Below are 106,059 nucleotides of genomic sequence, written 5' to 3'. Positions count from 1 at the left end.
TACTCCCATGCACCCTCCGGTAACTTCGCCAGAGAGAAGAGCGGGTCTACTGTTCCATGGTCAAGATGGAATCCATGTTGTTCCTCCAGTATCTTTGGCTTTTAGTGGTCCGCTACCGCTAAGATTCACCCCTTTGAAGAGACGGTGATTTATTTATTTTTCTGGTGGAGATTCCAGAGGTGCACCCAGCCTTGGCCCGACCCACACACACTCACAAGCAGAGACAAAAAAACAACTGGTAATAAAACAATTAAAGAATGTATTCAACACTAATAAACGAAATATAACTACACGCTAAGTAATCCCACCTCAGTCCCCTTACGGCGATGTTCAATAAACACAAACAAACCACGACAATAAACACTCACGACAACGTCCTTATACAGTCCAATACAGCAAAAGAGGGTGAAATGATACGGTGTGAAGATGAGAATCCCGAGGACAACTTCCGTAGGAAATGAGTGAAAGAGTCCTGTCGGTAGTCTTGAACGGCGAGGGCTGAGATTTGCAGGAGCGCTCCTTTTGAAGACGCACGACGACCAATCCTCCGCTATAACACGACAGGCAGTGTGAACGCTGGCCCCGGCACAGACAGACGGACAACATATTTTCACCCAACACACCGTTTATTATACACTATATACAATATCAAGTCCAAATCACGTGCACTCACAACCCCAGCGCCCTTGGCACTGAATCCCCCAAAGTCCAGGGCCCACAGTCTCTGTGCCTTTGTCCTGGCCGCCTCCTGTCCTCTCTCCAGCTCTGTCCACTTCCACCCGACATCCACTGCTGACTGGAGGGAGGCGGCCCCTTTTATGGGGAGCCGGATGGGCTCCAGCTGCTCCCGGCACTTAACGGTGGCCACACCCTGTGTGGCGGAAGTGCCGCTGCGCACCCGGAAGCCGTCCGTGTCTCCCCGGTTGTCTTCCCCCCGGCACTTCCTGGTGTGGCGGAAGTGCCGGACTCCCGGAATAAACAGGCACTGGCCACGGGTCCCTACAGGGCTGGGCTTCCAAGCCCTGTACCCGAGGCCCCCTGTCTAACCAGGACGGACGCCCCCACTCGGTCTGGAGGAGGCACACGCCCTCCTCCGGTCCTCTAAGGCGTCCCGGCCGGGCTCCATCCCCGGCCGAGGGCCACACGGGATGAACCGGCACCGGGGCGCCGCCCAACAGAACCAGGACGGACGCCCCCTCGCGGTCTGGAGGAGGCACAAGCCCTCCTCACGTCCTCCTGGGCGTCCCGGCCGGGCTCCAGCCCCAGCCGGGAACCACAGCAGGCACGAGACGGTCCATTCATCTAACGTGAAACGATCATCCTGGGCACGATTGACTTTACCGACAACACATTGGACAGGATATACAAAACACCAATCTCCTTTTGCTCCATCAGGCCTACCTTTTAAACTTTCTCATTCGCCACTTTCGTCCCCAGCAGCCCCTACTTCCGTTCCCATCATCCTATGCATGGTAATCCCCCTTGGGCTGCTGGGATGTGAAGTTCTCCCCAAGCTAGCACTGTTACTGGCTCAACCATCAGATGGAGTCTTCCATTGAAAATGTCTTAACCTAGCGGGCCGAGGAGTGTGATACCTCTGTAGAGGGGCACCCCGTCACCTCTTATTCAATCATTCCAAGGGTGCTCCAGACAACACTGAATAGACGCGTTGACCCAACACTGCTTTCATCGCCTCCGTTGGGATTTCATCCAAACCACACGGGCACAAGCAACAGTGCTGAGATTGCCCACCACCAACATGTCCATTGCTACGTCCTCCTCCACCAGGTTATTATATTGGGAATTTTCTCGAATCTTGAACACGAGTAGCTTCACGTGCTGGCTCGTTAAATGTACACGGAATGAAGATTGGAGATTTCCGCCACAAATGTCAACGCGGATTGCCCTGCCAAGACTGTCTACTTCACACCTCCAGTGTGACGCCAACAAGGTCATGCGCGGCTGGAGATGCCACAAAGGGGTTTGCCACCAACTGAGCAATTTTTTTTGGGAGGGGGGGGACAACAACTTTCCTTATCATTCGGTACCACCCTGGGAATGCAGCGTTAGGAATTTTAATTTCAAACTTCCCCGCTGGCAGCAACTGACCCCCGTAACTATCTGCCAAAGTGGCGCACATCGGGGCATCACAGGCTTTGTGGCGCAGAGGTAATTGTTAACATGCGGTAAAAATGAGAGTGGAAGGAAGACTCCTGTAGTGAAAATGGAGCCGAACGCGAAGCCGAAACCACAGGACAGCACAGGGGGATACGAGGAGAGAGTGAAATGAGCTCACAGATTGCCGAAAAGCCAGCTGGCCCACGTCCGTCTCTCTTCCTTTCCTCTCTTTTGCATTCTAACTTAATTACACTTTATCATTTTATTTTTTGAAGTCATTTCTTTTTTTTTTTTTGGTGCAGATTAGCTGACTGGGTAACAGCTGGACTTAAACTTGTGTCGTGTTATGTTAATGGAAAGCCAAAATCAAGAGAAACTCTGCCGCGGTCAAAAGATCATTAAGTAATTCTTCTTCTTCTTCTTCTTCTTCTTCTTCTTCTTTCGGCTGCTCCTGTTAGGGGTTTCCATAGCGGATCATCTTCTTCCATATCGTCCTGTCTTTGGCATCTTGCTCTGTTATAACCCACCACCCTAATTAAGTAATTCGGTTATTGAATTTTAAAGAATAATTAATTTTAATACTGAGCCTCCAAGTACTAAGTGCACTAAGACAGTCCTGGCTTCAAAACATATATTTTGTTATTCAAGGAAATCCCCTTTAGAGGCTTCTTTCCAGTAAGCTCATCGAATTCTTGCTCCTTCCTCTCTGCACCTCTTCCATGTCTTTCTTAGGTAGAACAACTGCTTTTATGGAGGACCTGGGGAATACGTCCAGTGTCATAGGACTGCATGACAGAAGCATTTCTGGGTCAAGCAGAAGTCCCACTTAACTAAGGAGGTCTTTCCCCAGCCAGAGCCCTCTGGTGGCACTCAAAGACCCCGACTGGGCTGTCTTTCCGGACTACAGTTCCCAGCATGCTGTACTGGGACCACGCCAATGGAATACTTTATCGTATTGGGGAAGGAAGACAGTCTCCCCCAACCATCCATCATTCTGTCAACCCAACTGAGATAGTAACCGAGAAATACCCCAGGCCAGATTACTCCTCCATGTATAATGTCCATCCATTATGGCGTCCTGGCGAGGTCAGGATTCACAACTCAGGGAGGTCTTTTCCCCAGACAGAGCTGTCCTTCTGGACTACAGCTCCCAGCATGCTGTACTGGGACTGTGCCAATTATTTTTAAAGAACATTTCATTTTAATAAACAATAAATGTGCAACGATCTGAAAAGAGCAAACGAATGTCCAGAGGCAATGTGAATACAATGACCTGGTGAGGAGAGATGTCACGCGTACACTGGGTTAGTCCCCCCTGGATCTGCACTGGTCTTCACCAGCCCCTACCATCCTGTCCCATTGCAACTCTATATTGTGTAAGTGAACAGATGGACCACAACAAACCCTGGTGACCCCGTATAACTGAAGTGAAATAATCGAAGCCGAAACACACAATAATTGCGAAAAAAAAAAACATTTTTCCAGACTGTCTCAAGATGGCAGATCTTCCGGTCTTAACTTCTTCTGGAAGGAAGAGGAGGATGGACACCGGAAGTGACGTCAGAGGTGTTACCGCTCTCAGAGGGAAAGGAAGAGAAAAGCCATTAATTAGCACACAGCACCAACCCCTGGAGTGGCGGGGAATTACAATCTCCAGAGATATCGGCGTGACTGGCGTAACTCGGGAGTCCCAGTAGCACTTCAAAGGTTGCCCTCTAGGGGGAGAAATACCATCAAAAGAAATACAAAAAAAATCAGAAGTCGTCTCTCCTAGACTTTCTCGTATACTTAGATATGGGGACGGATATTTGTGGATTAAACTGCAAGACAATGATTCTGTTTTTTACATTATCTACATTCAAGAACCATCCACAACACATCAAATCAAATGAATAATAGAATAAGAACAAGATGAAGAGGACAGAAAGATATGGAAGAAGATGGTCCACTGTGGTGACCCCTAACGGGAGCAGCTGAAAGAAGAAGAGCCCTTAAACTGTCCCTTATGCGCACACATGGGAACTCGACACAGACAGACAAATTTTGAACCCATGTTTTTGGAGTGTCGTGTCACTATAAGGTGCTGCGATTGCTGCAAGATCAGACAAAAGAGCCAGCGGGGGGGTTTCTTTATTGTAAAACTTAGGATTTGAGCCTCGTTTTTTGTTTTTTTTTTCCTGAAGAGATCTGGATTAAATCAATTTGTGGAAAAAAAAATCCATTCCAAAGCTTTAAATATATGGGATCTTGACACGAGACAAACTGTCACACAGGACCACCCGAAAAAAATAAAATAATTTATAGGAATCCACCGAAATGCTGCAGGGAGGTTGCACCACCAGTCCTCTGGGATACTGTCACGGCTCTACAACATAAAGAAAGAGAGAGCTGATTGAAAGCAAATGGCACAATTGTTGATGCAAACAATAAAAATATTTGTAAAAGCCGAGCAGGAGGATCCCGGGTATTCTCTTACAATAACATCCTGATGTCATTTCTTCGGCAGAAATCTGAATATTTATAGCTTTTTCAGGGAAGCAGAATTAACAGACTAATGGCAGGTTTTCAGTTCTTCCGCCCCTTGGCTGAATATAAAACAGGACGGGATGTTGTTGATTTCGTACTTTAGTAGGTCGCCTGTGTGTTTCATGGCGGACCCACCATGCACGTGCCAGTCCCCTTCGCTTCAAAGCTTTAAAAGTTAGAAGGGCTTTATGGATGGACAGAACACTTCAGCACAACCAAGAAACTGCTCTGCGGCAACCGCCAGGGAAGGGTCACTCCTGACAATTGTCCTTCAAACCGGAGACCCCCAAGTTACAGACGTGCCAAGACCTTCTGATCATAACGAGTTTTTTTTTTTTCTTTTCTATTTTATTGAATTTATTTACTCCTCTTTGAGCTGCCACCTTATCATGGTGGAGGGGTTTGCGTGTCCCAATGATCCTAGGAGCTCTGTTGTCGGGTAGGGTCACCCAAGGCAAACTGGTCCTAGGTGAGGGACGAGATAAAGAGCAGTTCAGAAAACCCACTATGAAGAATAAAAACTTTGGACGGCGTTTTCCCTCGCCTGGACACGGGTCACCGGGGTGCCCCTCTGAAGCCAGGCCTGGAGGTGGGGCTCGATGGCGAGCGCCTGGTGACCGGGCCTACACCCATGGGGCTTGGTCGGGCACAGCCCGAAGAGGCAATGCGGGTCCCCCTTCCCATGGGCTCAGCACCTGTAGGAGGGGCCAAGGAGGTTGGGTGCAGTGTGAGTCGGGTGGTGGCCAAAGGTGGGGAACTTGGCGGTCTGATCCTCGGCTACAGATGAGGTGGCTCGGGCATATGATCAGGACGCCTCCCTGGTGAGGTGTTCCTGGCACGTCTAACCGGGAGGAGGCCCCGGGGAAGACCCAGGATACGCTGGAGGGACTATGTCTTTCGGCTGGCCTGGGAACGCCCCGGAAGAGCTGGTAGAAGTGGCAGGGGAGAGGGAAGTCTGGGCATCTCTGCTCAAGCTACTGCCCCAGGGAGCGGATCTCGGATAAGTGGAAGTGGATGGATGGATGAATTTATTTAAAGCTTGTAACATTGCATACAATCAAGTCAGACTTAACAAAACTAAATTCAATTCAACTCCCACCAATGAGGAAGAGAGGAAGGCCAACAGCCAGAGTCAAACTTTTGAGAGTAGTAAAGAGGGAAAGGAGTCTGTCCTCCCCCAGTATAAATACTTATTCTAAGATATTATTGATCAGAGCCTACCAGGTTTTAAAAAAGTTTTGAACAGACCCTCTAAGAGAGAATTAGATTTTTTCCAATTTCAAAGAGTATACAACATCAGTTACCCACTGACTTATGAGAGGTGGGCGAGGATTCTTCCAGTTGAGCAAGACAAGTCCCTCGGTGTGCACATAACTGAGGAACTTACATGGACGCATAACACCTCATCACTAGTCAAGAAAGCCCAGCAGAGACTGCACTTCCTGAGGCGGCTGCAGCGAGTACGTCTTCCCTCTCCCATCCTCACCATGTTCTACAGAGGCACCATTGAGAGTGTCCTGACCAGCTGCATCACGGTCTGGTATGGCAACTGCAACATATCTGACCGCAAGCGCCTGCGAAGGATAGTGAAGACAACAGAGAACATTATTGGGGTGCCTCTCCCTTCACTACAGGACATATTTTACAAACGCAGTGTCCGCAAGGCCTGCAGCATTGAGCAGGACCCCCTTACACCCCTCACATGGACTTTTCACACATCTGCCATCCAAGAGAAGATACCGCAGCATCACAGCCAGATCTGCCAGGCTGCAGGAGAGTTTTTACCCCCAAGCTGCCAGACTCCTTAACACCAGGCTGCCCCCCTGGGATCTTCCACACGGCCTCAACCACCTCGAAAAACAGAACTTTTATACATGCAGGCCGCTGTCCTGCAAAGACGGGTGTGCAGGTAGAGAAGAACCGAAGATCTCATGCTGACCTTTAAGAATTTTGCACACTGCACTTTGACATTCTTTAAACATTCTCACCTGTCATTATTTACACGTCTTAAACAACTATTATCATACACTGATCATTTCTATATTATATATATCTTCTTCTTTCGGCTGCTCCTGTTAGGGGTCGCCACAGCGGATCATCTTCTTCCATATCTTTCTGTCCTCTGCATCTTGTTCTGTTCTGTATTATCTATATCTATTATTTATTATATATTACATATTTATTGAAGGGCGGCACGGTGGCGCAGTGGTGGCGCTGCTGCCTTGCAGTTAGGAGACCCGGGTTTGCTTCCCGGGTCCTCCCTGCGTGGAGTTTGCATGTTCTCCCCGTGTCTGTGTAGGTTTTCTCCGGGCGCTCCGGTTTCCTCCCACAATCCAAAGACATGCAGGTTAGGTGAATTGGCCCTAGTGTGTGATTGGTGTGTTTGTGTGTGTCCTGCGGTAGGTTGGCACCCTGCCCAGGATTGGTTCCTGCCTTGTGCCCTGTGTTGGCTGGGATTGGCTCCGGCAGACCCCTGTGACCCTATTCGGATTCAGCGGGTTAGAAAATGGATGGATGGATGGATATTTATTGAATATATTTATGTATCTAGATTGCATAATAACATACATCACATTCATCTTGTCTTTGCACAATGTCTTGTCCTGTTTGTGTTTTCATTTTAATTTTAAATTTTTATTTTAATTCTATTTCTAATTTCATTTACATTTTTTATTTGCACTTCATGTTGTTACACTGTGGACCCTGAGATTACTGTACTGTATACTTGTATATGGTTGAGATGACGATAAAGTTGCATCTTCCTGCTGATAGTGAAGTAAAGGCCATTACAGTCTGTTTGCACATTAAGCCCCTCTGTGAGCCCACCAAACACACCTGTTCATAAATTAGGAGAGATTGTGACCCCATGGCCTCTGATAGGCATTTAAAGATTTTGGTCCCAAATGTTGTTATTCTGGGGCGGCACGGTGGCACAGTGGGTAGCACCGCTGCCTCGCAGTTTGGAGACTCGGGTTTGCTTCCCGTGTTCTCCCTGCGTGGAGTTTGCATGTTAGACGCCGGGTACTCCGGTTTCCTCCCACAGTCCAATGACATGCAGGTTAGGTGCATTGGCGATTCTAAATTGTCCCTAGTGTGTGGTGGGTGTGTGTGCCCTGTGGTGGGCTGGCATACTGTTCGGGGTTTGTTTCCTGCCCCTGTGTTGGCTGGGGTTGGCTCTGGCAGACCCCCATATCCCTGTAGTTAGGATTTAGCGGGTTGGATAGTAGATGGATGGATGGACATTGGTGATATGACAGAAGTGCGCAGATATTGTTTGGTTTTAAACTTTATGTCGGAGACGTTTAGATCGTCTAATTCGTGTTGCCATCAAGGAAATGTTGTGTTTCTTCCCAATGAATCCACGAGAATTCAAAGATTTATTGTTTGCGAGTGGCAGAGACACAAAGTTGCTGGTGTGTAGCACAGGCAGGGGGTTGGCGAGTTTTTATATTTTATAGAAATGCTGTCTGAGTCCTCAAGACTGATCAATATCTCTTCTGGAACAGAAGTAGGTGGGAGGTGAAGGGAAACTGGGCAGATTTTGTTTAGCAAAGTTTCTAATTTGGAGATGGTGGAAAAATTATGTTGATGGGAAGCTGAATTTGGAGGGTCATTGTTTGTAGGATGCAAAGACGTCATCAGTGTACAAATCTCAAAGTGATTTCATCCTCTATGTTTTCCAAAAATTAAAAACTGTTTAAGTCTGAGAGGGTGGAAAAGGGTGGTTATCATTTAGAGATAGATAGATAGACAGATAGATAGATATGAAAGGCACTATATGATAGATAGATAGATAGATAGATAGATAGATAGATAGATAGATAGATAGATAGATAGATAGATAGATAGGGCACTATACAATAGATAGATATATAGATAAAGGCACTATATAATAGATAGATAGAGAAAGGGACTATATGATAGATAGATAGATAGATAGATAGAGAAAGGCACTATATAATAGATAGATAATAGAGAAAGGCACTATATAATAGATAGATAGATAGATAAATAGATAGATAGATAGAGAAAGGCACTATATAATAGATATATAGAGAAAGGCACTATATAATAGATAGATAGATAGATAGAGAAAGGCACTATATAACAGATAGATAAATAGATAGATAGATAGAGAAAGGCACTATATAATAGATAGATAGATAGATAGATCGATCTCCTCAGTCTGTCGCTGAAGCTGCTCCTCTGTCTGGAGATGATCCTGTTCAGTGGATTCTCCATGATTGACAAGGTACCACAGATAAAAGCTTCTCTAACTTGAAGTGCATTGGTTCCATATTCTGAGTGAATGGAGCACATTTGGGTTGTCAGTTCATTGGCGATAACTCGTATTTATTGGGACACAAAGCAAGGAATATAAAGGAGTGTTGCAGGATTTCATTTCTATTGCAGACCAAGCCTGTGTGTGTTCATCTAATTGTGTCCATGTCCAGGTTTTTATCGCTTGTATATTTGAAAAACTGAAAGTGAGGTAATGCCGTGCCACCTTCTGATCTGAGTCGTTGTAGGGTCATCCTTTGGATGTGTGGATGTTTTGAATTCCAAATAACTGACGCTATGATTGAATCTAATTTCTTAAAAAATGATTTGTTAATGTATATGGGAATGTTTTGAAATAGAACCAGCAGCTTAAGGAGGATATTCATCTTGACTGTGTTAATTCTCCCTGCTAAAGTAAGATGGAGGGTAGGCCATCAATGCACGTCTTGTTTAATTTTGTCCAAGCAGTGCACCTCCATTCCTGCAAAATCATTTTTGTCCATGCCGTTTTCATTTGTGTTATCATTTGAAATATTCTGCTGAATCAAAACTCTAAAGCAAAGTCAGATTTTGATTAATTACCAATGAACAGCCACGGGTGCCAGTGACTTGTGTCAGTTTCAGGTTATTTCAGAGACAATTAGGGGTTTCTTCTTTTTTTCTTGGAGGGGTACCAACACATTTGTCCACATCCTCTGGGCAAGATTACTTGCGCAGATTTTTAAGAAAGCAGCCCACAGAGGACCACGTGCTCAGTGACTGCCGTTTCCGTGTCGCTCTTTGATGTGGCATTTCCATCCCCTTTACAAATAAAGGGAGCAGCACATCAAAAGGCAGCACACCCTGGACCTGCTGACCAGGAGCAGCCGTCTGATTGCTGCCATTGTGGCGCAGCACACAAACACCGCCGAGGACACGCAGCGACTTGCCAAAAAATAAAACAAACCCGCACTGAAAAGAACTTGAAAGGCCTTCTGAGGCTTTGCTGTTTACTCAGCGTGCGGAGGGCATCTTGACGAAGAAGGAAAGAATCCACCCATTCGAGCACCTGCACGTTAATGCCACACATGCATGTCAATGAATGCCTCGGCACTAAAATGAAGCAATTGCTAATAAAAGATTTAAGGAGAATCTTGTAAAAAAAAAATAGGACACAATACTTTGTGACGGTGGCACCGTGGGTAGCATAGCTTCTTCACATATCCACGTTCAAATGAGAGCCTGGCAACAGGGTACACCTGTAAATCTCCAGCGACAAACATGCTGGCACCACGGTAGGTCATACTAAAGAGCTCAGTGGCTACAAGCATGCCACTCTCATAGGATGCCACCCTTGCCATTGAAATGTCTGCTCTTTTTAGATCTGCCCCTGTCAACTGCAACTCCTGTTATTGTAAAGTGGTGGGGTCGAGGAGCAGCCATGAAGTGGTGGACCCCCTCAAAACTGAGAACCGCTGAGTGCTGAAGCATGTAAAAATGGGCCTCTCCTCTGGTGCATCACTCCCAGCAGAGTTACAAACCGCCTCTGGAAGCCACGTCGGCACAAGGACCAGGCGGCAGCAGCTTCACGAAATGGGTTTCCACCGTCGGGCCACTGTCCAGAAGCATTAAGATCTCAGTGCGCCATGCCAAAGGGTCTGCTGGAGTGGCGTAGAGCATGCCACCATTGGATTCTGGAGCGGTGGAGATGCGTTCCCAAGAGTCCCGCTTCACTTTCTGGAGTCTGACGGACAAATCTGCAGAGGGCCCACTGTACTGTAAAGTTTGGTGGTGGAGGGAGAATGATCTGGAGATGTTTTCCTTGGTTACAGTGATGGCTACAGTTAATGCTGCAACACATAAAGACAGCTGAGACTATTGTGGGCTTCCAACGTGGTGGCAACAGTTTGTTGGAGGCCCTTTTCTGTTCCAGCGGGGGGCCTGCACTGATACAGCGCGTCACTGCACCCACCACACGATGAATCGCTTCAGGATCTCAAATTAGGACCCCTGCGCAGCAGTACAATGGGGGGCACCTCAGCACCACACAAGTTTGAATGGAATGGAACAGTGTGAGGTTTTATTACAGTGGCTGGGGTGCCAATCCTTTTCCCTTTTTAAAAAAGGGACCAAACCAAGAAAAAAGGTTTGAGGAAGCCCCCCCTTATACTTGAATGATGAGGCCAGTAAATAAACAACACCAGGAGTGGTCTCCATAGACTGAGTCCACAACTGAACTGAATTGTATCTGCAGTATGTCGGTTTTATAGACGGATGACAGGAAGGGTAGGAAACGCAAGTGAGGTCATCTCCGGGGGGCCGGAAGTGAGGTCAGTACCGGAGGCAGGAGTGAGGGTATCAGGACGACTTCTGCTGAGGGTCTGGAGAGGAAGAAGAAGAAGAGGTGCCATTAGTGCTTATTGTTAACACCCATTCCGGTTTATCTTTCTCTTTAGTTAAGCCCATCGGTTGCCTCTCATGCGCACGTCGGTGGCGAGTTGGAGGACCTGCTGGTAGGCCTGGATGCAGGCTAACGTCATACCCTGGTCGGAGTGATTGAAAGGGCCCAACAGAGTGGAATCACTTCTGGCATTTTCGGGATTTTTAACCGGCAAACTTTTCCGATCTCAGAACCACCACTCCTTCTACATGAAGTGCAAAGTAAGGTCCATAAAGACGTGGAGGAACTCAAATAGCTTGCACTGAGCGCCATTCCCAGTGGCTTAGCCGCTTCAGACAAGCAGATCATACATCAGGGGCTGCAGCAACCCATGTCTAGTTAATTATGGGACAAGAGGGATGACGTAATTAGAGTCCGCTGGGGTGACTGCAATATAAAAGAGGCTGTACGACATGAGAAAGCAGGAGTGATGGCTCGTGAGAAGATCGGTTTGACTACGAGTTTTCGATGGCGAGCGGACATAAAGCATCGGCTCTCTTCATTTTCCTAAGGGAGCAGGACCAATGGCTGGGGACAGAAGTTCCAGGGCACAGCTATGTTCAGATCTGCTGATTTTATAAAAGAGTGCAGAGAAGAATGGAGAGCCGCCACCGAATAAAGCAGACAGGAGGATCCACAGTGTGACGGCATCCTCGCTGAGGACAAAACACCGCAGCGATCCACGATGGACCTGGCAGTTCAGGTCGGCAGGTTACTAGCTGAGGTGGCAGATCAGGACACGGAGGACTTCATAACAAGGGATCTGCTATGATGTTCTGAAGAAAGAAATGCAATGAAATTCTTCAAGAGGACTTTCTGACTTTTAAAAAGCATTGTGTTGCTTATGCGCTTTTCTAGGGTGCACCTAAATGCTCTGCTTTTTAAGGATTTGGTTTGTTTTAAGAAGACTTATTTATTGCCGCACTTCCAAGCAGATCGTTTTTTTTTTTTTTAGAGACAAATGCATCCTCGGAGAAACTCTAATTATCTCATAACTTACCCACAAAAAATAAATTGGAAACCGAGAAGGTATCAGAGCTAATCAGTGAAATTACCAGAATTGATCAAGAACATGCCAGGTGTCCAAGTGAGGCTCTTCATAGGAAAAGACAGGCTCTGAATTCAAAACTCAACCTCTTGACAACTAAAGAAGGAGAACAACTCATTTTTAAATCAAGACATCATTACTATGAACTCGAAGGGAAAGCTGATAAGATTTTAGCTCAACAAATCCACAAGCAGGAAGTTCGCAGTGCAATCCCAGCAGTTACCAACACAGACAGAGACAAAATCATTGACCATAAAAATATAATGCACACATTTAGAGACTACTATAAGTCCTTATATTCTACTGAGTTTAAAGAAGACAAGACACGACCTAATGCATTTCTGGATGCATTACAGATACCACAACTAGATACTCTCAGTGCAGAGGAATTGGATAAACCTCTGGCACTATCAGAATTATTATAAAGTCACTTCACAGTGGGAAAACAGCGGGCCCTGATGGCTACCCTGCCAAATTTTATAAAACAAATTGTCAATTAAGCTAGCTCCTCTTTTATTAGCTAGCTAATAAAAACTAGTAAAAAGTGCAATGGATGTTCTTGCAGCGCCTATTCTAAACATTATCAATAGTTCATTACTGCATGGCACCGTACCTGATGCACTAAAAGTGTCAGTCATTAAACCTTTACTTAAAAAGTCAGACCTAGACCCACACATACTAAATAATTATAGGCCTATTTCAAATTTACCATTTCTCTCTAAAATTCAGTCAGCTTCAGTCACACCTTACGCATTACAATTTATTTGAGAAATTCCAGTCTGGTTTACGCACTGGTCATAGTACAGAAACGGCACTAACACGGGTTGTAAAAGACATTCTGATATCCTCTGATGAAGGAAACTCCACTGTAATTATGTTGTTGGACTTAAGTGCAGCGTTTGACACCATTGACCATTCGATTTTACTGCACAGGCTAGAAAACGATGTTGGGCTTACAGGCCCGTGCTCGCTTGGTTCAGTTCTTATTTATCAAATCGATTCCAGTATGTACAGAAATGTGCTGACAGGACTCCATCATTATACACAGAAGTTCAATATGGTGTCCCGCAGGGCTCAGTACTGGGACCTTTACTGTTTTCACTTTATAGGCTTCCACTGGGATCTCTCATTAGGAAACATAATGTTAATTTTTACTCGTATGCAGATGACACCCAGTTATACCTTTCATTTAAATCAAATGAAGTTTCTCCGATGTTGTCTTTAATTAGTTGTGTTAGTGAATTAAAGGAATGGATGAATGAGAACTACTTGTCTTTAAATACAGATAAAACAGAGATGTTAATTGTTGGAGGGAATGACGCTGATCACAGCAATATTTTGTCATCATTTAACTCAGTTGGAATCCCAATTAATTTTACTGAATCAGCCCGCAATCTAGGAGTTATCTTTGACTCTAGCATGTCATTTAAAGCACATATTACAAAGTTTCCAAAACATGTTTCTTCCATCTTAAAAATGTTAGGAAATTAAAGCGCTTTCTAAATAAACAGGATTGTGAGAAATTAATTCATGCATTTATCTCTAGTAGGATTGACTACTGCAATGCGGTGTTCACTGGCTGTTCAAACTGTTCTTATACAGCCTCCAGTTAATCCAAAATGCGCTGCAAGAATTATTACAAGAACAAGAAAATATGAACACATAACTCCAGTTCTTAAATCTTTACACTGGCTCCCAGTTAAGTTTAGGGCAGATTTCAAAATCCTCCTTTTAACATATAAAGCATTAAATGGCCAAGGTCCGCTTACTTGTCTGAACTTATCATGACTTACAAACCTGAGCACATTAAGATCTCAAGATGCCGGTCTGCTTAGGATTCCAAGGATTAATAAAATAACAGTGGGAGGTCGAGCTTTTAGTTACAGGGCCCCTAAACTGTGGAATGGTCTTCCTGCTTCTATAAGAGATGCCCCTTCAGTCTCAGCCTTTAAATCCCGGCTGAAGACTCACTACTTCAGTTTAGCATATCCTGACTAGAGCTGCTGATTAACTGTACAGACTGCATCTCTGTTGTTAGTCATTAGCACTCAAACATAAGGAACATGATAGTTAGAATTTGAATACTAACCCTCACCTATTCTGTTTCTTTCTCGGTACTCAAATGTGGCAATTGGTGCCACGGCCCACCTGCCAAGTTGTTTGCCTGCCTATGGTAAAGTCATCCCTGATGGAGGATCACAGGAATCATGGGAAAGAGGGGTCCTTTCATCGGATTGGCTGGCCCAGCAACGTTTCAGCCGTGGCATGGCCAAATGGGGGAGGCAGCTTGATGGATGAGGTCTCCAGGACTCTAAAAATATCCAAATCTTATTATGTGATATCATCTATTGTTAAATTCTGCTCCATACTTCTAAAATTTTTATTTTTTTGCTGTATTAAGGATTTGTTCTGTTCTGTGTATTGTATTGTATTGACTCCCTTCTTTTGACACCCACTGCACGCACAACCTACCTGGAAAGGGGTCTCTCTTTGAACTGCCTTTCCGAGGTTTCTTCCATTTTCCCTACAAGGTTTTTTGGGAGTTTTTCCTTGTCTTCTCAGAGAGTCAAGGCTGGGGGGCTGTCAAGAGGCAGGGCCTGTTAAAGCCCATTGCGGCACTTCCTGTGTGATTTTGGGCTATACAAAAATAAACTGTATTGTATTGTATTGTATTAGCAACATTTACAGAAGCTAGAGACAAAAAAATTCTACCTCAAACTTTTCATTCAACCTTCATTACCGTATTTCCTAAGCAAAATAAGGACTTAGCATACAGGCCAATCTCACTTTTGAATAATGATGCTAAGATACCCCCCAAAGTCCTAGCTAGAAGGATTGAGACAGTGCTTCCTTCAGTAATTGGATTTAGTAAAGGCAGACACTTAGCTTACAATCTTCGACGCCTCTTTAATGTTATGTATTCACCCACAAAGTCAAACACCCTGGAGATGATATTATCGATGGATGCAGAAAAAGCATTTGATGTGGTCACCATATTGGAGAAATCTGGGTTTGGCCCGAACATTTGTGCACGGATCAAACTACTGTATACCAGTCCAGAAGCTTCAGTTTGTATTAACAACATTAATTCAGACTACTTCAAACTAGAACGAGGTACCAGACAAGGATGCCCCTTGTCACCACTGCTGTTTGCAATAGCCATTGAGCCACTGGCAGGTCACTGTCGAAATGCTTATGAGATAAAGGGGATTATCAGAGAAGGACTTGAACAGAAAGTTTCTCTATATGCAGATGATATGGTACTGTATATATCAGACCCACAAAATCACTGTGTCTGCAGTCCTATCAGCACTAACAGAATTTCAAAAGATTTCAGGTCTCAGAATTAATTTGACTAAAAGTGTGCTCTTTCCAGTGAAGTCTCAAGCGTGTAATAATAGATTGGACACCTTCCCTTTTATCATCACAGATCAGTTTAAATACCTGGGGCTAAATATCACAAGTAAAGCTCTTTATCGCTTTAAATCTTTGTTGCCAATAAACTTCTCTTACACTACTGAACTGAAAATCTTGCCTGTCTTCTCTCTCGCTCTACTCCATGACTACAAGGGGTGTCCCAAAAGAAGGTGGGCACTGGGGCATCACAGACTCCAATTGTGAGCCAGGTCTTCTCATCCTCACGTGAGCAGATGACCTCACAAATGGGCACAACAACCTCGTGGATAGGAGAGTGGAGGCTGTTATAGGTGGCACCTCCATGTTAATGCCTATGGTTTTAGAAAGGTATGCCCAATAAGCTCGCTAGGTGTGACGTGCAGGGTGTCCACAAACGCCATATAATGTAGCTTCAGTCACCACCACTAACCAGCTTTCTGTTCTTGTGAGTCCCTCTGGGCAACCAGGACAAAAACTTGGGTCCTGCCAATCATGCCATAAGAGACAGATCATCAGGCTTAGCCAGTCAAGCCAAACGAGAAGGCCCTCATCTCAAGTGACCGACTGCAGGTTTGACATGAGGAGTATCTTTGTCACAGCAGGCCCACTTTATTTGTTTATGGGCAGCATGCCAGTTTACAGATAACAATGATGCCAATACACACAATCATTGGAATGTCGAAGAAATCCCAGACGGTAAAGCCATAAGGGCACGGAAAACATGCAAACACCACATAGCGGGTGACTCGGATACAGGTGTCTGGAGCTGTGAGGCACCAGACAGCCATCGTGCCCAAGAACAGGAATGTGAAAGGGAAGTTCTTTTAACCTTAACCAGCGGCTGCCTGCCAAAACTCTCAGAACATCAGGGATTTATAAGAAGGCAGCCTGACAAGCTGAAGGAAAGTTAATTATTTTCTGGTGCAAGAAGCAAAATCTATTTTGGGCAATCCCCTTGAAAAGGCGACTCAAGGTGCTAAGTGGTTATCTTTCTGACCTCTCTATGTTGATCTTTAATGGACAACAAAACATTTGTCTTGTTAAGGGAAATACCAGAATGATCCCATTGGCCGATGGATATGAACAAGAGCTGATACTAATGCGAGGTAAGGCTGTGCGGCCCGGGACTTCCCCCAGCGTGAATGCTTGTTCTGTCCCTAAAAGTTCACTTAATTATTTCAAAGAGAAGCGAAAATCCACTTCTAGGAATTCACATCCCCTGGATGAAGCGGCCCTTCCGGTCACAACAAGTGTCTAGCTGTTGTAAATGAAATACCTGTAACTAATGTATGTATGTATTTATGGAAATGTTTCTCTATTTTTGAAAGCCCCCTTCAGCTTCAGAAGCTTCTTTCCATCCATTATTTTATCACTCTGTTCGTACAGTTCAAGGAGTGAGAAACCAACATAAGGAACAAGTTGGGCATCAACCCCAGATGGAAAGCCAGGCCATGACAGGCCTCTGATTTGTAACTTATTGTCACACACATGCACATGGGAGCCAGCTGAAGAGCTCATAAGAAGGTATTTCCATGCCAGGCCAGGGGGTGGCAGAGGGCATTACTCCTTTCTCTTTTATCCCTGCAGAGCAAACATGGGAAATTCTGCCCGGACCTGATGACACCACTTTGAGTTCCAGGTCTGATGACCACACTTCCATCTCCAATGATGTCACTTTCCGTTTTCCAGGTCTGATGATATCACTTCTGTTTTCCAGGTCTGATGACATCACTTTCTGGTCCCGCCATATTCCTTCTGTTTTGGACTCTGGTCTATAAAAACCCACTGCTGATATATTTGACCTTTTCAGTCGAAACTTCAAGTATATGAAGTGGCTGTCCCAAATCTTTTTGTGCTGTCCAGGTGTTTCTTTCACACCTAGCATTCTTAATCCCAGTTCGTCAAAGTATGAAAGTAAGAAATTTGATAAATGACAGGAAACTGTTGAGTCTGTCGAGTTTGTTTGTTTAGCTAAGCTGTTTGAAAATCTGATGTGGGTCCTTCTTAAATGTTCTCAAGGTTTCCATGTCTTGGTAGTTCTTCAAAGTAACAATGTAAGAAATTTGTTAAACGACAGGACACCGTTGAGTCCATCGAGTTTGTTTGTTTAACTAAGCTGTTCGAAAATCTCATGCAGGTTCTTCTTAAAGGTTCTCACGGTTTCCATGTGTTGGTAGTTTGTTCCTGATTCCCAGAACTCTTGGCCTAAATTAGATCTTCCTGTCTTCAGTCCTGAATGAACTCCCCCTTAATTTGCAATGGCGTCTTCGACAACACCATTCACCTTTAGGTCGAAAGAATTCTGTAGGATCTTCACTACTGTAGCCTTTGAGGATTTCGAAGACCTGGATTGGGCTGGAAACACATTTAATTCTCAGAGTCTTCTGTCACACACGGTAGGATGTGTCCTAAAGTCCTGGCTGGTTGCTCTCCTCTGCACGGCTTCATGTGCTGCTTTGTCTTTCGTTGTTCAGAACGGCACATGGGGTCCAGATGTGGTCTCACTAGTGCATCACGTCATCTGAGCATAATATCCCTCAATTTGTACTCAACGGTTTTTAAGATTTAACCTGACGTTTTATTTGCCTTTCTCATCATGGCTTAGATGATGAAAACGTGGTGTCAACATAAACCCCTTTCCAGAGGTTGCTTCCTGTAGCTCAGTGTTCTTGTATTTATGATGGATGTTCGTCTGGACTGCGTGTAACACTTGGCATGTTCAACTTCATTTTCCAAGTGTTCTAAAGATTGTCCATGTCTTTCTGAATTGTTTTTGCTGCCTCCATTCCTTCAATTTTAGCATCATTTGTAAATTTCAGAAGTTTACTAACGGCATTGGAGTCTATATCGTTACCCTCCTTAGCGTTAGACCCGAGCGTCACTCGTCCAATGGTACGGACACGTCTCACATAAGGCCCAAGGATTACTCAGGCTGTAGAAGTGCCAACAGCGTTAGTGTGTGCGTTACTTTGTCATCTGGCGTAAGCATCACGCCCAAGCGTTACCCGGGCAGAGGTATAGATGCCTCTTCTCCCAGCCTCACAACGGCCTCTCGTAAGAAACGCCTCTCATCAGCAGGGATGACAAAGTGAATCTGTCTTCAGGCAGAGAAACCAAAATGGTCAGTGACGCTGACAGTGACGCTCGTGTCACTCGCATATCTGCAGTGTGCTTTTAGTATTATTATTATTGTTATTATGATTCATTATTATTACTATTTGTAACATCATTATACTTTTTTCCGACTTTATACTTTTAGTGTTTTTCACGTTTTACAGTCGAAAGATGAGATCTAATGAAAACGTTATTTTTCAAGGCCAAAAATGCAACGCTTTTCACGTGTTTTTTGAGGAAAAAAGTGGAACGCTAAGGAGGTTAATATAAAATAGATAAAGGACAGACACCTGAGGACCTCACTCCACTGATGACAGCATCCTCCTCTTATCAACACTCTTTGTCTATCAGTTAGCCATCTTGAGATCCAGTTTTTATGGGTTACCTCTGACGCCAGTTCTAGTGATCCCTCCAATTATTTTCAGCGACAGTGGCTTCCAACCTGAGCCATTAGACTTCTCATCATTATATGAGGGACCCATCTTCAAAGCATGAGAACCAAGTTGTGAGCGGCTTCAGTCCTAAATGCACTTGCCCTTAATGTCCGATGGTGTTTTCGAGTGCGTGACTCTACTTTATTAATGCCTCGGCCTGAGTTAGGTCTTCATGACCGGAGAGTAGCTTCCTCCACGTGAGACTAAACAGATATAATTCTCCGAGCCTGCCAGTTCAGCTCTGTCTTTCTTGTAGCGATGGCACACAATCCCTGGTGTAGTGCATCATAAAGTCAGGGATACAGGGCGCCGGTGCACTCTAATACTGTTCATGATTTAGGCTGAAAACTGATGCTTTGTAGCCTTTTCCTTTAAGAGAAGCCATATTGTGTACTGTTGTCTGGGTCACGCCCCTCGTTTCTAGGGGTGGAGTCTCCGGGGTCATGACCGTGACTTAATCAACCCCCAGTATAAAAGGTCAGCCTTTAGCTATGAACCTTATCCACTCTGCGGGTAAAACCTTCAATTTCATGTTGATCTATTATGTGTTTTCTCTTCTTGTATTGCCTGGTTTTGACTTAGTGTCTGTTAATTGACCTTAATGCGGATTACGGCCGCTGCGGTTTATTTTTATTTTCTTTTGTTTTGCCCTATGGCCGTTTCTCCTGGTTACTCACAAAATCAGTTATCCTGCTGAGTCAGGACACCCACGCTCTGAATAGGACACCCGTCACAAACCTCAGATTTATGGTACAACATTCTTAATCCCAATTACTCAAAGTCAGAGGGGCTGGTAGCGATCCCAACATAAGGTGCCAGGTGGGACCCTCCCCAGATTGGATGCCAGTCTCATCACAGACCTTTCTGGTGAATTTCAGGAGGTTTCAGTCCCTCGGCCCAAAGAAATTTCATTACGGCGCATTGTTCAACAGTGGCACAATCCCACATCGGAGCGTCCATGTTCATTCAATTAGACTAACGGCAGAGTGCTGAGTTGCGCCTGATCAAAACACCCATAAGCCACTGTGAGTCCGCTTCTATCCATTGCAGTTAAAACCCAATAACTTGTTAAAATTATCCAAGTAACTAAGAACTTGGAAAGGACGTCATTTATCATATAGCAGGAAAACCAAAGGTGACACTTATCTCAAGTAAAAGTGTCTCAAGTCACGGAAAACCCGCAAGCTCAGCTCAGCCTTGGTCACACATTAGCAACTCTTTCAGCGGACTCTTAATGCACAGAGACCACCACTACAGACCTCAGGTTTGTAACATTTTCAATCCTGCTTGATCCAAGTCATGGGGGCAGGCAGGAGCCAGATCGATCCAGATTGGTCCATAGTGTGGACGTTATCAGATGTACAGATGAGGAGCCAGTCCATCACAGACCTCACTTTTTCTAGCGTAACCTTCTGGATTCCACTTACTCAAAGTTAAGTTTATGGGGAGCCTGTGCCGATCCTAACAACATAATGTACAAGGCAGCAGCGTTGCAGGTCTGCAGTTTTCTTGCCCAAATGGGGTATTTTTGATTGTCATCTGCGTGAAAAAAATGGGCTTTCACAGATCGCGGTTCTTTGGGCTACTTTTTTAAAAACAATGCGGTATTTTGGGCTATTTTTCAACTCCCCCACTTCAATGAATTTTTACCATGTTTTTCGTCCATCTGATACCCCTTTGTCCTGCTATTTGTAATTGCTGATTTTCCTTACTCCACCCCCTCCCCCCCGTTGTGTGATGGTATATACCTGAGATATATTTCAATATCTCTGCGGGGGCTTTCCCCCCCTACTGAGGCTTTAATGGTATGTGCCTAACCCTTTCCATTGTCATTCTGTCTTCATCAGGCATTGGGCTGTTCTCTTGGGCCAATTTGTCAATGTTAAGCTGTCCTTTGGCTCTTATTTTTGTAGGAACCTGTCAGCTCTGCAAGGGAAGACTCTGGACACCCCTCACAGACTTCAGATCATATAACATAACATTCTGCATTCCACTTACTGAAAGTTAAGTTTATGGGGAGCTGGTGCCCAACCTAACGGCATAAGGCACAAGGTATAAGTGTTGCAGGTCCACAGTTTTCCTAGCCTATTTTTGATTGTTGTCTGCAGGAAAAAATGGGCTGTTCTTTGGGCTACTTTTTTAAAAACAATGTGATATTTTGGGCTATTTGTCAAATCCACCCCTGCAATTAATTTTTACCATGTTTTCCATCGATCTAATACTCTTTCCCGTGTTATTAGCATTTCGTTACCCCTCCGTTGTGTGATGGTATATACCTGTTCTTTCACTCTCATATATCTCTCAGGGGGCTCCCTTCTACTGGGGCTGTAATGGTAGTGCCTAACCCTCTCACTTTCCAGTGTCATTCTGTCTTCATCAGCCACTGGGCTATTTTCTTGGGCCAATTTAAGCTGTCCTTGGGCTCAACATTTTTTAGGAACCTGGCATCTCTGCAAGGCTGGACCCTGGACACCTGTCACAGATGTCAGATCATATAACATAGCATTCTTTCATTTCACATAGTATTTCCCCTTGGGATTATTAAGGTATCTATCCATCTATCTTGATTCCACTTACTAAAAGTAGATAGATAGATAGATAGATAGATAGATAGATAGATAGATAGATAGATAGATAGATAGATAGATAGATACTTTATTAATCCCAAGGGGAAATTCACAAGACTAAGAGCAGTTTACTTCTCAAAACGGAGTAAAGCAGAATCGAACTCGCGACCTTTTGATTCCAAGGCGAGAACTGATTCTATTACACCACGGAGGAAGTTATAAAGGAATAGGTTGGCTGTTTATCACGGCTCAAGAGGACGGGACTCGAACCCTGCGCCTCTGCTCTTTACCGGGAGGACTCAATCGGCTCGTCTACCTCGGTGAGCTACTCCTCCGTTTTAAGTAATGGTTATGGGAAGCTGGTGCCTACCCTAACAGCATAAGGCACAAGACATGACTATACTGTGAACAGGACACCCATTACAAACTTCAGATTTCTAACATACCATAACGTTATTGATTCCAAATACTCAAAGTTGGTGTCATGGTGCCTATCCTGGCAGCGTAGGGTGCAAGACGGGACCCAACCCTGAACAGGGTGCCAGCCAATCACAGACCTCAAATGTATAGCATAATGTAACATTCTCAATCCCACAACTCGAGATTATGGAGAAACAGCAGGTACCATCACCTGTTAGAGCTGAGAGATGTCAATCTTGAAGGTAAACATCAACATGGTAGCTCTTTAGATCTGTTAGTCACTTCTTGTCATGTGGTTCAAACAAAGCTTTTGTTCAGGTCTTGTTACATGACAGCAAGTGGCCCCCATTTTGAAGCATCACCGGTGCTTTTTTAAGTCTTACTGCAGCCCACTGAAGCCTTTGTGCAGATCTTGTTAGACAGCAGTAACTGACGGCTAGATACTCCGAGGTAGTACCATGAACGTCTTATCTTTACATTTTGATAGTTAGTTAATCAACCAATCATCCCCTGTGATGGACTGGTGCCTTGTCCAGGGATTGTTCGTAGCTTACACCCAATGCTTGCTGGAACAGGTTCCATCCCACGGTGACTCTGCTCAGGATAAGCGGACTTAGAAAATTGCATGGTTTGCTATGGTATGGTAGCAACCGATAAAACCTGACTTTACCTTGCCCATTAGATACAATAACACATTGTTTATGCAGTTTTGTTACAAGCAATGCGTGGTATGTCCATACAAACAGAAAAAGAAAGTAACATCAGAAAAAGAACCGCCAAGGGCAGAACAGAACAAAGGCATTTGTGAAATGCAATATAGAAAACTGATTTCCAGTCATGGGAACGTTCTCATCTCAGTCCGGGGCTAAATTCAAGTCTTGTCCAATGGAAGTTGTTTTGGTTTTTTTTTTGTTTTTTTTTTTACTGGAGGTTTTTAGATTTTTTTTGTTCTCTGTGATTTGTATTCTTCTGACAGCTTTGCTTGGCATGCATGAGTATATATACTGTATATATATCCCAATACATACATATATTTTTATATATACAGTATATATATACATATATATATATATATACAGTGGAACCTCAGTTCACGAACATCTCAGTACACGTACAAATTGGTTTACGACCAAAAAGTTCACCAAACTTTTGCCTCGGTTCACGACCACACACTCGGTATATGAACAAGCCAGTTTCCCTTTCGGTTTGTACATGACACACACACACACACACACACACACACACACACACACACACACACACAGGCGCACGCGCGAGAGACACACACACACAGAGGCGCACGCGTGAGAGACACACACACACACACAGGTCTGTTTCCAGCGTCAGAGACACGCACACACACACACTTGGTGGTTTAGAAACACGGACACACACACACACACAGAGGCGCTGTGCTTAAGAGACATAAAAAAAACACACACACACACACATAGGCGACTATTGCAGTGTTAGACACACAACACAGGCGCACGCATGTTTTTAGATTTACACACACACACATATTTAATTATATTTGTGCTTAAAAACTAAAAAATATATATTTACATACAGTTTGTTCGGTCTGGAACGGATTAGACCAAATCAGTTTACGACCAGAGTTTTGGAACAAATTATGGTCGTGAACCGAGCTTCCACTGTATATATATATATATATTGTCACACATGTGTGTCTGGGAGATTTGTCAACTGTTATCCTCCAAGCCAGAAGGTGGCACTGTTGTTCTAATGGCTCTCTCTTCTCCCTCTACAGAAAGGATGATTGACAGTTCCTCCATTTCTGATGTCTCTTCTGGTTTTCAGCGCCCAGAGCTCGCCCTTCCGTGTGCAGATGTCATAACTGGCTCCAGCACCATCTTGGGAACTTTGAAGAAGGTTCACATCTGAGTAAGACAAACTGTTTATTTTCCTATCATTTTTTCTGCTCTTTTGGCAATATAATATATGGATATGACCATGGTGCCCCAACTCTCTCTCAGTCTTTTGTATCTATATCTATAGTCACCTACATGCACTTGGGGAACAGCTTTTAAAGGTTTAGGTGGTGGTAATTGTCCACTGAGATAGCAGATGGCGCTGTATGATAACAGTCTCTGTTCTCTTCCCTCTGTAGAAAGGAAGATTGACACCATTCCTCTCTCTGACATCACTTCCAGGTTCTGTCCACCTGGATCTGCTTCTTCCTCCCAGAATTCCTGAAGTTTGGAGGAACCACAATCTTGGACAATCTACCTAAGATGAACATCGTGGCAATTCACTTTTTACACCAGCACACAATTTTTTCATTTTCTTGTTAAAAATATACAGGGTTGACTGTAAGGTGTCCCAAATCTTTGATTTTGTTCTGCTTCTTTTTACTATATTATATACAGTGGTACCTTGAGATACGAAAGTGCTCCATCGCACGAAGTTTTTGAGATATGAGCCATCACTGGGTCAATTTTTTTGCCTTGAGTTACGAGCCAAAATTTGAAATGCGAGCCATCAATGAGCTTGTCACCGCACATTCTGAGGAACTGACGATGGAGGAGTTGACGGAACTACAGACGCTGCAACAACATATGGAGGTTCTGCAGAAGATCAGTATGGATGGAGGAGGTTATCTCTAAAGTGAGATAAGGAAGTGTTTGCAATGTGGGGAAAAGTTTTGAACTTTAAACAAAAGAACACCCTGAAAAAGTTACAACTGATCGTGCAGCGCTTATTTAATGACACTCGCCTAACTCATTTCAGAAACATTCTAAAGGGGAGGACTAAACAAAGCTCCTTGGACAGGTTTGTATTGAAACGCCCTGAATGAAAGTGACAAAGCGTGGCAAAAACAAGTGAAGAAGAAAATGAAGTTAAGCAAAAGTGAAAGAAAAAAACATTACAATACGCTAATCGGCTCCGCCAACATCTGTTTATTTCTTGAGATTCTCTTTTATGTATTAGGTTTTATTTACAATTCATTATAATTACATTTTTCTTATGTTGAAAATATTTAACAAAAACTTGGGGTGGTTTTTGGGGGCTGGCATGGATTAATCTCATTTCAATTAATTTCAAGGGGAAAATTGATTTGAGATACGAGCAGTTTGACTTACGACCTCGGTCACGGAACGAATGAAACTCATATCTCAAGGTACCACCATATATATTAGGCGCCGGGCTGGAGCCGCCGGGACGCCAGGAGGACGTGAGGAGGACTTGTGCCTCCTTCAGACCGCGAGGGGGCGTCCGTCCTGGTTCTATTGGGAGCCACGGGTCGAGGGCATGGAAGCCCTACCCTGTAGGGGCCCGTGGTTACCGCCAGGCGGCACCCCGATGCCGGTTCATCCCGTGTGGCCCTCGGCCGGGGGTGGAGCCCGGCCGGGACGCCTTAGAGGACCGGAGGAGGGCGTGCCTCCTCCAGACCGAGTGGGGCGTCCGTCCTGGTTAGGCAGGGGCCTGGGTACAGGGCTTTGAAGCCCAGCCCTGTAGGGACCGTGGCCACCGCCAGGCGGCGCCCGGTGCCTAATTATCCGGGAGCCCGCACTTCCGCCACACCAGGAAGTGCCGGGGAAGACTTATTGTGGCGACCGGAGAGCTGCCGGGAGGACAGCCGGCACTTCTGCCACGCTGGGCGTGGCCAAGAGTGGATGCCGGAAACACCTGGTGCTCATCCGGGAGCACTATATAAGGGCCGCCTCCCTTCAGTCTGGAGCGGAAGTCGGGTGGAAGAGGACGGAGCTAGCGGGAGGACTGGAGGCGGCCAGAGAAAAGAGAGAAAGAGGCATTGTAAGGCCTGGAAAGAGAGACAGAGGCGTTGTAAGGCCTAGAGCTATTGAATCGGTGCAAGAGGCACTGGGGAGTTGAGCGCGGGACAATCTGTAAATAGTATATAATAAACGAGTGTGTGGTGAGCATAACGATGTCTGTCTGCCTGTGTCCTGGGTCAAGTTCACAATATATATATATATATATATATTCATAGCATTCGTAGTCTGAATCACAATCTGATTGTATGGGTGGTTACCTACCAGGTAACGCTTGTGGTTGGTCAGCAAGTCGGCAAACATTCGCCACAGTGCCCTCTTTCAGTTGCAAGAAGCAGATCACAGAATGGTTGAAATGGTTTTACTGTCAAATAATGCAAAGAGTATGCAACACGTGTTTTGCCCTAATTCTGGGCTCATCAGGCGTACATACACACTGCACCCCCCTCTCGGGCAACCGAACCTCGGACGTCAGCACCAAAGGCGAAGCCTCTAACGTTGTGCCACGATGTGTGATTCATTCATGTGACAGCATGTAGATTGGGGTAATTACATTCATGCCATTCGTAGTCTGAATCACAATCTGATTGTATGGGTGCTTACCTACCAGGTAACGCTTGTATATATATATATATATATATATTTTATATATCCTAAGGGGCTTTGTCCCCTACTCTTTTCACTCGCCAACCCCAGTGCTTGCACTACACGCTAGCCTCTTTGCGATTAAGCCACTCACGGATGGAGATGCAGATGTCCAACTTACTAACTATTTTACATTACAGCGAGTAATTAACCATTGTCACGCATACGCGAGTAGGAGATCGCGGACGGATCTTAAAACAAATCGAAGGATGTTCGCCGGCGGGGAATGGCGGGGTACTAACCTTGTTTCTTTGTTTTCCAAACCAAAAGACGCTCCGCCATAAAGACCTTGCCCGCAGTACGACTACTTCCGCCCTCCCTCCGCCATCTTTGATGACGTCATTACTCCCATCATCCATCATTCTCCTTCCCAGCATTCCTGCACTTCCGGCTCCTCCCATATAAAATGGCCGCGACGCCTAGCATGGCGTCGCATGAATTGTATACTGTTTATGTCTGACCGTATGATTTATTTTTCTGAAGTCTGGAGTGTCGACAATATAAGGGGCCGGAAAACCCCAAACCTTTTTGTTGCCTCTTGCTTAGTCTTTTACACCATATTAAAAAACAGTAAAACGTAATAATTTGAATGTAAATTATGTTTCATGTTGCATTAGAGGTATTCATTGCGTAATACAATTTTGTTCTGTTTGACTTTGGAAATTAACACGCAGATACTTTTTAAACTTACACTTTTACTGTAAAACTTCAGTAAAAACAGTTTTTTGAATTCAATGCTCGTCGATATCGCATTGAATTGTGATTCTGTGTTTGGACTTTCGTTGTGACAACACAACGTATAACTGCCTGTGACTGAATTTCATTTCTTTCCCTATTAAATAAAATACTTGGCATGGAGATTTGTAAATTGTCTTTGCCAAAGCTATTCTAATGGGAAACTGTTAACGTTTTAATACGAATGGCGTATCAAGTTCTCCTTTGTTATCTAATGTTATCCCCTGAAGATGTCCTACATTACCTTTCTTGAATACATCCTTGTTTCTACAGTAATTTGTGAATTGTAAGACCAGACGGTGTTAACGGTTGTAGATATTCTTCGTGATATTGTAAGCTGATGTTTTCATCTTCTGCACCATCACCACCAACTGTTTCAGCAGAGTCTAGTGATACACATTTCACCAATTTGCCATGTAACCGATCGACAATTTTGCTGTTAATTCTTTTAACTTCATCGTTTCTCAGTGCTAGGATTGCCCGTATACTCAATTTTACTGTTGATAACCCTTCGTGGTGAAATGTCTCATCTTGTTGGAGCAAGAACTGTGTCTGTCAAAAGCATTCCCATGAGTGAGAGGTGAGAGGACTGTGTGCGGGGTTTTCTATGGTCGAGAGGAGGCTGTGACTTGAAAGCATCTCATGGCCAAAGTCTTGACTTGCACGACTTGAAAAAATCTTCCAAAAAGTCTTTTTTATTATAATAGAGAGAGATATTCACAGGTCTGAATAGTAGTCTGATTATTTGGCTGGTTACAATCCAGGTAATGTATCATATATACATATACAGTGCATCTGGAAAGTATTCACAGAGCATCATTTTTTCCACATTTTGTTATGTTACAGCCTTATTCCAAAATGGATTAAATTCATTTTTTTCCTCAGAATTCTACACACAACACCCCATAATGACAATGTGAAAAAACTTGAGATTTTTGCAAATTTATTAAAAATAAATAACCTGAGAAAGCACATGTACATAAGTATTCACAGCCCTTGCCATGAAGCTCCAAATTGAGCTCCGGTGCATCCTGTTTCCCCTGATCATCCTTGAGATGTTTCTGCAGCTTCATTGGAGTCCACCTGTGGTCAATTCAGTTGACTGGACATGATTTGGAAAGGCACACACCTGTCTATAGAAGGTCCCACAGTTGACAGTTCATGTCAGAGCACAAACCAAGCATGAAGTCAAAGGAATTGTCTGTAGACCTCCGAGACAGGATTGTCTCGAGGCACAAATCTGGGGAAGGTTACAGAAACATTTCTGCTGCTTTGAAGGTCCCAATGAGCACAGTGGCCTCCATCATCCGTAAGTGGAAGAAGTTTAAAACCACCAGGACTCTTCCTAGAGCTGGCCGGCCATCTAAACTGAGTGATCGGGGGACAAGGGCCTTAGTCAGGGAGGTGACCAAGAACCTGATGGTCACTTTGTCAGAGCTCCAGAGGTCCTCTGTGGAGAGAGTAGAACCTTCCAGAAGGACAACCATCTCTGCAGCAATCCACCAATCAGGCCTGTATGGTAGAGTGGCCAGACGGAAGCCACTCCTTAGTAAAAGGCACATGGCAGCCCGCCTGGAGTTTGCCAAAAGGCACCTGAAGGACTCTCAGACCATGAGAAACAAAATTCTCTGGTCTGATGAGACAAAGATTGAACTCTTTGGTGTGAATGCCAGGCGTCCTGTTTGGAGGAAACCAGGCACCGTTCATCACCAGGCCAATACCATCTCTACAGTGAAGCATGGTGGTGGCAGCATCATGCTGTGGGGATGGAACTGGGAGACTAGTCAGGATAAAGGGAAAGATGACTGCAGCAATGTACAGAGACATCCTGGATGAAAACCTGCTCCAGAGCGCTCTTGACCTCAGACTGGGGCGACGGTTCATCTTTCAGCAGGACAACGACCCTAAGCACACAGCCAAGATATCAAAGGAGTGGCTTCAGGACAACTCTGTGAATGTCCTTGAGTGGCCCAGCCAGAGCCCAGACTTGAAAACGATTGAACATCTCTGGAGAGATCTTAAAATGGCTGTGCACCGACGCTTCCCATCCAACCTGATGGAGCTTGAGAGGTGCTGCAAAGAGGAATGGGCGAAACTGGCCAAGGATAGGTGTGCCAAGCTTGTGGCATCATATTCAAAAAGACTTGAGGCTGGAATTGCTGCCAAAGGTGCATCGACAAAGTATTGAGCAAAGGCTGTGAATACTTATGTACATGGGATATTTCAGTTTTTTATTTTTAATAAATTTGCAAAAACCTCAAGTAAACTTTTTCACGTTGTCATTATGGGGTGTTGTGTGTAGAATTCTGAGGAAAAAAATGAATTTAATCCATTTTGGAATAAGGCTGTAACATAACAAAATGTGGAAAAAGTGATGCGCTGTGAATACTTTCCGGATGCACCGTATATACTAGCTGCTGTGTAAGCCTGTGCAGTAGAAAACCCAGGGTCCTACAAACTAGTGAAATCATCAGAAAAAAAACTGAAACAATGAGATGTCAGGTAATTGTAAGGAGCTACTCTGGGCGTCTCTCCCCTAGGAGGATTCGTTTTGCCGACGTGTTCACATCGTTGGTGTATTAGCGGCTAAGCGACTGCCTTTCTTTGGAGGTTTCATTTTGCAGACGTGCTCACCTCACTTGTGTATCCTCGGAGATGGAGTCCTTACCCCAACGTCACCTCTCACTTCCAAGCCGGATAGACAAACACACACACTTCCACACGTAGACATTTATATATAAGATATGAAAAAGAAAAAAAGAAATAAAAACGAAGAAGAAAAAATAGCTGGAAAGGAAAGAAGGTTTAAAGCATAGCAGAGTCAGGAAAAGAAGCAGGTCAAAATAAGGAGTCGGAAATCAAAGGAGAAGACATTGAATGGAAGTCAAGCTCCAAACAGGAGTCATCCATCCATCCATTATCCAACTCACTAAATCCTAACTACAGGGTCACGGGGGTCTGCTGGAGCCAATCCCAGCCAACACAGGGTGCAAGGCAGGAAACAAACCCCAGGCAGGGCGCCAGCTCATTGCAGGGCACGCACACACACCGAACAATTTAGGATCACCAGTGCACCTAACCTTCATGTCTTTGTACCCACGCAGACACGGTGAGAACATGCAAACTCCACACAGGGAAGTGAACCCGGGTCCCCTCGCTGCGAGGCAGCAGCGCTACCCATTGTGCCACTGTGCCACCCCAAACAGGAGTAACAGGAAATAAGCACTGATGCCATGGCCTGCTTGGAAAATAAGCTAACTACGCTACAGCAAATGAGACGTTACGTACTCACCGCGGGATGACGTATAATAAAGCTGCCGAAAATGTATAGGGTATGTAACATAAGAAGAGAGAGAGAGAGAATATTAAAGGGCAGGGGTCTAGGTAGGCACACCGTTTAATACAAACAGAAAGTAAAATAATGAACGTCAAGTCCAAAAACGTATTCTGACATCTGTTTTCCTTAAAATGATATTTATTTGCATAATAACCAAGAGTAGCAAATATAAGCAATACAAAGACTTATATAGCACGGGTGGGCTCGTGTCGTCTTCTTTCATTCCCTGATGACAGTTCTCAGATTAGTAGTTATTGATTAGAGTTAGTTAGTTAGTTAGTTAGTTAGTTAGTTAGTTAGTTAGTTAGTGATTGTGTATGTTTAATCAAAAATTGAAAAGTCAGATTTCTTCCCAGAGACAGAGCTCTTGGAAAGTGTCCATCAGCTAAGCAGATAGCGAGCTCCACTTAAATGTCTGCAGCTTCTCTTAAAGTCTCAGAAAGGCAACAAGACACCAAAACTAAACTGAAAATGCAACTCTATTTGGAAAAACATTCTAACAAAAGGCATAATCCCCCCTTCCCCTTCCCCATTTTTGCCCAAATTAAACCCACACTCACTCACACACACCTGGCTTACTGTCCGCTACCAAAGCAGCTAACACTTTTACAGTTTCTCAAAACACAGAAAACGTACGGCACAGCCTCAAACTCGACCCCCATGGGAAGCAAAGAGCTGCCCTCAGCTGCAGACAGACTGCGAGTGTGAAACATTCGAAGGTCCTGCTTTGCCGTTCATTTCTCCCAGAATTCATTTCACTCCTGTCCTGCTTGACAGCTCTTTCAGGCTGCGGCTGTTTACCAGGTTAAAGAGGTTACTGCGTCCCCCATACACCTTACAAGAGTTTGTTTTGGACGCCAGCTGATGTCTTACTTGCTGAAAGGCCAGAACGCTACGCTGTGAATTTTTGAAAATAAAATTTCCGGGTTATTCACCAGTGTAGGTAATACTCACACCATGTGATTTTATGACCTAGGGCCAGTATAGCAATTCCCAATACATCTGTAATCATTCAAAAAACACAAAAAGGCAGCTGAAGTACTAAATTATTGAATTTCTTTGACAAATATTTACAGTCTGGCGTCGTTACAGTGTTTAATTATTTTTGACATATTTACCTTCCGAGTATATTCCCCCATTTAATCATTTTCAAGACTCACTGAATCACACTTAGGGCTACGGGTCAGATCAGACAAAGAGGACCTTGTTAACCATTCACTACTCTTCATATCGAGCCTTTTGCTTCTTAAAAATGTCACCGCTGCCAAATCGTTACTCCCATGCAATGTTCAGATCTCAGGGGGGCTTCCAAGCCAGCAGGAAAGGACGTCTGTTGTTCTTTGGAGCTGCTAAGAGAAATATGGTGGGGTGTGTAAAACAGCTGCAATACAAATACATGGGAGCTTCTTTCCAGTAGTTTTCCTCCCGTGAGCCAAAAATGTCTGTGCCAAGTTATTCAGTGACTGTAAACTGTCACAAGAGTGTAAGTGTCGGTGCGTTGACTGTCACCCCAGGCATGGCTGGCTGGTCTTGGACTTGATGTTCTTGTTAATTAAGTAGGTGCCTTAACCAAGGATGGCTTCAGCCTTGAGCTTGGCACTGCCAGGATAGGCACTGGTATCCTCCACTGTAAAGTGGACCCCTTCACTTTTTACACATATTTAAGTTAAAACCCTGTGCTAAAATTGCTTACACTTTTCCCCTTATAAAGTAACTCTCAATACTCAGAATGACAAAGCAAAACCAGGATTTTGGATGTTTTTGTAAATTGATTAAAAGGTGCCAGGTTGAAATCAAAGTCATCAGTGCATTCTTCGGCATTACCTCTGGCCATCCATTACAATGTAATAATAAAATGCATTTGCATTTGTCATTCCAACAGATGGTGCAGACATCTTTAGTAATAAAATGCATGGCTAAAAGTGAAAGCCTTTTGGAGCCCATTTGGGTGGACAGACCCTTGTTGTCCATATTGGGTACACGGTATTATAAGACTTCAGTGACCTGTTGGTGAAGGGGGAGTATCCAGAGTGTGTGATTTTTGAATAGCACAAATGCCGCCCCTTTAAGGAGTGTGCCCGCTGGTGTACAGAGCATGTGCGCCTTTACTTTTTCATGCCTCTCACTCAGTATCATCAGAGTTTGACGACCCTCCCTTGATGTTTACTTTCATTAATGGTGCCAACTCCTTATCATCTTAACTTGATGACCAGGTAAGGAGTGGACAGGTTTCACTCAGTGTCTGGAGTGCATGCCCCTTAAATTTCATAAATGGCATCCCTCAGATAATGGCACCCTAGACGCCCACCTACTGCTACCTCCTCCCGATGCCATTGGCCATTTCTACTGATGGTTCATTTCAAATGTGCCTGGGAGTTTGGCAAAGTTCTGTGCTTTTTCTATGGTGGATTTTTGACCGTATTGCTCCCTTTTTGATGACTCTTTGAATATTTGTTTCGGGACTTGTTTGCTTTGAATTACATTTTGTGTTACAGGCAACTCCTTTTTTGCCTTTTGTGCTCCACTGTTGTGAAAGAGCATTTCTTGGTGAATAATAAATCATTGTATTTATAAAGACTCTACGTTTGCCCTTATTACAAGCCTGGGTTTGATGGTGATATCCCCCTCTAGTGGACAATTTTGGAAGTGTTTTTGGAACTACATGCTTTGGGACTCCCAGTTCATAACACACGTGTATAGCAGACGGTGAGCTTCTTACTTGCATGCTCAACCAACTCGTCGCCATAATTAACAAGAAGGTATTCAAGTACAAAAAGGTGAAGTGAGCTTAATTAACTACAGTGGAACCAATCAATGAATGAATATGGCAGTGGATAAGGAGCAGCCAGCCAGCCCAGATGGCACCCTCAGCACCCTGCACTGCACTGACAGGTCCACCTCAATGACAGGATGTGATTTAAATATCAATAAACTGTGTTTTTTTTTGTGTGGAAGCCGAACAGGTGGCATCATCTTTGCTAACATCCATTCACTTTCCAAAGCTTCAAATGAACGGCATTGTTCCCGATGAAAACGATAACATCAAACCGTTCACAGAAAAAGTCGCCACAGAAAGACAGAGAAAAGTCAAACAGAGCGCTTCACTTTCCCTTTATCTGGGTGCTACATCTTCCCTTCTGACAGGCGTTTCACATGCCTTCAGCTGACAGCTGGAGAACCTCGGCCTTTGAAGTTGTAAAGGAGATTTTTATCCCAGGTATTTCTCACCAATTCAGATAATATTGAGAAGAGCTCTCCCAATGCTTAAAAGAGTGAGAGGGGGCTTTGTGTTTAAGATCACAGCAATTTGCAAGGTTATTGAGGAACGTGGACTCATAAAAGGACCTTAGAGAGGGAATCCATCAGCACTACTAAGTCCTGGCGGAAGATTTTCTTTTATACTTCTTGAAAGTGCTCAGATGAGTAATTATGTCAGTTTGTGCCAAGTTGTCTGTTACATTTTTAAATGCCATGGGAAAATGAATCAGCAATACAAATGTATACTATCTATTGACGATGGCTGGGACTGGGATTGCCATGGGTGTAGAGTACCCTAATCGATGGTTCACTGGAATAACTTCTACGGTTCTGTCAGAGACGATGGGCTTCCACCCTGAGGGGCCACTCTAAGGAACCTGAAAACAGGAACCTGTGGGGTAATTGGAAATGGAAGGACAGTGCGGGAGATAGGCAAGTAGGGTCGCGGGATCTCCCAGTACAATAGTTGGAAGCTGTCATAATTCTATACCTGGGTTTTGCATCCTTATTAGCTTTTGGTCATGTGAAATCAATCTGTGGAGGTTTTTAACCATTAGCATTTGTTTTTACCAAATTCACTTTCGATTTCATATCATTACAACATAAATTTAACAAACGAGAGGAGACCATTCTGTCCATCAGGCTCCTTCATTTAGCTAATAGCTATTCTGTCCCAGTGTGTCATGCAGATACTTCTGCGGAAGGTAGGCAAGTAGTGCAGGAGGATCTCCCACTTTAATAGTTGGAAGCTGTCATAATTACACATTTCTATACCTGGGTTTTGCGTCCTTGTTAACTTTTTGTCTCGTGAAATCAATTTATGGAGGTTTCTAACCATTTCTATTTGTTTTCACGAAATATATTTTTGATTTCATATCCTTAGAACATTAGAAATTTGACAAGCAAGAGGGGACTGTTCTGTCTGTTATGCTCCTTCATTTAGCTAATAGCCAAGCTGTCCCAGTGTGTCATGCAGATACTTCTTCAGGAGGCAGGCAGGCAAAACAGGGGGATCTCCCAATAGAATGGTTACAAGCTGTCATAATTCTATACCTGGATTTTGCAACCTTCTTAGCTTTATATCATCTGAAACCAATTTGTGGCTGTTTTTAACCATTTTTATATCTTTTCACCAATTTTATTTTCAGTTTTATATCATTAGAACATAAATGTGACAAGTGAGAGGAGACCATTCTGTCTTTCAGGCTCCTTCATTTAGCTAATAGCCATGTTGTCCCAGCGTGTCATGTAGATACTTCTTCAGGAGGTAGGCTAGCAGAGCAGGAGGATCTCCCAGTACAATAGTTGGAAGCTGTCGTAATAACACATTTCAATACCTGGGTTTTGTGTCCTTGTTAACTTTTTATCCCACAAAACCAAATTATGGAGGTTTCTAACCATTTCTATTTGTTTTGACCAAATTTATTTTTGATTTCATATCATCAGAACATAACAAATTTGACAAAGTGGAGACCATTCTGTCCATCAAGCTCCTTCATTTAGCTAATAGCTAAGTTGTCCTAGTGTGTCATGCAGATACTTCTCCGGAAGGCAGGCAAGCAGAGCAGGAGGATCTCCCAGTACAGTAGTTGGAAGCTGTCATAATAACACATTTCTGTTCCTGGGTTTTGCGTCCTTCTTAGCTTTTTATCCCGCCAGACTAATTTATGGAGATTTCTAACCATTTCTGTTTGTTTTCACCAAATTTATTTTGATTTCATATCATTAGAACATAAATTTGACAAGTGAGAGGAGACCATTCTGTCTTTCAGGCTCCTTCATTTAGCTAATAGCTAAGCTGTCCCAGTGTGTCATGCAGATACTTCTTCAGGAGGTTGGCAGGTAGAGCAGGGGAACCTCCCAGTACAATAGTTGAAAGCTGTTATAATTCTATACCTGGGTTTTGCGTCCTTGTTAGTTTTTAAACGTGTGAAACCAATTTGTGGAGGTTTCTAACCATTTCTGTTTGTTTTCACCAAATTTAGTTTTTGATTTCATATTATTAGAACAACAATTTGACAAGCGAAAGGAGACCATTCTGTCCATCAGCTCCTTCATTTAGCTAATAGCTAAGCTGTCCCCATGTGTTATCCAGATACTTCTTAAAGGTCATCAAGGTTCTGGCATGTCTCAATCATGGTTGCTCCTCAGCCTGTGTTTAATTTCTCTTTTGTTCATTTTTGATCATGTGCATCATTCTTTGTTTTTAGTTTTGTCTCATGTATATCACAACTCTTTCACAAACTCAGCAAACAATGGAAAAGGGCTCTCGTTAAGAGACGTGACCAAGAACCTAATGATCACTAAATCCTGGAAAATCTGTGTGGTGATGGGAGAAACTTCCAGAAGGACAACCATCACCACAAAACTCTAGTCAATCTGGGTGTTATGGTAGAGTGTTCAGATGACACATAAAAACCCACTTGGTGTCTATAAAAAATTTCACCTAAAGAACTTGCAGACTGTAAGAAACAAGACTCTCTGGTCTGATGAATCCAAGACTGAACCGTTTGGCCTCATTTGTGAGTGTCACATCTGGAGGAAATGAGGCATCGCTAATCACTAGAATGGCTCCATTTAAAATACAACCTGGGAGTACTTCCTGTGCTAGGACATGGTCCATAGGAAGCACTTCTGGGTGAGGTGGAAGCCCCACAAAAGTATGGTTCACTACTCCCTGCACCCCCCTCTTTCTTCTCCCATGGAACCCAACAGGGCTGCCCTTTGGGACTACATTTCCCAGCATGCCTTGTGATTCTCCATATAGGTGCTGAGGCTGCCTTCTAGCAAGTCAGGTTGTCTCCCCCTGTCTCTCCCAGCCAAGTAAGGATCTTTGGTCCATCTCTGCTTAGGACACCTTGTGGACCCACTTCTGCATTGGCATCTCCTGGCAACCTGCCACCCTTCCTCAATACCTTGGCCTCCTAGGCAGGTGAAGAACTCTTGAAACATCCTGACAAGAGTGCCAGACCGTGCTTGTAGTCCATTGTAGTACATGAGTGTGCATTTGTGTGTGTGTGTGTGTGTATAGTACACTGATGCTCCGGCTCCTTCATTTTGATTTGTTCATCCTTTATCAGCATTTCTCACACTGATTGCCGCCACATAATATTTTTATATGAATATGGCTATTCGTTATAGACTGATTATTTTCAATCATAAGACATGCAGGCTTTTCCCAGCTCACGCACCAGCAGCATTGGTGACTCAACTCCACCATTTGTATCCCATATTGTCCTGAACTTCTCCATCTGTTCATTTTCTGATACTGTTTATTATGGGGTTATGGGGCAGCTGGAGCCTATGCCATCAAGCATCAGGGGGCAAGACAGGAAGACCACACTTCCTCTGCTTTTGGTTTGTCCCATGCCTCTCTTTCTGATCCCCCCACTTCTGCACTTCTACACTGGGCCACCTCTCCATCCCCAGTCCCTTACTGTAACAGTATAGTACCATCTGGTGGTGGGAGTGGTGGGGGTCTTTTTATTTAGGATGGCATGTTTTGCATCAAGCGAGAAGCTTCTTCATTCTCAAAGGGTCCTGAAAAGGTCCTTTGTTTGCTTGCTGAACACCTGGAGCAAATTGTTGCAGCAGGCTACAGCTGTGGAAAGGTCCGGCCGTGTCACTGGTTGTCTGCCTTTGGGAGGACTGGAAGACCAACCAGACTGGATTAGTGGAAAGAAAAAGCCTGTCATACTTTGTTGTCTTGTATTCGGCATAAAAACATCAGCTTTGAAAAATGTATAACAATTCAATGTATTGGGGGCTGTCGAGTTTACTAAAAAGAGACGAGAGCACTTTTCTTTCTTTCTTTCCTTCTTTCTTTCCTGTTTAAGACTTTTACTGCTCTAGAAGAATTCATGTACGACCCTATTGGAGGGGATAAGATGTCAAACAATTGCTTCTTTAATACCAATGTATGCATTTTAGAAATTAAAAAAAGAAAGAAAGAAAAATGCTGGCCCAGATCTGAGGCAAATTCTTAAACATGCTGGAACAAAACTGCCACTCGTTTCATGATATTCGGTGTTCTGTTTCACGGTCCACTTTTGTGTACAGTCCGCTGCAGTCTGGCAAGTTTAACGATGTAACGTGGCGGATTTTGTTTCAGGGATCAACGGAGGCTGCATAGACGGAGTCATTGTTAAAAACGTAGTAGCGCGTTTAAATGAAATGTTTGCATTACCAAGAGAAATCGGTAAGGTTAACAGGCTGATTTGACCAAAGTAGTTAAGCCCCTCGTGCTGCTATTCCAAATTATAAAGGTGAACGTTAAATTAAAAATATGCAGCCCGATTGTTCAATTTGCTGAGCCCGTGAGGTGCCGGTGTGTCAATCACTCGCCGTCCTGTCACGTTACTCGCGCCGGGACTTTGCCGTCTCGCTGCTCAGTCTGCACAAACGGCGTTTGGTTTTCTCCTCCTGGAAAACAGGAGTCGTGGTGTTCAGTTTACAGCATCTTCGGGAAAAAAAAAAATACAATAAAATGAAATGTGCGTTTAATTGCTGCATGGATGGAGTGCCATAGCCGTCCTGACAACGAACGGGTGTGTGCGGGACCGACAGGTGAAGGTGAACGAGCGACACGCAGGTGGAGTGCCGGCCGGCCGGCCATACAGGTGCAGAACACGACAATCATCCCCAGTCCTTTAGGGGGGAAGTGGCAGGTAAACGAGCGGACCGCTCTCTTCCTCTTGATAGAAGTTGATCTGAATCCTTGAATGTTTATTTTCATCCATAAACACCAACGGAATAATGATATTTTATACTGAAATGATAATCTCTACATCGGACGGGTAATTAGCGTTAATGAGTCAATCCCAGCCAGAACTGACCAGAAATTGGTGCAAACAGGGCAAAAACTGGTTAATATTGGAAGAGTTCTTGAGGTTTATTGTAACTACCTCATAAACTAAATATTAGTGAGAACTTGTTAGAACGATCTGCGTAGAATAAATAAAACGAGCGGCGTAAAAACAACCCACATCTCCGATGTAAAAACGTTTAGTTTGATTTTAGTTTTCAAATTGAAAATTTGAAGCTTTTTTATCATGCTTTATTTAGAAATGATCGGAAGTAGGAATGAATTTTATATCCGCAATATCGGGTTGGATAGACTGGATAACTGCACACTCCATGGGTGCCTGCTTGGTTTATAGATACATCCTATTTAAAATTGATATGAAAGACATTATATCATAAATAGAAAGTTGATGTTTAAAACTGATGTGAACGGCACTATATATAATAGATCTTATTTAAAATTGTTGTGAATGGCAGTATATTTATCGAAAAATACTATTTAAAATTGATATAAAGGCAGATCATAATAAATGGACAGAAACTATTTAAAATTGATATGAAAGACAGTACTGTATATAAGATAGATGGATCCTATTTAAAATTGATTTGCAAGGCACTATATAATTAATGGACAAAAAAATACTACTTGAAATGGTTATAAAAGGCATAATATAATAAATGAATAGACATTATTTAAAATTGATAAAGGCCCTATATAACAGACAAATTCAATTTAAAATTGATAAGAAAGGTGCTATATAATTGATATATTCTATTTAAAATTGATATGAAAGGCATTATAGACATTATTTACAATCAATAAGAAAGGCACTATATCATGGCAGATTGATCCATCTATTTGAAATTGATAAAGTCGCTATATAATAGACAGATTGACAGGGTCTATTTAAAATTGATAAGGCGCTATATAATGTATTTAAAATTTATATGAAAGGCATTATATAATATATCCTATTTGAAGTTAATGTGAAAAGCACTATATAATAAATAGAAAGATACTATTTAAAACTTATATAAAATGGGCTGTACAATTGATACTATATAAAATTGAAATAAAAGGCACAATACAGTAGATAGACCAATTAAATATAGGGTGGTCCAGATCTAATTATGCAATTTTCATTACGCTATAATTTTTCAAGTTTATTACATAGAAAATCACCCGAAAAATCCCGGACCATCGAGAAATGTGCGAACTGACGACATGAACTGGAATTGTCCCCGCATAAATCAAAGTCATCCAGACGATCTGGATCTGCATAATTAGATCTGGACCACCCTGTACTTTTTTTTTTTTAAATATATATAACTAAATAAAAATTCCCAAAATTAAATGGTTTTTCGTCAAGCAATGACTCAAGGAACCACACACCCCAGTAAAGTGCCATTTTGGAATTTGTATTTTTAAGAGTGTAGATCGGTAGGCTGACCGGAAAGGCACTCGACAATATATACAGGGTGGTCCAGATCTAATTATGCAGATCCCGATCGTCTGGATGACTTTGATTTATGCGGGGACGATTCTTCATGTTGTCAGTTCGCACACTTCTCGATGGTCCGGTATTTTTCGGGTGATTTTCTATGTAATAAACTTAAGTTATAGCGTAATGAAAATTGCATAATTAGACCTGGACCACCCTATAGATAGAACACTGTCTGTACTTTTTATACAGACTGTCATGTTCCTTTTTTAAAATAAACCATCCGTATCCGTTTCTTTTTTCTTTTTCTTTTTTTTTAATCGAGAGGTAATTCGCCAGGATTAACTAACTTTGATTATTTTTACATACTTGCTCGGTGTGTATGCTGCACCTCATTCTGATGGCGTGTATTTTCATACCGTTAAGCGAGACTCGACATTTCACATATTCCGGCTACTTTGTTCCATTCGCTCGGCTTTGCGCGTGGGTTGGTTTACTAACCGTGAAATCCCGTAATGGTTACTACAGAGAGTTACTAGCCGTATATCTGCATCTTAAACTCTGATTCTTAAAGTTCACTTTACTGCGCGGCTCGTGTGGCTCGTCGTCGAACCTTCGCTTGACAAGTAAGCTCTGCATTCCGCGATGGGCTCTTTACTTAAAGCTTTAAGAAGGTCCCATAACACAACTTAATGGACAAAACAGAAATCTGGAATGTCTAGCAGGCTATCTAGTAGGTAAGAGATGAAGAAAGCCTGAACTTAGTCCAAGTGAGTGTCCTTATCGTAAATCGGGAGCTCGATGGGGTGTCACAAATCTGTCCTCCTCGGCAGATGGCTGTTTGTGCAGCCTGCTCTTTTCGTTTGTGGTACATTCTGGTCACCGGTCACCCTGTGGCATCACTCTGAAGGGCTACTTTGGCATCTTTATGTTTGAGACGGGCACCTCTACCTGATTGCTGGGCCAGGAGTTTTCTTTATTTGTTCACGTTTACATTAACTATGGAGGCGCATCAGGTGACGATACGCCTTTCACTGCGGCAAAAAAACGGCTATTTTTCTCTTTTCTTTTCACAATACAGTTCACAATGCCCCAGGAGAAGTACGTGATGTTAAAAGACACCTTTACGATGTATTTGGTATTGTCTCCTCGATAATAACTGAAAGGTGCACCGAGCTGCTGCCAGACCCGCCATTTGTTCCACATTAGAGATCATCGGGGACCAACCGTGCGAGCAAAACTGTTTGTGTTTAGTTGCTAAGAGGCGATCTGCGACTTCTTAATGCAGCCCAGACAGACAAATAGATAGGAAAGGCGCTAAGCAATGGATCAGATATTCTAGATATGAAAGGCTCTGTATAAAATGTACAGGAATAGGGCTAGAGGCGATGGATTAGGAAAGGCACTATACAATAGACAAAACATTATAGACAGACAGAAATGAAACGGTGAGAGGCGCTATATAATAAATCGATAAGAAATGAACTACATAAAATAGTGAAAGGTGCTATGCAAGAGATAAACTATTATTGATAGAATTGAAATGTATTAGATATAAAAGACACTATACAAAATACATAGGAAAAAGTTTATATAAGAGATTAAGAAATGCACTATACAACAGATAAAATATAGGAATGAAATGCGTTATAGATATGAAAAGGTATAAAATGTATATGAAGGGGCTATATAACAGATCAAATATTATAGATGGAAATGAAGTGCATTACAGATATGAAAGGCGCTATATAATAATCGATAAGAAAAGAACTATATAAAATAGTGAAAGGCACTATACAATAAATAAAATATCATAGGAATGAAATGCATTATAGATGTGAAAAGCACTGTATAAAACAGGAAAAGGGCTATATAAGAGATTAGAAAAGGCACTATACAACAGATAAAACAGATGAAAATGAAATGCATTATAGATATTATATAGCATCTTTCATACGTCAAAAGGAAATGAACTATATAAAATAGTGAAAGGTACTATACAACAGATAAAATATCATAGATTGGAATGAAATACATTATAGATATGAAAGGCGCTGTATGAAATATATAGCCCTTTTCCTAAAAGATTACGAAAGGCAGTATATAACATTAAATATTATAAATGGAACCGAAATGCAAAATAGATATGAAAGGCACTAAATAAAATGTATAGGAAAGGCACTATACAACAGATAAAATATAGACGGAAATCAAATGCATTATAAGGCACAATATAATAAATCGATAAGAAATGAACTATGTAAAATAGTAAAGGGCGCTATACAGCAGATCAAATACTATATAACATGCACAGAAATGAGGTGCATTATAGATATAAAAGGCACTGTATTAATGGTCTGAATAAGATAGACAGGAAACGCACAATATAACATACAGATAGCGAAAAGGCCGCATACATTTATTATTGCCTGCCTACGAGTTATTAGGTCGTGTTTGTGCCACGTCGTTTATTTGTATGTAAAATGTCTGTGAATGACTGTTGACCAGTTACGAAACTGTACATTATTTGTGTAAATCATATTTGGGCTCGTAACTAGCGCGCGCATGTAAATGAAGGACGCTGAAAGTGCTTTTCTACAATCTCGCACTTTAAATGCTGATTCCGCGAAACACGCACACAGATACACACACACACTTGCACACACACACACACACACACACACACACACGCACACACACATAAACACAGAGTTGCTCTAAAAGTGTTTGGCGCGCACACCCACACTCGTAACGCTTTGGAAATGCGGTGTCGCAATAGCGCAATGAACAATTGACAGATTACAAGGAATATTTCAAAACGTTTACTCCAAAGCCCCCCGCCCTCACCGCGGCTCTCGGCCCCAGTCCCCGTCCCCGTCCCTTACTCGAGCTCAATCCCGATTTCGCCCCCGTCTCATTATGAAGTGTTACAAAGTTGCTGAAGTGAGAAATGAGCCTGCGAAAGCTCGTTGTCCTAATTAAACTTTGACAAGAAGAGTGACGAGAAGCAATGAAGAGGAAACAATGACAACAGTGTTTGAGAATGAGCCCGGAGCTGGGAAAGGCTTTGTCCCCCTGAACAAAAGCATTTGTTTGCATGTGTTAAACTCTATTAAACTTCATCAGACACAGGTGCAAACAGCAACTTCTGGGGACATCACATCTCATCACACCTTTGTGCGGCTGATGAACGGTCGGCGCTCACTGCTAATCAGTTCATATGGAGGACTAAACGGCAGATCAAAGGTGCTCTGTTACAATATAAAAAAAAAATTAATAATAATAATAGGGAGCGCTCCGGAACAGATGCACAATAATTACTTCTGTCGTGTGAAGGCACCGGGTTATCATCAGTTTAGGAGAAATATTTAAAGAAACGCAAACAATGAAGGTCTCTTCATTTGACTGCGTATTGTCCGTGTCATCATTTCTTCCGATCGTCCGACCATGCATATTAATAACACCCTAATTATTATATAGTGCCTTTTTTCTCTGTCTAACTGTTAAATAGTGACTTTGTCCGGCTGCTTGTGATATAGCACCTCTGTCTGTCTGTCTGGCTGTTATATACAGCAACTTTCCTGAACGTCTAAAACCTCTCGCTTTTAAAAACGAGTGTCTTCGAGGTTACAAAATGAATTATGTTTATCATGAATACGACCATAAAGGTAAAGCGCACCGAGAAAAGCAGAGTATCCCATCTATTATATAGCGCCTTTCATGTCTAGCTGTCTTTCACCATTTCACAGAGTGCCTTTCATTCTAATACGGTCTTAGACAGACAAACATCGGAAAGGCAATATCATATAGCGCCTTTTCACATTTACCTCTATACCTGTTTCTTTATTTCATATAGTGCCTTTCACTCTGTGATAAAATATCTGTTGTATAGTTCCTTTTCGATCTGTTTTTTTTCCATTTCATATAGTGCCTTTCATATTTATCTCTATATCTATTTCTTTATTTTATATAGTGCCTTTCACTCTATATCTAGTGCAGTATTTACCCATCTGTGGTTTATGAAGTGTCAGCCATCATATATAGTGATTTTGTCTGTACGTGACATATCACCCGTCTGTCTGTCCGCTATATAGCAACTTTTCCATCAAAGACAACGTTACAGAATGATTTTTGTTTATCACCGTAATGATCACCAATTTAAAATACGCAGAGAAAGACAGTGAGATGATAACGTAATAATAGAAAAGAAAAGAAAGCATATTTAGGGTTACATTATCACATTATTCACGTGTGCCCTGTAAGCTCGATGTTCAAATATTCTCAGTAACTCGCTCGTTTTTTTGTTGTTTTTTCCTCGTCGCACTTTATTGTACTTTACTTTTTGTTTTTATTTTTTTAATCTCAAGTTCGCGAGCAGTGATGGAGCCCACGTACAGTAAATGCCATTAGTTGTGTGGTTTTATCTGCTCAGGCGTGAGAACTGCAAAGTGCTGGGCATTCAGCCTACCAAACAGATGTTAATTCCGAGAAGCAAACGCAAGTGGGGGCTGCACGCTGATTACTCGGGGTGACCTTTTCCAACAGTTTTGCTGCTAATGGCACACCAAGTTGGGCTTTAGCGGATAATCGCAAATACTGGAAAGTCGAACTATTGATCTGTTTACAAGTTAACGGAGCGGTGCGGGGATCTTAAAGCAGCCATGAACGTTTTGGACACCACTTGGTTCAGCGCGCTTAGCGATCGATCAGTCAGCCCTGTGATCCGCTCGGGGTGTCGGCCCGTCCAAGCACAAACTGCACATTCCTACAATTCCCAGCAATAATTGATCAGGAAAAACGTTCGGTAAGTCATAAGATTTATAGACGTAAGTAACAGTTAAGAGTTCGCATTCAGAGGATCTTCATTAAGGGGTCGCGACTTTAGTAGCGGAGGCAATTATGCGCGATGTGGCCTTAATTTAAATATTTTGTAGTTAGTTTTAAAGTCCTTCACTACTGGTTTTCTATTGATGCCTACAGAAGCAATAAGAAACCACATTGTTCTTATACATAATAAGCTGATGACTTAAAAACGATTCAGATACAATGGGTTTCATTTCTTTCGTTTTTTTCCAGTAGGAGCGCAGACAGATGAAGTGACTTGCTCAGTGAAAGCCTTAACCAGTATCCGTCTATGGCTTTGCTCGTCTTTGTTCCTACTCACGAGTTCCAAGTTAGGGAAGTTCAGTTATTTTATATATTAGTGTCAAGTTGTTGGTGTTATTATTTATAGACATTGTGTATGTGTGTGTTTATTTCTATTATATTCTCCCCTCCTTCAGCCGGTGAAACACCTTGATTTGCGCATGCTGTTAATGGCGCTATATGAAACAGAATTTTCCGTATACTTGTGTTTATTCTGTTGAATAACGCAGTGTCTGTAACAAATATATAACCTTATAAAATTGTTTACCCTACAGAAATTACTAATTGCTACTTAATAGACGGTTTTATTCATTGTGATAAATAGATTGGATAGGCACTATATAACAGAAGAAAATAAATAAGAGAGGAAAGGGAGTATATAATCGATCGGTAATGAAAGGTACTGTATTATATAGACGGTGAAAGGCACTATATGATAGATTCACCATGTAATTATAAAGCCAGCATCTTGTGGTGGTCCCATAGTTTTGCTTTCCCACGTCCTCTGTGTTATCGGAAGTCTTCGTCCACTTTAAATATAAATGTGGACTGGCCGGTTGTGTTCTTCATCCTCCTTCCATTCGCACAAACCGCCGCACGCGTCACAAAGTCGTTCCAAGCGCAACCTTCGCTAACGATGCCCAATAGAAATGCTAACCCTAACGAACAGAAATAAAGGAGTGGAAAAAACGAACAACGGACAGATTAAAAGTAGAGGGCGGAGCGAAATTATCAGCCGCTATTTAATGGGATGGGAGGAACTCCAAATTGTTATAAAGGCTGCTGGAGGTGCACGACAGCACAAACAGCAGCGCCGGCTCGGAAACTTCTTTGGGTGTCCCATCTTCAGCAAGCAACATGACGGAGAATGGCGCGATAGAGAATGGGCAACCGGAGAAAAAAACGCCACTAATCCCGCATCCGATAAAGAATCTGGAAGTGAAGCACACCAAGGTAGGATCTGTATTATCATTATTGTTATTCCGATCAGGTGGAGCTTTGCCGCTAGTAAATGCGCCCTGTCAGAGGCGTCAATAGCCGTGAACGAGCCGCGTCTGAACCAAAGCAGGAGGAGGCGGCGACTGTCGCCGACGTCTCTGTGTAAACTCACGGGGACCGCGCCATGTGCGCTTCAGCCAACGAGCGACTTCAGAGGCGGTGATGAGCTGCACCTTCGGGGCTCGGGGGTTAATGCTGGCTTGCACTGCTCACTTTGAAATATTCCAGAACGTGTCATTCTATACTTAAGTCCACTATATGTAAACTGTCGGGACTTCTACCATACAGTACTGAATAGGAGACGTTCCCGGCGTTTGTTACTGAACGCCATTCTTAAAAATACTCGACTATACTACAATCAGTCCTATCCTATCCAATTTTATACAATGCTACATTTTTGACGTTTCTGTTTAAATACTTTTCTATATACTCAGTGCCATGTTCAATGCTCTTATTCCGATACACTATACTGTACTGTAGTATCATATAAAGGAGATTTTCCCAACTTTTACTTTTAAATGCCATACTCTACTATATATAGTTGACACTGCGTTCTTTCTTATATAATAAAATACTACACAGGTGACATTTCTGACTTATTTTTAAGATACTTTACTCTGTGCCAGATTCTTACTCTTATAAACTGTATTTATGCTACTGTATCTTGTAAAACATACTATATTTGAGATGTTCCTGAGTTTTGTTTATAAATCCTATTTTCCGCCATGCTCTGTTATACTTTATTGTACCGTAATCCATCCTATACTATCCTTTGTTCTATATAGGTAACACGTCTGAATTTTATGTTTAAAATATACTGTACTATACTGTACAATACCTTACCCTGTGCCATTTTCTGTTGTCTATTCTAGTATATGTGTACTATTGTATTTTATATTACTAAATGTTACTTTATGTATGAGACATTTCCGACTTTTATTTTAAAAAGCCCTACTCTACGATATTGTATTCTATACTTTATACCATACCGACTGTAATTTATTCTGTACTATCCTACCATTCTCAGTACTAGTATACTGCACCATATTCTGCTTTACTATAGTATGCTCTGCTCTATTCTACTATACTAGAGAGCAGGACACAAGTGCCATTTCCGACATTTCGGTGCCCTGGCCCTACTATGCCAGCCATACTCTGCTTTCCTCTCCTATACTGTATACTATACTCTCCGCTGGAATCCTCACGCGTTTTCTTTCACGTGGTATTTGGCTTGTGTCATCTTTGACGCCTACTCATGTCACGCCGGCACCTGTCCACGTCCTCGTGGGTGTGTTTACGGACTTCCCCAAGCGGGCTTGTCTGTCACAAGCAGAATGTGACGACGAGACTCACGCTAACGAAAAGAATCGCAGACGAGGACAACTAAAATGGTGTATTCAGGAGTCGGGGTCTTTTTAACAACCCCTCCGAGCGAATGTTTTGAATGCTCTAAGGTCGTTTTACCGCCGTAGTGAGTGGCTGTGATGTAAAAGAGCATTCGCGGGTTTGTTCTCGTCTGTCTGCTGAGTTTTAATAACCGGATTAGCGCATTATTGGGACTCGAAACGTGGCGCTAAGGGCCGCCCTGCTGCACGATGTCTGCCAATTTAATAATTACTCACGCATTCCTTCCTCATAGATTTTTATTAACAATGAATGGCACCCATCTGAGAGTGGACGGCTGTTCGCAACCCACAACCCAGCAACAGGTGCACAGATCTGTGAGATTGAAGAAGGCGACAAGGTAAGCGACACCTGAGTCCTCATGTTAGAGTCTTAGAGAGGTGGCCAGATTAGCAGAGGTACCCGTAATGAAAAGTCCAGCAAAATGACACCTTTTATTGGCTAACAGAAAGATTACGATATGCAAGCATTCAGGCCCCTTCCTCAGGCAAGAGGTACCCGTAGAAAGTTAAACGCTGCGGGGTCTTCGGAGGGACGAAGAAAGAGTTCGAGTCTGGGAAGACCCCGCAAACATCTCACAGGGACAACCCCATTTAGAACCAAACCGACAACCCCATGTAATGGGAGAGGACCACTCGAACATCAGGCTGACGGGGTCGGCATTCGGGGCTCCTTCCATTTTATAGCAGAGCGGCCTAAAGGTGGAGTGCCCGCTGCATTACACGCCATTAGTAGAAACGCAGGCATCGACACTTTGACGTGCTGCTTTTCTAGTCGTCAAGTTAATGAGAAAACAAGAATGATGGTCGTGCCTTGGGTAACAGCAGTTTTGCAACCATCCATTATCCAACCCGCTATAACCTAACTACAGGGTCACGGGGGTCTGCTGGAGCCAACACAGGGCACAAGGCAGGAAACAAACCCAGGGCAGGGCGCGCACGATCACCAGTGCACCTAACCTGCACATCTTTGGACTGTGGGAGGAAATCCACGTAGACACGAGGAGAACATGCAAACTGCACACAGGGAGGACATGGGAAGCGAACCCGGGTCTCCTAACTGCAAGGCAGCAGTGCTAACACTGCGCCACCGTGCCGCCCAGTTTTGCGACCAAGTTGACAACATTTTTGAACACAGTGTAGCCTTTATTTGTATTATTAATAGCAGTATAGTACTAGAATTTATGTCACTCAGAGTACAGTGAAACTGAACTGACCAACATGTCACACAATGCCACTCGAAATGATAAGCAAGAATTGATAAAAATTCAGAAGGGCAAGACAACCTGATGTGCGCCTCAGGCAAGACCCGTCTTAACGTATGGGCATTGGCCGCAGACCCCAGGAGCACTGGGGGCCCACAATGTTTCCAGTGTCTATCTGCTATGAAAAGGGGGGCCCCTGCACACTAGTTTGCCCCCCCGGGAGCCCATAATTGTAATAAGACGACCCGGCCTCAGACTTGTTCTGTCAAAGCCCCAGTTCACGACACCTTGTGTTTCCGGCGTCAGAGAAGGTCCGATTTGTAGGATTCCATTTTATGATACATTAGGATTATTATCATAATCATTGCTTGAAATGGGCCAGTACTGAATGCAACCCTGCACTGGATTAAGCAGATCTGAGAATGAAATAAAAACGTGTTAGTGGTGGAATTGGGCTGACGCTCATCCGTACACGGTACCAGCACTTCTTCCAATTTCAACCTAGAGTACCAGGCGCTGTTCTCCGCGTCCCAGTGAGTAACGGTCTGCTATAACTGTGGGGCTTGCAATACCATTGGGCAGGGCTGGATTAACCATTAAGCAAAATAAGCCCATGCTTAGGGCATCAAGAGAAGGAGGGCACCACTGACGTTTTCCATTGCCGGATTTACTGTGGACTATATGGTGCAAAACTACAAATGGTCCAGCTGAACCGGGCCCCACAAGAAGGGGGCTTCCAAATTAAAAGAAAAAATGACATACATACATATATAAAATAATAATAGAGGTTAATGATATATATATTCATTTTGGGAACAAAACAATTTAGAATCAAATAACTGCCACACAGACCACCGAGCCTCACGTGATCGTCCTTGTCTTGGTCACATCAGTCGTCCACTGAGCGCGAGTGCCGCTCACATTTACGGGGGCACCAAAATCTGTTTAGTGCTCAGGGCCTCTAAGGGTCTGAATCCGGCCCTGCCATTGGGGATCTCCCCCCAACCCCAAACACTACTCTTCAACCAACTGCAATTGTATTGTGGGGCGTAAAGTTTCACAGAGACGGGATCTCCCAACCTCCGTGCTCTTCAATCGAGTGCCAGTGCATCACCTTGAACAGAGTTCCGCTGGTAATTGGAGTCCACTGCAAGCTTTTATTATCCATCCATTTTCTAACCCGCTGAATCCGAATAGGGTCACGGGGGTCTGCTGGAGCCAATCCCAGCCAACACAGGGCACAAGGCAGGAACCAATCCTGGGCAGGGTGCCAACCCACCGCAGGACACACACAAACACACCCACACACCAAGCACACACTAGGGCCAATTTAGAATCGCCAATCCACCTAACCTGCATGTCTTTGGATTGTGGGAGGAAACCGGAGCGCCCGGAGGAAACCCACGCAGACACGGGGAGAACATGCAAACTCCACGCAGGGAGGACCCGGGAAGCGAACCCAGGTCTCCTAACTGCGAGGCAGCAGCGCTACCACTGCGCCACCGTGCCGCCCAGCTTTTATTATTATTATTATTAATACGACATTTGGATGAACTTCCAATTGCACGGTAAATTGTGTGAATATGAATGTGGTTATCCACATACCCCTCCAACAAAATGGCATCCTGTCCCGGACTGACCCTGGTCACTTCAGCCAGGGCAGTCTCTGGTACCCCCAACCCTGAATTGGACTAAACAGGTCTGAGGATCATATTTATAATTTATTATCATTATTATTGTTCAAAGTGTTTTCTAGGATTGCTACCTCCTATATCGGGCCTAGGCCATGACATAGAGCAGTTTAATGTGGTGTGTATTACTGTATTGTTATTATTATTATTATTATTCAGTTTGGGTTAACTGACAATTACAAACTGTGTGAGGATGAATGCTGTTGCGAGCAAATCCTCCTTCAGAATGGCGTCCTGTCCTCGCTTTGTTTAGGTCCTGTCGCTGTAAATCATGCGAGTATGAATGTGGTCGTCCGCAAATGCTTTGACAAAAATGGCATCTTGACCACTTGTGCCAGGGTAATCACCGGCCTCCACAACCATACATTTGATAATAAAGATTTGAGAATAATGCAGTAATAATGTATTATTAATATTATTGTTATTCAAATTGCAGTTCCTGGGGTTGTCCCAGCTGCTACCAGCCATATCGGGCCAAGACAGAGCTACGGACAAAACCAATGTCTGATAAATCCCATTTTCTAACTTTAGCTTGACATCCCCTTGTATAAGAGCCAAACACACCCATCCATCCATCCATTATCCAACCCGCTATATCCTAACTACTGGGGTCTGCTGGAGCCAATCCCAGCCAACACTGGGCGCAAGGCAGGAAACAAACCCTGGGCAGGGTGCCAGTCCACCCCAGCCAAACACACATGTGGCCTTCTTTCTATTTCTGTTGCAGAAGCTCCCACACATGTGTTGGTTGCACTTGTAGGCTGCTTTCCTTTCACCCTTCTGCCTGGTTCATCCCAAACTAACTCAGTGGAGGTTAAGTCTGGAGGCTGGGCTGCCCAGTCCACTTTTTGAGGTGGACCTTCTTGTTCTTTTATTTTTAACGTAGTTCTGACGTAGCCTGGACATTGACCCCCTGGTGGCAGCAGCAGTAGGCTCTGCTAGAAAAACTCTCCCAAGTTTCTCATGATGACGGCGTGGAAGCCACAGCTTCCATTATGGCGGACGAACAGTCTGTGATGGAGCAGTTTGTGGAGGACCTGCACCAGCATGTTCTGAAATGGATGGAGTCATTGAACCCGTCACTTCAGAGATCCTATCCAGACTCGCAAGTGGACTTGAATATACCAACGTAAAACTTTGAAGGAATACGAAAGTATCGTGTTAGGTGTGTTGTGAGTGTCTATGAAAGACATGATGTAAGCTTTTTGTCTAAAAGTGCATTCCATCTGTTTGTGTTTTATACGTTTGTCCCATCAGAACCCAAAGTATTTGTAAAGCTCAACATCTGCCCTGGCCTCGATTTGGTTGTCATTTTAGAGGGAATGGCCACCTGCTCTAAGGATTTCCTTCTGTATATGAACTGTTTTACATTTGTCCAGTCCAAGCTCAATGTGTATGCCTTATGGGTAAATTTAGATTATTTTTAATAAGTGTTTTAATGATTGATACATAGGTAAGACACTATATGATAGATACATATGAAAGGCACTATATCATTTTTTTTTTTTAATTTCGAAAAAATGGGAATCGGTAATACAGGTATGTGGAGTGTTGTTATATGCTATTTCGAGGTTGATGATCACAAATGTGATCTTATGTTTGATATTTCATTCTGTACTGGGGGTCCCAGCCCTCTAAGAGCCACTCGAAGGTTAGCAATAACAAGTTTTAGATCCCAGCATGTGGGGTATCGTTTCAGACTATTTCAAGGTCAGTGATTATGAATTGGACTCCTTTGGTACTGAGTCTCTCCGGAAAATCCTTGGGTACCGTTGGTATGACTTTGTGTTGCTCATGGGGTCCCGAATGAGGCACATGACCTGCATTGTGAGGGAGCGTCAGTTACGGCACTACGGCCATGTGGTGCGTTTCCCCCGAGGGTGATCCGGCTCACAGGACCCTCATTGTTGGGGACCCAAGTGGCTGGACCAGGCCAAGGGGTCGCCCACATAACACCTGGCTGTGACAGATGGAGTGTCATTTCCGGAGGGTGGGACTGGACCGCGTGTCTGCCTAGGGGGTTGCCAACCGGGATCCCAAGTTGTTTCATCGTGTGGTGGGTGCGGCAATGCATTGTACCAGTGCCTGCTCCCCAACTTGACTTGACTTGATTACAAATATGGGATTTTGTTTTTTTTTTGGACCCTTTACTAGGGGTCTAGCCCTGTATGGACCACCATCCGAGGGTGAAAAAAGACAAATTTTAAACCTTAGCATGTGGGGTATCATTTTAGACTATTTCAAGGTCAGTGATATGAATATGAGGTCATTTCTAACTTTTGACTCTTTACTAGGGGGTCTATCCCTGTACAGACCACCATCCAAGAGTGAAAAAAGACAAATTTTAAACCTTAGCATGTGGGGTATCATTTTAGACTATTTCAAGGTCGGTGATATGAATATGATGTTCTTTTTGATCCTTTACTAGGAGTCCATCCCTTCATGGACCCCCATCACAAGGTGAAAAGTAACACATCTCTACTACAATTGACAATATTTTGACTTGAATCATTTCAAGTCATTTTCACTGGGAGCACACATTTTAATATTTCAATTATCTGACACAGCTCTTTTTGTTTATTATGTACTTGTACCTCATCAAGTATATCATTACATTTCTTAGGAACACCCTGAATTAAGGGCAACTTACTCTAATTCAGACTTTTTTTTTTACTTTTTTATTTGCTCTCCAGTTTGAGTTTTTATAGCTCTAAGATGGCCCCCTGACAGCGTGGTAAATGATTTTTTTTTTTTTTTAACTCCACAAAACTGCACCAAGTCTGGCAACAATTAAAATGTCATTTATGTAAAGTGCTGGCGTGTTGGCGGCCTGTCCTTGTCTGTCAGTGGGCCGACCCGCACTGTAAATTTATTGGAGCAGGAACGCTGCCTTGAATTCTCTTGTGCCTCATTAAAGACGGGAACAGTTTTCTGTGCTGGATCTCCAAAATGCAATAAAATAAAATGAAATGAGTCCTCTGTCCATTTGCAGATCCACATTTCCGGGCATTCCAAGTCTCATCTTGTTAATGCTTTTTAAAAGCTAGAAGGATGCCAAAACCTAAATGACAAATTCATCTTTATACAACAACAACAATTTATTTCTTGTTTAGCCCAAAAATTGCACAAGGAATGCCCGGGGTGTTTTTTTGGTTTTTTTTTGACAGCACAGCTGCCGTTCCCCCAGCCTTGACTTTCTAAGAAAAAAACCCTTATAGAATGGAAGAAACCTCGAGGAAAGGCATTGTAGCCACAAATCCAGTTCAGGAGTCACCCCGGTGGCAATGGGCGCCAGGCAGGACCCAACCTTGGATAACCAGCTTAGAGATTCCTGTTATCTTGCCATGCATGTCTTTGGCAAATGGGAGTTTCTAACTAAAGGTGGGCAGGTTGGGTTGATTCTCCCTTAGTGGGTGTCAATGTGCCATCCTGTTTGTTCCTACCTTGTATCTGGTGCTCTCTTTCCAGACACAGGGTATGAACAAATAGGATGGCACATTGACAGCCACAATGGGCTGATCAACCCAACCTGCATCCTACAACTCTACAATTGAATACAGCAGGCCTAGAAATGCTGCTGATGGATTTACTGCCTCACAGCATCAGGGTCGAGGGTTCAAATCCAGGCACACTCGCTCTCCACATGGAGCCTAGTGGGTTCTACTTATGGGTCTGCAGGGTACTTTTTGTTTTTTTGACACACATTAGGTAATCTGGCAACTCCAAATCCAGCCTTGAGGTGGTCTGGCGCCCCATGCTGGTTTGTGTCTTGCGTTGCACCGACTGACGACCTGTAAATCTGTAAGCAAATTCGAAATTGGATGGGCGGTTTAGGAACTTGATGGAGGGGCAAAGTGAAAAAGGAGAGCAAGCCCCGGTGAAGACATTGATGCTGATCATACTGGAGGAACTGCATGGGTGCAAAATGTCTATAAAGAACAGAAATGCCCATAGTTACGTTTTTCTCTCTTTCTTGATGGATTCCAAGGAGGACATCGATAAAGCGGTGGAAGCAGCCAAAGCTGCCTTTCAGAGGGGCTCACCCTGGAGACAAATGGACGGCTCAAGCAGAGGGAGGCTGTTACACAAGCTGGCCGATCTCGTGGAGCGGGACCGGGTCACTCTTGCCGTAAGTGTCTGTTTGATTTATTTGTTTTTAGTTATTTCTTTAAAACTAAACTGATTTCCATCATTTATATATATATAATATACTCTGTGTATGTGTGTGTGTGTATATGTGTGTATATATATATAATATAATGTGTGTGTGTGTATGTATACAGTATATCTATATAAAAAAAAATTGGGGTTGAGACGTGATCATCACGGGGAGACACCTTGAAGTCCCGCGAGACTTCTTGCACGTCACGTCATATTTACAAACAATTTCTCGAAGACACTTTAACGTCCGTAACGTCCAAGGAAGTGAGACAAAAGGACAGCTGCTGTACAGGCTTTTAAATGATCGACGCGCACGCCATACCCCCCAAACAAAGGGAGCGGCAGAGGCAGAGACGCGAAAAACCTCACCCCCGAAGAGAGGGGTGGGCGAGCGAAGCGAGTAGGGGGCTTTATAATATGTGTGTGTGTGTGTTAGGTGAGACACAAAATTAGCCAGATTGGTAAAAAAAAATTATTGATGAATTACATCGTTATAAACATCCTCACCTTCTCTATACCCCCCTCCTGATCTCTACACCGCTCCATACGTATCTCTCATTGATTGAAACAGTGCTGGAAGTCTTCTTGCTTGAGGCTCTTCGACAGGCTTGCCGTTTCTGTCTTTACTTCATCCATTGAAGAAAAACGTGTTCCCTTCAGGTCACTTTTGATTTTCGGGAACAAGTAAAAATCACCGGGAGCTAAATCGGGCGAATAGGGGGGATGATCGAGGGATGACAGGAATGTTTATGTCAGTCAAAAACTGCTTTACGGGAAAAGAGAAAATTCGAGAGAAATTTGATGTTGATTCGCTGGTTTTATTTCACCCGCAACTCGTGTACCAATTGGTGTGCAAATACTGACTGATGCACCTAGCCGGTCGGCGCTTTGAGAGGGCGTGTAGCAGGGGATACAGTTCTATGAAGCCGACCTCCAGACAGTTTTCCAGGAAAGCCCCAAGCCCAGTCTGGTTATTCTGTGTGTCACCTCATACATATATATATATATATATATATATATATAGATAGATATAGATATCCGGCGCGGTAGCGCAGTTAGGGTTTGCTTCCTGGGTCCTCCCTCTCTGCGTGGAGTTTGCATGTTCTCCTCTGGCGCCCCGGTTTCTTCCCACAGTCCAAAGACATGCAGGTTACGTGCATTGGGCGATTCTAAATTGTCCCTAGTGTGTGCTTGGTGTGTCGGTGTGTGCCCTATGGTGGGCTGGCATCTTGCCTGGGGTTTGTTTCCTGCCTTGCGCCCTGTGTTGTCTGGGATTGGCTCCAGCAGACCCCCGTGACCCTGTGTTAGGATGTAGCGGGTAGGATAATGGATGGAGATATATATAACCTTCCACTGCATCTACTGAACAGGATCATCTCCAGACAGTGGAGCAGCCCCACTGACAGACTGAGGAGACCCCACACTGTGCGAGTCTTCAGTTCCACCTGGGGGGGTAAACGTTAACATTATACAAAGTTATTGTCAGTTTTACCTGCATTGTTATCACTCTTTTAATTTAATACTGTTCTTTATCAGTATGCTGCTGCTGGAGTATGGGAATTTCCCCTTGGGATTAATAAAGTATCTATCTATCTATCTATCTATCTATCTATCTATCTATCTATCTATCTATCTATCTATCTATCTATCTATCTATCTATCTATCTATCTATCTATCTATCTATCTATTTCAGTCCCACATCAGTAATATCCCCCCCACTGCAGCTCGCTCACCGTTATCCCAATAGCTCTTTTCTTCGAAAGGATACGAAAGCCGTTTTGACATTTCCCTTGTTTGTGTTTTTTTTCCAGATAAATGACAGTATCCACACTTATGTGCAGTAAGTTGATTTGCGTTAAGCTGCAAAGCCAGAACACAAATTGGCTAATTCAATTAGATCTTCTTAAACCCAGAGGTTTTAATTCACACCAGGGATGAGCCGAGCCTGTCTCTGCCAACCTTGTGTGTGTTTTTTAAACCGCAGCACATTCCGAATTTTTTTTTTTCCCCCAATTTATACTTTGCCAAAATCCAATGGAAAGCTGCCGGCATCACTTGTCATGTGATCTGTCGCTGGCCCCGTACTTTAGCAACAGCCATTTAAAGTCGTTAAACACAAGGAGATGGGAGCTGAATGAGCATTCTGAGGGCGGTGGGCCTGAGAAGAAGTGACTGTGTAGACGGCTGAAACGGGCATCTTCACCACCACCACCACGAAATACGCGTGACGTCTCCTCACTTTCCAGTGTCCTGAGGTGGCCAGCGCATTCCGTTCGAGGTTTTCAGGGCAGCCCAGTGGTTAATGCTGCCCCGCAGCTCAATGTCAATGCCAGTCAGTCATTTTTCCAACCCGCTGTATCCTAACTACAGGGTTATGCGGGGTGTGCTGGAGCCAATCCCAGTCAACACAGGGTGCGAGGCAGAATGTCATTAATATAAATCGGAGAAAGTAACGGACTAAGGGCAGACCACCGAGGACCTCCACTAATGGCCCTCATCCTCCTCTTATCTGTCCTCTTTGCCTCCTGATGGTTAACCTTCTCGAGATCCAGTTTTGCAGCGTCCAGTTTCATTTCTAGTTTTCACTCCGGGTTATTTGAACCCACCATAAAATCTCTCCCAGCCTGAGCCTTTAGGCTTCTGGTCATATTGGGGGTACAATCTTCAAAGCATGAGAAGCAAGCCGTAAACAGGTGGGAGAAGACCTTTTGAAATGTCCACCTCTAAAATCTACTTGAGCAGACGCGTTTCATTCTTGAGGGCCTGATGGTTTTATCACCCTAATAAAAAAACAAAGTTTTTAGTTAAGCATCTTGAGCATAGGAAAGGTGCTATATAATTAAAATGTATTATTAAGGAGTGCTCATCCAGGGTACTTAAATAGCAGACAGTGCAGAGTCTCTAAAGCTTGTCATTAAGGGGTTGATAAAGCGTATAATGTCTCAGTTTGTCTGAAGCTGTCCATATTGACTAGAAAACACGCAGACCTCTGGTCCTCCCGAGATCAAGGTTCCAGCCGCCAGAAGATCACGAATTCAAGCAGATCGTGTGCTGGAGCTGTCATTCCTCCTCTTCCTATCACTTAATTGGCTTCTACAATTTGGTTTACACTCAGCAGATGTTGCTGCTTTTCTTTTTCTCTCTGCAATGTCACCTTCCCGATCAGTTTGCCTCTGCAGTTTGTCGTGAGAGAGATGTGAACCCGATAACTTCTCGGAGGTTGTCGCAGGCCATGCTTTTTTAATTCACCAGCTTGCATCATGTCATAAGTTTTCAATTAAGACCACCATCAAGGCCGTAGCCCCAGTGCTTTGCAAGTAATCACACAACAGATGCTGGGACTGCCATTCTGCTTTTTCCTATCACGTAATTGGCTTCTGCAATTTACTTCACACTTAGCAGATGCCACCGCTTTCCTTTCGTTTTTTTTTTCCCCCAATGTCACCTTCTCGATCAGTTTACCTGTGCAGTTTATCATAAAGAAGATGTGAACCCCAATAACTTCACGGGGGATGCTGCTAGCTACATTTTTGATTCACCAGGATGTATCATGTCATAAGCTTTCGATTATGACTGACATCAAAGTCGTAGCCCCAGTGGTTCACAAGTAATCATGTGACAGATGTTCACATGTTCTTCCTATCACTTCTGCAATTTGCTTCATGCTCGGCAGATGTCGCTCTTTTTTTTTTCCCCCTTTCTGCCATGTTATCTTCTTCATCAGTTTGTCATAAGAAAGACATGAACCCTACTAATGTTGCAGAAGTTGCCACTAGCCTATGTTGTGCCTCACTAGTGTGCATCATGTTGTAAGCTTTTCATGAAGATGAACATTAAGGTTCCAGCCCCTGTGATTCACGAGTAATCATGTGACAGATGTTGGCACTGTCATTTTTCTTCTTTCATCATCATTGGCTTCTGCAGTTTGCTTCACGCTCAGCAGATGTGACTGCTCTTTTTTTTTCCTTTCTGCCATGTCACCTTCTCAATCAGTTTCTCGTAGGAAAGATGTGAACCCTGCTAACTTTCCAGAGATTGCTGCTATCCACGTGTTTTTCTTCGTCACCGTGCATTACATTGTAAGCTTTTGATTTTGACCAAGATTAAGGTTCCAGCCCCAGTGGTTCAAGAATAATCACATGACCGATGCTGGGTCTGCCTTTCTTCCTATTCCTATCATGTAATCAGGTTCTTCAGTTTGCTACATGCTCTGCAGATGTCACTGCCTTTTTTTATTTTTCTTTCTCTCTCTGTCTCTGTCATGTCACCTTCTTAATCATAAACTTTCGATTTTGACCAAGATCAATATTCTAGACCTAGTGGCTAATGAATAATGTTATATACTATTTGAAACCTGAAAAAAATCAAATTCTCACTTAGAATAATCACATGACCGATGCTGGGGCGGCCATTCTTCTTATTCCTATAATCTAATCAGCTTCTGCAGTTTGCTTCACCCTCAGCAGATGTTGCTGCTTTTTTTTTTCCTTTCTGCTATGTCACCTTCTCAGTCATAAGCTTTCAATTTTAACTAAGATCATGGGTCCGGCCCCAGTGATTCGCGAGTAATCATGTGACCCTTAGTGTGTTATATGTATAGATGGAGTATATTAACATTTGAAGACCAGTGAAGGTCGTGTGCAGTGGATTCAGAAAGCATGCAGACCCCTGATGGACAGGAGCCAGGGCAGTTATCTCTCTCTCTCTCTCTGTTTCTTCAGTTAAAAGAGTTCTAAACTAATTCTGTTCAGCTAATTTAGGTAAAATGCAGTTTCAGGCATATCAAGTAATAGAAGGAGACACTTGTCAGTCCAGTTTCAGCTTTTTGAGCGTTTTTAATGAAGTCTTCAGTAGAACATCATCTTACTTTTTTTTTTTTTTTCTTCTTGTTCTTTTATTTCAGACCCTGGAAACCATGGATACCGGCAAACCGTTTTTGCAAGCCTTCTTCATTGACCTGGAAGGATGTATCAAAACTCTGCGATACTACGCCGGTTGGGCCGACAAAATCCACGGCAAGGCCTTACCAGTGGGTGAGTCGCCTGGGTTACATTTTCCTCATTGACCATCCGGTTTGGTTTTAGTGTTCACGGACCCGCGGTCTGAATTCGGAAATGCGACGTCACTGATTAGTGATGAGTGAAACAGGCAGGCTTCGGTTCGCATACAGCTTTGTGATACTGACACTAAAATTTGTTTTACAGACTTCTTCTTTTTCTGGCTGCTCCCGTTAGGGGTCGCCACAGCGGATCATCTTCTTCCATATCTTCCTGTCCTCGTCATCTTGCTCGGTCACCCCCGTCACCTGCCTGTCCTCTCCCACCGCATCCATAAACCTTCTTCTTCTCCTCTTCCCTGGCAGGTCTATCCTTAGCATCCTTCTCCCAGTATACCCAGCAATCTCTCCTCTGCACCTGTCCAAACCAGTGCCATTTCGCCTCTCTGACTTTGTCTGACACACGTCCCACCTGAACTGACCCTCTAATGTCCTAATTCTGTCCATCCTGGTCACACCCAATGCACATCTTAGCACCTTTAACTCTGCCACCTCCGGCTTTGTCTCCTGACAATATTGTGAAACGTGAAGCTCTCTTAAAAAGAATTCTGGGGACTTTAAATGGGTTTTTTTTGGAAGGAAACGAGTATTCTTGCTCCTTAAAGACTTGATCGCTCCTCTGTTTCCCTTTGTGGTTTTATTTTTTTGGCAGAAGCCTTCTTCATATAATCCGTACCACGCCAGTAAAATCAATTTATTTCAAGGATTTGTTGCAAAGCAAAACACTTTCACGAGAGTCTTTTCTCACATCCGCCTTCTTATGAACGTGGAGATCGGATCACTATAAAGCTGTCAAACTCGGCTGCAGGTTTTCATTCCAACCCTTTTCCTAATCAGTGACCAGTTTTCACTGCTAATTAACTCCTTTTCCCTTCATTCTGATAGCCCTGTTTTCAAGGATTCAGTCCTCTGAATTGATTCATCTCTTCATTAAATGGCAGCCAAACAGAAATGAGACATGAAACGAGCCAACAGATGACCAGCTAAATTGGGGCTGCAAACTCCAACCAGTCTCTTAATGAGATGCCGAGTCGTGCTGTTAATTAAGCCTGCTGTTTAATTCCATGGCTTGTTGCTGCTCTCCTTCTGCCACAGCAGACGTTTCCAAAACTGCTGATTTTCTAAGAACACCGTCAAGGGAGAGATCAAACTTACTGAGACCTTCACCTTTCTTTAATTTTCAGATATTATGTGATGGGCACAGGTGAGCTGGTCAGGTGGCAGCTCGTTTTGTGTCTCATTATTGTTTGGCAGCTAATTTAGGAAAAAGAAACAACTAATGGGACAGAGACAAGTGAATTAAAACAAAAGACGTTAATTAGAAGCAAAAACTGGTCACCAATTAAGAAGATAGTTAGAATGAAAACCTGCAGCCACTGTGGCCCTACAGGACTGGAGTTCGGCACCCCTGCTATAAAGAGTTCCAAAAACGCTTCCAAAATTGCTCACTAGGGGGTGACATTTGCCATCCAACCACAGCAAGATGTAAAGGGCAAACGCAGGATCTTTATAAAATAAAAATTTATTTCACAAAAAGGCTGCACTACACTGTGAAGCTCCAAAGAGCACAGAAGGCATACAATGCTGGCAAAAAGGAAATCCCAAAAGCAACCAAGTGAAATTCAGGGAATGGTAAAAAAAAATCAATAAATAAATAAAGCAAAATGGTCTAAGATTCTGAAAATCACAATACGCACAAGGTAGAGCAAAATCTCAATAAACTCTCGCCTAGTGCCCTCGTGATGCCCCTTTCTTTCTAGGGCTAAAGGGCAGTGCCTAGTGCTGATGGGCAGCTGATCCTGCCTCTTAGGGAACCACCCACAAAACACGTGGAATGTAACACAAAGCAGATAATTAACAAAAGTAACACTAACATAAATAAAACACACCACAAAACAAGGGACAGAACCCCAGCCAGGGGAGGAAATGTAACACTCATTGGATATTTGGCTGCCAGCTTTATCCAAAAGTTCGAGTATCCCATGAGAGCTCTTCTGGTACGAGGAGAAGTTTAGGCTCACATATGTCTATGTTGTAGATAATTTGTTATAGAATTTGTAAAAAAAAATGTTTAAGTTTATGTGCCATCTGTTAGAATAACAAATGCAATGCAAATCTCTACGTTGTAGATCAAGTGTTACTGTTTGTGATGCACCACCTGTTGGAAAGTGCATTTTATTACTACAAAGGGTTGTGATGTGCCATTTATTAGAAGAACATGCAATGCATATGTCTCTGTTATAGATCATTTGGTAGGAGATTTGTAAAATCAGTGTTCAATGTTTGTGGTGCGCCATCTGTTGGAATAACAAATGCAATGCATAGCTCTAATTGGTAGATCAAATGTTTAGGATGTGCCATCTGTTGGAATGACAAATGAAATGCATTTTATTACTGTAAACGGATGTGATGTGCCATCTGTTTGAATAAAAAAATGCAATGCATATGTCTCTGTGTTAGATCATTTGGTTTCATAAAAGCAGTTTTAATGGTTGTGGGGCATCAACTGTTGGAATGACAAATGCAATGCATATGTTTATGTTGTAGATAATTTGTTATAGAGTTTGTAAAAAGTGTTAATGTTTATGTGCCATCTGTTCGAATAACAAATCCAATGCAAATCTCTATGTTGTAGATCAAGTGTTACTGCTTGTGATGCACCACCTGTTGGAACAACAATTGGTGTGCATTTTATTACTACAAAGGGTTGTGATGTGCCATCTGTTAGAATAACAAGTGCAGTGCATCTGTCTGTTTATGGATCATTTGGCATGGGATTTGTAAAAGGCGTGTTAATGTTTGTGATGCGCCATCTGTTGCTCCGTACAATGCTTGCTGGCTTGTGCTACTCAAAATGCAACCCGTTGCCTTCTCTGGTGCCACGCGATGAACTTCCTGACCTCGAAATGCCCGCCTTCCTTACCCATAATAAACACCTGACCTCCATAACAGAAATAATTGTATAGGGTCACGACTGCCACGTGTACAGAGCACAGGGACATTCTCGTGTCTGCTTGCGCTAATCAACATGTAACTGTGATTAGCAGGCAGATCTCCTCCTTTACCTGAAGTAGCTGCCTGACCTCCGTAATAAGAACAAAGCTACCAGATTAAGTTCTTCCAACATGCGACCCACCAGCTCCACGGAGTCCGTACGCCACACGACGCATACTTAATAAAGTTCCACAAAAGGCACTATATGAAGGAAAGGCTAACTGTCTTTTCTCCAATTCGTCCCCCCAGCAATCTGCCCAACCCACAAAAATCCCCCCACGTTACCTGAGAGCTGAAGTGACGTACGGCAAGAAATAAGACGCCTCTTTTTTTAAACGTTAGAGTTCGACATTTTCTTTCTTTCTTTCTTTCTTTCTTTCTTTCTTTCTTTCTTTAATTAATCTGTGTGCGATACCACAATGTGTCATTAGGACATAACTCGCTTTGTTTTTTTTTGTTTTGTTTTGTTTTGTATTGTTTTTGTCACATCGTTATCACTTTCATCATTTCACTCCCCGTGAGTAATGCCATTTGTCACCAAGCCAAGCTATCTGAATGGAATAACAGGCGTCATGAAAGAAGAAGTCTGAACCGAGCGGCGCCTGCGGGATGAGATTTCACTCGGCTCGCTGACAAAACTGCTCACTGAGCCCACTTCTCCTCCTTTCTTACTCGTTACAAAGGGCATCCCGGACTTTTTTTTTGTTTTTGCGGATCATCCCCTGATTATTTGTCTGGAAACGATCATCAAGTAGATGTCATCTTCGTTCGGCCTTTGTGTCTGTCGCTTTGAGTAGAGACGTTTGCCTGTGCATCTTAGGAACCCAAAAGCTGTCGATCCTAGCACCCTAGTGCATGGGGTAAATCTTGTGACCTGTAGGGGGGCGCCACTGAGCCACTACACTCTCCAACATGCCAACACCAACAAGTCCCAGTTCAAAAAATAATTTATTTTAACAAATGCCTTCACAGGTAATGCCCAAACGTTCTTGTTTCATTTCTTCTTTTGTTCGTTCTTCCTTTCCTCACCCACCACTCCTGTAAAAGCACACGAGACTCCTTTGTACACGACAGTAGATAGCAGCAGCACATGGAGTTGCCCGGCTAAGTCATATTAAGCTCCGGTCATTCAGTCAGCTTGCACGTTTCACTTGCTCTGAGCCAGTAGGTGGCACTGCTGTGCACAGTGTAGATACAGAAGAAAGCAAACAAAAAAACCTCTGGCCCCCCAAAGGGTCAAAATGTTGGTTTCCAAAGTAGTCCTTCTTGTCCATATGGTCCTAGGAGTGCAGGTCAGGTCATGTTGGGGAGCAGGCACTGGTACAGCATGTTGCTGCACCCACCACATGACAAAACAGCTAGGGATCCCAGTTGGCACCCCCTAGGCATACACGTGGTCCAATCCCACCTTCCGAAAAATGACCCTCTATCTGCTGCGGCCAGGTGTTACGTGGGCATTACCTCGGCCTGGTCCTCAACAATGAGGGTCCTGTGAGCCGGATCACCCAAGGGTAATCGTGCCACATGGCTGTAGTGCCATAACTGATGCTCCCTCACAATGCAGGTCATGTGCCTCATTCGGGACTCCATGAGCAACACAAAGTCAAACCAGTGGTACCCAAGGACCCCCAAAGAGACACAGCAATTAAGGAGTCTTGTCTTCGTCTCGGGTCACTGCATAGCATCCACATCAGCTGCTCCCTGAGTATGACCACCATCAGAGCGACCAGACCAATAAAAGGTGTACCCACCTAGAGAGATCTGGCCAGTCCCAGGTCTGTGCACCTCAGAGAGCGAGTTTACACAGCCCCCAACACAGCTTAGGAAGATCATCATCACGCCGGAGAGACAAGATATTCCACACCCTACCCGCCTCAGATTGGCACCTGAGTAATGTCAGGCAATGCCTCAGCACCACAGCAGTTCCGATCTCCAACAGGCCTGACTCCACTGGCTCTCCGATGGTTTCTGATTCTTCTCGGGTAAGAGGCTCCCATCCCCTTCAGAATGCGAGCGGAGTGCCACTATGCCAGCTTTGGTCCAGATTGGTCAAAGGATTGTATAATTGGCATACACAGAGAGACATTCTTTATGTATTTCTAGTGTGACCAGTAGGGGGCGTTGCAGCATCCCAAACACAAATACACTATTGAAATAAAACCAAAGTACCTTACAAGAAGGTACCCACCACATGTCACATGTTCTTAGGGCTGGGATATATAAAGTGCTGAGAATGCTTATGCCCGCACATCATGGCTTCCCCGCTCTTTTGACATGTCCGATGATCACGTGGTCAGAAAGTAACGTGGCACGTGTGCGAGTTTCAGTACCGTTAAAAATTTGGGTGCCGCATGTGTGTTCAAGTTGTTGGTACGTGACGTCGGCATCGTTGTTTTACTGTCAGCATCTCCATGGTAACAGACCTGCCTGTCAGAAGAGCTGGCATCAAATCACCAGCTCTTTGAAAGTGGATGTGGAAACGTGCGAGACGAAACGGAAGCAAAGTGGAAAAAAAAGTGGGGATTCAGCCGCCGCAAGAGAAACTCAGGGTGGCAGCAAAGCCAAATTGCGCCTCCAACAGAATCGAAACGCGTCCTTCGGTGTCTGACGAGTGGTGCGATGCGGTGGAGCAAATCCTCAAACTGAAATGCTGACGTACGTACGAAAGTCTTCATGGTTCTTCTCTTCATCCGTTTCTCGCAGATGCAATACAAGGCGTCACATATTTAAAGGTCTCGCATGCCATCTTCTGTGTCACTCTTACCATAAGAATGCAATCTGATCTTCAACGTCTTTCTTTAACTCGCACCACTGCGAAATTGGACGTTGTTTTCTCACCGTGACGATTTCTCACACTGCCACCTGGTGGAATCCTCCAGATTTACACAAAGTACACGCGCAAGTATAACGAGTACACCACTTGCGTAGTGTCTTAGTCGCGTACCATCAAGTGTATCCCGTCCCTCACACGTTGGATCTCCACAAATATTCTCCTCTTCCCGTTCTCTCCTCCAGGCACATGTTGTCCAGCTCCTCTCCCAACTCCGACTCCCCTGGGTGAGGTCGAGCAGCTTCCTTTATGCCAGACCCAGGATGTACTTCCAGTGTTCCCACACTATAGTTTGGAAGCACTTCCAGGTCAGGCAGAAGTGCAGCCCCATGCAACACTAGGACTACAGTTCCCAGCCTGCTCTGCGGGTATCCATGCAGGCACCGTAACCCAGAAAGACTGCCACCTATTGGTATCAGGGGGGGAGTAAATAGTCCATGCGACTGGTCTCCCCCGTCCTTCTGTTTAAACTGGCATCCCACCCGGAATGCCAGCCCATCCCTGTTGTCCATCACAATCTCCAGAATTCTTTCTTTTTTTGGTAGCCATTGATAGATAGATAGATAGATAGATAGATACTTTATGAATCCCAAGGGGAAATTCACATAATCCAGCAGCAGTATACTGATACAAAAAAACAATATTAAATTAAATAGTAATAAAAATGAAAAAAAATTAAAATAAAATTAATGTTAACATTTACTCCCCCGGGTGGAATTGAAGAGTCGCATGGAAGTTCCAGCCCTCCAGCCGCTCTCTTCTTCTGGAAGCATCAAGAGATGCTAGGTGCATCAACCAAGTCAGCACGGGCCACCGGTCCACTGACACATGTAACCAAAGACGCTCACGAAGGGTCCGTGTGGAGTCACCATGGAAACCGAGGCAGGGAACACATCAGGTTTTGGTTGAATAATTAAACTTCTGCATTTGAGGACATTCTTGGGTCCCAATCCAGGTGGCTCGTCCTGTTATTGGGTGCGTTGAACAATTGCCGCCTGCTGCCCACCTTGGTTATCGGTGTGCCCAGGGAGTGGAGTCAGGTTGTACGTTGGTGAGACCAGCAAGTAAGACGTTCACTGCAGTCTGACGTCACCAGTTTGAATACAACCAGCCATATGCGTGTGACTGTGTGAAGCAGTCGAACAAGGGGCAGACTACCAGGGGGGATTGTCGAGGACCCCCTAAAAAAATGAAAATTGTGGAGACTCCCTGACAAAAAAGAAAAGAATACTTGTTATAAGTTACTGTGCCCATTTGCAGGAAATCATTGGGTGTTTTTAATGTTAAATTTACTGAGCTAGCTGTACTACTTATTTTGCTCCATCCACGGCCCACCCGAATGCCACAGCTGCCAAGTCGCCACCTCCTGTCCAAACTCCCTCCATGGTGATCGTGTGTTTGAGTTTGTCCTGTGATATGTGGCACCGCCTGGGTAGGCTCCACTCCCACGAGGACCAGCAGTGAAGGGGGACGCCGACCACTAGTGTGGACCTGAAAGACCCCTGGCATCCCAGGTGCTCCTCACACCCGCAGATCCATTCGCCTTTAGTGCCACCCTTAGGCCAGATGAGTTTGAGTTGGTTTCAGAGGCCACCCTTCCTCTTGACGGCTCCGTCACCTAACAGAATGTCCATCATCCGAGTTTATTGTCTTGTTTCCATTGTTTTATTTTACTGTTTCAAATGCACGCCTTTGTGACTATTTTTTATATATATATATATATATATATATATATATATATATATAAATATTTTTTTTATTATTTTACAGATGATGAATTTGTCTGTTTCACTAAACATGAACCCATTGGCATCTGTGGCGCGATCATTCCTGTAAGTATACCTGGCGGCACCAAAATCAGATTTTTCATTTTACATGAAACACCTTTTCCAGTTTTACAGCGCATTGAAAAGAATGTGGAAGAGAATTTAATTCTAGTCTGTGAACTGCAGTGTGTGTTCAGTAATGGCTACATTCATACTTTTTGTGCATTTTGATGTAGGACTTCTTGATCAAAGAGCTCATTAGGAATTAGATTTATAGTGAGGGGCAAAGACCCCTTCCATATCCATATAAGCATCATATGCTATAAAATGAGCTGCAGGATCCCACGTGTGTTTTGGTTTTTCTCGTCAAGTCGTGACAACGGATGTCCCAAGGCATGCAAGTTCCAAAAAGTTGCAGAAGCACTTCCAGGAATGCCCCCTAGAGGGGGATATACTGCCAAACCCCTGCTAGATGAAGTCAATTAGATAAACTTTATTAATCCGATGTGGAAGTTCGGATGCATACAGAAACATAAATATACCGACTGACAGGGCAGCCAATCAATCAATCAAATCAATAAAATAAGATTAACGTGGAAGCATTGAACTGCCTGATTAGCAGTGGGCAGAAAAGACGCCCCTGGAAGTCCTTCTTAGCACACCGAGGCTGAAAGTACTCAGAGAGAGCGCACCCCAGAGGGGATTTTTCCCACCGGGTTGGCCCTGTGATGGTGCCGGCTCTTCTTCAATCAATCAATCAATCAATCAACATTTATTTATATAGCACATATTCATACAAAAAAAATGTAGCTCAAAGTGCTTTACAAAATGAATAGAAAAATAGAAGACACAATAAAAGATAAACATAAGTCAACATTAATTAACATAGAATAAGTAAGGTCCGATGGCCAGGGTGGACAGAAAAAACAAAAAAACTCCAAAGGCTGGAGAAAAAAATAAAATCTGCAGGGGTTCCAGACCAAGAGACCGCCCAGTCCCCTCTGGGCAATCTACCTAACATAAGTCAAACAGTCCTCTTTGTATTTAGGGTTTTCATGGAAGGACCTGATGATGATGGTCACGTAGACTTCTGGCTTTCAGTCCATCAATGTTGGTGCATCAGGATGCTTTGAGTAGGTGGTGGTGGCGCAGGCCGGAAAAAGAAACCGGCCTTACGCTTCTTCTGAGCTCCGGTTGCTTCCCACACTAAACTCCACCCTGGCGACTTCATGTCCAGCAGTTTCCTGCACACATTGAAAGACCCGAGAGTCTCCTTCGCAGGTCCAGAGCGGGCAAACACAGCAACATCATGAAAATGAAAACATCTTATCCTTCTCAAGAGACGCTCTGGGGATAAGTGTGGAGGTCCGTCGTGCACAACGGCAGAATGGAGCTGCTTTTAAAAAAAACACAAAGCAGTCCCAGTGCAGAAAATCCCCCAAAACAGTCGGAAAATGGAGCATGAAGGGCAAAGAGCCAGAGATGTCAGAAAAACACAGAGGAACTCGCCAGCTCCCAGAGCGCATTCAGTGAACCGTCAAGAACTGTAGGAGACCCTCCAGGGTTAAAGGAAGTTCCTGGCAGTGATTGGCGGGTAGAACCACCCACAAAACGCGTGGAGCATAAAGCAGGCTTCGTACACAATGCAGATAATAAAGCAGGGAGTGGGCAGTGTCAGTCCTGGGGGGGGCACAGTGGCTGCAGGTTTTTGTTCCCTTATTGCTTAAGTCACATTTGAATGCTTCATTTTAGTGGTCTCGCTTGTTAAGGTTCCCCACCCTTAATTGCTTATTTCAGTCTTAAACGGCCGCATTCACCTTCTAATCAAAATGATGGCAAATGACAAATCAGCCAGCAGTTCTCCATCTAACTTGTTTCCATTTACATCTCTGTGTGTTCATCGTGCACTGTTTTGATTCAATACAACACTTAATAGAAAAATGTGACAGACTGAAAATGATCTGTTTTAGGCTTCAAATCATTTAAGATGATATCCTTGGAAAGGTCTAAAATCTACAATCTAAGAACCTTACATTGCAGACTAACAAGCCATAAAATGAAATAAGGTCTCAGACTGGCAAGGATTGGTTTCTAATTAGGCAGCTGGGTTGGAATGAAAACCTGCAGCCCTCCAGGACCGACGTTGCCCACCCCTGTAATAAAAAAAAGACACAAAAAAAAATCCATGAAGTAAGACTGTAAACCCCAGGAACCCTGGCAGAAACATGACATGTCGTTAGGACAGTGTTCTGTTTCTATTTGTCCTCCGAGATTGTGCCACGATGGGTTAAAAAGTGTCCTATCAGTGCTTGACTGTGTATCTGTGCATGCAGAGCCGGCCCCAGCTAAACTGTTTTCTGATGCGCCAGTTTATTCTTTTTATTGTTCTTTTGTATCAAGTGGTCGCCTTTTATTCCAGCTTTTTTTTTTTTCGTTTTTTCCCAGTGGAATTTTCCATTGCTAATGCTCACCTGGAAAGTCGCGCCAGCCTTGTGCTGTGGGAACACCGTCGTCCTGAAACCTGCAGAGCAAACGCCTCTGACAGCACTCTACATGGGCGCCTTGGTGAAAGAGGTTGGTATCTGATTACGGACGAGACTTATAGCAGTCTGCTGGCGCTTTAGCTGCCCATCAGATATAAACATTTTGTTCAGTGAATGAAAAAGAGCCAAGCACTGCGTGCCAGTCATTATGGCATGCAGAATGGCACCAAAAGTGTAAATCGGGCGTCAGGTCTGTGTTGACACTCGCAGACTTAAAAAGTCACTTTTGCAGATGGCCCGTCTGAATAAATCTATTGAAAATGTCAACAGTTGCACATTAACGACCAAACTTAACCAAGCAAAGGGGAAAATAAAAAAATACTGGGAATTTATTAAGGAAACTAGCAGTGCTACCTGCCTAAGGCTGAACATTGTAGACCTACAAGTTAACGTTTGCAGGGCTCTATCAATTGGAATGTATTTTGTAATGCATGTAGTAAATAAAATGCATTTGTCATTCCAACAGGTGGCACATCCCAAACATTTGTAATAAAATGCATTATTACAAATGTGCTTGATGTGCCATCTGTTGAAATGGCAAATGCAATGCATATGTCTCCCTTTATATGCCATTTGGTATGGGATTCATAAAAGCAGTGGTGTTTGTGATGTGCCATTTGTTGGAATGACAAATATAATGCATTCTATTACTACAATTGTGTTTGAGGTGGCATCTGTTGAAATGACAAATGCAATGCATATGTCACTCTTATGCCATTTTGGTTTCAGGATTCATAACAGCAGTGTTTATGTTTGTGATGTGCAATCTGTTGGAATGAAAAATGCAATGCATATGACTCTGTTATACACTATTTGGTATGGGATTCATAAAAGCATCAGTCATGTTTGTGATGTGCCATCTGTTGGAAAGATGAAATTCAATGCATATGCCTCTAAAATATTCCATTTGGTATGGGATTCGTAAAAGCAGTGTTAATATTTGTGATGCGCCATCTGTTGGAATGACTAATGCAATGCATTCTATTACTACAAATGTGTTTAATGTGGCATCTGTTGAAATGACAAATTCAATGCATACATCACTCTTATGCCATTTGGTTTTAGGATTCATAACAGCAGTGTTTATGTTTGTGATGTACAATCTGTTGGAATGAAAAATGCAATATGTATATCTCTAAAATATGCCATTTGGTATGGGATTCATAAAAGTATTGTTCATGTTTATGATGCACCATCTGTTGGAATGACAAATGCAATGCATATGTCTCTGTTATTTGGTATTGGATTTATTAGAATGACCTAGACATAGCAACCAGATGGACACGCAGATACAGACACACATCCTTTTATCAATCGTATCAAAGGTGTGGTATGGAAATGAATGTGGGGGGGGGGTCACACTTAGCAGTTCAGATCTCCACATCAAAAATATATTTTAATATAGGATTGGGCACTGGAAGATACTGAAAAAAATTGGAAACTACAAATATTAAGTTAGATCAAATGGTAGATTTTTCAATATCTAAGAAGAGCTTCAGTAAACGTCATTATGATATTTCACTCATTTCACCATCGATCATAGGCAGAGTGACTGGATGGGACAGCCGGTTGTGTTGTGTCTCATAAAGTCTATTGGATTAAATAATCCAAAAATTGATGTTTTTTTTTCCCTTGGTCAGGCTGGTTTCCCCCCTGGAGTGGTGAATATAGTGCCAGGATTTGGACCAACAGCTGGTGCAGCCATTTCAAGCCATATGGACGTTGACAAAGTGGCATTCACAGGATCAACAGAGGTACGTCTACTATATTTATGGCAGTGGGTTTGTTGTGATTGTTTGGCCGATTTTGAGACAACAGATGTCCTGCCTCTTCCACTCTCCATATTGACACAGTATATACACTCGGCCCCAGCAGCAGACACAAAGTCTGTCTTGGAATTACAAGACCTAAGAGTGGAGCAGAAACAATACAATAGAGAAGATGGCCATTAAGCAGTCCTAACAATATTATGGTTTCAGGAGTTTTTATTCAGTCAATTTTAAAAGAGACTAATAATTGTATTGTAGAGTCTGTCTGAAATACAATACATCCATTTTACAACCCGAACACAGGGTCACGGGGGTCTGCTGGAGCCAATCCCAGCCAACACAGGGCACAAGGCAGGAACCAATCCCGGGCAGGTTGCCAACCCACCGCAGGACACACACAAACACACACCAGGGCCAATTTAGAATCGCCAATCCACCTAACCTGCATGTCTTTGGACTGTGGGAGGAAACCCACGCAGACACGGGGAGAACATGCAAACTCCACGCAGGGAGGACAATACAATACAATACAATACAATTTATTTTTGTACAGCCCAAAATCACACAAGAAGCGCCGCAATGGGCTTTAGCAGGCCCTGCCATTTGACAAACCCAGCCTTGACTCTCTAAGAAAACAATGTAAAAACGGAAGAAACCTTCGGAAAGGCGATTCAAAGAGAGACCCCCTTTCCAGGTAGGTTGGGCGTGCAGTGGATGTCAAAAAGAAGGGGGGATCAATACAATACAATAAAATACACAGAACAGAACAAATCCTCAATACAGTGTAAAAATAAAAAGTTTACAAGTATGAATTTAAGAGTAAATATCCTCACATAATCTCTGCTGAAGAGTCGGCCATGATAAAGGCTGCGCACTGGTGCCCTGTCCATTTCCGTCTGGCCAGTCTGATGCTAAAGATGCCAGCTGTGGTTAGGCTCCGCCCACCACGTATGACTGACAGGTGTTTTCTTTTGATTCTCGTGTGCTTCAGGTGAAATTCCCCTAAGAGTCTCCATCTGCTCGTTTACACTAATGATAGACAAAGCCTCAGGGGTTACTGATGAAAACAGGCACCTTTTTAAATGAAAAATACGCCTGAATGTAGAATAACCAGTAGCGCTTGATTTCTGAAGAGTTCTGGTGAACGATGCTCAAGGTAGAATTTTTGAAATCCAATCTTTAAAAGAAAAAAAAAAAAAAAAAAAGAGAAAATCACAAATATTATATCATAAAAGTTTAAGATCCACAAGGGATCGCTTTCTCGATTTGTTAATTAGAGTGTCCACACTCTGCTGGATGCCCAGGTACTAAATGTATTATAATCCATCCATCCATTTTCCAACCCGCTGAATCCGAACACAGGGACATTCTGCTGGAGCCAATCCCAGCCAACACAGGGCACAAGGCAGGAACCAATCCTGGGCAGGGTGCCAACCCACCGCAGGACACACACAAGCACACACACGGGCCAATTTAGAATCGCCAATCCACCTAACCTGCATGTCTTTGGACTGAGGGAGGAAACCCACGCAGACACGGGGAGAACATGCAAACTCCACGCAGGGAGGACCCGGGAAGCGAATCCGGGTGTCTTAACTGCGTGGCAGCAGGCTACCCACTGCGCCACCGTGCCGCCCTGTATTATAATCATTAAAAAAAATAAAGCAATAAGGCTTTTCCGAAATGAAGGATCTACTTCTATAATCTAATTGTAAGATGAAGTGGCGTCCAGTGAGTCCAGTGAGCAGATCAGATGTTTCTGCACACCTCCGAATTAATTTTGTCGCCAGCAGTTGCGTCATCAATGAAGAGAAGTGTGCCAGGACCTGTGGCAGCCATCCATGCCCAAGCCGTAACACCCCCAGCACCACGTTTGACAGAAGAAGTGGTCTGCTTTGGATCTTGGGCAGTTCCTTTTGGTCTCCACACTTTGCTCTTGCCGTCACCCTGATGAGGTTCATCTTTGTTTTGTTGGTGTCCATGACCCAATTATCATGATAATATCGTATAGTGGTGCAATATCAAGACCCACGTTCTCGCAGCAAATCTGACTAAATGTCAGTGTCGTAAATAACACCTACAGTAGTTAGGTGAAGATTCAGCCATAATGTTGTGGGTACATCAGAGTCTCAGCATGGGTGACCAAAGATTTTAACCCATCCAGGAGGTCAATATAAAAATCTGACAGGGGGAGATAACCCTTTTAAAACTGTTTACTCCCCCAACATGATACCCACAGAGCATGCTGGGAGCTGTAGTCCCATGGAGCGGCCCTGTTGGTTTCCATGGGTGCTGCAGGGATTAGTAGTCCCCTACTTTGTTGGGCTTCCTCTTGACCTGGAAGTGCTTCCCACGAGCGATGTCCTGGCACCAGAAGTACTCCTGGCTCTTAGATAAAAGTTGGGAGTTGGGTGGGAGAAGATGAAACTTTCCTGGGAAGAACAGAGGAAAAGGGAAGGAGAAAAGAAATGTGCTGGTGCTTATTACAAAGCAGCCTTTGTCAAAGGAATTAATTGTAATAAACCTTTCATTTGAACCTGAGATTTGTGTCTAGGCAGTTGGATCTGAGGTGCTGCGACGCCCCGTATGGGATACACAGACTATACTTTGGCATTTAAGGACCTCACTGAGCTGGTGGTAAAAATAAACAATGCACTGACCCCCCAGCTGTATGTGCTGCCTGTCACTCTCCGTTTCGGCGATACTGTCACCGTCATTGTGAGGTTAAGAGAAATGGCAGCTACGGCCGAGAAAAAAATCATTTGAACTAAACGGTGTAACGGGCGTTCTGTCCAGGTGTTGTTCCTGCCTTGTACCTAATGATTGCTGGGATAGGCTCCATCTGCCCTGGATAAGCAAGTTACAGAGCAAACCTCACATTTCAACTCCACTGAGCGATGTATCGCCAATAACCATGACAGTCAAGCAAAGTGACAATAATGTTAGTCCTCATCATGCGCCCCCCTTGGGAAAAAAATGATCACCTTCAAGAAGATTTCACTCATCCCATGGAAATGTTTGAAGAGAACAACATATTCTGCCTGACTCGGCTCAAGATGGCCCCGCTTGCTTACAAGACCGAATTGAGACATAAAGCCCCTCTAGTGCGGGACCACTTTGAACTAATTTGTTCCATGTATCAGTAGATCTTTGTATCGAAAGTCATTTCTAGCATCTGCATAACATCTGCTCTCATTCAACTTCCAGTTTTGCCTCCACTTTCTTTTTGTTCCTTGCTCAATTGTTCATTGAATATTTATTAAAACAAAGTGGGCCATGAATGAAAAAAATGAAGTAAAGACACTTTAGTCCTCTAACTTTGTGACATCTGCCTTTCCCCATTCTGTTTCAGGGTGTAGGTCATTAAGCGGCAATCAACTGATCTGGAGAAGGGGGATACATTACTATAAATGTGTGTGATGCTCCATCTGTTGGAAAGACAAATGCAATACATACTTCTGTCTTTATATATACAGTATGTACTGTGTGTGTGGACGTAATTCTTAACCTGGCTCCTTTATCCAAGGTAGCTTATGACCTTTGGGCATAGGCAGCTTAAGTGACTTGCACGTGGTCACAAAGTGTCAGTAATGGGATTTGAACCAATAACCTCGGGGTTTGAAGTCCAAAGCCTTAACCATTATGCCACACTGCCTGCCCTTATATGCCATTTGGTATGGGATTTGTAGAAGCCGTGTTCATGTGTGTCATGTACCATCTGTTGGAATGTCAAATGCAAAGTATTTTATTACTACAAATGTATGTGACGCGTCATCTGTTGGAATGACAAATACGCACACATGATGAACCACCTCAGGATCCCAAATTAGGACTAGAGTGCAGCCATGACACTTTGGCACCACACTAGCTGTGTGTGTCTGTTGTAAAGCTGTGAACACATTATTATTAGCCTGACAACATTTGAGGTACAATTGGTTACAATTGGAGCACAGGCAGTTGAAGTGACTTGCACGTAGTCACGCAGTGTCAGTAGCGGGATTTGAACCAATAACCTTAGGGTTTGAAGTCCAAAGCCTTAACCATTATGCCCTGCCCTTATATGCCATTTGGTATGGGATTTGTAGAAGCAGTGTTCATGTTTGTCTTGCACCATCTGTTGGAATGTCTAATGCAAAGTATTTAATTACAACAAATGTATGTGACGCGTCATCTGTTGGAATGACAGAGAGAGACAGAGCAACCGGACAGACACTCAGATATACAGACACACAGACACTTATCCCTTTCTGAAGGTGGATTATTGTCATTTGTGCAGAGTCCAATGAAAGTATGCGCTGATCAGCGTGCAACATGTCACCATCGTCCAGTGCCATGATTAGTGAGTGACAATTTCTTTATTCTGTGATAGCATTTGAGTCATCTCCTTCATGTCCAGATCTTTTGTTCTCACAATGGCACACAACTCCTTCTAAGCCTGACAGGTATAGTCATCCTTGCATCCTCCAGTGGCTTGTCTTCCTAGCCTGGAGTGCGGCACTAAGAAGGCGGCAGCATATGAAGACGGTGTGCGTGTGATGAAGCTTCATTATGACCCTCAATTCATTCATTCTCTTTTCTTCTGTTTGTTTTTTTAGGTTGGAAAGCTCGTCAAAGAAGCTGCTGCCAAAAGTAACCTTAAAAGAGTGACCTTGGAACTGGGAGGGAAGAACCCGTGCATCGTTTATGCTGACGCCGACTGTAAGAATATCACAATTCTGTTCATTGCTCGACTTACAGCAGAAATAGTGCAGGGGGTCTGTCCATGTAGCCGGTGATCCGTTTTCTGTCTATTCCAGTTTTGGGAAGTTTTCACACTCCTAGTCTGTTTTGTTTTGGAGATGATTAGTCACTTTGTCTCAGTCTCCAGTTAGTTAAACCTGCACGCAAACAAAAGTAACGAGAAACCCTCTTGCAGGCAGGTTGGGGGCTTCTTTCATTGGGTAGAAACCATTTTTTCCCTGCAAGAATCCTCATGGAGGGCTTACGTGTGTGATATATATGGGATTATAAGTGGTTTTAGAAAGCCTATTATTATCTGATGACTTGAAGAGTACATGAAAGTAATGTGCTGCTTGGCACTCTGAAGAAAGGGCGCGTATATTTAGGGCGACTCTACAGAAGGTGGCAAGTTCTGGTAAGGGAACGCCGTGATGTGCTTTAATGTCATTTAGACAGCAGACGTATCAGGGGAGTTTAATTTCATGTATGATGTTGCATATTTTACTCTCCATTTAACATGCTGTATGAACTTAACCCCCATTTTATCCATCCATCCATTATCCAACCCGCTATATCCTAACTACAGGGTCACAGGGGTCTGCTGGAGCCAATCCCAGCCAACACAGGGTGTAAGGCAGGAAGCAAACCCCGGGCAGGGCGCCAGCCCACCGCAGGGCGCACACACACCAAGCACATACTAGGGACAATTTAGAATCGCCTCTGCTGACCTGCATGTCTTTGGACTGTGGTAGGAAACCCACACAGACACGGGGAGAACATGCAAACTCCACGCAGGGAGGACCCGGGAAGCAAACCCGGGCCTCCTAACTGCGAGGCAGCAGCGCTACCCACTGTGCCACCGTGCCACCCACCCCCATGTTAGTTTATTTCAAATCCTATGTCCATTGCTTTTAGGCGTGTAATGATGTTCATTTTGGAAGTTTCCACTATCGTTTATTACATAGCATCAGTCAAAATGCCTCCTGTGTGATCGCATCAACGGGACGCCCCACCTGTAAATCTCACTTTTGCAAGGTGTGTGGTTTATCTGTTGAGATCGCCTACTTACACAGCATGCACAGATTGCATGTTATCGGCCCCATGTCAGAACACATTCATACCTCGTGGGAATCGCTTGTTTTATGACCACTGTTTTTTTTTTACTTTCTCATATATGAAGTATAGGGAAAGTATTGCAATTGTCCAAAAAAAAAATCCATTTCAAGATTTGGATGAATCTCGACGTTTTATACCTCCCCGAATCCGAAAATGAGATTTTCAGAATTACTAAGGGGCTCTGCTCTGCCCCCTGCTCACTTCTCTCGGCAACCCCCGTGCGGGCCCGACATGCTAGTCATTTCCCGGATTTGCCGCTTGTGACGAACCGTGCTGTGCTTTTGGCTAAACACGAATATCATCTCTGTCTTTGATATCTCCGTCTTTCGAAACTATGATTGCTGACAGTTCATCAAGTCAAGTTAGGGAGCATGCACTGGTACAGCGCGTTGCCACACCCACTACACGGCGAAACAACTCGGGATCCCAGTTGGCAACCCCCCCCCAGGCAGTCCAGTCTAGTCCCACCCTCCGGAAATGACCCTCTATCTGCCGCAGCCAGGTGTTACGTGAACGGCCCCTTGGCCTAGTCCAGCCATTCGAGTCCCCAACAATGAGGATCTTACAAGCTGGATCACCCTTGGGGAAACGTGCCACATGGCCGTAGTGCCATAACTGACACACCCTCACAATGCAGGTCATGTGCCTCATTCGACACAAAGTCAAACCAACGGTACCCAAGGATTCTCTGAAGAGACACAGCACTGAAGAAGTCCAGTCTTCGTCTCAGGTCACTGAGTAGCGTCCATGTCTCGCAACCATATAGCAAGACAGGAAGCACCAGGACTCTAAAGATTTGGACCTTTGCCCTTTTGCATAGATATCGGGAGATATTGGGGATCGGGACTGGTTGTGGTGTTGAGGCATCGCCTGCTGCACGGCAGCACTCGGGTCCCAATTTGAGGCAGACCATACGGGGGGCAATTCATCACATGTTGGTTTATAATACTGTGTATGAGAGTGTGATCTTTCAGATTCCTATTAAAATCCAAGAAAACTTCTTTGTTAAATTTCATATAAAGTGCGAAACTTTTGAATGTATGGATTTGTACCCATTATTGGCTGTAGAATTTCTAATACGTCGGATCATTTAACTCTTTCAATTCCATGTTGCATCGCTTCTCTGTGATCATAAATATAAATCTGACAGAATTTGGGGTTTCTGTGAAGTTAAACTTGTAGCTCTGTCATATCGCCTGCATCCATATATTCCATCTACTTTCACTGTTCCATTATTTCACCGAGTAATTTACGTTTGTTTGTGCTAATGTGATCAGTACTATCAGTTTGAGACTTTCAAATTTTAGTACTTTCATCATCTCTAACCTGCTCTGCATGTGTATCGCGCCAACGTTTTTGGACCTCTTTTAGATGTTCTACTTTGCATTCTACGCTTTTTTTTCCTCTTCTACTCTTTGTCTTTTATTTCCACCCCCGCTTGGACCTGTTAGATTTTCAATTCATCTCTTGGCACAAAGTCTCGTCTCGCGGGACGTGAAAGTATCTCTCTGAAAGTGCCTCGTCTCTCTGAAAAAGACTTGTCTCGTCCCAAGATTTATTTATATAATAATAGATGTGTGAAGAATTAATATATGAAAATGTTTCCAGATGGGCACCAAATACTTTCCTTCTTGGGTCAATCGTATGTTTTCCATGGAAGCGAAACAAAAAAAACAAAAATGAACCACCATGCCCCCACATGCTTTAATACATTTCATCATGAAAAGTATCAAGTATTTATTTTAGCATTCTAAATGTTCAGAGAGCAGGAATATCATGAAGTGAATTTATTCTGTGTGGCGATCGCTGCCTGTGCCTCCTCTTAATGCAAGAGGAAATTTAAGAAGTGCGTACCAATTAACATAGGTCGAGGAACACTTAACACAAATCATTTAATGTGCTACACAATTTATGACGGGGTTTGAGAAAATCTAGTAAATGAAACATTCATTTTAAGATGAAGTTTAGTTTGTGACATTCTACTGACAAAATAAACTACGAGAATAAAGTGGATCTGTCGACTTTAATCTGGACATTTAGTTGTTTTTTTTTCTTCACTGTGTCTATTTTTTTTTTCACCGTGGTCTTCCCTAAAACGGTGAGAATAAACTGGAAATGTCGACTTTAATCTCGATTAAAAACGGCAAGAATAAACTGGAAATGTCGACTTTAATCTCGATATGAACGGTGACAATAAACTGGAAATGTCGACTTTAATCTCTATACGAACGGAGACAATAAACTGGAAATGTCGACTTTAATCTCTATACGAACGGAGACAATAAACTGGAAATGTCGACTTTAATCTCGATACGAACGGAGACAATAAACTGGAAATGTCGACTTTAATCTCGATACGAACGGCGAGAATAAACTGGAAATGTCGACTTTAATCTCTATATGAACTGAGACAATAAACTGGAAATGTCAGCTCTCGATACGAACGGAGACAAACTGGAAATGTCGACTATAATCTTGTTATGAACTGCGAGGATAAACTGGAAATGTTGACTTTAATCTTGATATGAACAGCGAGAATAAACTGGAAATGTCGACTTTAATCTCGATACGAACGGCGACAATAATCTGGAAATGTCGACTTTATTCTCGTCATATACTCTTTTTTTTTTTTTTTCGCAGTGTCCATATTTTTTTTCTTCTCCGTGGCCCCAATACACTTCCATATAAATGACAGTCAGACGCATGCAGAATCAATCCATGCAAAGACTGGAATTAAATGCTTTTCTTGTATTAACGATATGAATTTTGTTGGAAGCGAAGTGCAATTTATTTCATTTATTATTTTTGTGAGGTGAAACACTGAGTTTTGCTGCAAGTGTAATTTTGTACAAATCATTTAGTTTGTCATTAGCGCTCACGATCTTATAAGGGCTGGTTTTGTTTTTTTTTTTTCCCACTATCTTTACACGCAGAATTTAATGCGTGAAAACCCTTCCAGACAGCCACTAAATGCCTTTCTATTTGCGTCAGTGGTGTGAATTTGGCTGGAAGTGAAACGCAATTTATTTCATGAATGGTTTTTGTAAAGTGAAACAGCGGAGTTTCATTGCAAATTCGATTTTACGCAAATCATTTCTCTCATCACTAGCGCAGCCCTGGAAACACCTGGCAGAGGTGATTTTCGTAATTTCAAATGGACGGTCAGACTTTTGAGCATCGCGCCAAGTTGTATTGGAAGGCCGTTCTCAGTTGCCACGGATAGGAACAGACCCAGTAAAGCTCCTGTATGTTAAATCCCCCAGTTGCAGTCTCAGTCCAGGGCAAACATCCAAGATGTTTTTGATGAAAACTCTGACTTTCAGCCAGCGGACAGAATGCAGTATGTTTTAATTATTTTCTGAACTGAAACATAAGCAGGAGATTACAAAATGTCATTGATATGCATTGAAATAAGACCCCCCTGCCCCCCCCCCACTCTCAGCCAGTATGCGTGTAACAATGGGGACCCTTCCATCTGATCTGCTAACAAAGCCCTGCCTCGTTTACCCAAAAGGCTTATAGAAAGGTGTAAAATGTGGGTTATATTAGGCAACGTTAATAAAATATGAAGAAATATCCAATGAGGCAACGATCCAAGAAAAATCAACTCACAGACTTTGAATGTAGACGTTTGATAAACGAGAGGAGCTCATTTGATTTGCTGTTAGTCGTCCCCAAATGTCATCCAGACACTTCTTCCACGTTCAGGGTGCAATGCCTTCTTTTTCATGCTTGTCACTTAAGCGTGTCATCTTCATAAAATAGCAGCTGTTGCTTATTTTTGATTATTCAAATTAATTGAGGTCATAGCAACTGTATTTTGTTTTTGGAATCGGTGGGCTGTAATCCAATAGCCATCTTTCTTGTATGTTGTTTCTTTTGTCTGTGTTTTTTCCAGTTTCACATTCGGTTCTTTTTGCCTTGTCAAATATTCTATTGCTGTCATTTGGTGCTGTAGGGGACCTCAGCCATGTAACAAAGGGTTTAGTAGCAGTGACACTACAAATGGGATCATTCCGTTGTGGGCCACACACACTTAGGATGAACAGAAAGGCAGGCAAGCAGAAAATGAAATATTCATTCATTCCAGGCTATCTCACAGCTCCAAAGCCTCCGGTATAATTCCCAGCCTGCTCACTATCTGCGTGGGGTTTGCATGTTCTCTCCTTGTCCATGATGGCTTTTCCCAGCTCAGTGTCAATGAGTGAGTTTGCTCAGTGGTGTGTTGCCACCCTCTTCATGGCTGCTGCTTGGCTTAAACCTAATGATGACAATGGAAGCTTCATCTCTCTTTGGTACCATAATGGAAAAAAAAAATCCAGTGTGTAAAAGAGATGGGTGGATTGATGCAGGGTGAACATCATTCTATTGGAATCTCCCCTTATTTAGGAACTCATTAATCTTTTTACATCTTTTGATTTACACCATTGTGTCTGCTTAATTAGCCTTATTAAGATCAGAGTGCCATGTATTTTGAGGGCAAAGCTGACCGATGAATAGATATTCTGCAGTATATCTCTAAAGCGGACTACAATGATGAGTTTAAAAGCCAGAAGGACACAAAAAACAAAATGAAATCTGCAGGGGTTTCCACGTGGCGCGATTCTTCCGAGGGTGATCTGTCTCTCAGGGACCTCATCATTGAGGACCCAAGTGGCTGGACCAGCCCAAGGGGATGCCCACGTAACACCTGCCTGCGGCAGATAGAGGGTCACTTCCAGCGGGTGAGACTGGACCATGAGTCTGCCTAGGGGGTTACCACCCAGGATCCGGAGCTGTTTCGTGGTGTGGTGGGTGCTGTTCCAAGGCCAAAAGACCACCCAGCACCCACTGGACATTCTACCTAATGTAAATTCTCTTAAATTGCTCCTAATGGTTTCCAGACTTGGTCGCAGAAGATTTGTCACAGGACTGCTGGGGCACCCGCCTTTATTCCAAGTATCATGGGTGGCTGCACTAGACTTTGATCAGGAGCTACTAGCCAGGGCCATCTTAATATATGGGGACAGTGGGCACCGACCCAGGGCCCCAGGAGCATAGGGGTCCACAAAGTTTGTGATGCCTATGCATATTTCTGTGTTGCTAAAAAAAACAAAGGCCCCAGCGCACTACTTTGCTCCGGGGGCTTATGATGCTGTTAAGGTGGCCCTGGCCACCACAGGAAAAACCCGAACTGGGCAACTTTAAATTACTTGGGATGGGCGTCAGCTACTTTGACCCTAAAATGTTAGAACCAGATTCATAAGATCAATTTGTGGGTTGTTGTATGGTGGCATCAAGGGGACACAGTAGTTGGCATTGCAGTTTGATCATTGAGTGTACAAAGTTTTTCTCGCGTCTTGGTAGATTTTGTCTGGGTATAATAATGCAATATGAAAACTACTTTATAGATAGATATTGAGAGGCACTATATTACATATATAAAATATATATTATAGAGAGAGACACTGTGAATACACGATTGCTGACCTCCATAAAACTGTGGTACACGTAAGTGTACTGACAAGTAACAAAGAGTGGGATAACCACATCATCATATCTGCCATTCACCAGCACGCATTTTCTTCCACTGACGTGTTGAATACTTTTGTTCCAACTAATCACGTGCCAATACGGTTTCATGCTTTTGTACAAAAATGTCCAAAATGCGTTGTGAATTCCAACTGTCACCGACGTTGTTATCCGCCTGAAGGATTTTCTTTCTCGTGCACATGAACTGAATCTGAGGAATGCCTAGAAGAAAAATGTGAAGCACATTTTTATGCCAACCACATGTCACAAAGCAAAAAAAAAAAAAATCACATAAATAAATAATAATTCTCAATACATTCCAATTCCGTGACATATGTTTAGTGTGCTGCCATCTGTTCCTGTAGTTTTTTTGTTTTGATCAGCAGAAATCCAAACTGACTGAAAGAATGCCCTTCATTAAATTTAATGTACTGTAGGAAAACATTCAGTTCTCGATCGAGCTTTCCGTATGTTTTGGGAGCTTACGTCAATTTTTTTAATTGTACATTTGGAAAATATACTTTTCAATCAGTTATTCTTGTCAGGTTTTGTATGGAGTGGTATGGTATGGTGCGTCACACGTTAGGTGATCCCAAAAGCACTTCCAAAAATGCCCACTAGTAGGCAGGGCCAGATTAAGACTTTTGCAGGCCCAAAGCATTTAAAAGATTTTGGTGCCCCCATACAGTAGGTGTAGGTATAAGGGGGGGGTCTCTGCGTGTAAAGTCAAAACACATGGCATTACAAATATTTATTTTGTTTCCATATAAAATTATTGTACAAAATTAAAATTCCTATGATAAAGGAATGCTATGTATTATCTATCGTACAAGTACAATAATTACTGTATGTCTGGCTATGGTGCCCTGCACTCGCTCGAACGGGGCAGCCGATGTGACCAAGGCGAGGACGGTCATGTGAGCCTCGGTGGACTGTGTGCCAGTTAACAGATTCTAATTTTGTTGTATTCCCAAGATTAATATACATATCATTAACCTCTATTATTACTGTTTTATTAATGTGTATGTAAGTTTTTCTTTTAATGTGGAAGCCCCTTTTTGTACAACTTGGTACAGCTGCATCATTTGCAGTTTTACACCATGTGGTCAATGCTCAATCTGGCAATGGAAAATTTGTGTCCACTAACTCCCCCAACCGCCATGATGACCTATTTATTGCTCATTTTGCTTAACGGTGGATGTGGACAACATGCAAAGTCAACTCCAGGACCACTGCCAGCTGCCATGACACATCCAGGGCATAGTCTATGATTAGATGTGTGCCCAAAAGCTATATAAAACTGAATGAATCATAATTCTGAATTATTAACCTAATTCATATGCTACTTGTGTGCCACATCCACAGCTGTCTCATTGTGCTTCTATCTGCAGTGGACTGGGCAGTGGATGCCACCCAGCAGGGAGCCTTCTTCAACCAGGGCCAATGCTGTACCGCAGCCTCCCGCATCTTCGTAGAGGAGTGCATATACGACGAGTTCATCAAACGCAGCGTGGAGCGGGCAAAACGGCAGGTCATCGGAGATCCCTTTGACATGAAGACAGCACAAGGACCGCAGGTACTTCCGAGTGCACCTCTGCTTTTAGCTCTTTGTTAAAGACAATAAAGTGCCACCTTTGGGTCTATCTTCTAGCATCTTTCAAGGTAATAAGGGTGGGAATGGGCAAAAATGAGTGAAGTGAGCTGCTCAGGTGGTGATCGAGGATGATGCCAGCAGAGTCGAGGAGCGAGCAGATGGTACTGTATTTATAGCCGGGACTGCCTTTCTAATTAAATGACACACAGTGTTATAAACCCCCGTGGGTTTCACAAAGAAATGTTTAATCCCAAATTAATAAAGTGGATGGCAGGTTTAATAACTGAAAGCACAGACCATCGAAAGCATCTACGGTAGTGGAACTCGGACACCTCACTGAAGATCTCCGTATTATTACAGGGGACAGCATTCGATAATGTTACGAAGGTGTTGAGTTAAAATTGCTACAAATTGTGGCACTCTAATGGCACCAAAGCCTAAAATGATCATAGTTGACTCTGCTAGGGTATAATACTTCCCTAAGCAACTGGATTCTGAAGCTCCTGACACAGATACCAAGACAGTCTGTGTCGGAAACACCATCTGAAATACAGTACTATCACTGGGAGCCCCCCAGGGCTGTGTACTCAGCCCACTTCACTTTCTGCACTCATTTTATTGTGTTGTAGATTTAATTTGACAGGGATAAATTGGCCATTTTTGCTTTGTGCCCTCCCCCACCATTAATTATTATCTATGGGGGAGGAGCAAAAGCTTTAGATTCGTCAAAAATTTCGATCTCCAGTTTTCGATGGATCTCGATGTTTTAGGGTTCCCTGATGACAAAACTATTGCTATCTTAATGATGTGTGTGTGTGTCTGTGTGTCACTGTTTCTTAAGAACGGTCCAGAGCTGAAACTGCTGGATGGGAAAATACCAAAATCGAAATGTTAGCCTGTTCTGAGATGACGATGTGCCGATTAGTTTGTGAGGCAAATCGTGCAAGAGAAAGAGGCGCTCTAGAGGAACCCTCAAATACCGGAATTCTGCATCTTGTGAATTGCTATCGTAATGGCCTATTTTATGATCAGAAAGATCAGCATCAGAGCGGTGAAGAATTACTGAAATGTTCTAGAATAGTTCGGGTAACATGGTTCCTAGGGCGCAAAGCCTACTGACACTCACAAATTTTTGCCCATCAATCTTCAGGCAATAACCTATAATGACAAAGCGAAAACATGTTCTCGGAAAGGTTTACAAATTTATTAAAAATCAAAAACTGAAATCTCTTCTCATAAAAGTATTCTGACCCATCTATCGCAAAATAAAATGTGCAGAAAGCGAAAGAGTCCGAAGACTTTCTGCATTTACTATAAATTCAAACTGATACGTAATAAGAACGCCAACCTCCCTTCAGCCCCAGTGCACACCTGCTGCCTGATGGGAATTGTAGTCCCTGTACTGACATTGGGTTTTTTTTTTGGGTTGTCCCCTTCTTCCCGTTACGCCATAGAAGCAAATTTTTAAAGAGACCAGCTGTAAAATTTTGTAAAATCGGTCCAGCCGTTTTTGCATGATTGGCGAATAAGCAAATCACTGTATGATTTTATTTCTGTCGATAAAACCAAACATCTGATCAAGTCCACCGCAAACAGATTCATAAAATGAAGGACGGCCAATGTGGCATTGCCTAAGGATTTGGACTCTGCTTCAAAAAGCTGCCAGCCGACTTACTATTTGACCTAAAAAATATATATTTGGTATGTTTGAAGTTGAACGTTTTATTTTCACACAGTCATGACTGCTCTCATAAAAACATAATTTATAAACTTAAACAAAAAAAAATCTACCCCAGCAGCTTACCATGAGAGTTGCTGAACAAACGTGAACTTCGCCTTTCACTTGCCTGGAAGAAATAAAAGGAAACAACCTCAACGTAGATGTGCATTTGTAAAGTAGCCTAGGATGTCTTTTTCTGTAGAAAGGCGCTATAAAAAATAACGTTAAATTGCATGACTTACTGACAGAATTTGAATAACAGATGTGGCTGCGTTTTTCAACCAGCTGAGTTCCTGTACAAACATTTCTTTCTTTTTTTTATTATTCCTACTGTTGTTCGCGGTTTAGTGTAGCGCGTCTACTTACAAATTCTTTACCAGGGCGTGCCTCTGAATGGTCCTTTTGGGCTTTACATTATACAAGTTAGTTCTTTTTATCGTCCGCTGGCCACTTGGCTTTGATCCTTTATGTCTTTTGTTCTGGATGAGGTGTAATGTTGCAATGCCATTTCTTTTTTTTTTGCTTTAAGTAAATGAACAGTTGCACAAAGCCCCCCATCCTCTGAAAATAGGAAAAGGGAAAATAAAGGTTAAGCCCTACATGTGTGCCAACAGTGGGGGCACGAGAAACAATGCATAGGTGATCTTTAAAGAAACTGAAAAGGGGTAATTATCAAAGAAAAAGCAGCATTTTAACAGTCGTGGCTGGTAATTAAAGAGACAATTGGCGATCTTCCCAACCCTCCACCCTTGTCGACCTTTGCTTCTCCATCTTTTGTGTCTTTAATCATGAGATTACTGTTTATTCTGCTCTTCACAGTAACCTTTCTGGTAATCCATCCATCCTTTTAATTTTCTAAACCTTCTCCGCCACAAAGCCTATCATACCAATAAAACTTTAGATAAAAATTACAAAGTCTGAATCCAGTATGTTTTAATCCCCAGCCACTCATCCATTTTTGGTACCAATCCATCCATCCCTCTGCCTGAATCTGCTCATTCCAAATAGTCCAGTTACAGAACTGACTGCCAGGAAGAAAGAAAGGCCTGCCAATCCATTGCATGTCATGTTCCCTAACAATGAAATAATAGCCCCTGATCCTCATGGGGAGAACATTCAAAACTCCAAACATGTTAAAGTGGAAGTCAAATCAGGGTCTGGGGAAGCTGTGTGCTCCATTGTCTCACTCGCTACAATTTCAACTTTAGTTTTTCACGTTCTTATTCACTTAAGGGACGTTAGAGTCTTGTTTAAGTCTCACCGGGAGGCCAAACTGCTAAATCTGTTGGGCGGCCAGTGAGAACGTGCTTCAGTGTTCCTTCCTTTGGGTAGAGTTGGGCAGTCTGTGAGTGAGTGAAGATTGGTTGAGCTTGGGAGAACATCATAAACTGCCTGGACCAGGAACTTCATGTGGTATGGCTCTGCTCTTCACAAGTCATTCCTTGTAATCATTGTCTCTTAATATGAGGAACTAAAATGTGTAGTGAGTATGTGTTTGTACAATACACATCACTGTACTGTAGCCTTCAGCATATTCAGCATTAACATTTGCAGTGCACCATCTACTGGAATGTATTTTTAATGCATGTAGTAAAAAATTGCATTGTATTGTTCCTCGTAACAGACAGGGCTATCACAAACATTAGCAGTAATAAAATGTATTTCACAGTTCTTTCCAACAGCTGGCACGTCACTAACATTTGTACTAATAAAATGCACTGTATTCATTTCAACAGATGGTGCATCAAAAATATTTGTAGTAATAAACTACATTAGTCTTCAGTCTAACAGATGACACAATGGCAAACATTTGTTGTGATAAAACACATTGCATTCCTTATTCAATCATATGGCGCATTACAAAAATTTGTAGTATTGTAATAGAATGGCACATCATACATATTTGCAATAAACAATAAAATGCATTACATTCTTCATTCCAACAGATATCTCACATCACAAACTTTTGTAGTAATAAAATATATTGCAATCTTCATTACAACAGATGGCACATCACAAACAGTACTGTTGCTTTTACAAATCCCATACTAAATGGCATATAACAGAGACATAGCAAACAGATGGACACACAGACACTTATCCTTTTATTAAGGTGGATATATATAGTACGTAAAGCACACATATAACTTGCACACATTGTATATCTATTTATTTTGCCTATATTTATGTAATTCTCCAGCTGTTTCCCTGTATTGACCCATGAATTATCTTGCCAATTCTCTCTGCATTTTTTCCAGATTAACCAGGACCAGTTTGACAAAATCATGGAGTTGATAGATAGTGGAAAACGGGAAGGAGCCATACTAGAATACGGAGGATCGGCCATACAAGACAGAGGACTTTTTATTCAGCCTACCATATTTTCTGGAGTGGGAGACCATATGAGAATTGCAAAGGAGGAGGTATGTTTAAAAACAAAATTGTGTCATGTATAACAATTCCAGTTGTAAGGAAAGGTGAACCTTCTCTGGGAGATGAGAAGGTGCCTGCTAAACAGCTGATTGCTCAGCTTAACTGGACTGCCATGTAAGTGTTTTAGCGCCATCTACTGTCACTATATTCAGAACACAGTGATTTTATTAAAGAGACAATGCTATAAAATTGAACATTCCCACGTGTTTCCTAGTCATCAGACATGCTGCATTTACTGTGTGTGTGTGTATATATGTATATGTATATATGTATATATATGTATATATGTATATATATGTATATTATTACTTATATATATATACACACTATATATATATATATATATATATATATATATATATATATAAGTAATCGAGAGAGAGAGTTCTAATGGATGATTATTTTCAAATAGACGTTTGTCTCTCCTAATAGACTGAAATATGAAGAAAATGATATTATACCAGACATCTTATATATAATGACAGTTACACAGTAAAGGAAGGTTACAGCATGTGCTGTACATGTGGCTAAAAAAAATCAGTAGGAAACATGTCAGCATGGAAGAAAATCAATAAGGAATGTTTCCAATACCCTGATGAAATTGTTGAAGTAGTACAATTTCTTTTGTTAAGGATGGCAAAATTGAGTGCCACCTGGTATTGGATGGGTAGGTCAGATCAGGTCAGGGAGTAGGCACTGGTACAGCGCATTGGCACACCCACAACATGACGAAACACCTCAGGATCCTGATTGGCAACCCCCCAGGCAGACACACATTTGAATCCCACCCTCCAGAAATTACCATCTATCTGCCACAGCTAGCTGTTATGTTGGGCGACCCTTTCGACACAAAGTCAAACCAATGGTACCCAAGGATTCTCCGGAGAGACTCCGTACCAAATGAGTCTAGTCTTCGTCTCAGGTCACTGCACAGCGTCCATGTCTCGCAGCCAGAAAGCAGCAGGACTCTAAAGACTTGGACCTTCATCCTTTTGCATAGATATCGGGAGCGCCACACACCCCTTTCTAGGGACCTCATGCCCCCCAAGCTCTCACAATATGTCTACTGACTTCATAGGAAGAGTCACCAGAGACATGAATGTCACTGCCGAGGTAAGTAAACCACTCGACGAGGTCGACACTCTCTCTCTGCAAACAGACACACTGCTGATGGCCATGTCATTAAAAGACTGGCTGTTGGTTTTTATCAGGCCACCCGCAAGCCCAGACCCTCAGACCCCTCACTCAGTCTCCCGAGAGCCCCCATGGACTCCGCGAAGATCACAGCATCGTTAGCAAAGTCAAGATCAGTGAATCTTTCTTCACCAACAGAAGAAACAAACCTCACGAAGTCCATGTGATCACTGAACAGAGTAGGAGCAGAACACGGACCCCGACGTACCCCAGAATCAACCGGGGAAAACCACAGAGGGTCTGCCTCCACTCTACACAGCACTCACAGTACCAGTGTACAGGCCGGCCATGACATCCAGCAACTTTGATGGGATCCTGCAAGTCTCAGGATGGCCCACAGGACAGTTTGATCAACTGAGTCAAACGCTTTACGAAAATCCACAAACGCTGCAAAGAAACTCGGCCGATATTTGCACTTGCGATCCATGAGAGCCCTCTGTGCCAAAATGCAGGCAATGGTAGACTTCTTAGGCATAAAACCAGACTGCTCAGGTCACTGGTATGTGAGCAAGTGATCACAGATACTAATTCTGCAGGATCTAATGCCTTTTGAAAATTTTGAAGACATCAATGGAAATTAAAGAGATGTACGGTATATTCAGGACTAAAGCCTGGAAGCTCTTCTTTATGTAAAGAGTTGTGGGAATCTGGAACAGACTACCAAGTCGTGGAGTTGAAGCAGGAACCTTGACAACTTATAATATAATAAAACTCTATGGTCTGTGTTTCCACTTCCTTTGGGCAATCTGATTGGTCAATTTGGCTTTGGTGATGCAACAGAAGAGGAAGCGCCAGTGTGAGAGGCAGGAGTGAAGGAGTAGGAGGCACACTGAGAGTCGTCTTCAAAGATGACAAATATAAAACCGGACAGGAGGTGAGAAAGGCATCTCAAAAATAATGACCGAGACTTTAGGCCTTACGGGAACATTCATGAGTGAGGGAGCTCCGGGGAACAGACGTTCACAAACATAAAATACAGAGATAAGATGCTGAAGGTGCACGTAGGACAAGAGAGATTTCCTATTTTTTAATCCTTGTCTCCTATCACTTGTTTGACTTTTGAAGTTCTCCTTTTGTTTTCGTCTTTGACGCACAATCATCGTGTCCTTCTGGTTGTGACCCCCATTTTATTTTTGACTTATGATTCATCTCCCGGACCACTCTGCTCACCTCTGCCTACCAGTTCCTCTGTGTGTCACTACGCTGATTAACCCCATACTGTTTTTTGGTTTTTTTTTATATAGATGTTGACTAGACTGAGATGTTTGTGCCCACTTATTCTGTTTACAGCTTATTAATGCTTTACATTTTCCATACTTTTCATGAACCTTTATGAGGACAGCAGGCCAAAACTGCCCAGTCATGTAGCACCTGCACAGTGTGTGATGTATCTGCAAGGCTAATGGCAGTTTCCAACAAAATTAATGAAGCACACACGCTGAAAAGCAAAATGTTCAGAACTTGATGATTGTATGGTTAGTTCTGGTCACTGAAAGCTTGCTTCCTCTTTGCAGATTTTTGGTCCTGTGCAGTGTATCCTGAAGTTTAAAACCCAAGAAGAAGTCATCAAAAGAGCCAACAACACTGAATATGGTTTAGTAGCGGCAGTGTTTACAAAAAGCATGGACAAAGCTCTGAGTACCGCCTCGGCCCTGCAGTCTGGAACTGTATGGTAAGATGTCTTACCTGCTGTCACTAAATTATATTGTACTAATGGGTATTTTTTTATGGAGTAAAGTCCATCACTCCATTGTTGGACCCTGGGTCACAATGTGCCACAGCCTATCCAGGCAGTAATCCAGTCCTTCACAGGGCCAACTAACACACTTTATATCTGTCCAATTTAGACACCGTTAGCTTAACATTCAAATCTTAGAGAGTGGCAGTAGAAAGCACACTCAAAAATTAGGAGAAGTTACAAACTCTACGCAAGAAGTATTCAGCCCAGGATATAAATTCAAGCTCATGACTCTGGAACTTCAAGACAACAGTGCTGACATTGACCACTGCACCATCCCAGAGTAACACAACAAAAGGCATTCACATACTAAAGAGATCTGTTGGCTAGCTGGGCATCTTGAAAACCTTTGAAATAGAAGAGTCAGTCAGTTGGGAGGAAGTACTATACTATCTACCTAAAAATTTAAATCTTGCCTATTATACCATCTATTTATCTATTATATAGTGCCTTTCAAATCCATCTTTCTAAATTTTTAATCTTGCCTACTATACCATCTACTTATCTATTATATAGTGCCTTTCAAATTCATCTACCTACATTTTTAATCTTGCCTACTATACCATCTACCTAACATTTTAATCTTGCTTACTATACTATCTATTATATAGTGTCTTTCAAATCCATCTTTCTAAATTTTTAATCTTGCCTACTATACCATCTACTTATCTATTCTATAGTGCCTTTCAAATTCATCTTTCTAAATTTTTAATCTTGCCCACTATACCATCTATTTATCTATTCTATAGTGCCTTTCAAATTCATCTTTCTAAATTTTTAATCTTGCCTACTATACCATCTACCTATTATATAGTGCCTTTCAAATCCATCTTTCTAAATTTTTAATCTTGCCTACTATACCATCTACCTAACATTTTAATCTTGCCTACTATACCATCTATCTGTTCAACTGGACTAACACCAGAATGCTGCGCTGTGCATTTTCCGGCTACCCATAAGACAGTAACTGATGTTTTACATGTCCACATACTGTTGCCAGACATTTACTTCCCGTAGAATTAAAGAGGAAGAATTTCATTTTGGGGGACAAATAAAAATATGTTCTTATATATTTTTACATTTTTTTAAAAGTATATCTATCTGTCTATCTAAATTTTTAATCTTTTCTACTATACCATCTATCTAACTATATACTAGAACGTCTCTGGACAACATGATCTTAAAAAATGAATTGAAGTCTCCAAACCAAATACTGTACTAACTATACTTACACAGCTTCACCACAAGATGGCAGAACCTCACTTGGTAATATCATTGCACGCCATGCAACTTCCTAATTTCTAATGTCATGACTACCGTTTTTTGAAACAAGTAAAAAAATAGTAAAATTGCAGCCATTATTTTCTTTGTAACTGGGTATTTAATACAAATTTATTAAAAATCTGACATGACTATCTCCATATTTACAATATAAATACAGTATACACTTTGAGTTTACCAAAATGTATGCAAAATGCAATACCACTGAAGTATTTTTTGTGATATTTTAGTTCTTGTTTAAGGCAGGCATATTGTTGTAATTTAAAAAAGAGGTCTGTAAAAATGCTGCATATACTGTATAAATGAAATGGTAGTATTTCTAATTTAGTCGCTCTGTGTCACAATATTAAAAACTCAAAGTCTGAAATTTGGATTGAGATCTAAAGTCACACGATTCTTTCTTTTAATGTCCTTTGAGAACCTGTGAGCCGGCCGTGTCAAAACTCAGACTCTTGGTGAGCCTAAGTAACTGCAGGTTTTACTGTCTTAACTGATAATTAATTACTTCTACTAATGAGACATCCCATCCATCTTTTGCCTTAATTGTCATGGACTGGCCTTTTAAGATTCAGACTGAACTCTCAATTGTTTCATTTTTTCCACAACTGGCAGCCAAACAATAATGAGATAATAAAGTGAGATACGGATGAGCAGCTACAGTGGATTGACAAAGTATTGAGACCCCTTCACTTTCTGCACATTTCTGTTGCAGATTTCATTTGATTTGGATACTGTTTTGTCTTGGTAGAGTAATATATGGCTCTACTTTCCCCTATTGTATTATTAATATGTAGTCTCTGTCAGAACACCTCAAATCTCACAGACTTACCACTGTTTATAAGGTATTATAGTATACCAGTAACGGCGCACTGCATGATAATGTGCAGTGAATACACTTGACGTGAGTATTTCTAGTATTCCTCCTCTTTCTCTATATGTTTACTATTCGTTTTGCTCAGAGGTTGATGCGCTCGCTTCTTCCTGAGCAGCTCTTCTTTTCTCCACCCTAGTGGCCCGCTGCTTCTCTTCTTTCATCGGCATCTTTTCGCGTTAAAATTGATTAAGTTAGTTTTTGTGTTGCAATTACTTAGTATGTTTTCTTTAATTTTTTTTACTTAAGCTGGCACTTAAGCCTTCAATCTGCCTCAAGAATGATAAGCGAAGGTGGTAGGGAATGAGAACGGCGCCCATGCGCATGCGCCGCACAGCCGCCCTGCGGCGCGCTGACCGAGAGTTGATTCGACACTAAAATAAAATAAAAAGAGGAATAACCTTGGAGGTCAATCATCACCCAGAAAGCGGATTGTAGACGTCACGTAGTATCCGTGTACAAAATTTCAAGTCAATACGTGAAACGGTTTGCGAGCTACATGTGATTTCAAATCCTGGACAGACAAATGAACAGCCATGGTAGCGTATTATATAAGAAGATAACTCCTCTCCACCTTCCCTCCTACATCTATAACCTCAGGCAATTCGGTGTAGTAAAAGACAAGTAGGAGTTAAGTTACAATTTAAACAATGTATTATTGATAATATTCATAGTACTAGGGTGTTGTACCGTGTTAGCCATTATGAATGTAGAGAAAAGCCAAGCAAAATGACACCTTTTATTGGCTATAAAGGTGTCATTTTGCTTGGCTTTTCTCTAAATTCATAATATTCATAATTGATAACAATATGCAAAGTACATTTGAATACTGGCAACAATACAACCTGATAAATGGTGATGTGTAGTTCAGGCGGCACACAGACTTGTTAGTTACTTAAAATGTACAATACAATACAATACAATACAGTTTATTTTTGTATAGCCCAAAATCACACAGGAAGTGCCGCAATGGGCTTTAACAGACCCTGCCTCTTGACAGCCCCCCAGCCTTGACTCTCTGAGAAGACGAGGAAAAACTCCCAATAAAAACCTTGTAGGGAAAATGGAAGAAACCTCGGGAAAGGCAGTTCAAAGAGAGACCCCTTTCCAGGTAGGTTGGGCGTGCAGTGGGTGTCAAAAGAAGGGGGTCAATACAATACAATATACAGAACAGAACAATTCCTTAATAAAGCATAATAAAAATTTTAGAAGTACGGTTTAACAGTAGATGATATGACATAATTAGGTTTGGATATTTTTAGAGTCCTGGAGACCTCATCCATCTAGCTGCCTCCCCATTTGGCCATGCCACGGCTGAAACGTTGCTCAGATGAAAGGACCCCTCTTTCCCATGTCTCTAGTTAAGGCATCATTGGAGGTCAGCTTTCTTCAGAACAGGCCGCATGTCTGTCTCAAAATGGCTGCTGAGCTGTGCTCTCCATTGTGTTGTCCTTTCAGTTCATGGATCAGTTTGGTAAGAGAGAGAGAGAGGTTAAGCAAGCAGATTTATAGATGTTCTGTCCAACCCCTAGAGCCAATAGGACATCATGGTACTCAAAGGCTTCTGATACAAGCCAGTTCCAAAGAGCCATACTTCAGACCAGAAAACATCTTAACACCTGCCATCCCTCAAGACCATATGTTAAGCTAAAGTTAGGCAGCCTGGCTTTCTTATGGGGGTTGAGAGACTTCAGAGAAACACTTGCCAAACTGGTTTCAGACACTACCCCCCCCCCAAAACCCGTCGTAAAATTCACTTTCCGGACTTAGTCCCCATTGGGTTGTACACATGAATGCTTCTCACTAATGTAACACTAAAATGACATCGTTTTGCCAAAGTTACAGATGAAGACGTACAAAATATTTATGAACATATGCAAAATCTCACATCACAACAGATGCATTTGCCATTTTTGCCCATCAGTCTACAGTGAGTAACCCATAATGACAAAGTGACACTTTTTTCCAGAAAGGTCTGAACACTTTCTGAATCCACTATATGACACAAAGAGTGAGGGAAATGCTTAATTAAAGTAAAGATGAACAGAAACGGGCAGGAATCAAACTCCGAGTGCCTGAATGGCAAGTGTGCTCAACATTACTTGACCGCCATAACCTGTGTGGTGCTACTGGTCGATGGATTTCTTGTCGCTTACTCTGACCCCTCAACCACCTCCACCCCCAAAAAGGGTCAAGGCTGAAATTCTATTAAGTACCTAAGTGCCCGATTCCCTGAACAAGGAGTTGCCTTGAAAGCTTGCATATTGTAATCTTTTTAGTTAGCCAATAAAAGGTGTAATTTTGCTTGACTTCTCACTACATCCATAATGGCTAACACGGCACACCACCCTAGTACTAAAGGCTGTGGCTTGAAAACCAAAAGCGTGTATAAGGAACAAATAGATTGTGCTTAGCATTGTTTCTCAATGCTTTTTGGCTTTGTGACCCAATTTATCCCACCTAGTGGGTCCGCTTGTGTTGAAATGTGCAAACCTCATGGTGTAGGGGGAACAAACGTGATCGTCGTAGTGGCAACCAAGTCATGAACCACAGTGACTCACTCACAAGCCAACGCAGCCCACTACCTTCATAAACTATAGCAAGTGGTAACACGATGGCTGAGAAACACTGGCTTAATGGATACAGAGATACCAAGCGTATGCGGTGTCAGAAACTCCACACAGAGCCATAGCAAGGGTTGGGGCAGCCACCCGTATATTTGGTATCCTGGCTGCAAAGTTGTAAAAATGCTGTTTATACAGCGCTGATGTGCACAAAAAAAGAGTCCAAAACAGAACTGAGGGAATAAGGAAAAGGTGGAGGCTTTTAAAGGGAAAGACAGGAAGTGACGTCAGAGGGGTCAGGCTCATAGGCTCGAGCACCGGACATGACATCAAAAGGTACCAGAGCCACCAAGGTCTTCCTCCATAGGCTTGGACCCGGAAGTGACGTTAATCAGGGCCAGGAGGGATCTCCCATGGATGGTCTGCAGGCCAAGGAGAAAAAGAATCCGTGCACTCTGCCACATCCCGGTCTGACTCGGAATTGCCCTCACTCAAGCCCTTTAGCTGCCTCCCATGTGCACGTGTGTGACAATAGGTAGGAAAAGTGAAAATGCCAGCCAGTAATTGCAGAGGAGCCAACTTCTGAAGGGTGATTTTAAGTTCAAGTGTGCTGTCTTGTTTTTACAATACAGAGCGATTTCTTTCTTGCATGTTCTTCCCCAGACCTATTATCCGTATTGCAAATGCAAAGAGTTTATCTGAAACAAAGAGAATCGGGGATAAAACACTGAGACATGGAGTTAGAGCAGAAACATTGTCAACCTTTAAGAAGTGCCTGGATGAGACACTGGGTCAGGATGGCTATTAGCCAAACAAACAAGCGTCAAATGGAGTGAATGGTCTCCTCTTGTTTGTCAAATTTCTTATTTTCTTATGTTAATGGCAGTTTCCAAATGCATAATGGCGAATGGGAGGCACGGACAGGCTGAAACAAAGGGACACCGGCCTGAAAGAGATGCACCATCCTTTTCATCCACATGACATTCAATGCATTTCTTTCATTTTTTTTTTTTTCCTTCAGGGTAAATTGCTACAATGCTCTTCATGTGCAGACCCCATTTGGAGGCTACAAGATGTCTGGAAACGGCCGGGAGCTGTAAGTATTTGTCTTCTGCAGTCAGTACTAGAATCAGACTGGGGGCGGCAGGGTGGTAACAAAATGGACCCGAAGGGGTGAAGTCGGTTTCCATCATGGGGTGGTTTCTCCTCGCTGGGTGTTGGGGGACAACACTGTTAACAACAGCGTCCCCTCATGTCCCTGAGTGGGAGTGCTTACCTCTGATGAAGGCGATCCTCTGAGGCACATTTGTGAAACGTTGCCCTCCCATGACCTAAGTTTGAGACCACAGCAGTCAGACCATCAGCTAATTCCCTCATTGTTACGAGCAACGGGCTTCAATGGGATCAGTGCTCCCTCTTATTTGTCTTTATTTATTTTTGATCTTTTCTTTTGGTTTAAAATTTATTAGATTATAGTGTCGGTTGTATACACCACCTGTTGAAATGAAAGATGCAGTACATGTTAATAGTCCACGCGATAAACACCTTGTTGAGAGTGACGCGAGTGGCACCGTAGGCAACTGCAAAGTGGAGTTACACTTCATTAAATCAATTTCAATTAAAAATGGTGCTTCTTCCCTTAGAGCACGGTGGCGCAGTGGTAGCACTGCTGCCTCACAGTTAGGAGACCTGGGTTCGCTTCCCGGGTGCTCCCCGCGTGGAGTTTGCATGTTCTCCCCGTGTCTGCGTGGGTTTCCTCCCACAATCCAAAGACATGCAGGTTAGATGCATTGGCGATCCTAATTGTGTGTGCCCTGGGGTGGGCTGGCACTCTGCCCGGGGATTTGTTCCTGCCTTGCGCCCTGTGCTGGCTGGGATTGGCTCCAGCGGACCCCTGTGACCCTATGTTTGGATATAGCGGGTTGGATAATGACTGACTGGCTTCTTCCCTTAAGTTAAAGGGTTAGACCAATATGCTACTTAGATTTAAGTTATTTAAGTACTAGACCACAATTTTGCATGGGCTGTGTCATCAAGTACAGGGGTCCCACAACTCCGGTCCTGGAGGAAAACAGTGGCTGCAGGTTTTCATTCTAACCCTTTTCTTAATTTAGTTACCTGTTTTTGCTGCTAATTGACTCCCTTTCTGTTCCTTTTAATTGACTTTGTTACGCTTGGATTCACATAATTGCATACAAAACACAGGAGATTGTAGGAGACAGGAACTTTATTCAACAACAACAACATTCATTTCTATAGCACATTTTCATACAAACAGTAGCTCAAAGTGCTTTACATAATAAAGAATAGAAAAATAAAAGACACAATAAGAAAACAAAATAAATCAACATTAATTAACATCGAATAAGAGTAAAGTTCAATGGCCAGGGGGGACAGAAAAAACAAAAAAAACTCCAGACGGCTGGAGAAAAAAATAAACTCTGTAGGGATTCCAGACCATGAGACCACCTAGTCCCCTCTACCTCACATAAACGAAACAGTCCTCTTTGGATTTAGGGTTCTCATGGAAAGGCTTGATGATGATGGTCACGTAGACTTCTGCCTTTTAATCCATCCATCATTGTTGGAGCATCATGAAGCTTCGAGTAGGTGGAGGTGGCGCAGGCCACCACCACAAAGAAACCGGAAAAAGAAACAGAAAAGAGAGTAGGGGTCAGTATGGATTTTAGAGCCACCATGAATAGTTATTACGATGAATTGAACATACAGAGTATCAGGATTAAGTTAAATTAAGTTAAATTGAAATTATAGAAAGGCCATGTTAAAGTAATATGTTTTCAGCAGTGCAAGTATTCAAACACTTCAAATGAACATATGACTCTTTCAGAAGTAAAACAAACTCTGTATATCGACAGAGGGGACAGTTCCGTCTCTCAATTAAAAGAATGCAAAAACATCTTCCTCTCCCGACGTGCACACCTTTTGAAGTGGGACCCCCCAGCAGGAGCAGAGGATGTCTCGGGGAGGAGAGAGAGACAAAGCAATGAGCAAAAAGGACAGGAGCTGTACAGGCTTTTAAATATACGAAGTGCTGCTCGAGAAGCATATCACGCGACACAGCAGCAGCAGCAGCAGCCGCCGAGCATCTAACGGAGCAATTAGGAGGCATACTGTATTTGTTCCCATTGCAACAGTGTTCAGGAGGGAGCCTCGGAGAAGTGACTGCATCCTCCAGGGGTGTGCAGAGCCCCCTTCTTCACAACTTGTCTTTATATATAATACGCTACCGTGGCTGTCCATTTGTCTGTCCAGGATATTAAATCACCGGTAGCTCACAAACCGTTGGACCTGAAATTTGGTAGACGTATACTATGAGATGTCTACTATCTTCTTTTGGGGTGACGATTGACCTCCAAGGTTATTCCTCTTTTTATTTTATTTTATTGTAGAATCAACTCTCGGCAGTGGGCACCAGGCCGTACGGTGCGTGCATCCATGCGCCGTTCTCATCCCTACCACCTTTGCCGTCACTTCCCCTACCTCTTCATATCTTAAATCATTCTTGAGGCAGATTGAAGACTTAAGTGTGTGACAGATAGGGGGCACTGTCGTCCCCTTGAACCCTCAGACCACACACCAGATAAAAGCCCAAGAAATTATTTTATTGATACAAATAAGTGCACAAAGCACCTTCATCTCCACTATACTCAGTAATACGATAATAATAATCATTAATACAATCTATATATATATATATATATATATATATATATATATATATATATATATATAATTCAATAAGGCAAGACAACCATGAAAAGCACGCCGGAACGGGCGTGGATTCCCTAAGAAGCGACAAGTGAGACACCTATTGCGCACACAGGAAGGAGCCACGCCCACCAACTCCAAGACCATTGGATACAATGACAACTCGCAGGGCCACGCCCACAAACTCGGACACGACGACACAGAAAAAATGGCGTCATTTATGTTCGTCTGTCGTAGAGGCCACATGCAGTGCAGGTCAGGTTAATGTCATGTACCTCCGAGCTACGTTGACTGTTCATAGAACCATGTTTCTCGCGGAGGTGAATCGCCATATGCAGCATGTGAAAAGGTTTGCGAGGGGTATCCCATGGGATCCTTAAAACAATCCTTTAAAACTGAGGTTAAAGCACAATGAAGGAATCAGTCTTTAAAAACCAATAAGCCCTGTGCCTTTGTTTCATTACCACCTCACCTGCTTCACCAATGCAGGCCCTGCAACAGTCGAGACGCTCTGTCAGCAGCTGACCTTCTCTGTGCCTGACCGGTTCACACAGAGGCAGCGCAAGAGAAAGCCGCGCCAGAGACAGACAGAGGCACACACACAGGCAGCTGGTGGGCGGCTCTCCATGAGTTTCTCTTGCGAGCGGACACATGACCAGGCGGTGTGTGTGCTTCGAGAACGAGGCTGGACGCGGCTTGCGACCGGGCACATGACCAGGCGGTGTGTGTGCTTCGAGTGCGAGGGTGGACGCGACAGGACCATCTAGGAAAAAATCATGTCGCGGATGTCATTCGCTGTATGCAGTGTGTAAAACAGTTTGTTTGTCGCAGATGTGAATCGCTGTATGCGGCGTGTAGAACAGTTTGCGAGGGGTGTCCCTGTGTCTTTTCAGAAGTGTTCAACCATCAATAAATAATTATGCAGCGTTTGTTATGCCGCGGGTTCACTATTGTGTTGTATTTTGCTCTCTCCAGAGTTCCATCTTTTCATTCACTTACCGTTGTATTCTCACACTAACCTGTTTTAGACATCCGTGTCTTTCCAGAAGTGTTTAGCATTCAATAAATAATTATGCATGAGACTGAGCGTGTGTCTAGGCGTGGGTAAGCCGTTGAACCTCATTCGGGCTGCAAACCGTGGAATTGCCACTAAGTGCGACTCATACACTCCCACTGTTTTCGTCCCTACCCTTTGTACACACCCCTCCCACACGTTGACTGTTAATAGAGGCATGTTTCTCGCGGAGGTGAATCGGCATATGCAGCGTGTAAAACTGTTGCGAGGGGTATACCATGGGATCATTAAAACATTCCTTTACAACTGAGGTTAAAACACAATGAAGTGAGCAGTCTTTAAAAAACAAGTTTTCGGTTACGACGCATGACCGCGTGCACCAGAGCAAACTGTTTTACACGCTACATCCAGCAATTCGCGCTACTACCGTGGTCGGGTGTCTTGGTGAATTATATATAGAAAAGCAGCCAAAACCGCATAGAGCAATGAAACGTCTACGTGAGTCACAGGTGCATGTGGACTGTGCAAAGACGACAACGACTCAAGTGACGAGTTGGAGGTGGGAACATGAGCAGGCAGGGCGCGATGGCGGTCCGCCAGTTTTCAATCACGGACGATTGTGTGTTGGTTCGTTCTGTGCATTGTTACAATGTTGCTTTTCTTGCTGATTTATTACATTACCGATTTTGCAAATGTTAAATTTTCTCCCTGTGCTTAAAAATTATTAAAAAACCGGCCTGATTATGCGGCGTATGGTACGCCGCGGGTTGGTTAGTTCTCAATTATCCTCCACACCTCCCAGCAGCTCAGTCACCCTTCCTCCCAAATCGGCTCCCTGCTGGGACCTCCCACAATCCTTTTAAAATTCTTGACCCGGAAGTGTTTCTGTCCCTCAGTCCATGTGACTTTTATAACACTTCAGGGTCGGGTGAAAACTCCTTTTTCTTCAGCCCGGAAGTACGTCATTTCCTCTATCCCTATGGCTGGGATGTACTTCCGGGCTATACGGAAAATACAAGTCCTTGAGCCTCCTTCCAGCAGAACTGCGAATTAAAACTTCAAAGTCCATGATGCCCTGCTGGAATTCGGGGCACCTCCATGTTGCAGGGAGGGCTCCATCTGGCGGCTTGGGGGTATTGGCCGGGATAAGCTGCTGGCCATATTCCACAAATGTCAGCTTATGTGGAAAAGAATTAAAGAAAATGAACTAAGTAATTGCAACACAAACACTGAATTGATTAGTTTTAACGCGAAAAGATGCCGAGGGAAGAAAAGAAGAAGCGGGCTGCTAGGATGGAGAAAAGAAGAGCTGCTCAGGAAGCAGTAAGCACATCAACCTCTGAGCAAACGAATGCTAAACGTACAGAGAAAGAAAGAGGATGCTCAAGTCAAGTGTATTCAGTGCGCCGTTATGGTTTTTTATAATTTGTTCTTCTGAATTTCTTCATTTCTTTCCTTAAATGGCACCCAAACAGAAATTACATGTGAAGTGAGTGAGTCAACAGAAGACAAACTAAGTCAGGGCCTCAAACTCCAACCAATTTCACTCCAGCCAGTTGCTTAATTAGGCGTCGATTCTAATTGTTAATTAAACCCGTTCTTTAATTCAATGGCATGCTGCTGCTCTCCTTGTGCAGTAGCAGACATTTTCGAAATTGTTGATTTTTCTCCTTGTTCCTTGTTTTGGGGACCTAAGACCTTCATCTTTCTTCATTTTCAGATATTATATGGTGGACACAATTTGCTGGTCATGTTTTGGCTCATTTGGTATCTCATTATTGTTAGGCTGCTAATTAAGAAAAAAGAAACAATAAAGGGGTCCTCAAAAACAAGTCCATTAAAATGAATTTAAAAGAAGTTAATTAGCATCAAAAACAGGTCACTCATTAAGAAAAGGGTTAGAATGAAAACCTGCAGCCACTGCGGCCCTCCAGGACCGGATTTGGGGACCCCTGATCTAGTAGACAGACATAAATGTCACTGAACTTTATAAATCTCCTAAAGTCTATGCAATTAATAAAAACAAATGTTTGTATTTCAGAGGGGACTATGCCCTGGCCGAGTACTGCGAAGTTAAGACCGTGACAATGAAACTGACACAGACGAGTCTCTGAAGAGGACCAGAACTGCTTCGACAATAGCAAATGGATTTTAAAGACACATTTGGGAAGAAAAAGAAAATTCCAAAAGTGTGAAAGCTGTAAAAAGCCTAATATTTCTTATTTATTCAAAAATTTCCTCCGAAGAGTCTTTTTTAATTTTTTTTTTTTATGGTAAAAGTCTACACCTTAGTGGATTTTTTTAGCAACAAAAGAAAAATGACTGGAAACTAATGACCCAAAGGAAACAAGTGGCCTTGGACGTGCATTTCATACATGTCTTATTTTTTTTTTTTTTATTTAAGTCCGACTGAACAAAAACAGTAAATATGCCCAGTATCATTATTAAGTATGGACAAATCAATAACTGTGTATCATGATTTTTGTAAGTCATCTAGAGTAATGGTAATATATGAATATATAAGAAGATCAACAGTAGCTGGAAGATTCCTGAAGATTCAAAGCGTCATTTGTTTTATTTACAACAAGTATGTATGTGCTCTGTGGTGGGCTGGTGCCCTGTTCAGGGTTTGTTTCCTGCCTTGCGCCCTGTGTTGTCTGGGATTGGCTCCAGCAGACCCCCGTGACCCTGTAGTTAGGATATAGCGGGTTGGATAATGGATGGATGGATGGATGGATGGATGTGCTCACTTTTAACGCGACGTAATGTGGTTATGCCGCGCATCCCAGCACTAGGCCTGGTATGAATCCTTGCCTGGTGACCATTTGTGTGACTTTTGTTTACTACAACCCCAAAGGCGTCTGTGTGGGTTTCTTTCCTGAAGATGAGCAGGTTACATTGATTGATGACTCCAAATTGACCTTATATAAGACTGTCTGTGTTTGTTCCATTATCAAGCTTCTATCATAATGTACTTTATAGAAGGGGAAGCCATTATGTAGAGTGCACATTGCTTTGAGGACCTTCACCTTTATTACACTAATATAGTAAAACTAAAACAAAAGTGCTAACAATGCATAACATAAGCTATACAATGTACTGGTGAGGCCTCATCTGGAGTACGGTGTGCAGTTTCGGGCTACTAAAAAGACGTAACAGTGCATGACAAAGTCTAGAGGAGAGCGGATAGGCGGATTGCAGGACTACAGGCGATGACTTAGGAGAAAAAATTGAAGAAGATGAATATTTTCAGTTTATGGAGACAAAGAGTTTTTGAGAGGAATTAATGCAGTGGATCGAGGCTGTTACTTTGACATGAGTTCTTCTCAGATGGAAACATGTGAAAGGTAAATATCACATAAATATAGATATCTCTCTATTATAATAAAAATATTTTGGGAAGAGAGATGAGACGTGATTTTCTCAGAAGGACATTTTCACGTCCTGCGAGATGAAACTTTTTGCCATGAGATTTAACCAGGCCCTTGGCCGGAAATAAAAGACAAAGAGTAGATGACAAAGTAGAACGTCGTAAAGAACTCAAAAACATTGGTGCGATAGACATGCAGAGCAGGTTAGAGATAATGGAAGTACGAAAATTTGAAAGTCACAAAAAATGAGAGTAAAGATCAAATTAGCGCTAATAAATGGAAATTATTACTCGGTGAAATAACAGAACAGCGAAAAGAGATCAAATATATTGCTCAGATTTAAACTTTAAGTCGGAGACTTGTAGATCGTCTTAATTCGTGTTGCTATCAGGGAAAAGTAGTGTTTCTTCCCAATGAAGAGGCGTATCCATGAGAATTAAAAGATTTGTTGTTTGGTGAAAGTGAAATCCCACGAGAGAAAATTCCAAGCCCCGCGAGACAAGACTTTATACAAAGAGATTTGGAAAAGTCCCGCCCACATCTGAAACATTTAGAGCCACACACACTGTTCAATTATTTCTCATTTCTGTGAATGCTATTGTCTGAAACAATTTGTGTCGAGAGAAAGAAACGATATTCACTCAAGACCAGTTATACGTTGTGTTATCACAATGTAATTCCAAATCAAATCAAAATTCAATGCAATATTGATGAAAAGGTATAAGCGAAAAGAGATCGAATATATGGACACAGGAGATATGACAAAAGTATGAAGATATTGTTCGGCTTTAAACTTTAAGTCGGAGACTTGTAGATTTCAAGCCCCGCGAGACAAGACTTTATGCTAAGAGATTTGGAAAAGTCCTGTCCACGTCTAAAACATTTACAACCACGTGTACGGTTCAATCATTTCTCATTTGTGTGATACACATGGAGAGCAGGTTAGAGATAATGAAAGTACTAAAATTCGAAACTCTCAAAAAAATGATCATAAAGATCACATTAGCACAAACAAACGGAAATTATTACTCTGTGAAATAATGGAACAGCGAAAAGAGATCAAATATATTGTTCAGATTTAAACTTGAAGTCGGAGACTTGTAGATCGTCTAATTCGTGTTGCCATCAGGGAAAAGTAGAGTTTCTTCCCAATGAAGAGGCGTATCCACGAGAATTAAAAGATTTGTTGTTTGGTGAAAGTGAAATCCACATACACGAGCGTCAGAGATGCGAAGTTGCTGGTGCGTAGCGCAGGTAGGGGGGTTGGCAAGCAAGCAAGCAGGGGGCAAAGCCCCCTAGTTTAATAAATGACCAAGTGGTGTGGTGGAACTTTAAAGTCCTT

At 42.9% G+C, this 106,059-nt stretch overlaps 1 protein-coding gene across 3 annotated transcripts; it reads left to right on the top strand.

Annotated features, from left to right (window-relative positions):
- The first annotated feature begins 38,459 nt into the window (after nt 1-38,459).
- aldh1a3 (aldehyde dehydrogenase 1 family, member A3) lies at nt 38,460-103,900 on the top strand. Of its 3 annotated transcripts, none has more exons than XM_039772703.1 (13): nt 38,461-38,720; nt 48,082-48,186; nt 54,730-54,870; nt 59,807-59,936; nt 67,554-67,615; nt 69,995-70,123; nt 71,733-71,846; nt 76,457-76,559; nt 84,599-84,783; nt 88,780-88,944; nt 91,663-91,820; nt 97,624-97,698; nt 103,388-103,900. In XM_039772703.1, exons 1-13 carry the CDS (start codon nt 38,568-38,570, stop codon nt 103,458-103,460), a joined length of 1,593 nt encoding a protein of 530 aa, XP_039628637.1. In that variant the 5' UTR covers nt 38,461-38,567; the 3' UTR covers nt 103,461-103,900. The 3 variants fall into 3 exon arrangements, with proteins under 3 accessions (XP_039628639.1, XP_039628637.1, XP_039628638.1); XM_039772704.1 differs by lacking the exon at nt 38,461-38,720 and adding an exon at nt 46,224-46,397; XM_039772705.1 differs by lacking the exon at nt 48,082-48,186 and having other exon boundaries at nt 38,460-38,720.
- The last annotated feature ends 2,159 nt before the right edge of the window (nt 103,901-106,059 follow it).

Source organism: Polypterus senegalus, chromosome 12 (genome assembly GCF_016835505.1).
Source record: "Polypterus senegalus isolate Bchr_013 chromosome 12, ASM1683550v1, whole genome shotgun sequence".
Classification (NCBI taxonomy): domain Eukaryota; kingdom Metazoa; phylum Chordata; class Cladistia; order Polypteriformes; family Polypteridae; genus Polypterus; species Polypterus senegalus.
The sequence above is the reverse complement of the archived record's forward strand: the minus strand, read 5'-3'. Positions and strand labels throughout refer to the sequence as shown.

Excerpts from the sequence above, each read along its gene's own strand:
- aldh1a3 (XM_039772703.1), top strand. The coding sequence starts at position 38,568 with ATGGAGTGCCATAGCCGTCCTGACAACGAACGGGTGTGTGCGGGACCG. Across the intron at positions 67,616-69,994 it reads TCTGTGGCGCGATCATTCCT|TGGAATTTTCCATTGCTAAT; the intron begins GTAAGTATACCT and ends GTTTTTTCCCAG. Across the intron at positions 71,847-76,456 it reads CATTCACAGGATCAACAGAG|GTTGGAAAGCTCGTCAAAGA; the intron begins GTACGTCTACTA and ends TTGTTTTTTTAG.